This window comes from Wyeomyia smithii, chromosome 1 (genome assembly GCF_029784165.1).
Source record: "Wyeomyia smithii strain HCP4-BCI-WySm-NY-G18 chromosome 1, ASM2978416v1, whole genome shotgun sequence".
In the NCBI taxonomy this organism is placed as follows: Eukaryota; Metazoa; Arthropoda; class Insecta; order Diptera; family Culicidae; genus Wyeomyia; species Wyeomyia smithii.
The window spans coordinates 72347195-72491373 of NC_073694.1; the positions used below are offsets into that span (position 1 = coordinate 72347195).

The 144179-nt window shown below is 39.7% G+C and overlaps 6 protein-coding genes across 11 annotated transcripts in view; 2 read left to right on the top strand and 4 right to left on the bottom strand.

Annotated features, from left to right (window-relative positions):
* The first annotated feature begins 1091 nt into the window (after positions 1-1091).
* LOC129724278 (uncharacterized) lies at positions 1092-21038 on the top strand. 3 transcript variants are annotated; one of them, XR_008727908.1, is made up of 7 exons: positions 1092-1993; positions 12705-12937; positions 18503-18819; positions 19373-19528; positions 19575-19665; positions 19764-20652; positions 20710-21038. XR_008727908.1 is itself a non-coding variant. In XM_055679054.1 (6 exons), the coding sequence occupies exons 1-6, from the start codon at positions 1930-1932 to the stop codon at positions 19767-19769; spliced, it is 867 nt and encodes a 288-aa protein (XP_055535029.1). In that variant the 5' UTR covers positions 1092-1929; the 3' UTR covers positions 19770-21038. The 3 variants fall into 3 exon arrangements, 2 of the variants coding, with proteins under 2 accessions (XP_055535029.1, XP_055535162.1); XM_055679054.1 differs by having other exon boundaries at positions 19764-21038; XM_055679187.1 differs by having other exon boundaries at positions 1099-1993; positions 19605-19665; positions 19764-21038.
* A 52-nt stretch (positions 21039-21090) lies between these two features.
* On the bottom strand, positions 21091-46025 carry LOC129724395 (protein singles bar). The gene is made up of 4 exons (XM_055679314.1): positions 45928-46025; positions 44654-45362; positions 21398-21550; positions 21091-21338 (listed from the first exon to the last, which is right to left on the bottom strand). Exons 2-4 carry the CDS (start codon positions 45011-45013, stop codon positions 21261-21263), a joined length of 591 nt encoding a protein of 196 aa, XP_055535289.1. The 5' UTR covers positions 45014-45362; positions 45928-46025; the 3' UTR covers positions 21091-21260.
* A 34598-nt stretch (positions 46026-80623) lies between these two features.
* LOC129717771 (uncharacterized) lies at positions 80624-106057 on the bottom strand. The gene is made up of 4 exons (XM_055667919.1): positions 105854-106057; positions 81994-82147; positions 81625-81933; positions 80624-81568 (listed from the first exon to the last, which is right to left on the bottom strand). Exons 2-4 carry the CDS (start codon positions 82108-82110, stop codon positions 81494-81496), a joined length of 501 nt encoding a protein of 166 aa, XP_055523894.1. The 5' UTR covers positions 82111-82147; positions 105854-106057; the 3' UTR covers positions 80624-81493.
* A 7424-nt stretch (positions 106058-113481) lies between these two features.
* On the top strand, positions 113482-114610 carry LOC129718251 (DNA excision repair protein ERCC-1). 2 transcript variants are annotated; one of them, XM_055668833.1, is made up of 3 exons: positions 113482-113633; positions 113701-114251; positions 114366-114610. In XM_055668833.1, the coding sequence occupies exons 2-3, from the start codon at positions 113706-113708 to the stop codon at positions 114549-114551; spliced, it is 732 nt and encodes a 243-aa protein (XP_055524808.1). In that variant the 5' UTR covers positions 113482-113633; positions 113701-113705; the 3' UTR covers positions 114552-114610. The 2 variants fall into 2 exon arrangements, with proteins under 2 accessions (XP_055524808.1, XP_055524809.1); XM_055668834.1 differs by having other exon boundaries at positions 113503-113651.
* Positions 114588-118541, bottom strand: LOC129718252 (uncharacterized). 3 transcript variants are annotated; one of them, XM_055668835.1, is made up of 5 exons: positions 117220-118541; positions 115767-115997; positions 115401-115688; positions 115060-115293; positions 114588-114986 (listed from the first exon to the last, which is right to left on the bottom strand). In XM_055668835.1, exons 3-5 carry the CDS (start codon positions 115516-115518, stop codon positions 114946-114948), a joined length of 393 nt encoding a protein of 130 aa, XP_055524810.1. In that variant the 5' UTR covers positions 115519-115688; positions 115767-115997; positions 117220-118541; the 3' UTR covers positions 114588-114945. The 3 variants fall into 3 exon arrangements, with proteins under 3 accessions (XP_055524810.1, XP_055524813.1, XP_055524812.1); XM_055668838.1 differs by having other exon boundaries at positions 115401-115997; XM_055668837.1 differs by lacking the exon at positions 117220-118541 and having other exon boundaries at positions 115767-116092.
* A 10406-nt stretch (positions 118542-128947) lies between these two features.
* The window catches only part of LOC129719581 (glutamate receptor ionotropic, NMDA 2B), a 25060-nt gene continuing 9828 nt past the window's right edge, over positions 128948-144179 (bottom strand). Inside the window, exon 4 of the mRNA XM_055670977.1 lies at positions 128948-142988. Within this exon, the coding sequence (XP_055526952.1) occupies positions 140571-142988 (2418 nt within the window). The 3' untranslated portion in view covers positions 128948-140570. The remainder of the gene's footprint in view (positions 142989-144179) is intronic.

A 144179-nucleotide genomic window follows, 5' to 3' on the forward strand; every position in this document is an offset into this window, starting at 1 on the left:
TGGACTTTCATATATGGTCCCATCGCTAAGCAGAGCCAACGTAAAGTTCTTTTCCAAGATCTGTGACGAGGTTCTTTCGAGAAACGCCTCAAGTTCGTCATACAGAACAAAGGAGGGGTGCTCCCATATAATATGTCGTGAAGGTTCCTAATAAACCTCGCCTCAATAAAATTTGACTCACAAAGAATTGGTACACAGGTTTTTAGTGTATTCGAACTTATTGAACACCCAGTATATAGGAATACTCCGTGAATAAAGTATGGAATAAGTGCTGCCGATTGAAAAGTTATAATCTATGAACATGTGTGTTGAAATCCACACTCCGCTTCAATTTAAGTTGAAGCTTTTATAGCACTTTCAGTGGGACAATAAAGTCACAAGAAATAACTGTTTATCATAATCAAGACAGTTTTTAATAGCTTCTTAAGTATTCTGTTAAACATTTTACTATTATGTGGATAAACTACATGCGCATTACAAATTTTAATTCAATGATTCAAAGGAAGTTTTTTTATAAATACACGTAATCACTGCAAACTGCAACGTTTGAAAAGTATTATGCTAATAACATTATTTTTTTGAAACTAAAGGTCTGCCATTATCATATTCTATTTTAGGCTAGACCAACTTCAAGCTAATAATCACCCTGTGGAGCAGCCTTTAACCTTTCGGAACCCGATATTGACGCTCATATTGAATTTTTTATCCGGACTATCGACCCGGCTATCTTCTGTCGGCCTTCCAGCTAGTCCAAACATAATTAAATAATAGATGCTGATCACTTTCCGCGGAATTGCATTTACCTTTAACAGCCGCCCTTCCGTACCGTCGCATGGCGTCGCTCGACTATGAATTTGCGTCTCTCACTGTTGTGACAGAAAACATGAGAGGAGGAACTACTCTCAGAGAAACGTATCTTTCAAAATCAAACAAGCAAGTGCGAATCTCAGCCGCGAATAGCTTTGGGCACACGAGCAGCGTGAGACCACGTGAAGCTGGAAACGGCATCTCTCCATATGGTTTTTGCGATGCCTTCATGTTTAGGAGCAGAAGTGGCCGCCAGCCGCGCGAGCGCGACGGCTGTTTTAAATTGGCGTTTCCGCAGAAGACAGCCGCTCAGTTTCGTGTAGACAAGCGCACCGATAAGACTTTAATTTACTCGAAAGCCATGTGCTAGCTAGACAGTTCAGGCAGGGCTACAAAGGTGCACTTAGTCGTATCGGTTCTTATCAGGTCGATTGCGTTTATCAAATTATTGGAACAGGGCTAATTACGAGCGGGTGTTCGACAAATACGTGAGATATTGAATAAGGGAATCTGCAATCGTAGCTGAACACGTCATCAAGTTGTAACGCTTGAGTGCAATTTCCGAACGTTAATCGTTGTCGCGGTTGGGTTTCATCTTCAGAGTTGAAAGAGTTTCCCGGTAGATACCCGCGCGCGCTAAATTTCGCATATTTTGCAGAGGAAGTTTCAACCCCAACCGTTTGCAGCAGAGTCATTTCGCTAGTACGACGAAGATCGTTGTAGGGGAAATCCCCGTGTGTATTTATTGGACAGCGGCACAAGAATGTAGCCCATTGGAGACTGCGAAGCTGCCAGTGTCGTAGAAAGTCAAGTACTGTCACGCAGTAAAGCCGTTATGAGTAATGATTGTAATTAGCAGTGGTTAACAACGAACCGGTCATCTAAACTACAGTAGTCTATAACAGGAGCTGTAGAAAATAAGTGCTTGCGTTTTCAACTGTGAAGAAGCAAACTATTTAGTGAGGTATTGATTGTAATAGATGTGCAAAGTGCTACGAAGACGTGCTAGGATCGCAAAACACGGAGGTGCTAACTTTTCGAAACGACAGGCTCTTGAGTCGCTAGCATCGTTGGAACCACTCGATCAGTACGGATTAGGATTTGCAGGAAGAAATTTAAATAATGAAAATCACTACTAGTGTACAGGTGACACTCTCGATTATTGTCGCCGTAGTGGCCAGATTCGGTAAGTTGCATTTTTTTTATATTCGCTATTGACCATGCTTCGTGCTGCCGTCCTCTTATTGGAAACAGGTTTCAAAACAACTGCGTTCTAGGCAACGGTACTAGATATGTGCAGTTCGTATTTATTCCTACATTTACGGCTTCTTTGTGAATTTTTTTCCGATAAGGACTTAAAATGTTTAATGATGTCTACAGATGAATAGTGACAGGGACTCGAAAAGGGCACAGATGATGACGGTCCGCTAGAAAATACAACTGTGTGTGGCTCAGAGCTAGACAACAGTATATTAAAAGCTATGCTATTTATGAATAAACTAAAATCGCAAACCCGTTTTGCTACTGGGCTCTGGCGATCTGTCTCGTGGCTGCCAAGGCAGTTTCGTGAAGCAAAACAGAGAAACTTGATTTTTTACTAACCGGTAGCGATTAGCGGTCTTCTGTAGGGCTTGATAGGAAATTGGCAACGGAAGATTAATCAAATAGCTATGCTGTGTGCATAGTGTCGACAGCTTTCGTGGAAAACTGGCTGTGATGGAATTTCAGAGTATGGTTTTTAATGACAAAAAAGTTATGTTTATCTACTGTTTAATTAGTAATTGATGTAGTAGACTCCTCAAATTTCTTGCAAAGTAGCTGTGCCTAAATAAATACAACTGCTATCATTTTATCATTTTTCTTTTGGAACACATGTATCGGAACGCCTTCGTTTTATGTTTTTTTTTGTTATTCGAATTATTTGTATTATTTAAGGCAAATGTACAATACAAATAAGCACCAAATTGCGACATTTGTATCTTATAGTTTTGGTCTTGTCTGGTCCGGTACGCTCCAGCTGAAATTTGCAACGTAGGTACTTTTGAACTGATCTGATCTGATGCCTGATGTGAGTCCAGTCTCGATCGAACTTCGTTCCGTTCAGGGTTTAAAGTTTGAATGAAAAATCTGACAATTATGCAAACACAAACTTTGTTGCAAACTGGTAATGCTTGATTTTCTATTAGTTCACTGAGTTCTTCAAAACGGTACACAAGGAAGAAGGAAGCACAGTGCATTTTGATGATTTATAATAACATTATAAATCCTTGTTTGACGTTCTTATCTATACTCAAACACTTCCATAGAATAATAAAATAGTTTTAATGTCTGACAAACATTCTAGGATTAGTTATGTTACATTCTAGGATAAGTTATGTTACAAGATCATAATCATCTATTATCAGATTTAACAGTTCAAGTTCAATTTGATTTATTTCACCAGTTACATAACATAAATCGACTGCATAGTTGCCCGGGCAGGAGAGCATAACAAAATCATAACTCATCAATAACATATTAAGCTGTGAGAACTTATCGTGTTATTCGAAAGATATTCACGTTTCATACATGGATATGAAAATATCATAAAACTTCGATATCATATCTCGCTATGCTGCCGGTACCCGGATAACTGTCCCATAATGAAAAACAAGATGTTGAGAAAACGGCGATTTAATATTATCCGTGAATTTTTTGGATTTCCAGCACTTACATCCAGAACCAATGACCATAACAGTTTCATGGCATCACAAGTTAATCGTTGAGAACAAAAAACCATGGATGGAATTGTTTTTACGTTATATAACTTGAAAAAAAGACAAAATGGGACTAAATATGCGGGTACATTTCAAAAGTACCCGCATATTTTGTCCCATCGCATACAAATTCAACCAGCGACCGGCAGTATCATTGGCAACGTAGATTGTACTACAGAAAAACAACATTAGTTTAGTTAATTAAATGACATACTTCTATATGCCTAAAATAATCTGATATACACTAATCTGGAGCAAAATTATATGTTTGCAGATGGTACCACTATGCAGTGGGACTGTAATGTGGGTACTTTCAATATGGGACAAAAACAACTTGGAATTTTTTCCATGTTTTTCCATACAAAAGTATCAATTTTAATTTTTTTCCAGAAAATATGATAACAATTAAGTCGATTCCCGATGATAACTCAAAAGTGACCAAAATCAGTATGGGACAGTTATGCGGGTACCGGCAGTATGCCTTTAATAAGATATTTGAGTTGCTTTTAAAATATCTCATTAAAAGTAAGTTTTTAAGTGTAAATTGTTCGTCATTGATTATTTATAATATAATAAGTTTGCATTTAGTGTTCAATAACTTGAAAATATTTGAATCCGTCATTTTTGTGATTTTTAATGCAAATTATTGGTTTGTTATTGAAATATCAAGCTTTGCTATTCATATAGTCCTGGAGGAACAATATTTTGGTATTGTTTTTTGATATTTTACCAACTATGTAAACCATATTAAGATCACAATGAGGTGTATTTCCAATATCTGGTTGTGATATTATGTTGATATTTTCTCCAGCTCGGGTGACATGTAGAAATATAACAAGCAAAGCCCCGGTTTTACATTTCGCGTTCGAAAATTGACTTTTTGTTATTTAAATATTAGACACTGGCTTTGCCATCTGATGCTAACAGTCTCTTCCGAGTAGGGATTCGAAAACGCAACGAATTACTTGTGAGATCAGCATTGTACCTCGAATACAACTGGTAGGACGTTTTAATTTTCACAATAAACAAAGAATGCAACCAAAAAAGTGAATAAAAATAAATTTAAAAAAAAAAAGAAAGTGTGTCTGAGACACACTCGAAGTTGTTAAGGGGCCATCCACATACCACGTGGACAGATTTTTAACGATTTTGACCCCCCCTCCCCAAAGCTGTCCACGTGGTATGTGGATGGCCCCTAACCCGTACGCACTCGTCAGCTGTCGAAATAAAATGATAGTTTGATTTTCCACCTAGCAACTATCAGCCTGCTGCTAGTGACGAACGGTGATGCACGGTAAAATGTAGATTTTTGGCGCAACTTTGTAATGTTTCCGTAGGAAGTGCTTTCACGTGACTGGTCAAATGAATTTGAATTTGAATTACATTTGCACTACAGGTATTCCTCGAGGTTACAACGTAACCTCTTTTTAACGTGAATCGATATAACAAGCCCCTCCACGCAAAAGGGGGAGGATCCTGTAAAGACAAATTGTTATTGTATCTGTAAATATCGCTTACTCTCTTGATATTACATTAAACAGATTTCAAATAAGTTAATATAACGTCGAGATAAACCTATTTCAGTATTGTAGGGAAATTGGAACAAAATTGGCTTGTTGCTGACATTTTACGTGGATCAGACATCTACCAATCGATTTCTGAGACTTTTTACTCAATGTAAGAAATAATTTGACTACCACTTTTAGATATTAGCGCATTACCATATTATTTCGCTTTGTGAAATATACTGAAACCATACCATCACCGTTTTGAGCTCAGTTTTTGTCCGATTTAAGATCTGTTTTTTTTAAAGATGGGTAAGAAAATACTAATATGTTGACAAACTCTTAGAATTTCGATATTTAGCTTTAAAACAAAATGACGTCGAAAAAACATCGAAAACTTCCGATTTCTCAAAAACTCAAAATGGCGCCAATGTTGCCCTGGAAGGTGAAATGTGTTCAAACTCGAAGGAATTTGTTTTTGCGTCAAAATACATGAAAAAATCATACATAGAAGCCAAGGCAGAAAAAAATTGTTACACTGTCTCATCTAGCAGGGTATTTAAGTATCCCAGGCTGCCACCAGGACTTCCAGGCCCTCATGTTTCCAGAGCAGACTGCGGCCTCAAACTGGACCACACCGGCCATTCCCAGCTCAAAATGAACTCTGGAAAATCCCTGGGTACAATATGACAACGAGATGATGATGTTCTGTAGAACTAGTTCCCGATATGCCTTTTTGCTTGGTTTTGACTCCTGCAGGAATATAGTTACTGAATATAGTTTTGAGAGCTCTCTCGTCAGGCATTCTGGCCACATGGCCAGCCCACTGGAGTCTGCCCCGCTGTATTACTTTCACTATGTCAGCATGTTTGCATACCTGGTACAACTCGTGATTCATGCGTCTGCGCCACCCTCTATCTTCTAATTTACCGCCAAGTATCAATAGCAGAGTTTTACGTTCAAATACTCCGAGCACTCGTCCCTACGGTCGATACCAATGATATCAATATCGTCCACGAAACCAAGAAGCATGTGAGATTTCGTGATGATCGTACCGTTTCTTTGCACGGTTGCCTAATTAGTTTCATTCATGGGCTTCAGACCCCCCCTAGAAAGTTTTAAGCTCTCCTTAGAATTTTTCCAGAGAATGATTGTATTCAATATAAATACATTCCATACTTCTTATCAGAGCGTCAAAATCAACACAAATTGAAATGTCATCATCCATTGGCTTAGAGCTAGTATTAATGCGTTTCTAGTTTCAGGCACTTGCTTTGTTTTGATTTGGGAACGGCTAACTCTAAAATTAATTGCCAGAAATACTTTTCCAAACTGCTATAGCAGGGGTTCATTTTTCATCTGACACCAAAAATCTTCCAACGATTTTTTAGAGTCGAATTTCTTCTTCATGCTCGTATCTGATGTCAAATCAACCTGGCGTTCGTATTCGCCTTACGTCAATGATTCTGGCTTCGTTTCGCCATCCCTTCGGTTTTCTGTGGAACTCATCGGGGAAGTATTATTTAAAACTCTCCTACAAATCCTGCGCATTTCGAAAATATTTAACTAGAAGGGTTTTATTTATTATAATCCTTACTTGCAAATGATCGTTCATTTCGTGGAACTCTTGGATGATATTTACTATGTAATTTCTGCTTGGGTTTGGAGTTGTAACGATGGAGCAGTAACGAAGAATGCTGACTCCCTACGCTTCAATAATCGAGAATTTTTAGGTCGAGCCTTCATGAAGTTGGTTATTTCACTCACACTTTCCTGCAATCCTTTTTTAGAAAATGATAACAGTTTCTTCAGAAATAGCGCATGATGATGAACAATGCATTGACAATTTTTTGCTTTTTTCTGAATTCTTGCCACGACTAAATATTTTTTGCCATAGCTTCCGCACCTTCCGTACATACATCAATAAGATTTTCCCATGGAATATTGTTTTCCGTTACATAATTATTGATCAGCTTGAAATGAAGTTACTGAAATTGGCGGCGGTTTGCAAAGGAACAAATCTTCTTGGAAACTTCCAGAAAATTGATAGCGTACAAATACCATCACAAATGCTAATTCTGCGACATCTGTGGCTTCATCAATCTACATTTGAAGTTTCCAACCGAGAGTGCTTTTGACATCATTAGCTATGTCAAAAATACGCCGAGAGATCGTGTTGTTCGACATGGGAATCAAATCTAACAATTCTACTGCCTTATCATCAATTATGACATGAACAACCTCCTCGAATACAAGGTTTAAATTTTCAGCAACAATTTTTTTTTATTCTCGCTTATTTTCCGTCGGTCTAGCTCCGCCACTTTTGTTGCGCCAATCACCGACGCCCAGGGAGGCGACACCACCCAGGACCCTAACTTACGATCCGTTGATTAACGGACCGGCGCCAACGGCTCTACTTCTCGTGATTCCAGAGATTTTTCGCCTCCGAAAATCTCCCGGACTAGAATTGAATCTAGTTGGGTTGGTTGTGAGTAGATCACGCCACCCCAAAACCACCGACACCTATGTCGGCGTTGGGATTCGAACCCAGGCGTCGAGCGTGGTTGGCGGAGACGTTACTAACCACGCTAGGCCCCCGCATTGAGCAACAACATGTTCGGCGAAGTTTTCACTTTTTTGACCTAGTAAAAAATGCACAGGTTTACGAAATTGTCGAGATCGTTTTTTTGTGCCAAATGTCTTAATAAATGCATGAAACATCGGGGTCTAGTGTTATCTAATTAACTTTTTTGTTCTAAATATTCGACCTTCTATGATTTTTGAGCTGAGACCGAGATTTTGAAAAAAAAAATTGGATAACACCAGATTTGAATGTGACACTTTCAACAATTTTTTTTGGATTTTTTCTACTGTTACGACACTATTTTATACATTATTGAACAAGCGCATTTGAACTTTTTTTTTTAATGACATGCATGAAAACTAGCCCTCCCTAGAAATTTTCCTTAGTTGCGCCCATGGTTTCATCGGAAAACCGTGCTCCAGCATTATCTGCTAAAGTTCGTTTCTTTTCACTGAGTCGTATGCCGCCTTAAAATCCACAAACAGATCTGCAAGTTATACTCTCGGAACTTATCGAGGATCTGTCACAGGGTGAAAATTTCATCCGTCGTGGAACGCCCTTGTCGAAAATCAGCCTGGTATTCGCCGACGTAGGATTCCGTTAACGGTCTAAATCTGAAGAACAGGATACGGGAGAGCACTTTATATGCGGAGTTGAGCAATGTAATGTCTCAAGGGTGTGATATGACAAGGACGATCACTCCTATCAATAGTGATATGTCTGCCACAAGTACCTAGACTAAAGAAGAGGCATACAACAAAAGATCAACACAATAGTCGCAGTGGTCCAAATCTTACAAAAAAAACGTAATACCTCGATAGTTGCAACAATCCAGTCGATGGCTCTTCTTATGGATTTAAAAAAAGGACGGAAGTTTTACTGTCGATTCCTCTGAAACACTGGAAGTAATGATGAGAGCTCACTTCCCTGGGTCGATACCTAGATCTGGTGAAGCACAGGACTTAGATGAGGAAAGACGACCATGGTTAACTAATGGCTATCTTAACGATTTCGAAGTGCTAACTGCTCTGTTGGCCGAACTATTCAGAGCCAGTGTTTTTCTGCGTTACATACCAAAAGTTAGGAAGAAGGTTCGCGCTGCTCTTGTTCCCAAAGCGGGAAAGAGAGATAAAACGACTCCTAAAGCCTTTAGACCCATCAGTCTTTCCTTTGTTTTATGAAAGACAATGCAAAAAATAGTGGATGACTCCACTAAGTCAACGAGCTTATTGAACTTTCTTTTAAGCAAAAACCAATTTGCTCACCAATTGGGTAAATCTAAAATAACGCCATTACAATCGTTAGTTGAGCCTGTATTACACTCTTTGTCCAATGGTCAAATATTTGACCTTCTGACATAATGGTCAAATTCATTTGACATCATGGTTGTTGTTTGCCCCATGTAAATGAGGAGTGACAAACAATTATCTGTGACCAAATTTTTATCTGTCAAAAAGTGACAAATATTCGATGCTGGGTCAAAGGGTGTATTAGAGCCTTTGATAAAATCGAGAAATGGCTTCTAGCTAATTGCTATAGTTGCTTCCTTGATATTGAAGCAGCATTCGACAATGCATCCTATAGCTCAATGTAGTCTACTATGGACAAATGTAAATTTGAAATGTTACTTTGGTGTTACTTTGGACAAAAATTTGAACTGGAACTCCCATCTAGACGAGGTCTGTGGGGAAAACGTGAGTACTACGACCAAGAACGATTCACTAGATTTATTCAGCAATAGTTCGTCCGAAAATCACATATGCTGCACTTATATGGTGGCTTAAACTTAATGAGGTAACCGCTCAATCAAAGCCAGGTCAACTGTAGAGGCTTGCCTGTGTATCAATAACTGAGGCAATGCTCAGCTGTTTAGGATGCCCTTTTAATTTGTTACCCTCACACCAATTTGTGAAGCAGCAGGTTGCTAGAAGTGCCTTGAAATACAAACGATATAATATGGTTTTAGATGGTAATCTAGCGGGACACTTGAGGATCTTCGAAGATTTTAAGCCAAACTCAGATGTTAATACAATAGAAGATTGGATGACAACGAAGACAAACTATGACGTTCCCTTAAAAGTGGTTAAGGTGGAAGTGTGCTGAGGCCACAAATGGCCGCCTTCGAGCCACCACGTGGGCGACTTCGAATTTTCAACGGCATACCACTCGGTAATAGTTAATGCGTAGCATGTAAAAACGTATCCTCATGTTTGTTATGGTGATGGAAACATAAGACAGTGTTTTCATAAGTAACGCATAACCTATTTCCGAGTCTTGTACCAATTAAAATTCTTAGTCAGCCACGTGATTCCATGTGGCTTATACACACTACAACCTTAAATCCCTTAAATTGTGGGAACCTGGTGGGTCGTGTTTGCGTTCAGGCTTCATTGTCTTTTACACCGGTTGGTCAAAACTGGGTGAAAATACGGGTCAAGTGTGTTTGATCCTGGAATCAGTAGAGTTTTTTCAATGGGACATAGTCCAACGGTCCTTCAAGCAGAAATTTATGGTATTTATTATTGATTGCGTGGATATCTGTTTAAAAAGGAAATATAGATTTAAAAAAGCTGATTTTTTTTCGATAATCAATCAGCTTTCAATGCGCTTGAGTCGTTTACATGTGACAATTGGCTAGCAGGAACGAAGTATTGATGGAAACGAAAAAAGCCGACAGTCTAGCAAGAGAAGCATCATATTTATTTGGAACGGAACCATTTTGTGGAGTTCCAGAGTGTGCTCTGAGGACTGAAATAAAAACTTGGGAAATGTCTATAATAGTGTTGAATTGGAATGTCACGGATACATCCAGACAAGCTAAAAGATCCATAAGACCAACTGCAATGAAATACCGAACCTTACTACACCTTGGAAAATAATGATTTTCAGTTAATCACAAGGGTTTTTGCCAGTTTGATAATGAAACTGTTGAACACATCTTCTGCAATTGTGGACCACTATTCACTGAAAGGATTACACCAAGCTAATATTTGCTTGAAGCGACGTTCAACATTTGTTTGCTAGAGTCATACCGAAATATTTGCTCCAATTGTTTGCTAAACCCAATTGTTACTATTGTTACACTGTAGGCGAAAGATTAGACAAATATTTGCTTCATCTAATGTCGTTCTCGGCTAGAAAATCCGGTACCTACTAAGCAAAAATTTGCATTTTACATGGAATGTTTAGATTCTTTATTAAGCAGACTTGCCAGTGCTTTCGAAGTTGCCAGTAAACGTGAAACTAATATGATTTCTTTTGAGTTAACGTCAAAGAACTCGACTCATAAATCACTTTTCGTTTAACTTTTGTTAGAAGGATTTAATACATTTCTTTAATAACTCCATTTCTCTTCCATGCACGAAATATAATTATACAATTGCAATGCATTTGATATAGATTGCACAGCAATAATATATATACAAAAATTGTTCACTTTGTACCTTGAACATTGCTTTCAATTGTTGTTTAGAAAATATCATACGAAATACTACTTTTCAATCAATGAAGAAACCAACTCCCAAAACATGTAAAATTACTATATTCATACCCAGGAAGTTTTGTTATAAAACAGCAGTTCATCTTTTATCTTTCGGAAAAGTTAACAGTAGCATCCTCGTTCGCATCTTCGTTGTGAAACATGATTGAATCTCTCCTGTCTAAAGCGTATGTAAAGTTTAATTCAAATTATCACCTTATAATCATAGATCTTCTGAAAACGGCAAGTAAGCAATTGTTGTTGTTTTTATAGCATCTCAAAATATTAAGAAATTTTCAACTTCGATACTAGGGAATTTTGGAAAAATTAATTCTTTGGTGTTTACAAGTTATGATGAACTATCGAGTCTTGAAGCATAACATTTTCTTTCTGTCTTTGAATGTTACCCGGGTATCGATTCTTCTAACGCAGTAAAACAGGCGCACTACTTTTTTCATAGAAAAGAATATATTAAAAATTTAGGATAAATAATTATAGCAAAGGTTTTACATTATTTTTGCTAATCCAATAAGGAACACAGTTGTAATTAAGGATGAAATGTCCACCGTGTCTGACTTTCAGTTCACCTAGGACCTATCTCACCTAGTGATGCCATTATAGAACTCCAGTCCCAAATCTATGCGATTAAAGATAAAAATCTATCAAGGCGGGCCAGTAATAAATTAGATTAAAGCTACATTGTTGCCATGTGCCGCCATACAGCTTTCGAAACCAATTTTTATATTCACTGAAGCGCTGAAAAGCGCTATCTGAGCTGAACGTCACATCCAAGTATCAAAAATTTTACCGATGGTAGAAACATTGTTGCTTAATCATTTGCTGCACTGAAAATAACATACATAGTAGGTATAAGAAAAAGGATCGTCAAATTTTTTCAAGTTTTTCGATAGGACAAGTTATTTCAAATTGATTAAATTTCGTTGTATATAAGGTGTTTTGAACTTGTTGTTTAATCATTCATATTTCGAATAAAAATTTATACGATTAGAAATGCAAAAATTTTTTTGCCCAAAGCAATATTTTATTGCAATGAATGAAAAGAAGAATGACTATATATTTCTTAATGTACAATGTTTGATGACTCCATCCCAAATCGTATCTTAAGCTGCATGTTCCACCAATAGAGAACAATTGCTATCTAAAATGATTTTGTTCTACAAATAATTCAACCGATGGAATACTTACGGTGCAGTATAACACCAAAATCTGCTTTTAATTTCTTTGTTAGACTCAATTGCAATGTGATTTTGTTGTTTTGGGCTATGTCGTTTGTTTACTTTGACTGACTGAATTTTGCGCTAGTGTTCCAACAGTAACCTACCTACACATAGGTTATGGGTTACTGTTAGAACATTCGCGATTCAAATGGATTCTATTGAGAATTTGAAAGGATCACAGCTTTTGATTGTCAAGCGTAAATTTTATATGAGCCGAATGAGTCGAGTGTAGATTATTCTCAGTGTAAAGTTCATTCTTCCACTTTTTGCTTCCTTGCCTCGGGTGTTCAATTCATAGCTAACTTTATCAATTTCTCACTTTCGCACCTCCGACAGATTTAGCCAGATGCATACCGGTTAGTGAACTAGACAGTTACCCGTCCAGTTCGCTGTTGTCATCGAGCAGTCAGGGTAAAACGTCGGCAGCACCGCCGCCACTCCTCTTCCCAAGTGGGAGCAGTGGTGTGTATAAAATTGTGGAGAATGATACTGCTCTCAAGATCCTGCAGGCACGTGCCGCGGTCGAGCTGGCCGACGAGGCCAGCAGTAAGCACACGGATACAACCGAGGTAAGTGGTCTATAATCTGTTCGTGACTAAGCGAGCGGTATTTCCAGAAGTTGTAATGAAAACTAATTTCTAATATGACGTATCATACGTTGTACCGTTAGTTATGTTGAAATGCTCCAATTAGAGGACAGTGTTCCATCGACGGCTATGCAAATCACTAGAAGCTACCCCCTTTCTCAGCAAGTGCTTTACAAGTTACCCTCACTAAATGATGCATAGATTCTATAAATCTTATTCACAACGTTAAATTGATCATGTGCGCAATGTACGAAATTCGCAATCTTCAGAAGGCAGAGTACAGAAGCACTCTCCAAAGGTTGGTTCCGTGAAGGAAAGATGCATCCAGCATCTATATGCTTTAGTGTTTGACACTTAGTGGGGCGAGAAACTGTGCGAGTGCATGTCCAGCGGCAGGCAGGCACTCTTCCCGTAATTGACCAATTAGGTTCAATATTACGAAAGAACGTGGGCATACGGGCAACCGTTGTCTCGGCGCAGATTGTGATCCGGTTTCCACGTAAGGATATAAGTAAATTAATTTGTTTACATCGTTCGGCTTTGCATGACTACAGACCGTGGACTGATGCGAAAACTATAGCGCTGCGTTACTCTACGTCGCAAGATGCTGCGCTTTCATGGTGTAGCGTTTGAGTACAAAAGACTAGAGACGTTCTGAAGAAAGGCAGTTTTTAGGTTTGGTTCCATGTCGAGTGATTGATAACTTACTGTCGTGATTGATAATCGGCTCGTTACGCCATTTCAGTTCCGTATTGTTTTTTTTTCTCTATAAAGTTAAGGAAGTATTTTCACATCAAATGAGCAATCGATCGAGTGGCTCCTATTAGAACAAAACTTTGCAGACATGTTTCTTTTCGAATTTTCGTATCCATCTATTACTAAAAAAAATGATGTGAGTTTTTAAACTAATTTTTCAAACAGACCTGGACATTTTAGTGTACACTTTATCTAGAGTATTGTATAACTAAAAACCATAGGAAGTATAGAAAGACTGTCTAAAAGTGAGCTATTTCTTCACTATTTTTGTGTATTTGTGTGAATTTTGCTGAATAGTTTTGAGATCTAATAAGGTTTAAGAATAAACATATTCTGACTCTAGTAAGTTCTGAAAATAATGAAGCTCATAATCACCAAACCATGTTCGAAAAAAATACGCCATAACTTATTTCTCCGAACTGAATTGTACGCAGCCCTGAAATTTATGCACAGATGGTAGATCTGCAAGTTTTAGAATTTTCGAAATTTATCGAGGATTTGTTGCCTTAACTTACCTTACCAAACAGTCGTGGTGCAACCTTAGCTGTACGTAAGAGTCGTCTCCATTCCACTTGGTCCATGACTGCAGTCTGACACCTGATCGATTCACGCCTCGTCCTTGACGGGTTGGTTTCAAGAACCATCTTTGCCGGGCTGTCGTCCGACAACATTACGACATGCCAAGCCTATCAGCAACCTGCCAATCTTGGCGGTGTGGATAATTGATCCCCAAACATCGTCTGGAGTTCGTGGTTCATTCGCCTTCTCCTCGTTCCGTTCGCCATCTGCAGTCCATGGAAGGTGGTACGCAACACCTTCCGCTCATGGCCGTAGCGGATTACCTGTCTGATCAGCGTCTTGTAGATGTTCAGCTTGGTGCGGCGGCGAATTCTACTCGATCGGAGCGTCCTCTGGAGACCAAAGTATGCGCGATTTTCTACCATATCGTTACGTTGAACTCACGAACAACACGAACTCGTCGACCTTCTCGACTTCATCATTACCAACTTGAACTCGAGATTGGAGGTTAGCACTGTCTTCTCGTGAACTCTTCCTTTCGAGTACTTGTTTTCGATGCGTTGATGACCAGTTTGGCTTCGGCCTTTAGTCCGATGTACGTATCCATCATGTCCATAAAGGTCCGAGCCACAACGTCGATATTGTCAGCGAAACCAAACAGTTGAACCAACTTTGGGAATATCATGCCAATCGTGTAAATCCACGCTCGTCTGATGACACAGTCCAGGGCAACACTAAACGAGAGACCATATTCTTGCTTTAAACCTCTTCGAAACTCGAAGGGCTCGAGAGCAGGGTAGAGCCCCACGAGCTGCTTCGCAAAGGGTGACAGTCGACGGCAGGATTTTTGGGAGAGTACCTTGTTGGCGGCGTTCAGCAGAGTGATTGCCCGGTAATTGCAGTACTTCAGCTTGTCGCACACACTATACTTTCCATCCACTTCTTTGGTACTCGTTTTCCTTCCAATTCTTGGCGATAACCCAGTGCACGGCCTTAGTTTCTCTACCGTATTCCAACAGCTCGCTGGAAAGTTCGTCCAGCGTTTTTGTTTTTCAGCCGGCCAATCTCCTCCTCTACCTCAAGGAGATTGGAGGCTGTTATCTTCTGCGCGTGCACCGAGATCAATTGCCATACTGTCCTTGCGCTCTACTACATCTCCTTTGAGATGCTCATCGAAGTGCTACTCCCACCTTTGGTCACCTCACATTCGTCCGTAAGGAGGTGGCCGTCCAAGCTCCTATCGGCTTGCGGCACGTAGCCTTTACGGGAGTTGTTTTGGCTGTTCCGTCCCGTCGGTATCGTCTTACCATCTTCAATGTACAACAATTCAGTAGCTTCCGCTTTGTAAAGATCGACTACGGTGCCGGCCATGTTCTTAGGAAAGAAGGAAGTGTTACAGCCGTTATTACCAGAGACCCGGTTTTACATCTGCGTGTCTATAGATTTTAACCCCTCCCATTTGGTACTTTTTATCACCGTGGTCAGTGATGATTTATCTTATACTTTTGCCTCATCCTCTACACGCCTATTTTCATAAACCGTACAGCTCTGATTAACCGAGCCTCGTTTTATTACCCTGAAAAGTATCAGTATTATAACAGTCTAGAGAGTTATTCATTCAACTGTTTGACTTTTTTTTTTGTGAAATATAGCGTGAAGTAGGGGGATGGGCGGAAGCTTGAGTAACTCAAAAGTACCTCTGACACTTAACGGTCTGATTCTGTTAGGATTCCAACTCTTGACCAGTCGCGCTAAAGCGGACTCTGTAACCTTGAGGCTGCTATTTTCCATATTCATCCACTACAATTGATAATAGATGAGAAACAAAGTGAAGTAACCGAAAAAAGATGATCACCACCATTTTTGGCAACAGTAAAAATAATCATGGGTTATTATTCTCATTGGCTCAAGGCGGTTTTTTCTTATGCTAACGCTGTTTTTTTCTCATCGCATTTTTCAAATAATTCTGACTTATGTCCAATAATTATCTAATTCAATTACAAATCATCGGGAGTGTTACTCATAACCAACCAATGTGTCGCATTTTTTTCACTTAATTGACTATTGAGCTTCCGTCAAACGACGATTTAACGATCACTCATTCACAGTACAAACACTCGTGATCGACATAAGCCTCACGGTGATTGTACCCACGAAAGCCATTTAATTTATTGCCATGTTTATTAATCACTCAATTCTCTAGCCATGCGGTTCGACTGCATGTCTGTCTACTGTGATTGTTTTTCTGTGCAATTTACCCTGTGTGTCACTCTTGTTTGACATGCAACAAAGCTGCCTGATTGAGTTATAATAAGCGTTATGAATAAATTGAGTTCATCAGAAATAGCACTATCAGCACATGGCTGTTTTTCCTTTCTTTTCGAATATTAAATACGGAACTACACTAAGTGGACTTCATAAGGCTCATCAACAAGTATACATTTCAATTTATGAACTGCATCTTGGAAACGAAGCTCACCACTTCCACGGTGCCCAGCAATACCTTCTTTGATGGTATACATTTAACACCGGTAAAAGGTCAGGCATCTGGCGCTTTTCAGAATCCTACCAACAAGACTGTTGGTAACTGCTCTACCCAAAAACCGTGCGCATGATTTTGAGGATTGTTTTGTTGAAAAAAAAAATCCTTTAGTTGTATGTGAACTATCTGCACAATTAAAGTTCTCATTTGAAATGTCTGAAAAAACCTCCTCTTCTTATTATTAAGAATTAGATCCGAGGTGGCTACTATTGTTTTGCATCGACTTGTATATATAAAGATTATTGCATGGAACGGCCTAACCTCACTTTTTGTGACAGCTCCGGAAGGTTTGTTTGCAATATATTAGAATTTTGAGCGACTTTTCGATTTTATTTTGTTCTTACGATCATTGTGACTTATTTTATTAAAAAAAGCATGAGAAACTAGTGATACTGAACACATTTCTATTAGAGTAAATCAATCCCGAAAAGCATTAGAACAAAAACATTTTTCGTCTCCATCGGAAATCTAGCTCCGCAAAATTTACCTTCTAGAACTATCAAATGACGTCATCGTGCAATGATCAGTACTTTAAAGAGCTCCTTAGTTTCAAAACAGGATTCAACATCTCTTCCAAAAAACTACAAAAATGGCCTTATTTCCACCTTATTTCAACTTGTTTCAGCAAATTTGCTTTGCAGTTAGAGGAGCTTCCTGCTGATCCATATGGGGGCTGTTGGTTATGTACTATGTAACTGTACTATGCATTTTCTTGACAAGTAGGTTTACAATTTTCCTACAATTATATTCACTTAACTGCGGAAGCAATTACAATCTTCTAATGAAATAAAATTTAAAATATATGTAATTGTGTTGATATGTCACCCTTTATGGCAGAACACACAATAAAAAAATCTAGAGAAACATTTGAAAAGGTCCTATCTGCTTAGATCGATTTTTTGATCGATCACTTTCATTCAATCACCACAACTTATTAAACACCTTTTATGCCACGTTATTTGCACGAGTTGATAGTGGAGGGACCACTCTAGCCTTCTGAACGGAAACCACGCTTGGGAAAGTTACTAAAGCTGAACCATTACCAAAATTAAAATACGCTCCGGAAAAACGATAAAAGCAGATAGGACCTTTTGAAATGTTTATCTAGAATTATGAATAAATATTAGTAAATAAATAATTCATCACAAAACATGCCCCCTGTAAAAAAAAATAAAAAATAACTGTACTATGCATCTCGGTAAAACCGATTTGTTTCTTCACCAAATTTGCGTCCCATACTGTACCGTATGCACTGCTGGAAAGAAAATTTGTAGAAAAAAGCATAGAAAAAAGGTCTTTTGAAACTCGAACCGGTTACTGCATGTACGCTGTCCTCCTAAGTTCTTGAATACAAAAAAAAAAAAACGATTCTCTCGCTGTGATCAGCGGTAATCAATCAAACACTTCAGGGAGCTCTTGATTTTTTGCACTGTGTTTCCTCTCATGATACGGAAGTATCTTCAGGTTCAACTGAGTTCATCAGGGTGCAATCGGTGATTCTAGACATCAAAGCTTCTGCAGCATAATAAACCTATAACTTAGAAAAAAGTGCTCATCGAAATTTGGTATAATTCTTTCTGAATCTTATCCAGTGCTGATAATTGTATTTAATGAGACTCTGTACGACTCTGTAATAAAAAAAAGAAAACATATAAACGGGTTATAACAGTTTTATGCCATTTGGGTTCCCACTAGAATGACTGACGCTCTGTTTGTTGTGTTTTTACCAGGGTCAAAACGTGCAGCAGCAGCAGACAGTCGCGGTCGCCGTCGTAGATGGTGCTGGTGACTCAGCGGCGATCAGCGGTAACAACACTGCCAACGCTACTCAGTCCGTTCCAACGCCGCCATCGGCGGACAATTACGATACAGATAATGATGATGATACCAATGGTAATAACGAAGATGCCGATGGTGATGATGACGATTACAGTAGTGAAGAGGATGACGATGATAATGATGACGATGACGGTACTGTCGATACGGACGTCGTCAATGTTCAGCCGGAGGATCCGAACAAGGAAGATGGATTGGAAGAACAGTTTGGGTAAGAGTACAATAATTATCTTTTATTGAGTAGCATGAAATACTACTCAAACTATATTAGTTACCAGGGCTTGCGTGATTTGAACTCCAATAAAACTTTTACTGTAAGTTCACCGGTGAAATGCTTAAGGAGTGTTGAATCTTGTAAAGGAAAATTAATTGCATGATAATCGTCAATAATTAGTTTTGTTCTCTTCAACAAAAACAAAGACAGAATACGGGAAACTGCACACGAAAACGGAAAAAAGAAAACTTAAATCGAAAATCCGAAAATAAAAAATTGAAAACAAAGAATAGAAATAAATCTGAAAATAGATGATATAACAAATGAACTACAGAAACTCGTAGGGAATTTCAGTACACTCTCTGCAAACACAAACACACGAGAGTGTAAATGTACACATTCTAATAAGTACGAGAACGATAGAAACGCATTGGAGATGTTTCGGAGAGATCAACAAGAAAGACAGTCTAGCATGAAAAGTATACAAATGATGTCCTTGAGAATGTGCCGCCTGCAGACACGGTTTTGACACGGTGAATTTCGATTTCAGAAACAAAGATAGTCATTACCCACTTGTGATCGACAATACGATGATTGAGGTGTCAGCCGTGCGTCAGGAGCACGTGTGGGTTATTGTGACCGGAGCCATTTTTGTGTTGACCCTTACGGCATACATCGCTATGGTTCTGTACCGGAATCGATTAGAGTGAGTTTCAGTTGAAAAACGGTTATAAATTTTTATCCACAAGTAGGCTTAAATATTCTTACTTTGTTTCGTTTAGACGACGCTACGGCATGCGACAGCGTTTGGTTACGGAGGATGATTACTACACCAACAATGACGTAAGTGTTTGACATATATTTTTTTCTAAAATCAATAAAGCTGTTGTAGTTTTCATAGTACGGTGCAAAAATTAACATACACTTGTGATTCTTTTTAGATCTAATACTTTCTTCCAAAGCTGCCACCGAATGACAAACAACCAAGGTCAATAGTAGGGGAGAATCGTACAAGACGCACCAGTTGGATAAGATGGCCCATGTCATTAATTCTCCAAAATACTTATGCATGTGGCTTTTTATGACGAAATTCCTCGCTTTTTTCATAAAAACCCAGCTTCTCTACAGTTCTCATGTAAAAAGAGTGTGCCATAATGACCAAATTACTCAAAAAACTGTGCAATTGGCTGTGGCTCTGTCCAACATGTTATTATTCATGAATTTTATTCAAGCTTTTATGACTAACTGATTTGTAAATAATACAAAAAACAATGATTCCCCTAACCTTCGCACTTTTGAAGTTTATAATACTATGAGTATTTCAAATTATTTCACTAACTTTTGTCAACTTTCACCTAAAAACAATCAAAATTAAAACTGGGGCAGAATGCACTACGAAGAGCTTGCAGGAGATTGCTTGACAACTTAGAGCATGTTCCATTATTTTTGATTTTACTTTCGAGACTTCAAGCGCTTCTCACTTCGCGTGCTGATTTCTGCTAGTGGCATATTGGCCTACTGCTTTGGAGCGTACTAACCTTTGTTGTGGTGCGTTTTGGTCACGGGCTTGTTTGGCGGCAATGGTAATTTTTACCAAAAAAGACATGGAAATCGAGTATTTCATATAAACTTCGTCATAAACATACAATTAATAGATCCTACAATCATCCTATATGTTCAATGTCGCTTTGGAATGATTTGAAGCGCTGTAAATCGCGCAAATGCTTAACTGGTGCGTTTTGTACAATCCTCCCCTAATAGTGCAAACTGAAGCGATCCCGTAATTGTAGAACAAGTAAACCATTCTGAAAAAGCGAAACATGAAGAAAGGTAACATACGAATAGCACCAACTTTCTTTCGTTAATCGGTCATTTTCACCGGTATAGAATGTTGTGATTGAATTCCAGCAATAAGTGCCATTAGTTATAAGAAACTTTCTCTGTAGTTCATTCGATGGGTACACAAACAAATGATCCTCTCATGCATATCCCATTTTGTTGTTGTCTTATCAAACAGCTTGTGATAATTCTTATTGAGATTGAAAGTTTGCAAGTAGTAAAAGGAGATTAAATATACTAATAAAACGATATGCAAAAAATGATGAAATATTTAACATTCTTCTCCAAACGTTTCAACCCCAGAAAGTTATGGACAAGCATAGTGAAATTTATTTGTTGCAGAAATAATGACTGTGATATTAAGTGATTATACGATAGTTGTGATGTTCGTTTTTAAGTAATAGAACAAAAAGAAATCGCCATTACTTGTACAAATAAGTAAAATATCAACAATAGTTTTTTTATTGGATGTGTATAAATGCGTAAATGTTTCACCTGCTTTAAATAGTGCGAATGAAATCTAATACAATATAATCGTTCGCATAGCGACATACATATTTAAATACATCAGTTAAAATTTTGCAATTCGAAGTGCGGTCTCACGTGTATCCTTTCAAGTATCGAAAAGCCACAAACGCATCCAGTCCGTACACAATTCCGACGATCGTACCCATATACTGAAAAATAAAGCAAATGAATGAATTACCACCGACAGAGCTGCTCAGGGAACTCGTACGTAAACTGCCGTCATCGCTGGATAGGAGCTGTGGATTCCGCCTGTATTTTTGAATAGCAGAAACTTCGGATAAAGCCAAACATTTACCGCAAAGCCCATGTAGGAAGAGGCGCTTAAATACAGGAAGCAGGAGATCCCGTTGTACATTACTTCCTATGGAAGAGAAAAAAAATCAAGGTGGGATGAAAATCGTGCATTAAAAGCAAATTTTGGCTGGTGTAATTTTTTATTACTGAAAAAATGTGCTCTTTTCACATCAGCGCACCTTATGGTCTTATTTGGAATCCTTTGACTGCGGTTTGCTGTGGAGAGATTTCTGCCCCGATAATAAAAGTTTGGAGGCGATTCGCGCATGGCTGTCGAACGTAATGAAATCTCTCACAAAGGACGATACGTTTCAACTTACAGCGGTTGAAATCTACGCCAAATAGCTGGATCAACGGATCGCAGAATAGGAGAAGAACGGGTGGAAGACATACCGTGAGGCGTCCTAATTCTGCGCGGCACCTAATTTGCGCATTTCGTACCAAAATGTTGATGCCGTTTAGTAAGAAGGGAAACATAAGCAGAAAGTTAACAGTTAATATATAGGAAATCACTTCCAAACTTCATTTTTGAAAATCTGCTTTTAATTGATATTTTTTAACATTTTAATACGAAGTGCGCAGAATTAGGGCGCCTTACGGTAATTTAATTATTTCATCCAACTCTATGGTCTACATGAAATGTGGGTGATGGGGAAAAACCAACAATTAGGGATGAAAACCCCATATCTTTTTACGTGAAATATAAACTTAGATTTAACACAGAACAAATGAATTAACGATAAAAAGGCATATTTTTAGTTCTAAGCAGAAAGTCATGTATCATAGTCAAGATTGTTAAAAAAGATTCAGCTGTTCCAACAATGAAATGCAATCGGTCTTAGTCGAAAGTTTGACAGCAGAAACAGCTTTCGAGACTTTTCGTCTTATCTCCAACGTGGTAAGGGGCCTTCCACATACGACGTGGACAGCTTTGGGGGGGGCGGGGGTGGTACGGATTGAGCCACCTTAGATTTCTGAGGGCGTACCAAGTTGCGTGGTACGGTGACCAAATGACGGAGGAAGACTCCAGGTGAGACCGTACAAACGCAAAATAGAGTGATCGCAGGCATAGCGGGTCATCGAACTACTGGGCAATTTTAAGTAAAAAGCCGAGCTGTCGGTAAGCTTCGTCAATCACAAACTGCTGATGCTGTCGAAGGGATAGGTCTGAATCTAGATAAACACCAAGATCTTTTGTGGTTTTAACACGCTCCAACGAGTGTCCAGCGAACGTGTAGTTGGAGTAGTAGGCTTCGCGGCTAACTCTATGATGAAACGTGATGGTTACACACTAAGGGTCATTCGATTGACAATACACCACGCAGCGAATTGCTCCAGACGAGACGGTTGAGTGTGGCAATCAGCCAAACTTTTTAATTCGGCATACATTTTGAAGTCATCAGCATACACAAACATCAGCATACATAAACAGAATTGGGCCGAGATTGCTGCCACTGAGGCACGCTGGAGTAGTTGGTGAATTCCTGTGAGAGAGTTTAAACTTTTTGAGAACTATGTCGTGTTCGATACGGTCTATAGCGACCTAAAATTGGTATAAATTGCAACGACTTGGTTACCTCGGGAAATTTCATTAAAACACAGAGAGGTAAACTCCATAAGATTTGTGTCAACTGATCTGTAAGGCATAAATCCATGTTGCTGTGTAGAAATGTATCTGCGACAGTTTTGCGACAGATTTTCTAGATTATATAGTCGCTTACTACTACCTCAAAAACCTTGGAGCCAGCACAAAGCACGTTATCCTTCGATAATTTCCCGATCAGAAAGAAAAAAACAAAAATGTAACAGAAGCTGTTAGTTTGTTACAGGAAAAACCTTACAGGCTGTGTTTTCAATTTGATCCCGTTAGGTGTTAAAATAACAGAAATTATAACAAAAATAATTCTACTAGTATCAAACACATATCAAAATTTGTTACTAATGTATCAGTTTTCTAACAAAATAAGATAGTATATAGAACAGTATAATAACACACATTGTTAGAAACAATGGGTTTTGATAAAAACGAAAAATTAGTTAGACTTGTTTCAAAACTACTTCATTTCAGGTTTTGTTATAATAACTCATTCAGATTCAATTTTGTTATCAAAATTATATGGAAAAATACAAAATTGTATCAAAATATGTTACTTGTATCTCGAGTTGGTAGAATTTTATAATTTTTTAGTATGCTCTTCTGATCGGGTTCCAACTAAATTTGGCTGGATACTTAGCTGCTCTTGAAGCCCTCGCACATACTCAGCATATCGTTGACGATTATATCGTCTATAGTTGCCGCTTGCTCCCAGATCTCCGAGATGGTCTCGAGGTACGATGCTGGCCTAACAAGCCAGTCGTCGTTGGTTCGAGTCTCTGCTTGGGAGTGACTGTTAGTGTCAGTAGGATCGTAGCGCTAGCCCCACAATTGTCCTTTACACTAAACAGTCGGCTGCGACGTCTGTGTATAAAAAACAGGAGTTCAAGTTCCGAATCGGCATGTAGCACCGAGGCATTGCTTTTTAGTTGCCGCCAGCTCTGTTGAACTTAGCTTTCGTTGTAGGATTTCGATTTCAAATTTACTTTCGAAAAGCTGCAGCGTGAATTCTTTTCAAGGAACGAAGTTGAGCATTAGACCAGTTAGGTTTTCGTGTAGCTTTGAAAAGTGGGATGAACTTCAATAAAGCGGCTTGAACAATTAAGTTGTTCTGGAGTATCACTACAACCAGCGACTGGCTCCCAGTCGACAGTTTGGAAGTATTTACTAAGTGTTGAGGAATTAGTTTTCTTAAAGTTCAATGCTGACGTGTCTATATCTTCAATTAGCGGTAGGAGAGAGTGTACATCAACATTAAACGTCAGAGCAGACATGAGCTGTGGAGACAGCATAACAGCTAGTTTGATGCTGGGTGCCAGAAAACGACGAGCGAGAAGAGTCATAACAGAGAGAGATACAGGAAGGTAAGAGCTGCCGAAAATAGAGTTCACCATCGGAAGAAGTGTGAGCACGATGCGCGGGAGATAACTTTGCAAAAAAAAAAAAAACAACGTACGGGGCTTCTATAAAACAGTCAACAGAGTCAGAAGCAGGAATCGCCCTGTGCTGATGATGTGTTATGACAAGGACAGCAACCTGCTTTATACCTAAACCGACGCGTCGGTTGCAGCCAGGTGGAAGGACGGGAAGGAGCAAGATGAGTAAAACAGGATTATGAGCGACGAACAAGCTGTGAAGCCACCAAAACAGGAGGAGGTTGAAAAGACAATTAGCGAGCTTGAAAATGGTATCCCGGCCGAAATTCTGGGAAGCGCACTGCTGTACTATGCGATTCAGTGAAAACAAACGAGTTGTGGCAGATAATGCTGGAGCACGGTTCTCCGACGAAACTAATTAAGCTGAGTCGTATGACGCTGGAGAGATCTAAATCATGCATGCGGATAGTTGGCAAGAGGGACTGAAGCAGGGGAATGCGCTCTCCAGCTTACTGTTGAACATCGCTCATGAAGGTGCAGTACGAAAAGCAAACGTGCAAGGAAACGGTACGATCATCACGAAATCTCCATGCTCCTTGGTTTTGCGGACGGTATTGATAACATTGTTATCAAACGAAAGGTCGTGGAGGAGACCCTAGGCCTTTTAAGAGCAAAGCGGCGAGGTTGGGACTCAGTATTACCTCTGCCAAAACAAAGTACATGGTAGCCGGCAGGGAGCGTGGGAGTTCCGGTGGTGTTGGTGCTGAGGTGGAGATTGATGGGGAACGATTTGAAGTGGTTGATGAAGTCGTTTATCTTGGCACGTTTGTGACAGATGACAATGATATGAGTCGCGATGTGGAACGACGAGTTGCAGCTACGAACATGAACTATGTAACCAGCTAAGGTCCCGTAATTTGCAAACTGGCATAAAACTAGCGCTGTTTAAGACACTGACCTTCCCGGAATCACGAGTTGTATCAGGTATACAAATATGCTGATATAGTGAAGGGTGCTGGCCTACCAAGCCAGTTGTCATAGGTTCAAGTTCCGACTCGGGAGTAACTGTTACTGTCAGTAGGATCGTAGCACTAGCCTCACAATTGTCGTGTACATTACACACTTGGGTGCGAATTCTGTGCATATTAAATAAATGGTCAAGTTCCGAATCGGAATTTAGCACTAAGGCTTTGCTTTGATATAGTGAAGGTAAGACACCGTGGCCTAAACTATCTCCAGCAGAGGACCAGGAAAAGCCCGTCGACTTCAAAAAGATGCACGATTTGCTGGTTACGAGGTGACTGGAGAACGGCTACCCAAGATAGAAGAAGCGGGACATCGACTAATTCGCTCGGCCCTAGACCAGTCAACGGTCTGTCAGCAAACGTAAGTATGTACTTCATCGTAATATTTACTCAAATATTACAAAAGTGTAGAGTATTGATCACTTAGCAAATTAAAGAACAATAAAAGCCAGTAAACTTGCGTGCTTCGAAAGACTGTGTGCTAGGGCCAACACTAACCCGTGGGGTGACGCCTATAGGATGGTGATGGCCAATACCGAGGATGCGATGGCACCCGCAGAACAATCACCAGCGATGCTGGAGCAAATCATAGAGTGCCTGTTTCCAAGCTACGAGCCAAATCCTTGGCCTCCGACCAAGAAGTCACTTCACCGACGTTCCAGTATCTCCAACTCAGATTAGAGGTGGTCGGCCAACCTGCCGAACACCCAATATATGAGTGACGATGTTAGCCGTGCCGAGGCAGAGGAGGTGAAAGTGATGACTGTACAGTCCCAGAGATTGGCCGAGCTGCAGGCCACCACGGGTCGACGCCTGGCGACCGTCGAGGCCATGCACGCGTGCGTGACCACCGATAGGTGTGTGATAGCATCAATTAGTCCTGGACCGGCAGCGGGAGCTTGCCTAGGGAGTGGTGGGGTTTCGGGCATTGGGCAGTCGATTCCCCGTAAAAGCCACGGCCACCCGTAAACAGCTTCGACGGAGCGAGTAGTGCCGCTCCCATCATCCAAATGCACTAACCTGCCTATTGGGGCTGATACCAGTAAGGTCCCAATTATGGTGTACTGGTCGCTGTGTTTTTAGGTTTTTGAGAGGGAATACGATTTTATACCACGACGTAGGGCTGGCACCTGCACCGAGCTCCCTTAGTAAAGTCGTGTGACAACGGCTTGAAACGGCGAGGTGGCATACGGCTGCAGGGGTCTCCGTCCCGTAAAACCTGGCAGGCCTTCCAGTACGTTCCGCGGTCATTGCCTGATGGGAATCAGGCAGGAGTGGGATCAGATGCCCTTTCCTGACTTACGCCGGTCGGGAGGCGTCATAGTTGCTCATGAGGGGCTATGGCGACCTTCACTAGCCATGACCTCACTGCTCCGGCATAGGCCACCATGGGACCATATAGGCGACCACTCCACCATGACCAAGGATAGCGACTGGAAGGGGGACCCTTTTAACCAAAATGTTTACCATTAAAATCGACGAAGAGGCGAAGGTAGTGGATGGGGCGGACGGGTTACCAAACCCGTTTGCCAGGCGGGGCATCGCCCGGTCTCCACCGAGACTGGCCGATGCCGGTAAAGGCGGCGCACAGGTTGGTACACCTTTTGCGACACCGACAGGGGAGTTCCGAGTTGGGGCAAAGGCGGGCACGCCTAAGCCAGCACCAACCGGAACGGCGAAGACTGGTGGCAAGGTGGAAACACCTAAAACCGCCACGGAGCGGGAACAGATATCTGGGGCTATGCTACTCTCTGCGGTAGAAAGCCACATGAATGAGTTCCCAAGCGTGGAGGCGGTGTCCGTACAACTTGATGAAATACTCAAGTTCACGGACGAACGTAGCAACATTTCAAAAGACCTGAAACAATGTCTTCTGTTGTTACGTATGAACGTATGCAGCGCGAAGTCCGAGCTTTCGCAAGCCCTTAAACGGGCTAACGATGCCGAAAGGAAGGCACTTGCGCTAGAGGCGAGGCTCAACCAGCCTGAAAAAGGGAGTGCTGCAGCTGTGTCTAAATACACACAAACAGCTGCAGCATCGTTTGCCGAAGTCTGTTCAACCGAACCGACTGGCAAACGTGCGAGGGGCTCTCCGGGGGAAACGGCCCCCAGGACGCAACGGAGGCGGTTGTTCGGTGACAGCCATGAAGCTGGCTCGTCGGTCCAGCCGAGCAAAGAACCAGCAAACGGCGAACCGGCAAACAGCGTAGCCACGGATTGGACTACCGTGGTGAATAAGAAGCGGCAGAAGCGGGAACTACGCGCGAAGCGCGGCGACCGCAATAAGAAGCCGCAAGGGGCGAGAGGGGGAGCAAGGGTGACGCCCTCATTTTCAAGACCGATGCGTCTAAGTACGCCTAAGTCTTGAAGGCCATGATAGGCGATCCCAAGCTCAAAGACCTCGGCACGGACGTCAGGACAATTCGTCGGTCACGCACCGGCGAGATGATCCTCGAACTCCGCAAAGAGGCGAAGGGCAAGGGCTGTGCCTATAAAAAGACGGCCCAGGAAGTGCTAGGCGAGGAGGTTAAAATCCGAGCCCTCACTACTGAAGTGACTCTCTAGCTTAAAAACCTGGACGAGATCACCGAAGGGTGTGACATAGCACAAGCCTTCGAACGTGAGTGTGGAGTGGTAGTAACCGCAGAGGCAGTTCGTCTCCGCAGGGGCCCGGCCGGCACCCAGGTTGCTACCATAAAGCTTCCACTAACGGAGGGTAACAAGGCCCTGAAGAAGGCCACGTTGAAGGTGGGTTGGTCGGTCTGCCCTCTGGGCACCTTCCAACAGCCTGACGTTTGCTTCAGGTGCTTTGAGCGGGGGCATAAATCCTGGTCGTGCAAAGGGCCCGACAGGTCCAACTTATGCCGCCGCTGCGGTGGCGCAGGCCACAAGGCACGGGACTGCGGTGCACCTCCCAAGTGTCTGGTATGTACCGGTAAACGGGACGCCAAACACGCCATGGGAGGCCCCAAGTGTCCGGCTGCACGGCCGGCTACTAAGCCGCAGGCCTGAGGGTGATACAGTTAAACCTGAACCACTGCTATGCGGCGCAGCAGCTGCTACACCAAGCGGCTGCTGAGTCGTTGTCGGACGTGGCCATCGTCTCGGACCCATACCGTATCCCAACCGGAAACGGTAACTGGGTATCGGACAAGTCTGGGAAGACGGCCATTTGCACGACAGGCAGGTCCCCGGTTCAGGAGATTGTGCCGACCTCCAGAGAGGGGTACGTTATTGCCAAAGTGGATGGAGTATTCTACTGCAGTTGCTATGCTCCGCCAAGTTGGTCTACCGAAACGTTCGCGCAGATGGTCGATCAAGCAACCGTGGAACTGACGGGCCTACGGCCATTGGTGGTTGCGGGTGACTTCAACGCTTGGGCTGTCGAGTGGGGGAGTCGCTGTACAAACCAGAGGGGCCAGGTCTTGTTGGAAGCTTGTTTCGAGCCTGTTTCGAACGACTCTGCGCCAGTGCCAATTCGAACCCGTGGGGTGACGCCTACAGGATCGTTATGACCAAGACTAGAGGTGCGCTAGCCCCGGCCGAACAATCACCAGCGATGCTAGAAACGATCATTCAGGGCCTCTTCCCAAGACACGAACCAAGTCCCTGGCCTCCGGCTGACGAGTCACCACCTACCGTGAGTGACGGCAGCCGTGCAGAGGCTGACGATGCGGTAAGGGTGACGGAAGATGAATTGATCGAGATCGCAAACTCCCTGAAGGTAGGCAAGGCTCCGGGACCAGACGGAATCCCGAACTTGGCCATCAAGACGGCCATCAAAGAAGCCCCCGGGTTGTTCAGGGCGGTCATGCAGAAATGCCTTGACGACTGCCTCTTCCCGGACGTGTGGAAGCGCCAGAGGCTGGTGCTGTTGCCGAAGGTTGGGAAACCACCAGGTGACCCATCGGCATACAGACCAATCTGCCTGCTGGACACGGCGGGCAAGGTGCTTGAGAGGGTAATCCTCAATAGACTGGTGAAATATACAGAAAGTGAAAACGGTCTATCAAGCAACCAGTTCGGTTTTCGAAAAGGTAGGTCCACGGTGGATGCGATTCTCTCCGTCACCAGAACGGCTGAGGTTGCAATCCAACGCAAGAGGAGGGGCATTCGTTACTGCGCGATCGTCACGCTTGACGTGAAGAACGCGTTTAACAGACTCCATAGCCTTAGCGCTACAGAGTCTCAGAGTGCCGACGTCGCTGTACGAAATTCTAGGCAACTACTTTCAGAATCGAGTGCTAGTGTATAACACAAACGAGGGTCAGAAAAGCGTTCCAGTTACCGCAGGTGTACCGCAAGGTTCCATCCTGGGTCCGGTACTGTGGAACGCTATGTATGACGGCGTGTTAAAACTAACACTCCCTCCAGGGGTGGTGATCGTGGGCTTCGCCGATGACATAACTCTTGAGGTCTATGGCGAGTCTATTAGAGAGGTAGAGTTAAAGGCCGCGCTATCAATACGCGTAGTGGAAGACTGGATGCACTCCAGGAAACTGGAGCTAGCGCACCATAAGACTGAAGTTATTGTTGTAAATAACAGAAAGTCTGAGCAGGAGGCATCGATTAGTGCCGGTACATGCACTATCGCCTCAAAACGCTCGTTGATGCTTCTGGGGGTTATGATCGACGACAAGCTCACGTTCGGGAGCCACGTCGATTACACCTGCAAGAAAGCTTCCATGGCTGTGGCAGCGCTGTCTCGCATGATGGCAAACAGCTCAGCGGTTCGTAGCAGCAGGCGCAAAGTCCTTGCTAGCGTGACCACGTCCATACTCAGGTATGGAGGACCAGTGTGGTCCAAGGTATTGAGTACCTCGTGCCATTCGCGGCAAACTCGAGAGTACGTACAGGCTAATGTGCCTAAGGGTCGCGTGCGCATACCGAACAGAGTCGTACGAGGCGGTTTGCGTCCTGGCTGGCATGATGCCCATCAGCATCATCGTCAAAGAGGATGTAGAATGCTTCGACCAACGCGACACGAGGGGTATTCGCAACACCATACGGTCATCCTCAATGGCCAGGTGGCAGCGGGAGTGGTCCAACACTACAAAAGGTAGATGGACACACCGACTCATTCCAGAGTTAGCAGGCTGGATTAATAGGCACCATGGGGAAGTAACCTTCCATCTGACACAGATCCTGTCAGGCCATGGCTGCTTTAGGCAGTACCTGCATAGGTTCGGGTACGCCGAGTCCCCTATGTGCCCCGCTTGTACGGGTGCGGAAGAAAGCGCAGAGCATGTGTTCTTCACATGTCCGCGCTTCGAGCGGGTACGGTACGAAATGCTGGCAATAAGTGGGATGGACACCACGCCAGAGAATATAGTGCGTAGGATGTGCGAAAATAGGGAAATCTGGGATGCGGTCATCACGGCAGCATCACAGATCGTTAGTATTTTGCAGGGCACCAATCGACGGGAAACCATCGACGTGCCCCAGTTAGTTAACGGTTAACTAACTGGCCTGTATAGGCTGCTCTGCTACCCATAGAGGTAAGTGCGATAAGCACGACGGGCCCTCTCCTTGAAGTAATGCCTAACGGCGGTCCCGGGGAGACAAAGGGCTTTAGCTGTTCAGCTTAGGTTGCTCAGCATGGGTAAAAGCAGACAGTCCCAGAGAGATGGAAGCGACAAAAGCTGGTCTTATTGTCGAAGTCAGGAAAACCACCATGTGATCCATCGGCATACAGACCGATATGTCTGTTCAATACGGCGGGTAAGGTGCTCGAGAAGGTTGTTCTCGATAGACTGGTTAGGTACACCGAAAGTGCAAACGGTCTGTCAAGTAACCAGTTTGGTTTCCGGCAAGGCCGCGGTGGACGCTATCCTGTCCGTCAGAAAAACAGTAGAGGTAGGACTCCAGCGTAAAAGATGGGGCATTCACTACTGCGCAATCGTCACATTGGACGTGAAAAATGCGTTCAATAGTGTTAGCTGGGATTCCATAGCCAACTCGCTTCGAAATCTAGACATCCCGGTGCCGTTGTACAAGATTCTGGAAAACTATTCCCAGAATAGAGTGCTAGTTTACAGCACAGACGAGAGTCAAAAATGCGTCCCAATTACCGCAGGGATTCCGCAAGGTCCTGGGCCCGGTACTGTAGAATGTCATATAGAACGAGGTGCTGAAACTAAAGCTCCTTCCAGGGATTGTGATGGTTGGTTTTGCGGACGACATCACACTTGGGGTCTACGGCGAATCGATCGATGAGGTTGAGTTGACTGCTCTATAGGCGTCGTCGATGCGCTCCAAGAAACAGGTGCTGGCGAATCATAAGACGGAGGTCGAAGCAACAAGCGTTGAATAGCGTAAGGAATTGCACCATTGATTGCTTCTAAGCTTTTCCTGAAGCTGCTGGGGTGATGGTCGACGACAAGCTCACCTTCGGAAGGCTTGTCGAATATGTCTGTAAGAGGGCTTCAGTGGCTATTGCAGCATTATCTCATATGATGTCCAATAGCTCGACGGTGTATGGCAGCAAGCGAAAACTTCTAGCTAGCGTGGCTTTGGCCATACTCAGGTACGGTGGGCTAGCGTGGTCCAAAGCACCAGTAAATACCGAAATAAGTTGAAAAGTACTCACAGGCTCATGTGTCTGAGGGTTGCGAGCGCGTATCGCACAGTGTCGTGCGAGGCAATATGCGTCCTAGCTTGCATGATACCTCATTATCAGTACGACACGAGGAGTATACGACGTAGAATAAGACCATCCTCGATGGCAGAGTGGCATCGATCTGCATAGGCTCGAGCTCATGGAATTCCCCATGTAGTGTGTACACACGGAGGAGATCGCTGAGCACGTCTTCTTCGTATGCCCAAGTTTCGCGCGCGCGAGAGGCGACATAACGGAAGTGAGCGGGACGAACACTACTCCGGACTACCTAGTGCGGAGGATGTGCGAAGATTCGAACACATGGAGGGCTGTTAGTGCGGCCGCCTCCCAAATAGTATTATAGCTGCAACACAGGCGTCAGGTTGACCACCAAAACGCCGGCGTTAGCTAACTGCCAGTCTCCAGGCAGTAAGCTAAGAGATTTAAAAGAGTCAGCAGGATACTCAGAGCATAAAAGCCGCTCCCCGAAGCAATACCTAACGGTGGTACTGGGGAGTACTATATGCTGGAGACTGGAGGGGTTTTATTGGGTCGAACCCCACAACTCATTCGTCTGGCTAGCAAGTTTCCCCTACCGTGAAAACAAAAGAATATGGAAAAATAAAATTTGATAGCACAAAGCCAGAACCAAAAATTTTTGTTCCAATTGGGACCCCAAACAGTCCTAAATTTATCGGGAGTCGATTTTTTGCCTTTCTCCTAGAAAGGTATAGCAATCACTTGCAAAACCGAAAATATAAAAGTGCTCCAAAAGGCCGAATGGCATATATCACTCGACTCAGCTCGACGAGCTGAGCATTTTCTGTATGTGTGTGTGTGTGTGTATGTGTGTGTGTATGTGCAGATTTTTATTCTCACTCACTTTTCTCAGAGATGGCTGGACCGATTTTTATGAAATTAATTGCAAATGAAAGGTCTTGTTGTCCCATAAGACCCTATTCATTGTAATCGGATTTTTAGTTTCGAGGTTATGTATCAAATAGTAAAAATCATAAAACATCATTATCTCGAAAACTACACAATCGATTTGAACTTAAGTTTTTAATTTTATAAGGATTGAACATGTTGTTCAAAAGTTATGAAAAGAAACGTGTTCTGAAGACTGTTTAATCTCACTCATGTTTCTCAGAGATGGCTGAACCGATTTTCATAAAATTAGTGTCAAATGGAAGGTCTAGTTGCCCCATAAGACCCTATTGATTTGTTTTGCAATCGGACTATTACTTTGTCTGTTATGTTTAAAAATGTTAAATTTAGCTATGCAAATGAACATGTTCCGATGACTACTTGGACTCACTCACTTTTCTCAGAGATGGCTAACCCGATTTCCACAAAATTAGTGTCAAATGAATGGTCTAGCTGCCTCAGAAGACCCTATTCAATTTTACTGTAATCGAACTATAACTTCACCTGTAATGTACCGACTTGTGAAAATCACGAAACTTCATTATCTCAGAAACTACACAACCGATTTGATCAATATTGATATCAGATGAGCGGGCTAGTTAAGGGTTAACTGATGAATTATGATTGAACACGTGGTTTCAAAGTTTGGTTGCCCTATACGTTCCCATTTCATTTGATTATAATCGAACTTAAGCAACTGTTATGTATTAAATTGTTAACAATACAACGAAAGTCTATTATCTCAAAGAGTACATGACTTATTTGAACATTACTAGTGTCATACGAACGAGTCATCTCTCAAACTCACAAATAACAAACTTCATAACAATTTGATATGCGGCTCAAAAGTTATGGAAAGAAAATAAATTCAAAGACTATTTAAAACTATACCTGCTTTGATCGATATATGTGGCCTGAACATAATTTAAGTGTGGTATCGTACACGTACTATTTGAACGTTTCAAATTCATTGATTCCTTGCGAGGTGTTTAAAGTTTGCAAATGCTTAACCAATCGGCCATAGGATATGATCAAAGTCAAATAACTCGTTTGAAATGATTGGTTTTAATCGAAATGACAACATCCTCGACTGTTGGCTTGTGTACATCGCTTTAACTCTAAATATATTTATATTGAGTGGTATTCGGTCATTTTCAGCAGATTTTCTGGCATCAATCTGACACCGGAAATACCCATATTGGGAGGTATTTAGTCATTTAGGTTGTTTTCCAAAAATTAAAGTGGTCGTCTTTAAATTCAAAATGGTGTCCAGGGTCAATGTTTGGTTTCTATGCATCATCACGTTTACGGAAATATCCATATTGAGTATTATTCGGTCATTTCCCACTGTTGCCTAGAAGTTGCCATTTTGCAATTCAAAATGGTGCCTGAGGACAATTGTTAGCTCCTTGCATCATTCTGGTTCCAGAGATACTCATATTGGATCGTATTTTAGGCTGTTTTTCACATACCGGTAGTCGTCATCTTATATTTCAAAATGGTATTTAGGATACGGGTTAAAAAAAACTCATATTGGGTGATATTTGGTCACTTTGGACTGTTTTTCAGAAGCCGAAAGTCGTCATTTTGGACTTTAAAATTGCCTGTGAAATCAGTTTCTGTCATCTGGGCGTAATTCTGGTTCCGAAAACATTCATATTGAATGGTATTTGGTCATTTCCGGCTGTTTGCCAGACTCCGGAAGTCACCATCTTGAAATTCAAGACTGTGTCTGTGATCAATTTTTAGCTTCTGTGCATCTTTCTGGTTCCAGAAATACTCATATTTAATGGGAATCGTCCATTTCAGGCTGTTTTCCAGAAACCGGAAGTTGCCATCTTACAATTCAAAATGTTGTCTGAAGTCGATTTGTGGCTCCAGTGCATCATTACGGTTCCGGAAATACCCATATTGGGTGGTATTTGGTCGTTTGCGCTGTTTTTCCGACACCGGAAGTCGCCATTTTGGATTTCATGATGGCATTTGGAGACAATTTCTGGATTTTGAACGGCATACTGGTTAAAGAAAAACTCATATTGGTCGGTATTTGGTCATTTTCAGCTGTTTTCAGAAACCGGAAGTCGCCATCTTAGAATTTAAAATGCTATCTGTGGTCGCTTTTAGCTCCTGTGTATTATTCTATTCCGGATATTATAATATTGGATGGAAATCGGCCATTTTTGGCTGTTTTCCAGAAACCGGAAGTTGCCATCTTACAATCCAAAATGTTGTCTGAGGTCGATTATGGAACATATTTGTTACCACTAAAAACATTCACCTGCCAATATGGTTCCATTTAGTTGATTAGTTTGCGAGATGTGCAGAAATTTGTGAAGAAACATGTACTTCCAGAAGAGGGAGGGGCGTCAAACCATTATGGACAAATTTGTTACCTCTAAAAACATTCACATACCAAATTTGGTTGTATTTTCTTGAATGGTTCTTGAGCTGTGCGATATTTGTGTTTTATTTTTATGGGACCCCTTCCTTATATAAGAAAGATTCGGGTGTCAAACCATTATGTACATATTTGTTACCACTAAAAACATTTACCTGCCAAATTTTGTTCCATTTGGTTGATTAGTTCTCGAGATGTGCACAAATTTGTGTTTCGTATTACTATTATGGACATATTAGTTACCCCTTAAAACATCCACATGCCAAATTCGGTTTCATTTGCTTGGTTTGTTCTTGAGTTGTGCAGAAATTTATGTTTCATCTGTATGGGACCCCTCTCTTCCAGAAGAGGGAGGGGTCTCAAACTATCATAGGAACCTTTATCGGCACCAAAAACCCCTACATACAAATTTTCACGTCGATCGGTTTGGTAGTTTACGAGCCTATATGGATCAGACAGACAGACAGACCGGACTGCATTTTTATATGTATAGATTACAACATCAATATTTTAGAACCTAAAGAGTGAATATACATTTATTGGATTGAAGCGTTCATGTAAATCTGTTTTTACAAATAAAAATTGAATGAGAAAGGCTGGGTCTGACCGCTAGGTGGATTAATTTAGGTTTTTTTATAAGAGGGGTATTTGTTAGTAGCTTAAGTATTTATGATAAATATTAGTAAATAATGAGTATGTGTGTCCAATCACAAATGGTGACTTCTCAACACGGTTAGAAATTTGTAATTTTAATTGTTAGGATTTGTTTGCTTTCGCAATTAGGACTTATCATTCGTAGGGATTTAAACCTACTTGTCAGAAAAGGGGAAGTAAATTTATAACTAACTTAATTGCTAACTTATTGGCTATAAAGAGAGCTTATCGTAGCAATTGAGGATTGCAACGATTTTTGTCGAAAATTGTTAATAATTTTATTTGACATAGTTTCTAATAGTTCAACACCAGTAAGTCTGTGTAATTTGAGTGTACCAAACCAAGGAGGACGCTTCGAAATCATTTTCAGAATTTTATTCTGAATCCTTTGGAGCGTTTTCTTCCTTGTTGAACAGCAACTTGACCAGATCGGTACTGCATAAAGTATTGCTGGTCTAAAAATTTGTTTGTAAATCAAAAGTTTGTTCTTTAAACAAAGTTTAGAATTCCTGTTAATGAGAGGATATAAACATCTCGTATATTCGATGCACTTGGCTTGTATACTCTCAATGTGCTCTTTAAAAATAAGTTTTTTATCGTAAATTAGTCCCAAGTACTTAACCTTGTCAGACCAACTTAAAATAACCCAATTCATCTTGACAACGTGATTATTGTTTGGCTTGAAGAAAGAAGCCCTAGTCTTATGAGGAAAAATTATCATTTGAGTTTTAGAAGCATTGGGAGAGATTTTCCACTTTTGCAAGTAGGAAGAAAAAATATCTAAACTTTTCTGCAATCGACTGCATATGACACGAAGACTTTTTCCTTTTACGGAAATGCTTGTGTCATCGCAGAACAATGACTTTGTGCATCCTGGAGGCAAATCAGGAAGATCTGAAGTGAATATGTTGTACAGGACTGGACCCAAGACTGAACCTTGAGGTACACCTGCTCTGACAGGAAATCTATCAGATTTTGAATTCTGATAGACAACCTGCAGAGTTCGATCAGTAAGATAATTTTTTAAAATTTTGATTAGGAAAATTGGAAAATTAAAAGTTTGCAATTTCGCAATCAAACCTTTATGCCAAACACTGTCGAATGCTTTTTCTATGTCTAAAAGAGCAGCTCCAGTGGAATAACCTTCATATTTGTTAGCTCGTATCATATTAGTAACTCAGAGCAATTGGTGAGTAGTGGAATGCCCATGGCGAAATCCAAACTGTTCATCTGTAAAAATTGAATTTTCGTTAATGTGTGACATCATTCTGTTAAGAATAATTCTCTCAAACAGTTTACTTATTGAAGAAAACAAACTGATTGGTCGATAACTTGAAAGTTCAGCTGGGTTCTTATCCGGTTTTAAAATTGGAGTAATTTTTGCATTTTTCCATAATTTGGGAAAATATGCAATTTTGAAGCACCAATTGAAAATTTTCACTAAAAATTCCATTGTGCTCTCAGGGAGATGTTTGATTAGTATATTAAAGATTCCATCGTCACCAGGTGCTTTCATATTTTTGAAATTTTTAATAATTGATTTAATCTCATTCAAGTTAGTTTCAATTATTTCTGCAGGTAAAAAATTCTGGGAAGAAATTAAATCAAATTGACGTGTGACTTCATTTTCAATTGGACTCACAAAATTCAAATTTGAGTTATGAACACTCTCAAACTGCTGAGCAAGTTTTTGAGTCTTTTGTTCATTGGATACAAGAAAACGTTCACCATCTTTTAATACTGGAATAGGCTTTGAAGGTTTCTTAAGAATCTTTGACAGCTTCCAAAAGGGTTTTGAATATGGTTTCAATTTTTCAACTTTAGTTTAAAAATTTTGATTTCTCAGAAGAGTAAATCTATGTTTAATCTCTTTCTGTAAATCTTTCTAAATAGTTTTAAAAACAGGGTCACGAGAACGTTGATATTGACGTCTGCGGACATTTTTCAAACGAATTAGAAGTTGAAGATTTTCGTCAATTATTGGTGTATCAAAATTCACTTGAGCCTTTGGAACAGAATGATTCCTGGCATCAATAATTGCGCATTTCAATGTTTCCAAAGCGGAATCAATATTCACTTCACTTTGCAATTCTAGCTCATTATTGAAATCATTATCAATATGAGTTTTATATATTTCCCAATTAGCCTTGTGATAGTTGAAAACAGAGCTTATGGGGTTTAGAATTGATTCATGTGATATGGAAAAAGTAATTGTAAGATGGTCAGAATCAAAGTCAGCATGTGTGATCAAATCGCTACATACATGACTTTGATCTGCTAGCACCAAATCAATTGTTGATGGATTTCTTACAGAAGAAAAGCATGTAGGACTATTCGGAGACAAAATAGAATAGTATCCTGAAGAACAATCATTGAATAAAATTTTTCCGTTGGAATTACTTTGAGAATTATTCCATGATCGATGATTAGCGTTAAAATCGCCGATTATAAAAAAATTTGAACGATTCCTGGTGAGTTTTTTTAAATCACCTTTAAAATAATTTTTCTGCTCGCGTGTGCATTGAAATGGTAAATATGCAGCGGCAATAAATAAAATCCCAAGTTCAGTACTTCAATTCCCAAAGTTTCAATAACTTTCGTCTCAAGATGGGGAAGAGCACGATGTTTGATTCGGCGATAAATAACAATTGCAACTCCACCGCCGAAACTCTGAATCCTATCATATCTATGAACCACGTAATTGGGATCATATTTTAATTTCATGTTAGGTTTCAAAAATGTTTCAGTAATAATTGCAATGTGCACATTATTTACTGTTAAAAAATTTAAAAGCTCATTCTCATGGGCCTTCAATGAGCCAATATTCCAATTTAATATTTTAATTGTTTTATTTAAAATCATTGCTAAATTTTAAATTAGAAACCATTTTAATAGTAAAATTTGTGCCTATTTGAATGGCTTCAAACATTGATTTTGCCTGCAACATGGCGTTCATAAGATTGAACATTGCCTGTTACAAAAAAGAAAGTTTACCTGCTGTAATAGGCCCCAGGCAGTTGACATTAGAAAAAACATTTTCGGCAGCAATATTAGCTGGAGTATTAGGTGTACAATTATTTTCTAGCGTGTTTTGCTTACCCATATTAACGGTCATTTTCGAACTACCAACACTAGGCGGTATAATGTTGGAACTACCTGTAACCTGTGCATAAGTTAAACGGGTATGCAAAGGAGTAGGTAAACTATGCGTCACTGGTACGCTTGGAGAATTTTGTTTTGAAGTTGGTTTTAATTGAGAAATTGTATTTTGTTTACCTTGTCTTGCCTTAACAATTGCTAAACGGACTGGGCATTGATAAAAATTTGACATATGGTTGCCGCTACAATTTGCACAGCGAAAATTTTTACTCTCTTTCACAGGACATGTGTCCTTTTTGTGAGCAGAGTCTCCACAATTAAGACATTTTTGGTTCATGTTACAGAATTTGGAACCATGGCCATAACGTTGGCAAGTACGGCATTGGGTGATATGCTTTTCACCTCCGCCATACTTCCTATAAATTTCCCACTTTACACGCACATTATACAAAGCATGTGCTTTTTCGAAAAATTTTAAGTTGTTAACCTCATTGCGGTTAAAATGAATTAAATAATTAACAAGGGAAATTCCAGTTCTCTGACTGTTTTCGCCTCGTGATTTTTGTTTCATTAGAATTACTTGGGTAGGGGCTATGCCAAGTAATTCTGTTAAAGTAAGTTTGATCTCATCAACGGTTTGATCGTTGGTGAGACCTTTCAATACGACCTTGAACGGCTTGGCGCTCTTCGTGTCATATGTAAAAAAAATTATACATCTTTTCAGTTAAATACTAAAAAAGACGATTACGACCCTTTATAGAGTCGGCTAATAAGCGGCATTCGCCTCTACGACCAATTTGATAGGTAACTTTAACGTCAGAAACAAACGTTGAAAGTTCCTTTTTGAAAATATTGAATTCAGAAGAAATAGTTACCACAATAGGTGGAACTTTCTCCTTTTTTAAATATTTTACATTTTGTATAGTTTCATTACTAATTAATTCTATTTCACCAGCTTCTCGCTCAGGCAAAATATCAAAAGGATTGTCACTACAGACACTCGAAGTGTCGGAAAGAGATGCCTCTCTTTTCCTCCCCGCAGCGATGCGTGGTTTCTTTTTTCGTCCTGCCATTTCAGGTGATACGAAAAAAAGTTAAAACAAATGTTAAATTCAAAAGTAGGTAGTCTTGAGAAAGACTGATGGGAAATAACTTTCAGGTAGCCTTTAAAAGACACACTGGCAAGACACAAACTTTGAAGCTATAGGCAGTCAAAGACCAGTCCAAAAGCAACCGAAAAAACGTCTGATCTGTAGGACAGTTCAAGACGCACTCTATCGGGAGTCGATTGATTTTGTCTCCGCTTGGCGCATTGCATTTCAAATTTGAAGATTGAAAATTTGTATGGAAAAACTTACTTTTTTGCATTTTTCATTTTAGAGGGCTCAAAAACTCTGGAGAGATATTTCAGATTCCACCGCGGTGTTTTTTGCATGCTAATCAGATACACAAGATTTGCTGCTTATTTACTCTCTTCAAGCAAACGCGTCGTCTCGCCCATCAGTGTAAGAGCTGTTGTTTTACGCAGTGGAAGATAATCTCCTACAGGGTAGTGTTTATCTGAGGAGAAAAGACAAGCCTGAAAATCACTATGAATCTTTAATAAATAATAAAAAAAAATGTTTATATAGATGCATAACAGCTTGTTATGTTGCTAAATTAGCGGTTACTGTTTGCATAGGATTTGAACATATCTCTTGTCTCCTTTCCGAAATCGTTGTCAATATTCTGGAAGAAATTGACACCAATCATATTCGCCATTTTCAAATGTACTTTATCATATCGACTGAGAAATTGTATCCGAGGGTTTTTTTCGGCCTCGCTGTCTTTCTGGCAATAAAATGATTTAATATTTTTCTATCATCCGACGTTTCGGTGTATATTGCACCTTCATCTGGGAATTCTCGTTTTTAGACAAAAACAAGAACAGTGTGAAAACATTAAAATAACAAAAACTGTAGTATGCGACAAAGCCCTTACAGAAAATTCAAACGTTCTCGTCATACAAGCTTCGGCATAAGCATCTTTTGTCCTATTTCTTAATCTATACGGTGTCAATCTATAACATAGCTTGATTAAAATTCTTGAAATCGTAAAACGCATCAAAAACCTCACATTCATTCCCGCAATAATCTAAACTAATCACTTCAAATCAGTCACACAAACTCTTCATTCAAATCCGCAACAATTCAAACTGATCCCTCGAACTCTGTCACCCACTATTCTAACTCTTTTTCCAACCGTCAACTCAAATTGATGGCTCAAAACTGCAGTGGATCAGCAGTAGGTACAAACCATCTGCGCATTAGCTATTCAGCTCTATGTTACAATTTGCTATTGGGTTTCATTCACTGATGTGTATGTGTTCTGTGTTGAAAACTGTTTCTGGAGGGCTCAAATTGTCAACGTCAGACCGCTTGTTTACTGCATGTCTGGTGTTGACAGTCTCACAGACTTCTAGAATAGGAAGCGCTGATTTTCGAGTGTGATGGCTAATTATTTCTGTTTTTTTTCTAGGTTGAACTGATGGAGGGCCGTCTTTTCCTTGAGCCGTTCCAGGTCGAATCGTGTACTGGGATCTTCGTCGTTCTTGCTGAGGAGTCTTTGTAGTTCGTTGATAGTTGTTCGGCCGCTGCTGATGCGTTTTTCAGTTGGATTGTGGTTAACCCGACATAGCTGGCTCCGCAATCGTTGCAGGGAATCTTGTAGATCACATTGTGCCGCATCTTCGGAGGCAGTGATGCTACATATACAGATTTATCTGTATTAATACAGGTTTTTTACTTATTTTTTATACAGATATATTTATATACAGATTACAGATTTTCATGAGGTCGCAAATAAAACTTTTTGATACAGTTGAAAAACAAAATGAACTCAGACGCTGTTAAGCCTGTCGGAGTTTTTATTATATTTATATGCTACGCGTAAGCGTGTGCATGAATTAATCACACATCTTGACGCTAGTGTTATGTTAGGGAAGGCTGCTTTGAAAGACTTACTCAGACGTTGTGTTAAGTCATTCACAAACAACATCGGTTTGTACACAACGGTACTATCGTCGGCAGTGATATTAGTGTTGCAGTGATATTAGTGTTGTCGTAGCGCTGCTGGGTAATGGTTCAGCTTCAAAATTTCGTCAATCGTAATGTCGGCTGATTTCTTCTGGCTGTTTGTGGTGAATTTCCGAACTCTTTGAACAAAGTTGGCGATAGTGTTCATTTTCAGATGAAGCGGGTGGCATGAATGGAAATCGAGTAGGCGACCAGATGCCATCGGGTTTCTCTACCATTTTGTACGAATGATTTGATCCGGTAATCTTACTAACAACAAATCAAAAAACGGAATTTTTTGGTCCTGTTCCTGTTCGTACGTGAACTGAATATTGTTGTCGAAACTATTAAAAATATTGAGAACCTCCGTGATTCAGTCCGGGGGAAGAGCAAGGATCAAATCATCGACATATTTTTTCAGTACCGGTAACGGAAAATCAATTTTTCTAATAACGTTGTCCAGAAGCGCTTCCATCACCAGGTCTGCTACCGTTGGCGAGAGCGGGATTCATAGTAATTTTACTGAAGCCCATCGAAAGGCGGGCTTAAGCACTAAGAATTTGAAATTTTCCCACCATTGTTGTGATTTTTAACACACTTCACTTACTTGAAATCGACTTTTCGAATTTCGTTCAGAGGAGAGGCTCAAAAAACTCGTCTTCTCGAGAGGAGTTCCCATGCAAAATTCTGGCTCAATCGGACTCCGGGAAGCGGTTAAACAAAAAAAAACTTCCAAATCCTAGAAAGTCGTTTTTTTTAAATTTTTTTCGGGGTAACACTAGATCTTGACCTTGATTAAACATGTGGTTCAAAAGTTATGAAAAGAATCTTTTAAACTCATTCTCTGTTTTCAGAGATGGCTGGATCAATTTTAACGTTCTCAGAATCAAATGAAAGGTCTAGTTGCTGCATAGGTTCCCAATTATTGTGTTATACTCAGACTTTTGCTTTAACCATTATGTGTGGAATTGTAAAATAACGGAAGTCTATTATCTCATCGATCACAAGACTTATGTTAACATAACTAGTGTCATACGAACAGGTTTTATCTCAAACTCACAAAGTAATTTATTTCATATTGATTTAATATGTGGTTTAAAAGTTATGGAATGAAACATAACCCAAAAACTGTTTAAAACCAACTGCTTTGAACAAAATATGTGGCCTCAACATAATTTTTATTTTGATGATGTACTATTAAATTAAATTGTTTGAAATTTAGAAGCTTTGCTTTTAGTTTAGTGTCAAGTTTCACACATTATACAAGTTTTTGGACAAATCTATTTCAACAAAGGCTAGGTCTCGTGTTTTCTAATACTTTTCAAGATATGAATTTCGGATTTCGGATTTTCACGTAGATTTCGGAATTTAAGCGTTTTTTACGCGTATTTCAGAATTGACGCGGATTTATCAGAAAAGTCGTTTTTACGCGGTATGTTTTTATAGGTTTCTCGTGTTCAAAACACTTATTAGGGTGTCCAACGAGGTTACTTAATCCAATTACCTACTGAATATTCACGGATTTAGGCTCATATTTTTTAAATTTTTTCTTGATATTCTGTTCGATTCGTGGGTGGAAATAACACTGTTATTGATTCTTTGTCGAAAATATTTAGCAGAAATGAATGAAAACCTTTAGCAAACTAAGTTATCTACGCGGATACCGGAATTTACACGTTTTTTATTCGGATTTCGGAATTTACGCATTTTTTCACGCGCCTAGTATCCCCCGCGTAAAAAAAGACATTGGTGCAATTGGAAACAGTCTTTGGATGCACATTTTTGCACACAGATACACATACATGAATTTTTCACATATGCATAATCAAACACAATCAACCACGTATGCAGACACATTCATACAAATATTAATACGTTATTGAAAAGATTTTTTTTACAATTTCCGGTTAGCACATTTTTATATTCGGGTTTGTATTACTTTTAATAATAAAAAAAATTAAATAATACAATTGATAATCTACCCAAAATACCTTCATCGTTTGTTAATTTTTTTGCCAATGACATAAATTTCTATTGATGTTGTTTGATATGATAACCAGCATATTCTTAGATTTCATGTTGTTTACTTACTGTCTAATCATTTAGTTCTCTTACACCAAATGAAAATTCTACGTGTCCTTTGAGAACGAACTAACATTAAATTTACGTATACAATCACTGTTAAACCTTACTGCATTGCAAAAACAATATTCAACAATTTCCATAGATATGTTACGATTACTACACCACGACGATACGCTATGAAATTCATTGCCCAATTATTCTGCAAGTTTCATCACTTATTGTACTGTAACAGTTAGTCTTCCACAAAAAAATACTACTGGTATTACATTGTACACTGATATTTTCAGTCAAAATTACAGAAACAATTATAATTTTCTTTGTGGAAACTGAGCACACTTTTCAAGTCCATTTCAACACTTACGAAAATGGACTGCCGCACCAGGTGAAACGTCCTGGATGAAATCGTGTAGCACAGCAGTAAAATCGTTGTCGTCGTCAGACATGCCGAAACTGTCGTCAGAAATCCGTGGAACGCCTCTCCGATATCCTTGGCCGAATCCATGCCGAACTGAATCAACAACGTCTGACAGAAGGAGCCAAGTATTATCTCGAAAATTTTCAGAATGCCGTTTTTCGACATGAAGAAATCCAAATTGATACAGGTACAAACTCGGCAACATCCAATTCGTATTCCTCGGTTTTGGGTCTCGTTAAAGTGTCCACCTCCACCACGTGGACCGGCAGCAGAAGAACCTGGCATGCGAATCACGGTTGGAGGCATTTAGTTAACTACTGTATACACGTAACTTGTATATGCGTGAATAGCGAAAACAACGCCAACCGGCCGATATTTTTAGAAGCCCCTTGTGGTTCAGTACTATGTCACAGAATAACCGTCGGCACGCGAGATTGACTTTCACGTTCACGATCACTCGCGATCACTAACCCCGATGCAGGAGATACGAATTGTCGAGCGCACGGTTCAGATGCTTTCCTCAGACTGTCACAGTTTTCACAGACGAAAACTCACACGCAGCATCCTCACCGCTCGGAAAGGATTTCTTTTTCTTGCGTTTGATATTTCGTTATACTTCGCTGCTGGTGCGTGCCATCCTTTCCTCGTCTAGCCGCTTAGATACGTTTATTTGGAAAACGGGGAAATACAAAGTAGAGTATGATGAATATTTCTGTCAGAAATGCTTTTAGGATTTAGTGTTGAGACAGTTAATATAATATAAATATATTATGTATAAAATATAAAAGAGTATTACGCATATTACGAAGATGCATTATAGTGTTCACTATTCATGGCTGTGACAAAAAAATCATAAAATTTTAGAAACATTTCATAATTCAGTTAATATTGGTCTCAGCAATACAAAAAAAGCAGCAATAAGAAAAACAAATCAAGCAAACCGAATGTATTTTTTATTGTTTGACATATTTTTCATTCCGGTAATTTTGTTAAACATTTTACGAATATTTCAAAGAAATGTGAAATTTTCTATTGATTTGTGATTTTAATCATTTCTATTGTATATTCTGACCATATGCATATTTTTATAACCTGTTGTTGATACAGATTAAAAAAATATGTTGGTGAACTCTTTGCTCACCAAAAACAGGCTGTTGCTTGTTAATACATGTCGCTATTTCACAATTTTCCTGCAAACAATCGGAACCATTGCAATTTACCATGATACAGTTCCTGTTTTAAATTTTTTATAACGTCAAACGTCATCAACTGAAAACGAACGTTAACTTCCTTTAAACTCGAACAGTTCTATAAATACCTATTCAACACAAATGTACCAATTCTAGCACTTTTTATCTTCTTCATCCTGCTCTCCCGCAGACACAACTGCACACACCTAGTTGTTATATTTCACGCACGACGCATGAAAAAAGAGACACGACGTCAGGAGGAAACCCTAATCGTCTAGGAATGCAAGCGCATCGCTCATTCATGCACGCGTCGTGCTTACGTCGTTCAGCAGCATTGCCTTGCATCCACATGTACGAGGGCACTGTGTACGGCACAGACCGTAGACGGAGGGCGCTTCTCAGGAGACACAGCTGTGTCTATGCCGAGATGGCAGCGGTATTTTTTTTCTAGTAATCAACGTTATAGGCATATAAGGTGAGGTTGTAAACAATGAATGAGGTTTAGACAGTTTTCCGAAATGTCTAAGCAGTATCGGTTGGTACACTTTTGGTGTATGTTGTAGTTCCAAGTATGATGACAGTTCTACAAGGTATGCTACATTTTTGTCTATCCACGCACACAAACAAATCTCGTTATGAAAAATTTCGCGTTTTGTATGGAATTCAGAACATTTTTGGAAATTTCTCGTTTTATGTTGTTTTATATCTGATTTTTTTAGTTGGAGAGTGAATCTCCAGTTGAAACACACTAGAAATTGATATTAATTTAGATTTAGTGTGAAAAGTTGCGACAATATGTCGAAATAAAATATATAAAAATGCTATATTTCTAATAGTTGGAGCATAATCTTAGTCTTTGTCATAGCTCATGACTTTTGTTACTGTATGAAACATAAGCGACTCCATTTAGAAACGAAAAGTGCAAAAAGGTTACCGGCAAATTGATGAAAAACAGCATATTTTACCTAAACCGCAGCATGTTTATGTATTCCCCACAAATAAAACATGTTTCAACATCATTTCTATAACTTTTCAGGAAAGAATGTTCAATAAGTTTAGTTTAAAATGCAAAATCATTTCAAATTTCATACAAAATTGAAAAAAGTTCATAACGATCACTAATACTAATGCATCGACGTGAATGGCATACCTTATAGAACTGTCATCATACTTGGGTTGTAGTTAGAGTTTTCTATGAATGATATTTACTAACGTGTACTATCATAGTCACAGCTACAAAGCAACTCGAAACGGTATCAGAGGTCACGGACACACTTGGCTGCGTTTTGTTTTGGTTTAGATATTTCTTGCATTGATGTAGGTAGGTACCTATCTTCGTTTCCGGCTACATCGGTACAGAAAAACAATAAAGCACACAGTGATGTGCATTTTGTTTATATACATTAGCTGGCACCCTCTTGTGTAAACTGTCCTTATAAAAACTATGTAAATACAAAACATCATCAGTATACTTTAGAATTTTTATGACAGTTGTGAATGAAATATAACATTCTTCCACCTATTACAATGTAACAAAGTGTAACTGTACGTCAGTTTCAATCGACAAGAAAAAAATAATTTCTGGTTTTGCCGAGAAAGACAGTCGATTACGAAAAAAAACTTGAAGGTAATGTTCACGACACACTTTTAGATTCATAAAAATAACAGTGTATATTATCTTTTCAAATGTCTGCCGAAATCAAAATTGATGCTTTAACGGTTTTTTGGGCCACTCTAGGAAGTAGTTGTAAATTTTATTTAAAAAATACGATTTTTTTCGCAATAAACTGCTGTGATATCATAGCATTGGTAAATGTCTACTTTGAAATACATCGTTCGACAACGCCCCTAGAAAATAATCTCTGCAGATTACTAAAACAAATTTTGGACCACCAAGTTTACATTTTGACCCGCTGACAAAACCTGGTTTGATCCAGTTTTATATTTTAAACCGTGTGTGGAAATATTTCGGAAAAGGATTTAGTTATATTTTAGATCAGCGGTTCTCAACCTTTTTTTGTCCGCGTACACCTTGGCGATATTTTTCATATCGATTGTACCCTTTGGCTTGGAACGTTCTCGCAGAATGGGAGAGAGTAGTGGCAGATTCTGTTGTGGTAGTCTAGTACAGGGGTGGCATTGCGCAGCTCGATTCGAACGATTTTCGCTATATTCGAGTAGGTCACATACTGCCAGTTATGCTTTAAGGGTTATATACCTTTTTGGTCGAGAAAAATGAGGGAAGTTTGAATCTATTTTTAAGTGCATAGCACCATTTTCATTGCATCAAAAGGGTATTTTTCTGAAAGTAGAGTTTATCAACAACAACAAAAATACGTTTGATTTTGAGATATACCAATTATTACTGGAGTAATGGCCGTTTCCCCGAAACGCTATTTTTTGCAGAGGCTTGCGGTGATCCTGATAGAGACTCAGTGGGTCAACCGAAATTGAATAACTCAGATTATTTCATTAGTTTAGGAGTGTGCCGGGTCCTTGAACGATCGCTTTTATGAATTTTTTTTTTCAGTGCAAACGGGAACGTTTTTTCCAAAAAATGCACGTTTTGAGCGCTAAAAATTGCATTAAATAATATTTTTGCGGCAAAATGTAACTGTATGTTTCAAAAAGCGATCGTTCAAGGACCGGCGAATTTAATAACGAAAATTTAAAAAAAAAGATGAAGGAAATCGGTTCAGTAGCTCTTCGCAATCTGGATCACGGCAAAGTCATTTTTCGGAAAGCACTATTCCGAGATAATCGCGTGTAAAGTATCAAGTTTAGCTTATGCGGCCGTGGCGAGGCGCGCTGCAAATCGCTCTAACTTTCTTCCTATTGCTCAGATCTTTATGAAAATTTGTGAAAATGTTCTCAAGGTGTTGTATTTGAAGATAATACAATAAAAAAAATTTCGGTTTTTTGAAAACTAAAAAGGTATATAACCCCTTAAGCTTAAAAGGAGCTGTCATTGTCATTTGTTCTGCGGCTCATCTAACCCGCAAAATCGAAAAAAATACAAAAAATGAAACATAGCGCCCCCCAGCGATCATTTAGTTTTGTTCGAGTTGTTTGAAACGAAATGCGCAAAATTGTACTATGGTTTGTTTGATTGTATTCATGATTTAAAAGCAAGATTGAACAGCAAATAAAATTTTGTAAAGAAAATTTTCATTGTCCGCCATTTTTCTTTCGCGTATCCCCTGAAGGCTCTCGAGTACCCCCAGGGGTACGCGTACCTCAGGTTGAGAAACGCTGTTTTAGATCATCAGCGATCGAAACAACCGAAAGATAAACAAAGAACTGTTAAAACTTTATTAGGTGGCAAGGCCAAAATGTGTTCGCCCTGGATAAAGGCAAACATTTTTTTTTTCATTAATAAGAATATACAAACGGTTTCTATAGTGGGTCATTCCATGTCAAGTGTCCGAGGAAATGCATCGACCATATCTGATTTCGACCAAAATTTGTGAGTCGATGTATTTCGAGCCGGAACTTATAAGTACAAAGTGTTGTACCGATTGGTGGACCCCTCGGCCAATGGGACTGCCTCTATTTTCTGCGAATTTAGCAAAACACTTTTTTTATTTTGTGAATATCTCGGGACCCTGAAGAGCTACAGGTGATATTGACATATCATTTTGAAGGGTTTTAGATGTAGAATCTACGTGTTTATTTTTTTTTCTGCAGTGTTGCCAACATTGCATTTTTTTTCGATTCAAAACTTAATTTGCGATTTCCTCAAAATACCCCCCCTTCGATTTTGATTTTGACCACGCCAATGTGTTTAGCAGACGATTTTACATAGGAATCACTTATCAGCAAAAAAAACAAAATGTAGCGTTCCAGAGATACAGCATTTTCAAAATTGCAAGATTTTGGATTTTGTCTACGCACGAAAACGCTTATACCTAAATTGCTGCAATCTTAATGGTATCCTAGCAGGCGTTTGAGTAATCGAAGAGATGTACCTTAAAGGAGCATCCGTTAATGATGCAATGCAAAAAATCCCGCTCTAGAATCATTTTCACGAAAGGTTACAGGAGTGTTTTGGCTACACTTTTCGTATTTAAATTCAAACTGTTTTTTGTTAAATGTAGACTTTTGTCCATGATTCGAATTTTGAAACCAACTTGTGACATTGTTAATAGCGTGAAAAAATGCTGATTTCAGATTTCATTTCATAATTTTGCATATTTACATTCAAGACCACATGTTCAAGACCACATGTTTGCTAAACGGAAGAAGCATCCGTGCCTACATGGCCGATTTTGATTCTTCCCAATCGAACAGCACAAACGGCTTTGCCACGCAATTACAACAACTATCTGGCCTGGTTGAAGCGTTATGCAAAAAAGTGGACAACATTTCTTCTGCCTCGACACAAAACAAATATTCTGCCGCTTCGCCTTTGCTCGGTGTACCAAGTGAGAGTGGAACACCAGTTTGGCCGAGATTGAGTGCAAAACGTCGTCGCGGTGATTATGACCAATCCACTCGTCCAGCTTCCAATAAAGGCACAAAAGCAATTGATTTTAAAAATCTTTCGGTGCCTTTTATCATGCCTGCTGCTCCGAAACCAGTGTTCTGGCTTTATTTGTCTGGATTTCAACCATTGATAACCGATAATGATATCGAAAAAATCGTTTCTCGCTGTTTGGACATAAATGACCCAATAAATGTAACTCGTCTTGTGTCGAAAGGAAAGGATGTTTCACAAATGACTTTCCTGTCTTTTAAAATTGGTCTTGATCCGTCGTTAAAACAACAGGCCCTCAACGCTGAAATTTGGCCAGCTGGTTTAATGTTTAGGGAGTTTATGGACCAGCCAAAAACCCGATACGGCCGATGAACATTGCGACCCGGCAATAACATTTGCCGAAACACCTTGCGTAAACCTCTGTAACGACAATTCAAATAAAATGCGATGTAACGTGGACGGCAGGAACCAACTGGTTCCTGCCAAAGGCGAGTATTTAATGAATTTTGAACTCCCCCACGCACTCAATGACTGTACCTTGCAGCGCAGCAGCGATTGTGTGGGCGGGCACATCTGGACCTTCTACCAAAATGTACGCGGCTTGAGAACTAAGATTAACGACCTGCTTCTAGCAGCGACTGACTGCAACTATGACGTGATCATCATGACCGAGACTGGATTAGACAATAGCATTACCTCGCAGCTTCTTTTTGGTGCAGGCTTCAATGTTTTTCGTTGTGATCGGAGCCCAGCCAACAGCAACAAAGTTCGCTTCGGTGGCGTTTTGATCGCTATTGCGCACCAATATGCCAGCCGTGAAGTATCACTATCATGCGGACAAAGGACAAGAACAAGTTTGTGTCTCTGCGACAATTAGCTTAGCTTAGCTTAGTTCTGACTGTACATATCAATGGTTGCTACTCCGTGATGGGTCCGAGCCACTCAAGATGCACAATGAATCAACTGAAAGAACGACTGGGAGTGGTAATTCCTTCTCACTGTGCATCATTCAATGACCCGATTTTTTATAGACCAATGACGGCGCCGGCCACGTCCTTACAGTCAGGTGGGGATATCGTCGGTTTCGTGCAACACCGGCACAACTTAAAAGTTTTCCATGTAGCAGTCAAATGATACCAAATATGATAAACTTTTATTTCACGAAGACTTGTTTCAAAATCCACAAAAAAACTGAGTTATAAGTCGATGCGTCTTTGAAAGTTTTTAACTTGCTCATAGATTTCTTGGAGACGATAAAGGTAATTTTAAACGCCAACTTTTAAATCCCGTTTCTCTTGGAGCTCTGAACTTCGAGTTATGCCAGTACCGCACGAAGCCTTCAATAAGGAAGGAATGTTAGAATGTAGTCTTTGCTTTCTTAGAGACCGAGTATACCTCTGCATCCCTACAAAGACCACGGACGGGAGTTTTTGTTAGTGGGGTGGGTTTTTGATCAGGATTCACTTTGATAAGTGATATGACCATGATTTAATTGGATTAATGTAACAATATAGATATGATCATATACATATAGTGTGAGATTAATGAAGATGAATTGTAAAATACAATAAGCAGTAATATGGCATGTAAAGAAGATCTCGGTTGGCTGCCTTGCATAGCTGAAATATCCAAATTTTTAACGCAGAAAACGCAAAAGAAATATTAAAAAGAGATTCGAAAAACATATGAAAATGATCCGTCATGTTGTGCTAAAATAAAATAGATGAACTTATATTAGACTAATTCATGACAATTCTATAGTAGTTATTGTGCTGCTTTCGGCGGCTGAAAATATTAATTGAAATAAATTATTACAACAACATTGCATCGCAACTATTCACCGTATAAAGTCATCTAAACATTGTAGATATGATCATGTATAATGTGAGATTGTTAAAAATAAATTATAAAATACAACATAAATACAACATGGCATGTGAAGAAAATCTCGGTTGACTGCCTTCCATAGCTGAAATTTTCAAATTTTTAAAGTGGAAAACGCGGAAAAATAATTAAAACGGATTCGAAAAACATATGGTCCGTTATATTGTGTTTCCAAAAAGAGCGATGGACTTTTTTGACTTTTTCATGACATATCAATAGTTGTTGTTGTGCTCCTTTCAGTGGCTGAAAACATGAATTGAAATAGGTTATTACAAAAACACTGCCGCGCTTGCACAGACGTCTCGCTCTTTTCTACGACTATTCATCACGTAAAATCATCTAAACAAATCATCCACACGTTCACGCATTTATCACAACCACGAACGTTATCGGCAAGAGGTGAAAAAATTGGAGTACCGTGATGCAACGAATCACAGTTTGAGCAAAACAGAAACGACCTTACACGGCTATAGACTATTTTACGAGACGTTTCAGAACTCAATTCCTGAATAATATTTTCACAGAAAACATGGGACAGCAAATACCGTGTATTCTACTAGCAGTTCGTAAAATGGTAAAATGGAATTGCCTAACGCGCACGCAATAATATGAGTAAAAAATATGCAGGTCGCAACTTTTTCATGTACACCTCGCGCTTTTCTATTCGCTAACAGACGGCGCTGTAAGCGTACTTTATTCGTCGGTGTTTTTTGTGCATCTCGAATAACCGACTCGAAAACAAACAACATATTTTTAAAATAAAATGTTACTTAGCTTGCTTAGAATGTCCTGGTGACTCCTTTTTCCACTGTTCCGGTAACCAGCAGAACTTAATTTGTGAAATTCACTGAATATATTTGGGGAGAAACAGCTTAAATTAGCTAAATTTCACGTAGAGATAAAACACGCACAACACTTAGCGGGCCTTGTTCAGTTTGTGTCTCTGCGACAATTAAGGGAAAAAAGTTTTATTTGTGCGCAATCTACATTCCACCGGACGAAAGCCAACACGTGAGTGTAATCAATGAGTATATTTCCTCAATGCATGAGCTTTGCGAAAAATGTCTTCCTAATGACGCTGTTTTGGTGTGTGGAGATTTTAATCAACCACGAATGCGTTGGAGCCTTATTGAGGATTGTGTTCAATGCGATTCTCTTCGACTACCGGCGGCTAGCAGCACTCTTTTGGATGGAATGGATTTTTTGTGCCTCCACCAAAGAAACCTAATCTGCAACTCGCTCAATCGCACTCTTGATTTAGTTTTTTGTACGCCCAACTGTGAAGCCGTTGTTCATAACTGTTCCGTTCCGCTTCTACCCGTTGACTCACATCATCCCCCGCTCGAGATAATTCTTCCAATACATGCAGTATGTGAAGAATCAGTTGAAAGTCGAAATGAGCGGCCTTTGAACTTCCGTAAAAAAGATTTTGCGGCTCTTTCACAATATCTGACCACCATTGACTGGAATGCGATTTTACCGAATGATGTTGATGAAATGGCAGAATCGTTCTGCTCTATATTGAACAATTGGCTGACTGCGAATGTTCCGCGAATCCGTGCCCCGAGATCACCCGCCTGGGGCACTCACCGTTTAAGTGAATTAAAACGTGCGCGCAATACTTGTCAACGGAATTTACGGCGTTTCAGAAATCCTGGCAATCATAAGAAGTTTCAATTGGCTAGTAAAGCATATCGACTTATGAATTCCTGTCTCTACAAATCATACGTACTAAAAGTACAGATAAGCTTAACGAGAAATCCACGTGATTTTTGGCGTTTTATTGATTCCAAGCGAAAATGTCCTGTGTAGCGATGGAAGAAAATCGTTTCTAGCGATTTTTGAATACATATAAATCTCCTTTGTGATGCATTAACATCGCTGTCAGTGTGCGATATACATTTACTCTTCTCATATTTGCGAGCAGATCTATGTGTAAGACGAGTTACGAGGATTGCAAAGGAGCACCATGTATATAGTATCCCTGCTGGCGTCCTCTCTTTCGCTTCCTTCGCACTATTCACCTGTTCTTGTTCGTGCTAACAACAACATCTGTATCTAAATGTGCACAGCTGAGTATATGGAGTTAGTCGCAATATGTACATATGATAAACAAAGATCATTCTGCCAATGATTGTGATTTTTGTCAAAAAAAGGTTAATATATCCGCAAAAAGTTCGGCAAGTTTTCGCAGTAGAGAATGGCGGTTTCAGATGCATCGCGGCGGAGAAATGCACTTACCGGCCAAAAACAATAATCATTTCAAACTGCCATCGGCATCTCTGGGAGCAGCACCCCATTGAATTTCATATTTTAAATTTCGGAAAACGGCTTGATGAAGATGACGAAGTGAAAAACCTTTTGCGCCGCCAAAGAATTAAACACGCTGGGCAACCGGATGAGTCCACGATAGTGAGAGTGCACCGGCGGAAAATTATTGGTGGGCTGATTAAACTATGTACACTAGGGTGCCAATCATCGTATGGAAACCGGAATATCACCGGAGGGGGTACGTGAAATTTCGGTTCTTGAATTTTTTTTGATGCCAAATGACTTAAAAACGCATGAAACGTCGAGAATTAGTGTCATCTGAAAAAAATTTTTTTTTGCAAAAATCGACTCTTAAAACATTTAGAATTTATTCAATGAAATTGATCGCTAGTCTCTCGAAATAGCCTGTATAATGATATACACTATAACTAGCATCGAATACATTATGTTTCATTAGGGTGGCTCATTTATTCGGCATAGGGTGGTTCATAATATTGTGTAAAAATGAGTATAAAATGAAAAAAATCACTTTTCACTCAATACCAAGAGAAAAATTCCTGAAAATATAATATTTGTTACATCATTGTCCTTAGGGTGGCAATGTTGAATTGGAAAAAAAAACATGTAAAATGGCAAGATATTACGAAACAAATTTACAAAATGTTTCGAAAAACCAGTCTGTGCAAAAAAACTATCTCAATCCAAACTAAGATTGTGTCTCGCGAAAAATGTTGAATGCTTTCATGTCATTTGCAAAATCACACACATTGAATATTTAAAAAATGTTTTCGATTCCAAATGTCTTAAAAGTACATGAAACGGTGGAAAGTGATGGAATGTTTATTTTTATTTTGTTTGAAAAATCTACACTTGTACTTGTTTTTACGAATGTTGTACCAGACAATTTATTCGTTTTATTTACCACAATAATTTCTTTTGCCAACACTTGATCGAACACACAGTGCTCTGGCTTATATTCTCGGACAATAGACTGTATTGATGTTATTCAGTGATAATGAGAGTGTAGGGATCTCAATCAGATACGGAACACAATTGACTTGTTGTTTCTGGGTTTGCGTCGTTTTGACAGTTCGACCATACATTTTCTGTCAAGTTTACATCATCAGAACGTGAACGTGCCCATTGGCTGAAACTTTACATAGACGTTTTTATAGGCAAAAGATGCCATTTTGTGCTATTGGTTCAATTTTTTGAAACACAACTCATTTTTGAAAAGCCATTGAAAAATGCTATTTTGGATAGGTATTGATGATTACAAATATTTTTAGAGCCAACACGGTTCGTTTGAGCGGTGTGACGTCTTCGGCAAAGTTGTTTTGTCTTCCAAAAAAAATATACACTCTGAAAACATATTATTGATTTTTTGAAAAAAAAAAATTAAAAGAAAGTTAAAAATTAATTATCCAAAACAGCCCACTTAAAAAAACGATTTTTAATTATAAAAACTACGAAAGATTACCTGAGCAACGAAACCGGTCATGGAGGAATCAGAAAAAAATGTTATTTTTTTAATTTAGTTTTTTTTCACAAGGGTCCATCTTTTTTGGAAGAACAAAGTTATTATTTATAACTTAGTCAGATACACTATGACAATCAAATTAACCTTTTTGACTGTACACATATTCTTAATTCCTCATACAGTGCTCTATTGGAAATTCAAAATATGTCTACAGCCGAAACGGTTTGTTTGACATAGTGTCTTCGGCAAAGTTGTAGATAATATTTTGTCCTTCCAAAAGAAAAACATTCCTTTAAAAAAAATAATTGAAAGGATATTTTTTTTCAATTTCTAAAAGATCCAATTGTTTTATTGTTTTGGTAATCTTTTGTAGGTTTTATTAAAAAAAAAAAACAAATTTAAAAAAATGAGCTCTTTGAATAATTAATTTTTAATTTTTCTTCTAACTTTTTTTCCAATAAATAATTTTTTTAATTGTAAATTTTTTGGAAAGACAGAAGTATTATCTACAACTTTGTCGAAGACGTCACACCAATCAAACGAATCGAAGTGCTTTTTTAATTTTATACTCATTTTTCACAATATCATGAACCACCCTAATGAAACATAATGTATTCGATGCTAGTTATAGTGTATATCATTATACAGGCTATTACGAGAGACTAGCGAACAATTTCATTGAATAAATTCTAAATATTTTAAACTCCGCCTTCCACCCTGATAAAACGACTAAGTCCCAGAGTCGAAAGAGAATTTTTTTCAGATGACACCAATTCTCGACGTTTCATGCGTTTTTAAGTCATTTGGAATAAAAACAAAATTTCAAAAACCGAAATTTCACGTACCCCCTCCTTGGGTGATTTTTCGGTTTTCAAAAAGGCCAAACTTCAATCGCTTTGCGCCACCCCATTTTAAGTCTGATTGAACTGAAATTTTGCACAGGGTGTTTTTTTGAGCAGATGAACATTTTGCATGGGTTTTTTTTTTAACCCGAAATGACCATTTTGGCTGGCACCCTATTATAATCGATATCTCCATGATCGGACAGTTCTCAATATTTAGGTAATCTTTCGTTGTTTTTATAAAATAATATGGATTTTAAAAAAAATAGCTTTTTTAGATAATTAATTTTTAATTTCACTTTTGAATCTCTAAAAAAAATTGTTTTAGAGTGTTTTTTTTTAAAGCTGAAATTATTATCTACGTCATTGCCGAAGATCTCACACCGATCAAACGAACCGTTTTGACTATAAAAATATTTGCAATGGTCGACTAAATTGGTTGCCCGTTTTTGTGATGGAATTGCTCTGATATGTAACATGATGGTACAACATCGACGTGTTATATTACAAATTACGTAACGTTAAAAATCTAGATTTCAGACCCCCTCCTCCTCCTCCTATGTAACGATAGGTAGCGTTCGACATGACTCCCCCCCCCCCCTAAAATTACGTAACACTAATCAGTCTGACCCGCCTCCGAAATTTTCAATTTCGAGCAAACATGATAGTTACGTAACTGTCTCTAATACCCCCCCCCCCCTCCCTCCTGCGTAACAATAAGTAACACAGTGATTCTTTGTAAAAAAGAGTCAATCCGAAAGGAAACGAACGAAACGTACCCTGAAACTTATTGTTGCTAGAAAAGAATTATTGTTATGTTTACTAAAAATCTTAGTTCAATACGACTAAAAAGAAATTAGTTCTAGGAGATAGGATCAAGCATTTGAATGTCTACTAATTAGCACGCGAAGATGACTATTGCGTTTATTTCGCGTCCACGACCCACGATCAATCACGCAAATTATGCCAACCTTGCGTTTTTTTAATTTATTTATATCAGTTAGCCACCTCCTCTCTCTCCCCTCTTAGCACTACCTCTCAAATTAATATGAGGAAAATGTTCGACATAACCGCAAACCCAACGTAATTGAATAATAGCAAAGTTTAATACCTATTAATTTTTGTGTTACCTGCTTAAGCAGCCTTTGTTTAATGAATAAAACAAAAAAATACTATATATCATGTTTCAGACTACTCCAGTAGTTTTTCATTAATTTGTGTAGCAAACCTGCCGGAAACAATCGTTGCCCAAGTTGTCCGATAGCCTAAAATAACTCTCGCTTCCGCCGTAACCGCACCACATCATTGCTACTGCGTCACTGTGATACGAAGGGGACAAGTCAAGTTTATTATTCTCTTTTGCTATCGTTTTTCCTCGTGCGACGAGCCACGTACGGAGAAAAAACCACAACGAGTTGCGCGGATCACTCTCTTCTAAGAGCTGTATATAGTCTAGTTATGTATTTATTATTTCCGAGTGAGCAATGCATCAACATTTTGTTACGTACTGAGGGGATTCAAGTTTATTCATTACTAGAACACATCGCAATCTGTACAGTTTAGGATAAAACGACAATCGGATCATAATCGTTTCGTTTCCATCGCACCAAAGAATGTCTATTTCAATGACACTACATCAGCTGATGTTACGCATTCTTGCCAGTTGTTTGCTGAGCATTTTGCATCAGTATTCTCAAAGAATCCTGCTTCAAGAACGGAGATAAGTGACGCCATCCGCGATGTTCCCGTTGATTTAATCGATCTCAACGCATTTGCTGTGGATGTAGAAACGGTTTTGACTGCAGCGAAAAAATTGAAACGATCGTTCGCTCCTGGTCCTGATGGTCTGCCAGCTGTTGTGGTATGCCGGTGGATTGCCTCTTTAGCGCTACCATTGAGTATTATTTTCAACCGTTCGTTCCAGCAGATGAAATTCCCTCGCATCTGGAAGCAGTCTTTTATGACTCCTGTTTTTAAACGTGGTGATCGTTACAATGTGATTAATTATCGAGGGATCACGAGCCTACCCGCAGCCTCAAAACTTTTGGAAATTATAGTGCGTGAAACTATGCTCGATGTCACGAAAAGCTATATCTCAATTGACCAACACGGCTTTATGCCTGGTAGATCGGTTACCACGAATTTGATGAAATTTACGTCTGAATGTATAATCAATATGGAGAAAAAAACGCAAGTCGATGCTATATATACAGATTTAAAGGCAGCTTTTGACAAAATTGACCATCAAATACTGCTTAACAAGTTGTCTCGGCTTGGGATTTCTACTCAATTGGTGTCCTGGCTAGAATCATACTTAACGAATCGTGAACTTCGGGTACGAATTAATGGTTGCGTATCGAGGGCATTTACAAACAATTCCGGTGTCTCATAAGGTAGTAATCTTGGTCCGCTACTATTCATTCTATTCTTCAATGATGCTGCTTTGATTTTGAATAGAGGTTGTTTTAAATTGGTGTATGCTGACGATTTAAAGTTATTTGCTGTTATACAAACGCAGGATTATCATATTGACGGCATTACGCTCACCAGAGTAACCGAAGTGACTGATTTGGGTATCCTGTTGGACTCGAAAATGACATTTGATTTGCACCGCTCAGGGTTGATTTCTAAAGCAACAAGACAGTTGGGATTTGTATCCAAGGTGGCTAAGGACTTTTCTGAGCCGCATTGTTGGAAGGCATTGTACTGTGCAATTGTACGACCGATTTTAGAAAATGCTAGTATTGTATGGAACCCCTACCAGATCACGTGAAATCTTAGGATAGAACGGGTTTAAAAACGGTTTATTCGTTTGGCACTGCGGAACTTACCATGGAGAAACCCCGACAACTTGCCACCATACCCTGATAGATGCCGACTACTGGGCTTAGACACTCTGGAACGCCGAAGAAAAATACAACAATGTTTGTTCATCGCTAAGCTATTAAATGGAGAATTAGATGCCCCGGCACTGCTTCAAATGGTAAATTTTCGTGTCCCGAACAGAAATCTCCGAAACGCAACATTACTGCAACCTGTTTTTCACCGCACTTTGTTCGGAAAAAATGAACCATTCACAGCGTGTGTTCGTGGCTTTACCGCTGTTGAAGACCACTTCCAGTTTGACGAACCAACCTGATATTTTATGAGTAGACTCAAAACTGTGATTAGTTAGTAAATTTATTAATTAAGACTATTTATTGTCAGATGGATTATTCAAATACAAATACAAATACAAATTCAAATCTCCGAACGCATCCAAAATATTTTATCATAACCGAATATCTTAATTTGCTCATATCATAGCACGTCATAGAGCAAGTAACTCTATCATAACATTTATCCGCCTATGTTCTTCTTCCTATTCTTATTCTTACCCAGGATTAGAGCAGATGTAGATTTTTCTGTTCTGTTTATTTGACACAGGCTTCGCAGCCACTGATTCCTACTGATAATAACAGTCTTCTCCCGAGCCGGGACTCGAACATGCAACGACTAGCAGTTTTGTGACGAAATATGACGAGCGGGAGGCTAGGGGGTCACGCCAAGCTACGTAGCAAATATGAAATTGAAAAATTTGGATTTATTCTAATTGTTTTTTTTTTCACGGCTTTGTTTGTTTATGATCATTTTTAATTTTTTGTCTTGTCTTATTCATTTATGATACAATGTATGTTTTTAGTAATAAAGTTTGCAAAAAGTCATTTGGGTGAGGTGTGGGTGGGGGGGCGTGGTGAGGAGTTTGTTATAATTCTACGAAATTATCTATAGAGGTCTGACTTTGTGACGAAATGCTGGAAGGGAATGGAAGGGCGTAAAAAAAAACTGCGTCATTTATACATGCTCCCTTAGTAGCTAGTAAACCTCATCGCGTAAGCTGCTGTGATTACCAATACCGTTTTCCAGCGACACAAATTTGTTTTAAATACAATCCAATTAAACACACCATCTTCAAGAATGAAATGACTGCACCCGTGAGACACATTGTTTACAATTTTGAAATCATAGCAAACCTTAAATCAGGAAAAAACATGACCATTCGCCTGTTAGAAAACGGTTTTAAATTGAGAAAGGATAATTTCTACAATGTGATAAACCAATAAAATGAAGTTTCATGTGAAAAGTGTATCCAAAACTCTCCTGCAACTTTTCGTGAAAATGATTCTAGAACGGGATTTTTTGCGTTACATCATTACCGGATGCTCCTCTAAGGAACAACTCTTCGATTACACAAACGCCTGCTAGGATACCATAAGGATAGTAGCTGTTTATGTATAAGCGCTTTCGTGCGTAGACAAAATCCAAAATCTTGCAGTTTTGAAAATGCTGTATCCCTGAAACGCTACATTTTATTTTTTGCTGATAAGTGATTCCTATGTAAAATCGTCTGCTAAACACATTGGCGTGGTCAAAATCAAAATCGAAGGGGGGGTATTTTGAGGAAATTGCAAATTAAGTTTTGAATCGAAAAAAATGCAATGTTGGCAACACTGCAGAAAAAAAAATCACGTAGTTCGATTCTACATTTAAAACCCTTCAAAATGATATGTCAATATCACCTGTAGCTCTTCAGGGTCCCGAGATATTCACAAAATAAACAAGGTGTTTTGCTAAATTCGCAAAAAGTGGAGGCAGTCCCATTGGCCGAGGGGTTCACCAAACGGTACAACACTTTGTACTTATAAGTTTCGGCTTGAAATACATTGACTCACAAATTTTGGTCGAAATCGGAGATGGTCGATGCATTTCCTCGGACACTTGACATGGAATGACCCTAGTGTCTTTTCACGTTATTACGACATTAAATTGTTTCAAAAGTATATTTACCTGTTAGTTGACTAGCACTTGAAATAGACTTGAACTTTACCACTTCCTTTCGACTTTTGACTTAGTATTTTGCCAAAAACTAAGTGCAATATGTTTCCAAGATGTGTTATTTCAAGGTTGCATACATATTTTATTCATTAAATATTATCTGTTTGTTTTAAAACAAAACGCGCCGAATTCGTCGCCATACAGTTTGTATGGCGATGATTTCTGCGACGAATTCGACGCGTTTTGTTTTAAAAGTAACATAATACAGTGATCACCCGATTATATCTCACCCTGATGATTTTTGGCGTGATAAAATAGGGAAAGTGATAAAATCGGGAAATTGAAAAAAAAAATTTTTTTTTATTGAAGATGTTAAATCAATAACTAAATACGTAAAATCAGCGATTTTAATTTTTTTTGGAAAATTTATCTGTACAAACATATGAAAAAAGCCGCAGTTGTTTTTTCATAAATCGATATATCTGAATAATGACAAAAGATAGAGAAAAGTCGTCAAGGGATGAATTTGAGAAAACTGTCTAAGCTTTTATAAAAAAATCAATTTGAGATCCTGTAGTGAAAAATAAATTCAAAAACAAAAAGTGACTATCACACTTTTTTTTAAAACATTTTTTTGGATAGATAATTCAGTTGCCTAAAACTTTTCTGAACAAACCTAAAAAAATAAAAAAAGTTTTTTATTCGTTCATGTTTTTGTTTGAATTGGTAAAATGAGTTAGTTGCTTTTTTGTAGCGCAGTACCATAAGCAAAATATTAGATGTTCTCAAAACACTAAACTTTGCCGAAGACAGCATGCTGATATCTCTCACATGTTGCAACCAGAAAAATCTTAAAATGTAAATAACGATTTTTAATGCCTTCTCATAGAAAACTTCATGTTGCTTGCAATATGTAAGAGATAGAAACATGATGTCTTCTGTAAAGTTTCTTGTTTTGAGATCACCTAATACTTTGCCTAAGACACCAAGCGTCTATCCTTATCTAATGAAAAAGTAAATATTCTATCTCACTTTTAGAAGGATTGATCACCCAGCTTTCTACATCAAAATGTGATAAAATCGGGGGCAGATAAAATCGGGTACAGATATAATCGGGTGATTACTGTATATCAGATAAAATGTGTAAGATGTTTCTATGTGCCTGAGAATAAATGAAGCGAATGCATACGCTCCAATATAACTAATCGACTATGAAATACCGCTGACAATTAATCTCCCACTTTAACCGTAGACCTAGATTGAGTCGCTTTCAACCCATTTCTTTTGAGAATTGATATTTCCAGAACATATTACAAAATTTGGTTGAAATTTTTATACCTTGTTGCTTGAACACTAAGGCATCGACATAATTCGACTGGTTCGTTTTAGACCCGTCATATTGTAGTGCGATTTTAATGGATATCAAATTCCAGAGTTCATTGTGATTTTGTTATTTACACTCGTGAAACTAATATTAACACTATTTCGAACGAAGAAAAAAAAATATTTCGTTGAAATGTTGAGTCGGTTAAAAAAAATATCGAATAGAGAAATAAGTCTTTTCTCAGAAAAGTCGAGTGATGAAGACTTTTCAGGTGACAGTAATAACGAAGTAAATAATATTTCATAAATTTCTCCATGGGTTACCGTACAAAATATACATAGTTTCAGAATAACCCGCCAACGTAAGACTAGTAAATTTTTTATCGTAGCTCTACAGTTGAGCTATTTGAACATTCTTCGCATTTTAGTCGCATCTGCTCTCGATTAGATTTTTTCTAAGAAATAAGAAATAGCGATAAAAATTCGAAATACTACAAGGTATACAGCCCTAGGGTTGTATGGAATGGTGACGTGAGACTAAACACTGTACCTAAAGGGGGGTTGTTAGTAGTTATGATAAATATTAGTGAATAATGAGTATGTGTGTCCAATCACAAATGGTGACTTCTCAACACTGTTAGAAAAATTGTAATTTTAATTGTTAGGATTTGTTTGCTTTCGCAATTAACTGTACCTGATGAGAGCGTATCGTTGTTGTACCAAGAATTTCTCGTGATGCGTCTAAATCAAAATTAATTCTATTTCCTCGAAAACCAAATCCAATCATACTTACGTTATCATAATGAATGATTTTGTCTTATTTAACTCTGATTAAATCAAATTGATTATCAAATCTTACTCTGGAAATAATTTCGAAGCTGTTACATAGGTGGTTCAGTTATAAGAAAGCATGAGAAGGTATGTTGAACAAAATTATCAACAAGTTATAGCAAAAAATTGTAGCAATCAACAATCACAAAGAAGTTAAAATGTAAAATGAGATAAAATGTAAAATAAGCATTCGCCGGTTGTTACTTTTCTATAAATATGTATTTTTAGAAATTCACTCTTCCGATATTATACCGGTCATGATTGTTTAGTGAATATGGAAGATGAAATGAAATAAAAATTACTTATAGGTACCTTATGACGTTCCAAAACTGTTAAATTTTTTTGAGAACTTTATGGTTGTTATGGTAACCATATTCTTAAGATAACCTTTTTATCACCATCAGTAGCAGCATTGCAGTTTTTCCTTAATTGCGCGCGAATAGAAGTCGTGTACCACTGCAATGATAGACGACGAGAAACCAGCGACGCTCTGCTTCACATATACTGTACGGTACTGTTGCTTTTACTAGCATGGTTTAGCAGGTTTAGAAAATGTTCGAGAAAAAGGGGTGGTTTGAAAATTTTCGAAAAACCTTTACCTTCGAGACATCAAATTAGTCAAAGTTCATGAAAGCCTTTCTTTTTTTCGATACAGAGAATACCACAGAAAATGGGAGGTGTCTATTCCTGTCGTCTGCACACTTAAAATAAAACACCGAATACCAACCGAATGGTCGGTAATTTTCGCAGCTTTTTTGGTAATGTTCCAAACCAAGCAGCCAATAAAATTCACCGAGAGAAACTGTAAAAATGAACAAAAATATCGAACGCACCTGTAAAAAATACCGGTGGCAGAAAAAGTAGGTTATTATTGAGCCTGCCGGTACCGTCTAAAATCAAACTAAATTAACCAGATTACTTACGAAAGATGTTAGCGACTCGTGCATTCTGTCACAGTAATTCACCATAAACACTTTCCAAATTATAAATATCCTATGTTTACACACAACAACAATTAAAACCAGTAGAAAACATTCGCGTGTGTGTGCTAGGAATGCTCGCATGTAATTAGTTCATTGTTCGCGTAAATTTGTTTTTAAAACTTTTTATCAATTTTAACCGCATTGCTATTCAAATAACAATGACAACTAGCGTACTGCAAAATTGTCCAACATATTGGTTATTTTATCCATCATGTGGTTATGCTGTTATTATCGTTTGTAATCTGGAGCAACATTTGCCAGTTTCATTTCTAATTTTACACAATGTATCACAGTATAGAAAACAAAGACGTAGTTCCACGTCAAAAAAATGTTTTAAAATTATCTTTCTCGTAAAACCTCTCAAATAAATGCGTCTAGTTTGAAGTTGATTTAGGCGTTGTTACTAAGTTTGCTGTGGTTTGTAACACGCATGCTCACACACAGATATCTGCTTAGTTTTTATTCGGCTCAATTGGGTTGTTAAGCTATATCAGTCGATAGACTAAGCAACGCAGCTCTAGTAAGGCAGCACGCTGAAATAAACTTACTACGAACAATCCAGAGAATGCTGCGAATCGGAACAATTGTTATATACCTAGGTAGGCGAAAGAGGACAACGATTGAAAACTTGTCACTTGCAACTCTGCTCGAACCGGCACGCTACGGAAGGCAAAAGTGGAGGTAGCAGCCATACAAGAGGTGCGTTGGCCTAAAACCGGAATTCCGGGCGGTTTATCCGACCGCGGACACTTCTTTCAAGTAACGCATCTGCTACACTACCTGACGGTGATGGTTAAGATGCGCCCAAAACTCTCCGTTGTTAACAACATTCGGTACCGACGCCCGCTCCGGTTAGATCTCGCGCAACTGAAGCAACCTAACGTCGCCGAAAACTACGCGCATTCGCTCGAAGCTGCGCTGCCGGAAGAGGACCAGCTGGAGGAAGGTCCTCTCGAGGACTGCTGGAACACAATTAAAATAGCCATCAACAGCGTAGCGGAGAACGTAATCGAGCATGTGGGATGAACCCAACGGAAGGAGTGGTTCGACGACGATTGTAGGAGGGTGATGGATGAGGATGAGGGTGGCTAAGATGCGCAGTGCCACTCGTCAGTATGTGGAAAGACACCTACAGAAGAATATGCACCGAAACCAAATCATCCGGGAGAATAAGCGCCGCTGTATCATTCTCAGGAAACGCGAAAGTTCTACCAGAAACTCCACGCATCCCGCAGAGGCTTTGTGCCGCGAGCCGAAATGTGCCGGGATAAAGGTGGTAGTACTCTTACAGACGATCGTGAGGTGACCGAAAGGTGAAAGCAGCACTTCGACGAACACTTGAATGGCGCCCAGGCAAGAGATCATGGCTGCGGAGTAAGCGATCCCGCCGGTGCGACAAATATAGAAGACGTGCCAGCCCCAACGATAAGCGAAGTTAAGGATGCCATCAAGCAGCTGAAAAACAATAAATCGGCTGGGAAGGATGGCATCGGAGCGGAGCTTATTAATATGGGCCCGGAGAAGCCGGCCACCTGTTTACACCGGCTGATTGCAAGAATTTGGGATACAGAGCAGCTACCAGAGGAGTGAATCCCATCCTTCCGGATTATCTGCCCTATCTATAAGAAAGGCGACAAATTGGACTGTGGGAACTATCGTTCGATCACCGTCCTGAATGCCGCCTACAAAGTGCCTTCCCAAATCATTTTCCGCTGCCAACCTAGCCGCTCTAGCCAACAAATTTGTGGGAAGTTATCAGGCCGGCTTCGTGGAAGGACGGTGTACGGCGGACCAAATCTTTACCATACGGCAGATCCTCCAGAAATGCCGTGAATACAGAACCCCCACGCACCATCTATTCATCGACTGTCAAGCCGCGTACGACACTATCGACCGAAATGAGCTTAGAAGGTCATGGACAAAAACGGCTTTCCAGGGAAGCTCGGGTCCGGGTCTATGTGAATCCCGCGGGGGGCTTCGACAGGGGAATGGTCTCTCCTGCCTGCTATTCAACGTAGCGCTACAGGGTGTATTGAATCGAGCGGACATCAACACGCGGGGTACGTTTTTGTAACAAATCCAGTCAATTCGTTTGCTTTGCTATTGATATGGACATTGTCGGCAGAAATACTGCGGCGGTGGCAGAACAGTACACCAGACTAAAACGGGAAGCAGCGAGGATTGGGTTGCAGATAAATACGTCTAAAACAATGTGTATGCTAGTCGGCGAAACCGAAGCCGACCGACAACGCCTAGGCAGTAGCATTACGATCGACGGCGATGAATTTGAGGTAGTCGAGGTAGTCGATGAGTTTGTCTATCTTGGCTCACTGGTTACTGAGGACAATGATACCAGCCGAGAGATCCGGAGGCGTATTATCAGCGGAAGTCGTGCCTACTATGGCCTCCACAAGCAATTGCGGTAGAATAGACTGAGCCCCCGTATGAAGTGTAACCTGTACAAAACGCTCATAAGACCGGTTGTTCTCTACACACTTAGTTTCTTTTATCGAACCCAGCAAACTTTTTACTAAGTTTCCAACAGTTGAGCCATCAGTAATCTGTTCGGTAATTCATTTGCTTGACGAGCGTTCGGTATTTTTTCATTGTTGCTGAAACGTGAAATAAAGAAGATAGCTCAGCAAAAATTTACAAAGCGTTCATCAAAAGTTGCTGCATGAGACGGCATTTATAAAATTGATGATTCGTCAAATTTACAAGTGTTCCGCAAAATGCAACTTAAGCTTTTTCCCGGTTATAATAATATAGATAAATATGAATGTAACTATTTTTATAGCTGCTACTGCAACCGATAATTTATTGTATACAGGTATTTCGGATTGTTCAGACCATTATATTGATGTTTCATGCACATTCGACTAAAACTAGATACGTTTTATATCATGGCGAATATAAACTTTCTATTAAAGTCTTCAAGTAAATTAATCTACTGTGGTGGTAAATTTGAAAGTACGACTCGTAGAACACTTTCAATAACACAACCACGAAACTTTTCTGAAAATCTCAAAATGGCAGACTCCTGATGTGCGATTCTGTTATGACAGATGCAGAAAAATTACCGAACAGTATAGTAAAAACAAACAAAAGTTCAGGAAACAATTAGAGGTTTTTCAGTAACATCTGGATAAGTGCTGATAGATCGTTAAATATTTACTGAACTATAAAAAGTACAGAAAATATTTTAGTTTACTGAAGAGCTCAGCAATGTTTTTTGTTGAACTCGTCAAGTTAATTTTATTGAACAGTATTACGGCAAAAAATTAACCGACATCAGTAATTTTTCCGGAAATCACAGAATGATCAGTAAAATTTCAAGTTTACTGAACGCGATCGTGATAAAAATGACCGAACAATCAAGGCGGAATGTACGGGCATGAAACGTGGACAATGCTCGAGGAGGACCTGCGTGTGCACGGAGTTTTCGAACGACGGGTACTAAGGACGTTTTTTGGCGGCGTGCAGTAGAACGGAGTATGGAGGTGAAGAATCAACCATGCGCTCGCGCAACTTTATGGTGAACCCTGTATTCAGGAGGTAGCTCTGGACGGATACGCTGGGCAGGGTATGTGGCAAGAATGCCGGATAACGACCCTGCGAAGATGGTGTTTGCCTCGAATCCGGTAGGAAGAAGACGACCGAAGCGTATCCATGATGCGGTCAGCGAAACAGCGCGAGAGGTGATAGGTATAACAACGGGAACCACGCGTAGTGGGTGGTTCGATGCTGAGTGTCTAGTGGTGACGGAAGAGGAAAACCGGGCCTACGCTAACACGGTAGTAGCAGCTAATCGTGTGACGCGTCAAATGCGGAAGCAATACCGGGAGGCAAGAGCTGTTGAAAAGAGGCTTCATCGTCCTCGCGGAGAAATGCTCCACCAGGCAGGACACGAGGAGCTTCTATAGAACGATTAACGGAATCTGCCATGTGTAATTACAGGGAGGGGATCCTGATTACCGGTAAATACCTGGTGGCCAAGCGTTGAAAGCAACAATTTGAAGTAGTGTTTTACAGTGAGGAAGGTAGGAAGGTCATCGAGGGGAACAGGATTAAAATTGGGGAGGACGGACATGCTGTAGATCCACTAACGCGCATGAATCACGAGCTGTACGAAGTATACAAACACGCTGATATTGTCAAGCTTATGAAACACGGCAGATTAGGCATCATACACAAATTACGTAACGCTCAAAATCTAGATTACAGACCCATTATCCCGCCTCCCTCTCTATGTAACTATAGGTAACGTTCGATATGACTTCCCCCCCTAAACCTGAACAACCTGACCCGCTTCCGAAATTTTCCATTCCGAGCGAACATCACAGTTACGTAAGTGTCTATACTACCCCCCTTCCCTCTACGTAACAATAAGTAACGTAGACACAACCCCCTTTCATGCATTACGTAATTTGTGTACGACGCCTTACAGCGGGCTGGCCACGTAGCACGGATGGCGAATGAGCGATCGGCAAAGATGATATTTAGCAGAGAACCGGATAGAGGCCGACGACTTCGAGGCAGACCTCGCACGCGCTGGATGTGTACTGTCGACGAGGATGCCAGACCAGTGGGTGTAAGGATACTGGAGAGGAGCAGCCGAGTTTTGTGGAGGCGTATTCTGAATTCAAAATAGGATCTCAACGATCTGTCGCCATAAAAGAAAAGTAAGTACATACCAAACAATTATTGGAAAAATGTTTCAGTATTATTTTATCTGCAGGTAAATGTTTTATACTAGGTAAGGGTGGTGAAAAGTGATCAATTTTCCAGAACCAGTTTTTTTTGTTCCATTTGGGGCCTCAAACAATCCTAAACTTACCGGAGGCCGATTGGTTTTGTCTCCGCTTGGCGCATTGCATTTCAAATTTGTATGGAAATTTGTATGGGAAAACCCAGTTTTTTGCATTTTTCTTTCTGGGGCGCTCGACCCAGCATTATTAATGCACTACACTTCGTAAAAGTATACACACTTAAAATTTATTGCCGTGTCTCGGTAGTTTTTGCCGAGAACGGCACCACTGAGTGCTCGGTTAAAAGAATAATGACAGCTGTCACATTTTTTCGTAAATCTCGGTTTTCCTAACTGAAATTTCAGCAAAAAATATCCGTAATCTCGGCAGTTATAGCTCGGTAATATTTTATGCCGAAATATCAGTTAGGTTTAATCGAGATTTGCGAAAAAATGTGATAGCTGTCATTATTTTTTAAACCGAGCACTCAGTGGTGCCGTTCTCGGCAAAAATTACCGAGACCCAGCAATAAATTTAAGTGTGTAGTATTTTTTTGACAACTTTGCCGAAGCTACTGGAGATCTAGGATGTCCTGAAAAAATGCTATAGCCGTTCAAAGTTGAGTATGTTGAATCAAATGCTGAAAATCTTTTTTTTTTGCCAACACTGCCAGTGTACCGGAGTCAGTAGGATCGCTATCAGAAGTAACCTTTCGTATCGAATTTATACACTGAGCTATACTAGGCAAACAAATTAAGGTCAATATTCAGGGCGTAAGTAGGATTTACAACATGTTGCATGTTGACTCAACTTTAAATAGCTATAACATTTTTTTATGGACATCGTAGCTCCTTAGTGTTTTCGGCAAAGTTGTTAAGCATCAAAAAACCTACTTTTTGAAGTTTTAAAACGTATGGTTTAAGTTTTTCTGAGCTCTCTAGAGAGCAAAATGGGTTTTCCTATACAAATTTCCATACAAATTTGAAATGCAATGCGCCAAGCGGAGACAAAACTAATCGGCTTCCGGTAAGTTTAGGATTGTTTGGGGCCCCAAAGGAAAACAAAAAAAACTTGGTTCTGGCATTGTGCTGTCAAGTTTCATTTTTTTCCATATAACGGTTCCCCACCCTTATACTAGGTACATCAAAAATAATCCCACTATGTCAACCTTTCACACCTTTTATACTGCGATCAAGACTCCTATTTAAACTAATTTTTATGTTACAATGGCTAATTTCTGTAAATCCTGGTGAATTGAACTGAGTGTTGAAAATTTATACTTAAAAACTAACTTAAAACAATAAAACGGCTCAAAAATTACAGTGCGTTTTGAACTGTCCTACAGATCAGACGTTTTTTCGGTTGCTTGTGGACTGGTCTTTGACTGCCTATAGCTTCAAAGTTTGTGTTTTGTCAGTGTATCTTTTAAAGACTACCTGAAAGTTATTTCCCATCAGTCTTTCTCAAGACTACCTACTTTTGAATTTAACATTTGTTTTAACTTTTTTCGTATCACCTGAAATGGCTGGACGGAAAAAGAAACCTCGCATCGCTGCGGGGAGGAAAAGAGAGGCATCTCTTTCTGACACATCGAGTGTCTGTAGTGACAATCCTTTTGATATTTTGCCTGAGCAAGAAGCTGGTGAAATGGAAGTTACCAATAATGAAACTATACAAAATATAAAATCTTTAAAAAAGGAGAAAGTTCCACCTATTGTGGTAACTATTTCTTCTGAATTTAATATATTCAAAAAGGAACTTTCAACGTTTGTTTCTGACGTTAAAGTTACCTATCAAATTGGCCGTAGAGGTGAATGCCGCTTATTAGCCGACTCAGTAAAGGGTCGTGATCATCTTGTTCAGTATTTAACTGACAAGATGTACAAATTTTTTACATATGACACCAAGAACGCCAAGCCGTTCAAGGTTGTCTTGAAAGGTCTCACCAACGATCAAACCGTTGATGAGATCAAACTTACTCTAACAGAATTACTTGGCATAGCCCCTACCCAAGTAATTCTAATGAAACAAAAATCACGAGGCGAAAACAGTCAGAGAACTGGAATTTCCCTTGTTAATTATTTAATTCATTTTAACCGCAATGAGGTTAACAACTTAAAATTTTTTGAAAAAGCACATGCTTTGTATAATGTGCGTGTAAAGTGGGAAACTTATAGGAAGTATGGCGGAGGTGAAAAGCATATCACTCAATGCCGTACTTGCCAACGTTATGGCCATGGTTCCAAATTCTGTAACATGGACCAAAAATGTTCTAATTGTGGAGACTCTTCTCACAAAAAGGACACATGTCCTGTGAAAGAGAGTAAAAATTTTCGCTGTGCGAATTGTAACGGCAACCATATGTCAAATTTTTATCAATGCCCAGTCCGTTTAGCAATTGTTAAGGCAAGGCAAGGTAAACAAAATTCAATTTCTCAATTAAAACCAACTTCAAAACAAAATTCTCCAAGCGTACCAGTGACGCATAGTTTACCTACTCCTTTGCATACCCGTTTAACTTATGCACAGGTTACAGGTAGTTCGAACATTATACCGCCTAGTGTTGGTAGTTCGAAAATGACCGTTAATATGGGTAAGCAAAACACGCTAGAAAATAATTGTACACCTATTACTCCAGCTAATATTGCTGCCGAAAATATTTTTTCTAATGTCAACTGCCTGTGGCCTATTACAGCAGGTAAACTTTCTTTTTTGTAACAGGCAATGTTCGATCTTATGAACGCCATGTTGCAGGCAAAATCAATGTTTGAAGCCATTCAAATAGGCACAAATTTTACTATTAAAATTGTTTCTAATTTAAAATTTAGCAATGATTTTAAATAAAACAATTAAAATATAAAATTGGAATGCTCGCTCATTGAAGGCCAATGAGAATGAGCTTTTTAATTTTTTAACAGTAAATAATGTGCATATTGCAATTATTACTGAAACATTTTTGAAACCTAACATAAAATTAAAATATGATCCCAATTACGTGGTTCATAGATATGATAGGATTCAGGGTTCCGGCGGTGGAGTTGCAATTGTTATTCATCGCCGAATCAAACATCGTGCTCTTCCCCATCTTGAGACGAAAGTTATTGAAACTTTGGGAATTGAAGTTCAAACTGAACTTGGGATTTTATTTATTGCCGCAGCATATTTACCATTTCAATGCACACGCGAGCTCAAAAATTATTTTAAAGGTGATTTACAAAAACTCACCAGAAATCGTTCTAAATTTTTCATAATCGGCGATTTTAACGCTAAACATCGTTCATGGAATAATTCTCAAAGTAATTCCAATGGCAAAATTTTATTCAATGATTGTTCTTCAGGATACTATTCTATTTTGTCTCCGAATAGTCCTACATGCTTTTCTTCTGTAAGAAACCCTTCAACAATTGATTTGGTGCTGACAGATCAAAGTCATGTATGTAGTGATTTGATCACACATGCTGACTTTGATTCTGACCATCTTCCAATAACTTTTTCTTTATCACATGAATCAGTTTTAAACCCTATGAGCTCTGTTTTTAATTATAACAAAGCTAATTGGGAAAGATACAAAACTCATATTGAGAGAAATTTCAATAATGAGCTTGATTTGCAAAACGAAGTGAATATTGATTCCGCTTTGGAAGCATTTAAATGTGCAATTGTTGATGCCAGGAATTATTCTGTTCCAAAGGCTCAAGTGAAATTTGATTCACCAATAATTGACGAAAATCTTCAACTTCTAATTCGTTTGAAAAATGTCCGCAGACGTCAATATCAACGTTCTCGTGACCCTGTTTTTAAAACTATTTATAAAGATTTACAGAAAGAAATTAAACATAGATTTACTCTTCTGAGAAATCAAAATTTTGAGACTAAAGTTGAAAAATTGAAACCATATTCAAAACCATTTTGGAAGCTGTCGAAGATTCTTAAGAAACCTTCAAAGCCTATTCCAGTTTTAAAAGATGGTGAACGTTTTCTTGTATCCAATGAACAAAAGGCTCAAAGACTTGCTCAGCAGTTTGAGAGTGTTCATAACTCAAATTTGAATTTTGCGAGTCCAATTGAAAATGAAGTCACACGTCAATTTGATTTAATTTCTTCCCAGATTTTTTTACCTGCAGAAATAATTGAAACTAACTTGAATGAGATTAAATCAATTATTGAAAATTTCAAAAATATGAAAGCACCTGGTGACGATGGAATCTTTAATATACTAATCAAACATCTCCCTGAGAGCACAATGGATTTTTTAGTAAAAATTTTCAATTGCTGCTTCAAAATTGCATATTTTCCCATATTATGGAAAAATGCAAAAATTACTCCCATTTTAAAACCGGATAAGAACCCAGCTGAAGTTTCAAGTTATCGACCAATCAGTTTGCTTTCTTCAATAAGTAAACTGTTTGAGAGAGTTATTCTTAACAGAATGATGTCACACATCAACGAAAATTCAATTTTTGCAAATGAACAGTTTGGATTTCGCCATGGGCATTCCACAACTCATCAATTGCTCAGAGTTACTAATATGATACGAGCTAACAAATCTGAAGGTTATTCCACTGGAGCTGCTCTTTTAGACATAGAAAAAGCATTCGACAGTGTTTGGCATAAAGGTTTGATTGCGAAACTGCAAACTTTTAATTTTCCAATTTTCCTAATCAAAATTTTAAAAAATTATCTTACTGATCGAACTCTGCAGGTTGTCTATCAGAATTCAAAATCTGATAGATTTCCTGTCAGAGCAGGTGTGCCTCAAGGTTCAGTCTTGGGTCCAGTCCTGTACAACATATTCACTTCAGATCTTCCTGATTTGCCTCCAGGATGCACAAAGTCATTGTTCTGCGATGACACAAGCATTTCCGTAAAAGGAAAAAGTCTTCGTGTCATATGCAGTCGATTGCAGAAAAGTTTAGATATTTTTTCTTCCTACTTGCAAAAGTGGAAAATCTCTCCCAATGCTTCTAAAACTCAAATGATAATTTTTCCGCATAAGCCTAGGGCTTTTTTCCTCAAGCCAAACAATAATCACGTTGTCAAGATGAATGGGGTTATTTTAAGTTGGTCCGACAAGGTTAAGTACTTGGGACTAATTTATGATAAAAAACTTATTTTCAAAGAGCACATTGAGAGTATACAAGCCAAGTGCATCAAATATACGAGATGTTTATATCCTCTCATTAACAGGAATTCTAAACTTTGTTTAAAGAACAAACTTTTGATTTACAAACAAATTTTTAGACCAGCAATGCTTTATGCTGTACCGATCTGGTCAAGTTGCTGTTCAACAAGGAAGAAAACGCTCCAAAGGATTCAGAATAAAATTCTGAAAATGATTTTGAAGCGTCCTCCTTGGTTTGGTACACTCGAATTACATAGACTTACTGGTGTTGAACCATTAGAAGCTATGTCAATTAAAATTATTAACAATTTTCGACAAAAATCGTTGCAATCCTCAATTGCTACGATAAGCTCTCTTTATAGCCAATAAGTTAGCAATTAAGTTAGTTGTAAGTTTACTTCCCCTTTTCTGACAAGTAGGTTTAAATCCCTACGAATGATAAGTCCTAATTGCGAAAGCAAACAAATCCTAACAATTAAAATTACAAATTTCTAACAGTGTTGAGAAGTCACCATTTGTGATTGGACACACATACTCATTATTTACTAATATTTATCATAAATACTTAAGCTGCTAACAAATCCCCCCATAAAAAAAAAAAAAAAAAAAAAAAGATTCAATGCTATACTTGAGAGTTTGAGGCTCAAAAATTACATTCCTTCAACGTAAGAACGCGAGAAATCTTAAAACTTTAATAAAAACAAGAATTGATCAAACAAAAATTTATGATGAGATAGTATAGTATAAAAGATATACTGATGAATTTAAAATGTGTTGATGGCAAAAGTTAGCAAATCTGAAGATCTTATTAGTAATTCCATATTGCACACAAGTGTTCGACATCGGAACGAAAACGTTGGGTCCGCGTTCCGGTCCGGTCCGGTAAAAAATCGGAACTAGCTCGTTCCGGTTCGATTTGGGTCCGGTCCGATTGGCTCCGTTCCGGTTCCGGTCCGGAGTCCGGTCCGAAGTCCGGGAACAAAAGTTGACAGTTTTTTCGAGAGCGTTATTTTAGTAAAAAAATATCATAAAGACTTTTATGCATGTTGAAAAGTGTTTGACTAAATCAATACAGCACAAACTAAGTTTTGTAATTTTTTTCTCTATTTTTTATTATATTTTTTTTTAATTGAAAAATTTGGAGTGTAGTAACAAAAAGGCTAGTTCTACATTTTTCCTAGTTTTGGAACATTTATTTAAGCCAATAATTTAGTAAAAGTAGCTGCCAGATTACAGCTATACCTTGATTATATGCACCCTCGATTATACACACCCTCGATTATACACACCCTCGATTTTACGTACTTAGATTTTACGCACATTTTACCTCGATTTTATGCACACTTTTTTCAAACACATTTTTAAGTCAAATGTATTTTATTTTAATTGTACACATTGCAGGTAATATATACATTAGACATCGTTCCAGAATAAGAGGTTATCCATATACCACGTTTTAGTTTAAATTGGAGTCGGAAGGTAGGAAAGTGATCACGGTCCGTTAAATTTTCCGAGAATTTTTTATATCGTTTGACCACGGAGAGAGAGAGAGGGTTGTCTGAATTTAGCCAAAATATGTCCACGTAGGATATGGATAGCACCTAATGGAAACTAGAAATTGTTTTATTTCATGTCGTTCAAAAACTGAGGGCCATTGATGAACTGTGTAACACCAAAACAGGGAAGGCACTTTTTAGAAGTGCATAATGAATACGATGAGTTAGATTAGTTCGAATAAAATACATTAATAAATGATTGAAAAAAATTTGGAAAACATGACTCATTTTTGAGATGCTGTTCCAAATGCTATTTTGGGAAAGTATTGATGATCACAAATATTTTCAATCCCAAAACGATGTCTTTTATCGGTGTGACGTTTTCAACAAAGATGAAATTAATAATTCCAAAATAAAAATATACAGTCTAAAATAACTTTTTTTCGGAAAAAAAGTCATAAGAAAATTTAGATATTATTAATCTAATCTAGCTTGTGCTCATTTAAAAAAAATTTTTTTTTTTTCATAAAAACTGCAAAGGTAATTACCTAAACATTGAAACGGTCCAATCATAGAGAAATTAGGAGAAAAAATTTTAGGTAATCTTCTGTAATTTTTACGAAAAATTAGATATCTAAAATATGAGCTTTTTAGATAATAATTTTTAATTTTTTTCAACTTATTTTTTTAAAAATATTATTTGTCAGAGTGTTTTTTCGTAAGACAAAATTTTTATCTACAACGTTGTCGAAGACGTCACACCGATCAAACAAACTGTTTTGGCTCTCGAAATATTAGTAATACACTAAAGTCACTTTTTACGCGGGGGATACGTGCCGCGTAAAAAAACCGCGTAAACAAAAACCGCGTAAATTCCGGAATCCGCGTAAAAAAACCGCGTGAATTCCGGAATCCTCGTAAAAAAACCCGAGTAAAAAAAACCGCGTAAAAAGCGACCTTAGTGTAATCAATACCTTCCCATAACAGCATTTTTAAATAGCTTCTCAATAATAAGTCGTGTTCCTAAAAAAAATTACCAATAGTACAAAACGGCATCTTTGGCCCATAGAAATGTTTATGCAAAGTTTCAGCCAAATCAAAAATTACAATAAAAATATTGAAACTGGAAAATTTTTTGTGGAACTACTTTGTGCAGCTGAAGGAGTATTTTTTAAATAATCGAGGTGATTTTTCTACCATGCACGATGCATTAGAGAACGTCTAATAATTAGGTAACACAACTAATGCAATTCTTTTTTGGACTTTGAAATTTTTTTGTATGGGCGGTATAATTTTCCAAACCGTTCACTCTTCGGTCGTGCGTTACGTAATAATTAGATGTACCCTCATATGTTTGTTTGCAAATTTAAAGTTAGGGAAATCAATTTCGAGTTATAAAAAATATTGAAAATCTTGCTTCGATTTTACGCACAATTCGATTTTACGTACATTTCAAAAACGAGCATGTGCGTAAAATCAAGGTATGCCTGTATTTTCCTACTTAGTCTGTTTCTACTTGATGTGACGAGGACCCGCCCCGAAGAAAATTTGTTTACGAGTGGAACACTCGACGTAGAAACATACAGGACGTCTCTTGCCATTTACGACAGGTTCGGAATTCTTTCAGAATTGTCCTGAATGATGAAAAGAAAATAAATAACACCATAAATGAAACAAAAATTATGTATTTTGTAACTCACTTTCCACCAATTTAGCCGATGGCATTCAATAACGGGGTGGCCAGGCGATTTCAAATTCCAAATTCCCGGTTTTAGTCGGTTTTCCCGGTTAGAAATTGATGTTTTTCCATAAATATTTAAGTCCAACCACGTTTATTTATTGACAAAATAATTTTGTGAGAGAATCTTGTTTTTAATATCATAATTTCATTTCGAACTTGAAAAAGGGTTAACTACTCCGGCCAACATCTATTTGCTGTTGGTTTTTTCGAAACTTGTAACTTGCAGAAAAAGTCATTCCTTTAAAATTTTCATTATTTTACTCAGCTGAAATAAGGATATAATTTAGAATCAATTTGTGCTTCATGTTTCACATAAATTTTTAATTTATTTTGAACCGTTCTCTGGAACAATTTTCTGTCATTTTAGACTTACGTTAATTAATTACTGGTTCAATTAAACTGTTTAACTAAAACAATATTTGTAACTTTCTGCACTCTCTGGCATAAAAACCCTCTCATCTTTTCTCTTTCAAAAATACAATTTAAAAATACATGTCATTTAAGCCTACGACTAACATTAACATCAAAGTTTTTCTCTTTATAACTAAATACTAATCCTTACTACTATTCGTTGAGGGTGATGGTTTCTTATCTCTTTGAAATCAAAACTTATATCTAAGTTCGGTGGATCAATAAGGATCTCTTGAGGCTCAGTTATTGTCTTGACAATATAGAAAGGACTAATTTGATACCATTGTTATCCTTACGTGGTATTGTTCCAGGTTTATTTTAGGAGAATTATTTCCGCTATGGCCCTTATAGTTTTGCCTTTTTTATTTGAAAAATATGTCTTTCTGATTTTAGAGGAGTATGCAAGCAATTTAAAAAAAAAAAAATAAAAAAAAAAAATAAAAATAAAGAGAGGCTCTGCATTTTAAGCCTCTAGAATACTATTTAATAAATTTTGAATTGAATTTTAAATTATTTTCGTTGCCTCTGCTTTTTGAAACGCAAATTCTTTAAAACCAATTCCTGAAATTTCTGGCCTCAAGACATTTTCTCAAGCGGATTTAAGCTTAACCCATTACCGGTGGAGAAAAATCAGTTTTTACCTCAAACAATGAACTTTAAACTCTTATTACTAATCAACTATATGCATAATTAACATAAACTGTATTGCATATTAAACATCAATCTATTCTCTAACGATGCTGAATAGTTTCGTCGTGTAAATTTTCAAGTATAATTGTTGAACTCAAATCAAAGTTTGAATGGCAGGTAATGCCATATGGCATCATCCGCCGGGAATGGGTTAGGCTACGATTTTTTTATTTTGGCTTATTTTCTGATGGTCTATTTCTGCCAATGTTATGTCAATCACCGACACCCGGGAAAGCGACTCCAACTAGAATCTTAACTAACGACCCGTTGATTAACGGACCGGCGCCAACGGCTTCACTTTCACATGCGATAGAAAAACCCAGAGATTTTTCGCCTCAGAAAATCTCCGGAGGATTGAATCTAGATCAGTTTTGGTTGATTGTGAGTGTATAACGTCACCACACAACCATCGACACCTATGGCGTTGGGATTCGAACCCAGATCCAGCGTGATTGGTGGAGGCGTTACTTGTTTTAGGTTTTAGATATTTTTTTTTATCATAGTTTAGCTTTTGTCTATTTCAAATTAACATGTAAAGCCTGATTGGAATCATTGACTTCTCTGGCCTTCGAAATATTTTTTAGTAATTTAAAGTTTTAACCTTCCCAAAGTTTTGTTAGTTTTTGTTGCGATTTGTAACCTAAGATTCAAATCTTGTTACTTTTTAAAGAATATTTTTACATCGATTATGAATAATTCGAAACAAACTCAGACATAAATGACATTAGACGTTGAACCTGTAAAGCAGTGGTTGTTTTGATGTTTGATCGCCACTTACAGTCGAAGCCCTAATCAGTGCGAATGAAGGGGAGATAAATTAAAGAAAAACAATCGCAGACAACTGTTAGTGTACGGAACAATTGCGGGGCTAGCGCTAGGATCCTATTGACTCTAACGGTCGTCTCTCTAAGCCGAGATTCTAATGTATGACGACTGGGTTGTTACTCCAGCACCTTACCCCGAGACCAACTGAATGGTTCCTTGAGCCTTCTAGTGTTTGTGAGATGACAGAAAATGTATAGCGCGTTGAACTAATACAACAGATCCCAAGCATGTGAAAATAAAAAATAATGTTTAAAATGGACATGATAAATTTCCTGGTTTTCCCGGTTCATTTTCGAATTCTCGATTTTTTCCCGGTTTTGAAGGTTTCCCGGTTCGCTGACCACCCTGAATTAAGTACAAACTCAAAACAAGTTGTGCGAGTCTATCAGTTGTTCACTAGTTTCGAAGCAGCAGGAGAAAAAACGAAATAGCAAAAAAATTCGCTTCGTTCCGATCCGGTCCGGAAAAAAATCGGACTTTGAAGGTTCCGGTCCGATCGGACTTCGGACCGGACCGGACCGGACCGGACTTTTACCGGACCCTACCCGGTCCGATGTCGAACACTATTTCACACTCGTATTAGAAAACTATTAGTTGAAATTAGTCAAAACGGGCGATCTGTATAATTTTGCATTGCCGTTATCCGTTTTGATGTTGACAGTTGCCTTAACGGTGAGTGCCTTGTCATTTCTCTAATATATAGGTTCACTAGTTGAAATATTGCCGGAACTCCTGAGCATGCGTTGATGTTGTGTTCTCAATGTCAATTCCTAGTAACCAAAGTAAATCGGATATACCAAAACATTTATTTTCACAATACACTGCATTAAGTAAAAAAGAGTTTACAGGAAATGTTCGAAAATTAAACGCTTATTCAATATGTTTTTTCGATATAAGTTATTGTTCCGACTAGTAAACTAATATGCTCACGAATATTGCTGGAAGAACTAGGAATTCTTCCCAATGCGCTGGCAGTTAGAATGCATGGTCACAATATAATTTATCAAAGTTCTGGTAAAAAATGAAAAAGAGAATTAAAAACTTTGTACAATATTTGGTAGGCACACATTTTCTATTCGCGTAATGCGAAATACGTTGAGAAGACACTTTTGAATATAATTTTATGCATAAATCCAGCGTTTTTACTAATTGAAAAATGATCCTGATAAAAAAAACCAAGACACTCTCCAGATGTAGCTACTACAATTATCATATTCTACTAAAAGATCGGCTGCATAATTTTAGCAATACACGGATAGTAGAATATTAAAGTACTAGTTTCGTGTTAAAATTATTGAGTTCACCACATATTCGAAGATTTTTTTCACAAACTAACAGGCGTAACACCGGAGCATAATCTCATCGCCTCAAAAAACGGTAGTTTAAAATTTTCTCTCAAATGATAGTCATCGTGCGACAACGCCGTTTGGTTCGCTTCTCAGTTTTGTATACGCACATACGCTGGCGCTGTTGTCGAAACATAAGATGCGGCGCGAAAACTGCTCTAGATGGTGCTGGTGTTACTTACGCAAAGTACTGCTATCGTCTAAACGATATTTTTTTTTTAAAATTCATTCAAAATGTTAGTCTGTGCTTTATGCTTCGAAGTGGGTAATGCATAAATTTCCGCTGTTTAAATTTCTTGCCAAATCAGACCTTAGATGCCACGGTATGAGCGCTGAGCTAACAAAGTACTAAAGAGGTAGAGTGCAGATACGATGATTCCCATTATCTACGAGTAGAAAAACGATAATTAGTCAATCATATTGTATTTGCCAGAAAACTCACAGAAGCTGCCATATAGGCATCCTTGAGATTCGAGTAATATCTTCCATTAGTGACGTCCACCAGCAGAATTATTGACGCTATCAGATACAACAGGAACGCAATGGTGTGGTAGACTAGTTCGTAAATAGTTTTGGAAATGATTCCTCCAGTGCTGAGCGAAACCAAACAGGACACCAGCAAGCAAAATGTGCCTATAAGGAACGAAACCGCCATCAACAGGAAGAACAATTCCGGGTTACCGCTGGCATAGACGGAATGGTAGCGACGCAGATGCCATGCGACTAGACCTACAATGACAGCGCCAATGATCTGTAATGAAAACAGCGGTGTTTGAGAAAAGTATGTTTGACTTGAAATAAGAACACGAACCAACTGAGCAAGTTTCAGTAGACCAGGTGTTGTTCTCAAGTAGCCGGTGTTGAGAACAACATGAGATGCGCTGGCGGTGGTGGTTGTTGTCCGTGTTATGACGACCGAGTGCGACATCTTGCCGGTTCAGCAAGCAGTTGTGCAGAATGGTTAACTGTCGAAAAAAAATCAGAGAATTTTATTGTGTTGTGAACAGAGTTGTTTTCGGAAGTCATGCAGCTTTGAGGCTACCTTATTCAGTATGAATGTCTACTAAGAAGTTTAACACTCCTCGGAGTATATGCATGCTTAGAGCTCCTTAAGGGATATTTAACCAAATCAAAAATCAACGTTTCTAAAGGCGCCTCAGAGGCGATTGACAAAATATATCGAAGCTTGCAGATAGAATAAAGTTTTATCGATGAAAACTAACTGTAAGACACCGTCTAAACGCATTCAGAGACCATTTTTTTTATGGAAATCTATGTTCTGAGTCTGATCTAAATATTTTTTGCCTCGAAAAAACGCAAAACTGGACCTTAACCGGGCCAACTACCCAAATTCATCTTATTGAACGATGGTACAAGTGTTTTCAACGGATATGAAGGCTTGTACATAAAAGATTCACTGACTTCCCTTTGCACGAAATAAGGTCAAAAACCAGAAAGGTTTCTTTTCACTTGACGATTTTGAGCGTGAAAATCTCAGCTTATATGTATCTAATAAATAACGTTCGATTGCTACTCTATGCAAACAATCGATCAAAGTTTCACAAACGTGATTTTGATGATTTTCGAGGAAATTATGTTGCATAATTCGGACAAAATTCGAGCACGGAGATTCTCCTTAACATCATTTTCTCTACTGTGAACGGGGTAGGAAAGTATGTTTGGATCGCGTGGGGACGAGTAATGAAAAATATGTTTAATACTAATATCCAAATTCACGAAGTTATTTTGTGTTTTTGGCGGAACAAAATCGGTGTTATGTATTATGAACAGTCGAAATTTGGGGAACTTTTTATTTGATTTCAAAGATGCGATCAACATTGTGCATGGGATTAATAATGTGAATGGAATGGCCATAATATGAGCAGAAGCAACAGTAGTATGACGAATTGTTTCAGCTATGAGTCTTGTATAAAATTCATAACTTTATGTTTTTCTAACTTTCGCATTGCGCCGATGCTTTTATGCTCTTCGTCATACACAACAATACCCGCTGCTATAGGTGGAGAAAAAAACAGTACCCGCTGCTAAGCTCTGCGCTGCGAACTTACTTTTATACCAGTACACAACTGTACGGGTCAGCAATGGGATGCTAACTGTCAACATTGCACAGTAACTGACTGTTGTAAATGGTCACGGTAAAATAACTTTCCACTGCGATAATCGTCTTCTTTTGCTTCTGACGGTGTCTAAATACATTCGTGGATAAACATGTTAAACGAGTACTAGGCACTACGACGTTTTGACGTAGGACTACGTCTGACACTCTTACTGCACTAATCGAGATACATTCTGCGAAAGCTAAAACCGCAGAAAGACGTCCAAGCTAAGTCCCAAACTTGTGTAAAGTTCTTAGTACTAGCAATACGTTATCAGATAGCGCTGCCAGTGACACCAGCCTCGTACAAAATCACATGCGAGCACGCCTGGCACATACTTCATTAGTAGACACCAAGTGCCTGCTGTGATATCTTTTATATCAGTGGTCGTCCCAATAGATCAACTAATGTTTGCTTCCATGAGCATTTTGATGTCTTTCATGAGCATTATGATGTCTTGAAGGTGAAGATGAAAAATCTTCACCTTCAAGACATCATAATGCTCATGAAAGTTCGTAGCAACCTTTTTTATCGGACAGTTCAACGATCTGCTGTTAGAATGTTATTAAAACTGATTACCTGAAAGAAAACGGGCTGAAACGGGTTGCATCTATTATTATGTGATTACAACTGAACGGATTTTGACCTCGAAGGTTGCCAAAACTTGTGATACAATATTGGCATATTGAGTAGTAAATCAGTAAAAAGTTTAGTTGAAACCTACTATTTTCAGTTCAGTTTCGCAGTTTTCAACCAATCACGAGCTAACACCTTTTTAAAGTGCTTATTGTATTATAACAACTGAACACCAAACACCGATCTCTTGATCGATAAGCGAAAGATTGCAATATCGACGTCTATGTCGGATTCGTTGTTTTGCTTTCGTCTCGATTAGACGCAAATTGTTTATCTCAGTTTGAGTTCGCAAAATAACAATACACGAGTTATCGTACGGGTGTTTTTTTTGTCGATTAGTTCTTGTGCTGCGCGATAGCAATAGCCTGTTATATATCGGCAGAAACATCTGCACACTGGTAGGGGCAGGCTACCCCGCCAGTGATTCGATACGCAGCTGATATATCAGCAAGAACAATTCTCCCGCACCGCTGTTACCCCGCTAGCAGCACGGACCATCATACGATCGAGCGAGTGGAAGTCAACTACAAGTGGCATCTACAAGGTCGAGTGTAAGATACGGCCACTGTGTCACAACACCAAGCTGGATCGTCATTGTTTGTTCTGCGGAGACACTCGATTAATCCAACTATCAGCCGTGAGGTCGTGACATAGACGTTCGGTGAAGTATTCACTTTAGAATTTTTATCATTATTATTAATATTATTATTATTATTGTTATTATTATAATTATTATAATTATTATTGTTATTATTATTATTATTACTATAATTATTATTATTATTATTACTATTGTTATTAGTATTAGTATTACTGTCTTTTTTTTATTTGATCCATTGTAGAATGAAAAATTGTTTTTAAAATTTAATATCAACTACTTGAACCCCCCCCCCCCCATATTCGAATATTTATCGTTTGTGTGCGGTAGAGCGTAACGCTCCCGCAAAATGGACGACATGCAGGTGCAACTTTTCCTGGAAGTGGAAACAAACGGGGAAGAAATTGAAATTTCTTCCATCAGCTCACCCCTACCTTCCCCTGTGCCCTCCCCTTTGCCAAGTCCTGTACCAAGAGTACCGGAAGTACGAGTAAAAGCTTACCCAGATGCCGCTGGCGGTCCCTACGTTGTTTATTTCCGGCCCATAAAGAAGCCATTGAATATTATTCAAATTGGCAAGGACCTGGCAAAACATTTTTCGGCCGTAACCGAGATTACGAAGGTGAGGCCGAACAAACTGCGAGTTGTCGTGAGTAGCTTGAAGCAAGCAAACGAAATTGCTGGCTACGAGCTCTTCACGAGAGAGTATCGCGTGTACATCCCTGCCAAGGATGTAGAAATCGACGGTGTGGTTACCGAGGGGAATCTCACTGTCGATGACATTTTGCGTCATGGAGTTGGCTGTTTTAAAAACCCCTTGATGCAAAGTGTAAAGATACTGGATTGCAAGCAATTGCATTCAGTATCCATTGAAGAAGGGAAGAAGAAATTCCTCCCTTCGGATTCCTTCCGAGTAACATTCGCCGGATCCGCGCTGCCGAACTACGTCCGCTTGGACAGGGTTCGTCTACCTGTACGCCTGTTCGTACCGCGGGTCATGCATTGCCAAAACTGTAAGCAGTTAGGTCACACAGCCACCTACTGCTGCAACAAGGCACGCTGTAGCAAGTGCGGAGGCAATCATGCTGAGAACGCTTGCAGTGGGGATACTGAAAAGTGTCTTTATTGCGAGGGAACTCGGCATGACCTTCCGGCATGTCCCGCGTACAAACAGCGCGAGGAAAAAATTAAGCGTTCCCTTAAGGAACGATCAAAGCGCTCTTTTGCAGAAATGCTTAAGAGGGCCGAGCCACCCTCGACAGGAAACATCTTTTCCTTTTTGCCAACCGATGAGGGTACATCTGACGATCCCGTCGAAGGGTGTTCTTATGCCTTGCCAGAGGGATCTAGGAAGAGGAGAATGCTCAACTCTCCTTATCTTTCTCGTAAAGGTCGTAAGATAACCCCTAGCGGAATGACCAATAAGACAACACAAAAAGGAAGCGGTGAAGAAAAACCGAAGCAAGTACCCCGCGGTTTTAATTTCAAATCAAACCAGGAGTACCCACCGCTTCCTGGGGCACCAAAAACCCCTCGTGCACCCATTTCTCGATCAGAAGACATAAAAGAAACAGGGTTCATAAAATTCTCTGATATTGTGGACTGGATATTTAAAACATTCAACATACCAGATCCCCTTCAAAACATTCTTCTTGCCATTCTCCCCACAGTGAAAACCTTTTTGAAGCAACTCACAGCAACTTGGCCCCTCATTTCAGCTATCGTATATTTCGATGACTAATACGTCTAAAGAGGTTAGGAGTTTTGTCACTGTGCTACAGTGGAACTGCAGAAGTATCATCCCCAAATTTGATTTATTTTCACATTTGATAAACACATACAATTGTGATGCATTCGCGCTTTGTGAAACTTTTCTCAATTCAAATGACCAACTTAATTTCCACAATTTTAACATCATTCGTCGAGATCGAGACTCACACGGTGGAGAGGTACTTTTAGGGATCAAAAAGTGCTATTCTTTTTTCAGAACCGACCTCCCCTCGATCTCGAATATTGAAGTTGTTGCCATTCAAACGAATATGAATGGAAAAGACCTTTGCCTTGTTTCGTTATATATTCCCCCATCCGCGCGGATTGAACAGAAGCAACTCCTTGATATAGCAGAATTGCTTCCCGCACCTTTTTTGATTTTGGGAGATTTTAACTCTCACTGTTCGCTATGGGGGTCGCTGTACGACGACAACCGATCTTCTTTAATCTTCTTCCGTGTACGTCGCAGAACTTGCTGCTATTCAGTACTCTCTTGGAATCATCGAAACCCTACCCACAGACCACTACTTCATCTTCACAGATAGTCTCAGTGCCATTCAGGCTCTGCGATCGATGAAGCCTGTGAAGCACACCCCGTATTTCCTGGGGAAAATACGGCGGTTTTTAAGTGCTTTAAAGGATAAAAATTACCGGGTTACCTTAGCGTGGGTCCCTTCTCATTGCTCGATTCCGGGTAATGAAAAGGCTGACTCTTTAGCTAAGGTGGGTGCTATTGATGGCGATATTTATGAAAGACCAATTGCTTATGATGAATTTTATAGCATTTTGCGTCAGAGAACACTCAACAGTTGGCAATCATCATGGAACTCAGATGAACTGGGACGGTGGCTACATTCCATTTTTCCTAAGGTATCGACGAAAGCATGGTTCAAGGGGTTGGATGTCGGTCGGGACTTCATTCGCGTGATGTCCAGACTTATGTCCAATCACTACACGTTAAACACGCATCTCTTTCGTATAGGGCTTGTAGACAGTAATCACTGCGTTTGTGGCGATGGCTACCATGACATCGAGCATGTTGTTTGGTCGTGTACCGAATACTGTGGTGTTAGGTCCGAGCTTATAGATTCCCTTCGGGCCCGAGGAAAACAACCGAACGTACCCGTTAGAGACATTCTGGGAAGCGGTGATCTCCAGTACATGACACAGCTAAACTGCTTCCTGAAAAACGCTGACATTAAAATTTAAAATTTTCTTTGTCTATTTGTCAGATTGAGGATACAAATATGCTATGCTGAAGACACGGAAACGAAGAGCCCGCATCTATGCTTACACAAATATTTTGAACCCACAACAAACAAGAATACAATTGCTCCACCAGTTGAAAAACAAAGTTCCAAAATAGTTTTAAGTCAAAATTGTATCTCCCCTCCTCTCACCTTAAATCCCCACTAGCTCGTAGTCGGCCGCGAGAATAAAAAAAAAGGCCTCCCTCTTTTCCCTGCTAACGTAGAATTAATACGAATTGTATTTGGCTCAGTAAAACAGAAAATGTATCGTGCCGTGTCAAATAAACTAATTTAAACCATCCTAATTTAAACCGACGGTTACGGTTACGCCAAATTGTTGCAAAGCTTTTGGATGTGGGAAAATAATAATTGTTTCTGGTTTCACAGAGGGCTCTACCACATTATTGCTAGTACTATAAAATTTTATACATGTTTGGAACTTAGCTTGGACATATGTCCGCGACTCCTTAAAAGCACTGCAGTAGAAACGCACACCAAACAAAAAGCAAAATCCAGAAGGAAAACAAAAAGCAAATGGTACCTTAAACTCAAAATTCCCAATGTTTGCACGTTTCTATTACCTCAATTGTATTAATCAGATTTGTTTAAACAGATATTTCACAGATATTAACAGTAAAACATTGGAGCTTCTGAGAGATTCCAAAAGATTGAAGGTTTTGCCTTTCTCCTAGAAAGGTATAGCAATCACTGGAAAAACCAAAGGTATAAAAATGCTTCAGAGGGTCGAATCTCGTATATCAATCGACTTAGTTCGACGAGCTGAACATTTTCTGTATGTGTGTGTGTGTGTGTGTGTGTGTGTGTGTGTGTATGTAACGGTCTCCCAATCGCACTCGATTTTCTCAGAGATGGCTGGACCGATTTCCATGAAACTAATTGCAAATGAAAGGTCCAGTTGCCCCATAGAACCCTATTGAATTTTATCGTAATCGGGTTTTCAGTTTCGAGGTTATGTATCGAAATGTGAAAATCACAAAACTTCAATATCTCAGTAACTACACAACCGATTTGAACAAAATTGGTATCAAAAGAACGGTCTTGTTTTTTGGACCATTTTTAAAATAACTTTTCAGTGTTTGGACATGTAGTTCAAAAGTTAGGCAAAGAAACGTGTTTCGAAGACTGTTTAATCTCACTCACTTTTCTCAGAGATGGCTGGACCGATTTTCACAAAATTAGTGTCATATGGAAGGTCGTGTTGCCCCATAAGTCCCTATTGAATTTTATTGTAATCCGACTTTAACTTTGTTCGTTATATATAATAATGTGAAATCTGGCTATGAAAAGAAACATTATCCTGAGACTACTTGAACTCACCCACTTTTCTCAGCGATGGCTGGACCGATTTTTACGAAATAAGTTGCAAATGAAAGGTCTAGTTGTCTGATAAGACCCTATTGAATTTTATTATAATCGGACTGTAACGTTGTCTTTTATGTAACGAAATGTGAAAATCTCGAAACTTCATCATCTCAGCAACTACACAACCGATTGGAACAAAACAGGTATCAAATGAACAGGCTGTCTTCAGAACCATCGATGATTTTTACAATGAATAAACATGTGGTCCAGAAGTTATAAATATAAACGTTTTCCGATGAGTTTATATCATTCACGAATTCTTGCCTTTCTTCGAGGAAGGTATAACTATCTCTGGCAAAACCGAAGGTACACAGTGCTCCAAACGGTCGAATGGCATATGTCACCCAACTCAACTCAACTCAATCAGCTTAGCATTTTCTGTATGTGTGTGTATGTGTGTGTGTATGTGCAAATTTTCAACCTCACTCGATTTGCTCAGAGATGACTGGAGCGATTTTCAAAAAAAAAAAATTTCAAATGAAAGGACTAGTTGCCCCATGAAACCCTATTAAATTATATTGTAATCGGATTTTTGGTTTATATGTTATGTATCAAAATGTGGAAATAACGAAAGTTCATTATCTCAGGAACTACACAACCGATTTTAACAAAATTGGTTCTAAATTGATGGGCTACCTAAAAAAACCCTTAACATTCGAATTTTATAAAGCTCGGACATGTGGTTTAAAAGTTATGGAAAGAGATGTGTTCTGGAGACTATTTGATCTTACTCATATTTCTCAGAGATGGTTGAACCAATTTTCATAAAATCAGTATCATATGGAAGATCTAGTTGCGCCATAAGACTCTATTGATTTTTGCCTTTCTCCTAGAAAGGTATAGCAATCACTGCAAAAACCAAACGTATAAAAGTGCTCCAAAGGGTCGAATGTCGTATATCAATCGACCTAGTTCGACGAGCTTAGCATTTTCTGTTTTTATTTTATTTTTTTTAAGGTGGCGGAGAAATCTGCAAACAGACACCTGAGAAGAGAACTCAGGGTGTGGGGATGAGACTAGGGGAGAGATGCTGGGGTAGTTACACTCCCCCAGACACCTACTAATCCCTGTCCCGATCCACTAAAACCCCTCCAGTCTCCAGCTTTGTTCTTCCCGGAACGACGGTTAAGTATTACGTCGGGAAGTGGCTTTTGTGCGTGATGCACCCTCTTTACTCTTATAACCTCCTAGCTAACTACCTGGAGACTGGTAGTTAGCTACCACTGGCGTGTTGGTGATTGACCCACCACACACGTTGTAGCTCCAGGACAATCTGGGAGGCGGCTGCACAGGCCGCGTTCCAGATGTCCGGGTCGTCGCACATCCTCCGGACAAGATTGTCCGGAGTAGTGCCAGGCCCGCTCACAGCCATCATGTTGCTCCTCGCTCTTACGAAACGGGGGCATACGAAGAAGAGATGCTCTGCAGTCTCCTCCTCTTCCACGCACTCGGGACACATGGGGGACCCCGCGTGCCCGAACCTGTGCAGATATTGCCTGAAGCAACCATGGCCTGACAAGATCTGTGTCAGGTGGAAGTTCACCTCGCCATGTCGCCTCCCGACCCAGCCGGATATCTCCGGTATAAGTCGGGCAGATGGACCCTTTGTGGAATTAGACCATTCCCTCTGCCAACGGAGCATCGAGAATGACCTTCTGGTGCCTCGTATGCCCCTTGTGTCACGTTGGTCGAAACACTCTCTGTCCTCCTTGATGGCGATGCTGATAGGCATCATGCCGGACAAGACACAGATTGCATCGTATGACACCGTACGATACGCACTCACAACTCTCAGGCACATGAGCCTGTAGGTACTTTCCAGTTTACCGCGGTAACTGTTTGTACCTAGCGCTCTGAACCATACTGGCCCACCATACCTAAGTATGGACGAAACCACGCTGGCAAGAAGTCTTCGCTTGCTGCCATAGACCGCTGAGCTATTGGACATCATACGAAATAATGCTGCAATAGCCGATGAGGCCCTCTTACAGGCATAGTCGACGTGGCTCCCGAACGTGAGCTTGACGTCGACCATAACCCCAAGAGCTTCAACGATCGCTTTGAGGTGATGGTGCAGTCTCCGACTCTGACCACCGCCTGTTGCTCCGATTTACGGTTGTTCACAACCGTGACCTCCGTCTTATGGTGCGCGAGCTCCAGTTTCCTGGAGCGCATCCAGTCCTCGACCTTCCTTATGCAATGCGCAGCCGTCAACTCGACCTCTTCGATCGACTCGCCGTAAACCTTTAGCGTTATGTCGTCTGCAAAGCCGACGATCACAACCCCTACAGGAAACTTTTGTTTCAACACCCCGTCATACATGACGTTCCACAACACCGGACCCAGGATGGAACCTTGCGGAACCCCTGCTTTTACCCATGCTGAGCAACCTAAGCTGAACAGCTAAAGCCCTTTGTCTCCCCGGGACCGCCGTTAGGCATTACTTCAGGGAGAGGGCCCGTCGTGCTTTTCACACTTACCTCTATGGGTAGCAGAGCAGCCTATACAGGCCAGTTAGTTAACCGTTAACTAACTGGGGCACGTCGATGGTTTCCCGTCGATTGGTGCCCTGCAAAATACTAACGATCTGTGATGCTGCCGTGATGACCGCATCCCAGATTTCCCTATTTTCGCACATCCTACGCACTATATTCTCTGGCGTGGTGTCCATCCCACTTATTGCCAGCATTTCGTACCGTACCCGCTCGAAGCGCGGACATGTGAAGAACACATGCTCTGCGCTTTCTTCCGCACCCGTACAAGCGGGGCACATAGGGGACTCGGCGTACCCGAACCTATGCAGGTACTGCCTAAAGCAGCCATGGCCTGACAGGATCTGTGTCAGATGGAAGGTTGGACCACTCCCGCTGCCACCTGGCCATTGAGGATGACCGTATGGTGTTGCGAATACCCCTCGTGTCGCGTTGGTCGAAGCACTCAACATCCTCTTTGACGATGATGCTGATGGGCATCATGCCAGCCAGGACGCAGACCACCTCGTACGACACTGTTCGGTATGCGCACGCGACCCTTAGGCACATTAGCCTGTACGTACTCTCGAGTTTGCCGCGATGGCACGAGGTACTCAAAACCTTGGACCACACTGGTCCTCCATACCTGAGTATGGACGTGGTCACGCTAGCGAGGACTTTGCGCCTGCTGCTACGAACCGCCGAGCTGTTTGCCATCATGCGAGATAGCGCTGCCACAGCCATGGAAGCTTTCTTGCAGGTATAATCGACGTGGCTCCCGAACGTGAGCTTGTCGTCGATCATAACCCCCAGAAGCATCAACGAGCGTTTTGAGGCGATAGTGCATGTACCGGCACTAATCGATGCCTCCTGCTCAGACTTTCTGTTATTTACAACAATAACTTCAGTCTTATGGTGCGCTAGCTCCAGTTTCCTGGAGTGCATCCAGTCTTCTACTACGCGTATTGATAGCGCGGCCTTTAACTCTACCTCTCTAATAGACTCGTAATAGACCTCAAGAGTTATGTCATCGGCGAAGCCCACGATCACCACCCCTGGAGGGAGTGTTAGTTTTAACACGCCGTCATACATAGCGTTCCACAGTACCGGACCCAGGATGGAACCTTGCGGTACACCTGCGGTAACCGGAACGCTTTTCTGACCCTCGTTTGTGTTATACACTAGCACTCGATTCAGAAAGTAGTTGCCCAGAATCTTGTACAGCGGCGTCGGCACTCTGAGACTCTGTAGCGCTAAGGCTATGGAGTCCCAGCTGGCACTGTTAAACGCGTTCTTCACGTCAAGCGTGACGATCGCGCAGTAACGAATGCCCCTCCTCTTGCGTTGGATTGCAACCTCAGCCGTTCTGGTGACGGAGAGAATTGCATCCACCGTGGACCTACCTTTTCGAAAACCGAACTGGTTGCTTGATAGACCGTTCTCACTTTCTGTATATTTCACCAGTCTATTGAGGATTACCCTCTCAAGCACCTTGCCCGCCGTGTCCAGCAGGCAGATTGGTCTGTATGCCGATGGGTCACCTGGTGGTTTCCCAACCTTCGGCAACAGCACCAGCCTCAGGCGCTTCCACACGTCCGGGAAGAGGCAGTCGTCAAGGCATTTCTGCATGACCGCCCTGAACAACCCGAGGGCTTCTTTGATGGCCGTCTTGATGGCCAAGTTCGGGATTCCGTCTGGTCCCGGAGCCTTGCCTACTTTCAGGGAGTTTGCGATCTCGATCAATTCATCTTCCGTCACCCTTACCGCATCGTCAGCCTCTGCACGGCTGCCGTCACTCACGGTAGGTGGTGACTCGTCAGCCGGAGGCCAGGGACTTGGTTCGTGGCTTGGGAAGAGGCCCTGAATGATCGTTTCTAGCATCGCTGGTGATTGTTCGGCCGGGGCTAGCGCACCTCTAGTCTTGGTCATAACTATCCTGTAGGCGTCACCCCACGGGTTCGAATTGGCACTGGCGCAGAGTCGTTCGAAACAGGCTCGTTTGCTGGCTCTGATTGCGCTCTTGAGCGTTGCCTTAGCGGATCTGAATGCGACACCGCGTTCCGCTCTTTGCTCGTCGGAACGTGCGCGTTGCATCCTCCGTCTTGCACGGAGGCATGCATTGCGCAGGCCTGCTATCGTATCGCTCCACCAGTATGTCAGTGGCCTACCCTCTCTAGGCGGACGAGACCTAGGCATCGTGGCGTCGCACGCCTATGACAGCATCGAATTTAGATGGTCCACATCCGGGAGCAGTTCACCCCCTTCGTGCTTCCATCTAATTGCCTGCCCAAAAACATCTGCATCGAAATGCAATGTTTTCCAGCCGTAGAAGGATGGAATATTGGCCCTACTCGCTGCTTGCTTCCGCACGCCTACCTCATAGCGGATCGATTGGTGATCGCTATTCGTGTAGCTGTCGTCTACCCTCCAGTTCGTGATCAGTCCCGGGCTGCAGAACGTCACATCGATAATCGATTCGGCACCGTTTCTACTGTAGGTGCATTTTGTACCAACGTTAGCCAAGTCTAAGTTGAGCTTTGCCAAAGCTTCCAACAAGACCTGGCCCCTCTGGTTTGTACAGCGACTCCCCCACTCAACAGCCCAAGCGTTGAAGTCACCCGCAACCACTAACGGCCATAGGCCCGTCAGTTCCACGGTTGCTTGATCGACCATCTGCGCGAACGTTTCGGTAGACCAACTTGGCGGAGCATAGCAACTGCAGTAGAATACTCCATCCACTTTGGCAATAACGTACCCCTCTCTGGAGGTCGACACAATCTCCTGAACCGGGGACCTGCCTGTCGTGCAAATGGCCGTCTTCCCAGACTTGTCCGATACCCAGTTACCGTTTCCGGTTGGGATACGGTATGGGTCCGAGACGATGGCCACGTCCGACAACGACTCAGCAGCCGCTTGGTGTAGCAACTGCTGCGCCGCATAGCAGTGGTTCAGGTTTAACTGTATCACCCTCAGGCCTGCGGCTTAGTAGCCGGCCGTGCAGCCGGACACTTGGGGCCTCCCATGGCGTGTTTGGCGTCCCGTTTACCGGTGCATACCAGACACTTGGGAGGTGCACCGCAGTCCCGTGCCTTGTGGCCTGCGCCAACGCAGCGGCGGCATAAATTGGACCTGTCGGGCCCTTTGCACGACCAGGATTTATGCCCCCGCTCAAAACACCTGAAGCAAACGTCAGGCTGTTGGAAGGTGCCCAGAGGGCAGACCGACCAACCCACCTTCAACGTGGCCTTCTTCAGGGCCTTGTTACCCTCCGCTAGTGGAAGCTTTATGGTAGCAACCTGGGTGCCGGCCGGGCCCCTGCGGAGACGAACTGCCTCTGCGGTCACTACCACTCCACACTCTCGTTCGAAGGCTTGTGCTATGTCGCACCCTTCGGTGATCTCGTCCAGGTTTTTAAGCTGGAGAGTCACTTCAGGAGTGAGGGCTCGGATTTGAACCTCCTCGCCTAGCACTTCCTGGGCCGTCTTTTTATAGGCACAGCCCTTGCCCTTCGCCTCTTTGCGGAGTTCGAGGATCATCTCGCCGGTGCGTGACCGACGAATTGACCTGACGTCCGTGCCGAGGTCTTTGAGCTTGGGTTCGCCTCTCATGGCCTTCAAGACTTCGGCGTACTTAGACGCATCGGTCTTGAAAATGAGCGCGTCACCCTTGCTCCGCCTACTCGCCCCTTGCGGCTTCTTATTGCGGTCGCCGCGCTTCGCGCGACGTTCCCGCTTCTGCCGCTTCTTATTCACCACGGTGGTCCAATCCGTGGCTTCGCCGTTTGCCGGTTCGCCGTTTTCCGGTTCTTTGCTCGGCTGGACCGACGAGCCAGCTTCCTGGCTGTCACCGAACAACCGCCTTCGTTGCGTCCTGGGGGCCGTTTCCCCCGGAGAGCCCCTCGCACGTTTGCCAGTCGGTTCAGTTGAACAGACTTCGGCAAACGATGCTGCAGCTGTTTGTGTGTATTTAGACACAGCTGCAGCACTCCCTTTTTTAGGCTGGTTGAGCCTCGCCTCTAGCGCGAGTGCCTTGCTTTCGGCATCGTTAGCCCGTTTAAGGGCTTGCGAAAGCCCGGACTTCGTGCTGCATACGTTCATACGTAACAACAGAAGACATTGTTTCAGGTCTTTTGATATGTTGCTACGTTCGTCCGTGAACTTGAGTATTTCATCAAGTTGTACGGACACCGCCTCCACGCTTGGGAACTTATTCATGTGGCTTTCTACCGCAGAGAGTAGCATAGCCCCAGATATCTGTTCCCGCTCCTTGGCGGTTTTAGGTGTTTCCACCTTGCCACCAGTCTTCGCCGTTTCGGTTGGTGCTGGCTTAGGCGTGCCCGCCTTTGCCCCAACTCGGAATTCCCCTGTCGGTGTCGCAAAAGGTGTACCAACCTGTGCGCCGCCTTTACCGGCATCGGCCAGTCTCGGTGGAGACCGGGCGATGCCCCGCCTGGCAAACGGGTTTATTAACCCGTCCGCCCCATCCACTACCTTCGCCTCTTCGTCGATTTTATAGGTAAACATTTTGGATAAAAGGGTCCCCCTTCCAGCCGCTATCCTTGGTCATGGTGGAGTGGTCGCCTATATGGTCTCATGGTGGCCTATGCCGGAGCAGTGAGGTCATGGCTAGTGAAGGTCGCCATAGCCCCTCATGAGCAACTATGACGCCTCCCGACCGGCGTAAGTCAGGAAAGGGCATCTGATCCCACTCCTGTCTGATTCCCATCAGGCAATGACCGCGGAACGTACTGGAAGGCCTGCCAGGTTTTACGGAACGGAGACCCCTGCAGCCGTATGCCACCTCGCCGTTTCAAGCCGTTGTCACACGACTTTACTAAGGGAGTTCGGTGCAGGTCCCAGCCCTACGTCGTGGTATAAAATCGTATTCCCTCTCAAAAACCTAAAAACACAGCGACCAGTACACCATAATTGGGACCTTACTGGTATCAGCCCCAATAGGCAGGTTAGTGCATTTGGATGATGGGAGCGGCACTACTCGCTCCGTCGAAGCTGTTTACGGGTGGCCGTGGCTTTTACGGGGAATCGACTGCCCAATGCCCGAAACCCCACCACACCCTAGGCAAGCTCCCGCTGCCGGTCCAGGACTAATTGATGCTATCACACACCTATCGGTGGTCACACACGCGTGCATGGCCTCGACGGTCGCCAGGCGTCGACCCGTGGTGGCCTGCAGCTCGGCCAACCCCTGCGGTGATTGGAACGCACTTCTGACCCTCCTCTGTGTTGTGTCCTCTGTGAAGTTATTTTCCAGAATCTTGTACAGCGACACCGGTACTTGGATGCTCCTGAGCGCGAGCGCTATGGAGTCCCAACTGGCGCTATTGAACGCATTCTTCACGTCAAGCGTGACGATTGCGCATTAGCGTATTCCCCTTCTCTTGCGCTGGAGTGCTATCTCCACCGTCTTGGTGACGGAGGCGATGGCATCCAGTCTGAACCTGCCCTTCCGGAAGCCGCACTGGTTGCTTGCCAGACCGTTTACACCCTCTGTGTACCTCACCAGTCTGTTGAGGATAATCCTCTCAAGCACCTTGCCCGCCGTGTCTAGCAGACAGATAGGCCTATATGCCGATGGGTCACCTGGTGGTTTCCCAGCCTTTGGCAATAGGACCAATTTCTGCCGCTTCCACCTATCCGGAAAAAGACAGTCATCGAGGCACCTCTGCATGACTACTCGGAACAGCCCGGGGGCCGTTTTTATCGCCAGCCTGATTGCCAGGTTAGGGATACCATCCGGTCCCGGTGCCTTGCTCACTTTTAGAGAGTTGGCGATCACGATGAGTTCCTCATTCGTAACCCTTGCCTCCTCCTGAACCTCGACACGGCTGTCGTCGCCCACGGATTGGATGCTCGGCAGGTTGGCCGACCCTCCCTGGTCTGTGTCTGAGATACTGGAACGTCGGACGTGAGACTCGACCGCCGGAGGCCAAGGAATTGGCTCGTGGCGCGGGAAGAGTCCCTCGATGATTCGCTCCAGCATCGCTGGTGATCGCTCTGCAGGCGCCAGCGCGCCTTTGGTCTTGGCCATTACGATCCTGTAGGCGTCACCCCACGGGTTCGTATTGGCACTCGCGCATAGCCTATCGGAGCAGGCCCTCTTGACGACCTTAATCGCACTCTTCAGCGTCGATCTGGCAGAACTGAATGCTGCGCGGCGCTCTGTCCTCTGTTCATCTGTTCGCGCACGCTGCATCCTCCGTCTCGCACGGAGGCACGCACTGCGAAGGTCCGCTATCTCGTCAGTCCACCAATAGACCGGTGGCTTTCCATTCCTAGGTTGGCGAGTCCTAGGCATGGTGGCGTCGCACGCCCGAGATAGCATAGCAACTAGTTGGTCGGGCGTCGGGCGAAGCCGACTGCCCCACTCGCGCTCTCGTCTCATTGCCTCTTCGAATACCTCGGCATCGAAATGCGATGTCTTCCACCCGCGGGCGAACGGAGTGTTGGCCCTACTCGTCGCTTGCCGCCTCTCGTTGTTGTCTACACTATAGCAGACCGTCTGATGGTCGCTATTGGTGTAACCATCGTCTACCTTCCAGTTCGTGATCAGTCCTGGGCTGGAGAACGTCACGTCGATGATCGACTCCGCGCCATTTCTGCTGGATGTACTTTTGGACCCAATGTTGGCCAGATCTAGGTTGAGCTTTGCCAAAGCTTTCAACAAGATCTGGCCTCTCTGGTTCGTGGAGCGACTCCCCCACTCGACAGCCCAAGCGTTGAAGTCGCCTGCCACCACCAACGGTGTTAGGCCCGTTAGCTCTATGGCTAACCGGTCGGCCATCTGTGCGAACCTTCCGGTAGACCAACGCGGCGGAGCATAGCAACTGCAGTAGAACACTCCGTTCACCTTGGCAACCGCGTACCCTTCTTCTGAGGTTGAAACAACCTCCTGAACCGGGAACCTGCCCGTCGTCCATATGGCCGCCATGCTGGACCTATCCGCAACCCAGTTACCGTTTCCGGGAGGGATGCGGTAAGGGTCCGATACAATGGCGATGTCCGACAGCGACTCAGTGGCTGCTTGGTATAGCAGCTGCTGAGCTGCGTAGCAGTGGTTCAGGTTCAGTTGCCTCACCCTTACGCCCGTGGTTTCATAGCCGGCTTGCCGGATGGGCACCTGGGGCATCCCATAAAGTGTTTGGCGTCCCGTTTTCCGGAGCACACCATACACTTGGGAGGCTCCCCACAGTCCTTCGCTTTATAGCCTGCACCACCGCAACGCCTGCATAGTTGGCTCCTGTCGGGTCCCTTGCAGGCCCAGGACTTATGTCCTCCCTCAAAACACTGGAAGCAAACGTCCAGTGGCTGCAGTATACCCAGGAGGCATACTGACCAGCCGACCTTCAGCTTGCCTTCCTTAAGTGCCAGGTTCGCGTCCGCCGACGCATTTTCTGTGTGGGTGTGTGGGTGTGGGTGTGTGTATAGGTGTGTGTGTGTATGTATGTATGTAACGCTCTCCCAATCTCACTCGATTTGCTCAGAGATGGCTAGCCCGATTTTCATGAAACTAATAATGCAAATAAAAGTTCTCGTTGCCTCATAAGACCGTATTGAATTTTATTATAATCTTATCTGTTATGTATCAAAATGTAAAAATTATGAAATTGGTTTTAAATAAACGGGCTTCCTAAAGAACCCTTAACTTTTAAATTTTATATAGATTGGACTTGTATTCGAAAAGCTATGGACAGAAGCGTGTTCTGGAGACTATTGAATCTCACTCATGTTTCTCAGAGATAGCTGGACCGATTTTCATAAAATCAGTGTCATATGGAAGGTACAGTTGCCCCATGATACCCTATTGATTTTATCTGCAATCGGACTATTACCTTGCTATGAAAAGAAAAATATATTCCGAAGACTACTCAAACTCATTCACTTTTCTCAGAGAATGTTGAACCGATTTTCACAAAATTAGTGTCAAATGAAAGGTCTAACTTCTTCATAACACCCTATTAAATTTTACTGTAATCGGACTTTAACTTCGTCTGTAATGAAACAAAATGTAAAAATCACGAAACATCATTATCTAAGAAACTACACACCCGATTTGAACAATACTGATTTCAGATGAACGGGCAAGTTAAGGGTTAACTGACGAATTAGTAAGATTGTACACGTGGTTCAAAAGTTGTGAAAAGCAAGTCATATTCGATATAGAAAAAAAAATCTTACTATAAACAATCGAATCAAATATTATATTTTAATGAATAATATATCGAGCCTACATATAATCGAGTCCAACCTTTATATGAGTACAGTGACGTTTCGATTATACCACGATCGAAAAAAAAATTTCGCGTCATATATTTGAAACATATTTATTTCATGTTATTCGCATGTGTTAATGTATGTTCATATATGTTTGAAGATTATGTTTTAAATGTTCGGTATGGTTTCACTGCTACCAATGATTTGTTATTTTAGAGTGATAAATAAATCCAGCAAATATGATCAAGGGGTATTTTTTCTGAAATGAAGTGTTCGTGTAAATCTATTTTAACAAATAATGAGTACGAATGAGAAAGGCTTGGTCTGACCGCTAGGTGGATTAATTTAGGTTTTTTCTTTAGACTGCTGTCTTGATTTCAGTTTTCAGTTCGAAAAAACTGTCCGAGAAATACGATGGAATAAACATTTTCAAAATAAAAATATATTAATCAGTCGAAACGTCGAAACATGCATTTTAAGCTTAGAATACAAACGAATATTAGGGCGCCAATCATCGTATGGAAAAAAATGTGACCAGAAAATTTCAAAAAAAAACCCTATACAAAATGTTCACCTGCTCGAAAAAACACCCTGTGCAAAATTTCAGCTCAATCGGACTTAAAATGGGGTGGCGCTAAGCGATTGAATTTTGGCCTTTTTGACCGAAAAATCACCCAAAACGTGAAATTTCGGTTTTCGAAATTTATTTTTTCTGATGCCAAATGACTTAAAATTGCATGAAACGTCGAGAATTGGTGTCATCTGAATTTTTTTTTTTGAAAAAATCTGCTCTTTGGGACGTTTTTTCAATTGTGGGAGGCGGAGTTCAAAATTTTTAGATTTTATCTTTTGAAATTGATCACTAGTCTCTTGAAACAGCTTGTATCATGATATAATCGAATACATTATGTTTTATTAGGGTGGTTCATTTTTTCGACATAGGGTGGTTCGTAATATTGTGTAAAAATGAGTATAAAATGAAAAAAATCACTTTTCACTAAATACCAATAGAAAAATTCCTGAAAATATAATATTTGTTATATCATTGTCGTTAGGGTGGCAATGTTGAATTGGAAAAATTATATGTAAAATAGCAAGATATTACAAAACAAATTTACAAAATGTATCAAAAAACTACTCTGTGTAAAAAAAAATATCTCAACCAAAATTAAGATTGTGTCTCGCGGAAAATGTTGAATGCTTTCATGTCATTTGCAAACTCACACATGGGAGGTACATGGAATTCGAATATCAGAAAAATGTTTTCCATTCCAAGTGTCTTAAAAGCACATGAAACGGTGGAAACTGATGGAATATGTTTTATTTTATTTTGTTTGAAAAATCTACTCTCTAAGACACCTGTACTTGTTTTTTCGAATGTTGTACCCGACAATTTATTCGTTTTATTTACCACAATAATGTCCTTTGCCAACACTTGATTGAACACACAGTGCTCTGGCTTACATAATCGGACAAAAGACTGTATCGATGTTATTCAGTGATAATGAGAGTATAGGGATCTCAATCAGATACGCAACACTTGACTCGTTGTTTCTGGGTTTGCGTCGTTTTGACCCCATTGGCTGAAACTTTGCATAAACGTTCTTATAGGCAAAAGATGCCATGTTGTGCTATTGGTTTAATATTTTGAAACACAACTCATTTTCGAAAAGCTATTGAAAATGCTATTTCGGATAGGTATTGATGATTACCTTTATTGTTAGAGCCAACACGGTTCGTTTGCGCAGTGTGACGTATTCGGCAAAGTTGTAGATAATAGTTTTTTTTTTTTTTTAAATCACTCTAAAAAGAAATTATTATTTTTTGGAAAAAAAAAGTTAAAGAAAGTTATAAGTTGATTATCTTTCAGCTCGTAGTCGGCAGCGAGGTTAAAAAATTTGCTTTTAGTTATTAAGATACTTTAGAAAGTAAGCTACCAGATATAATTGGCGCCGTTAAACATTGAATTGCATTTGTGCCGTGTCAAATAAACTATAGATGAAGAAAAAAAAAATAAGTCGATTATCCAAAACAACCTATTTAAAAAAACTGATTTTTGTATAGAAACTACGAAAGTTTACCTAAACAACGAAACCGGCCATGGAGAAATCAGAAAAAAAAGTTATATATTTTTTTTAATTAAATTTTTTTTCACAGGGTACATTTATTTTTGGAAGAACAAAGTTATTATTTACAACTTTGCCAGATATGAGCGGGGGCCTAGTGTGGTTGGTAACGTCTCCGCCAACCACGCTCGACGCCTGGGTTCGTATCCCACCGCCGACATAGGTGTCGATGGTTGTGAGGTGGCGTGATCCACTCACAACCAACCCAACTGGTCTAGATCAAATCCTAGCCGACACCGGGAGATTTTCTGAGGCGAAAAATCTCTGGGATCACGCCTTCCATCGCATGAGGAAGTAAAGCCGTTGGCGCCGGTCCGTTAAAAACGGGTCGTGAGTTAGGGTCCTGGGTGTGGAGTCGCCTCCCTGGGCATCGGTGATTGGCCATAACAGTGGCGGAACTAGACCGACGGAAAATAAGCGAGAAAAAAAAAACTTTGCCAGATACACTATGCCAATCAAGTAAACCGTTTTGACTGTAGAAATATTCTTAATTCCTCATAGAGTGCTCTATTGGAAATTAAAAATATGTCTACAGTCGAAACGGCATAGTGTCTTCGGCAAAGTTGTAAATAATATTTTGTCCTTCCAAAAAAAAAAAAAAAATAATATATTAATAAAATATATTTCTTTTTTTCAATTTTTTTTTTTCGAAAAATGATAAGTTATTTTTCTTGATTTCTAAATTATCGGACTGGTTTCATTGTTTTGGTAATCTTTTGTTTGTGTTTTATTAAAAAATCAAGTTTTTAAAATATGAGCCCTTTTGAATAATTAATTTTTAATTTTTCTTAAATTTAATCATCAAATAATTTTTTGAGTGTAATTTTTTCGGAAAGAACTACAACTTTGTCGAAGACGTCACACCAATCAAACGATCCGAAGTGCTGTTTTTTATTTTATACTCATTTTTCACAATATTATGAACCACTCTATGCCGAATAAATGAACCACCCTAATGAAAAATAATGTATTCGATGCTAGTTACAGTGTATATCATTATACAAGCTATTTCGAGAGACTAGTGATCAATTTCAAAAGATAAATTCTAATCATTTTGAACTCCGCCTTCCACAATTGAAAAAACGACTAAGTCCCAGAGAGCTGATTTTTGCAAAAAAAATTTTTTTCAGATTATACCAATTCTCGACGTTTCATGCATTTTTAAGTCATTTGGCATCAAAAAAAAATTCGAAAACCGAAATTTCACGGGTGTTTTTTCGGTTTTCAAAAAAGGCAAACTTCAATCGCTTTGCGCCACGCCATTTTAAGTCCGATTGAGCTGAAATTTCGCACAGGGTGTTTTTTCGAGCAGGTGAACATTTTGTATAGGGTTTTTTTTTTTAAATTCGAGATGACCATTTTGGCTGGCACCCTAACGAATATACACTAAGGTCGCTTTTTACGCGGGTTTTTTTTCGCGGATTTTGGAGTTTACGCGGTTTTTTTACGCGGATTCCGGAATTCACGCAGTTTTTTTACGCGGATTCCGGAATTTACGCGGTATTTTTTTGCGCGGATTTTGGATTCTCTTCACTCGGATTGCAGAATTTTTGTGGTTTTTTTTACGCAGATTCCGGAATTTACGCGGTTTTTCTACGCATTTTTTTTACGCGGCACGTATCCCCCGCGTAAATAGTGACTTTAGTGTACTACTTTGGTGGATCTTGAATATATGGTTCGAGCATTCTACAGAAATTCACAATCTGCTTGATTTATTCGATGCACTGTTATGTAAACATGATAATAAATCTTTCTATTTCATAGTTTTTTTTTTTTTCAATGTTTGCGTACTAATTTTTGTATTTGTTGGTACGACCCAACAAACATTTTGCTGAAATACGAATAAACTATAGTTTAGCCAAATTCGCTCAGCTTAATAAGCTGTAGTCAACAAAATTGTTTGTTGGGGACTGCTTTTCGATATATGTACTCATTATTACAGAAAAAAAAAACAAACTTTAACATTGTATGTATTGCTTCATAAACTGTATCAAAAATAAAATATAATAGTCGATTTGAAATGGAGCTATAATTTTCTATTAAATAAAACCACTTATGTAACCACTAATATGTGTGGTTAACCGCGAAAGGATAACGGATTTCTTTAATAGTAGTCGAATAAACATACTTTCTCGCTATAATTTGTAAAAAAAATTGTCATGTAATATAAAATATGCCAGAATGCAGAGTTTACAATTGTGGTAAATAACCATACTTTTCACAATCTTCTACCACCAGGAGCAGTGCTTCTAGCCAAGTGCCAAACAACACATGCATTAAAGTAAGCACTTTGAGAACAACTCGAAAATATGTCAGGGGCTATCCACATATCACGTGGACAGCTTGAAGGGGGGGGGAGGGTTGTGTGATGTCCACGGTCCTTACAATTTTTTTATAATTTATATGGGCATTTGTCCACGGGGGGGGGTTGGTCAAAATCGTTAAAAATCTGTCCACGTGGTATGTGGATGGCCCCTAATGAAATGATTTTTTTGAAAATATTTTTCGCAGTTATCAATCTTGACAATAAATTCATAAGATGCGTCTACGGAAGGAAGCAGAAACTACGCAAGGCTTCTTGTAAGCTGTTGCCCTTGAATGTCAAACACAGAAGACGAAGCAACAGCGCTGTTTTGCTACATGCTTATATGCTCGGCCAAGCGAGACTCGCATATCAAACGTCGAAATGCAACAGTGGCTATTCAATGATTGTAATGAAATGATCCACAACGATGACGCCACACCTCACCATTTGCAGCGTCCTATGAGTCACGTTTGAAATGACTTTACCCTTATGTATTGTGTATTTAAAACAGTCATGTCTAAAGCTTTTGTGTAGATAAACGACATCCATGTTAAAGTATCGTTTAATAAAAATTTTACGTAAACCAATCAATAGCAACTTTACGCGAAAACCCGCAAGCGATGCTTATTCTGCACTCCTTTTACGGACATCGAAGTCAAGGTGATGTTTACCTCTTCTCGGTGGCCAAGCTTGAGGTATTGTATCGAGTGTATTATATATGTGACCCAAGGCATTTACTTCGAAAATCGTTTATATTACCGAGCACCTGCTCTGCGCTTCGTTAATAATAGTTTCAAGGAAAAAAGTCTTGAATCCTGGACAAACGATATAAAGGAACAATTTTTCCGGCATAACTTGTTAGAAAAATGTATTATTGGTCTATAGACATATATGTATTGCAACAGAAATAGAAAATTCATTAGTAACGTAGATCACACTATAAACTTCTGACATTTAGTCACATGCATGAAACACTTAGTATTTCAACAGTTCAAAATCAGCTTGTAAAAATGAGGGGCCTTGGTTTAAATAACAGAAGTATTTCTGTTAAAATTCTTTGTTTCTCCAAAAACATTTTTTCTCTGAGATCAAGCGAACTTCCAATCTAAATATTGGCTGAGTAATAATTTCAACACTTCACCTCAATGCGCGCACAAATGCAAAAGTTTGAAACACCGATTCAACACTCAACGAAGGGAGATATTACGAAGAAAATTAAAAATAGCAATTCGTCTACCAAGCTGACATCATCAGTCGAGTTCTCCTGTTGAATGCAAACATGCTTGGCTCGGCCCCGCATGGCCACTTGCCTAAAGCGTGAGCTCCCCCTGATGCGCGCGCTTTATTTGGGTCAAGAAAATCTTGTTGGATTGCGTGCTACACTGGATACATAAAACAGTGAAAGATCCATTTACCGCAGGGATCGTAACAATGGGTTAGCTACGAACTTGGGGTGCCAAAAATACGACTGTGACAGTGATTAAAGCAGACACTTGTGCTTCCATTGTCCCAAACTCCGCTTTTGCTCAACGACACCCACATTCCTTTAGAATTCCAAGAACACTCTATCTTCTTAACCGGTAATTAAAATGTATAGTAAATGACTGTACTCATCAATGATAACCGGCTAACACAGAACATCAACAAGTTCGTAAGAATTCCGCTGATAAGAAAGGCTAAAAACATGAGGTATTTGGTGCATCTTCCAGTTGAATGATCTCATAGCCAACTGTGACATCATTTATTTCCCAACTCACTGCAAAAATAAAATTATTCACACACACCTTTGTTTTAAATCCCGGTTAGGTACCCTTAGCCCTTGGTGAGTAGAACTCTTAGCAGCTTGACGCGTCAATGAGGGTGCGGCACAGAGGGGGGGCTGCCAAATAACAACAGATGGCGTGGGATTTTAGGACCGGGAGTAAACACTACGCGAACGCGTAAACCTCCGAACGAACTGAATGGTCAACTGCGACTGATGGGTTTATACGCCGAAACTGCGCCTGTAGCACATATCGTCGGTTTCATACAACACTGACACAGCTCAAAATGCATAGTTTCGCGAATACTGCGTTACAAGATAACGTTTAAAAATCTTCTGTATTTCCACGATAATGGATCTATTTCGTACGTCTTCTGAACAAGTTGCATGAGTTAATAGACAAATCTTTGTTATCTTGTCTAGCATTTTTTCGAAAAAGCTGCAACAAACATCTACAGACAACTATGGATTTTTCTTGATTTAGTATCTGGCATCGGTTGATATCCAAAGCTCAAAAAATTATCTGTTGTGTCGGTGTTGCACGAAACCGACGATTTTTTTCTCTCGCATAGAAGTGTGCTACACACAATATCCACCTTCAATATTATACTTTTAGTCAGTGTTAGTATAACACACTTGCAGCTAAGATCTTTTATTATAGAAAAATACTAACAGTGGAAATTTTCGCGTAGAGTTCGTTTCAACCCCACATTGCCTTTACTATCACGTTATGGATGGACCGAATTTTTCAGCAACAGACAAGACGGCGTGCGAATTGAAATAAAGTGGTTCATCATCACCAGTCAAATCATGAATCCAGTTATGCTACAAGGGATTGTTTATTATCATGCTACGATAGATCTCAGAACGTTCTTCCTGTTGCAAAATGTAAAACAATAAAATTATGTTATAAAAATGTTATATGTTAGAAAAAATTATTTTCGATTACATATCACCGAGCTATCGCGATTTAGCCTAAATTTACTAAGGATTCAGCAAAAAACAATGAAAACTATGATTCAGTAACACTATCGAAATTTCGGATATTTAGTACGGACACTTCAGTTGGGTGGAATCGAGATTTACAAAAAAGTGTGAATTGGGTCCTAAAGCTATACCAGTGTTTTTATATTATTTGAAAAAGCCGTGTTTTCTGGCCAAAACGTGATTTTTGAAAAAGTTTATCGTTTTCCTTCGATTTTTGAATGAAGAATAAAAAACTGCTCGAAAGGTACGGTATATGGGAGAACTGTCATTTCAGGCATTTCGAGCAGTTTTTTATTCTTCATTTAAAAATCAAAGGAAAAAGATAAAAATTTTTAAAAAATCACGTTTTGCTCAGAAAATTGCCCTCTTTCAGCTGATATATAAAAATCAGAAATCCGTGTAAAAGTTTAGTGCCCAATTACTTAAAACAATAACATGCTTCCCAAAATATGTTTGAGATGTTAATATAAAATAAAAATAGAAAAGAACTAGCAGACAATAATCAGCATGGGGTTCAGTAATTGTTTCATTTAAATTATAGAAAATATTGAATATAAAAATTGTTATTGAGCAAAATCATCACGGTTATAAAAGCAATAGTTTGAATCATTCTAATGTTTTCGTCAAATGGTTAGTCAAGCGTCGTGACGGCGCCTTTTATCATCATTCCACTTACGATGTGAAATAGGAGAATAACATGTTTGATATCGATTGCTAAGTTTCATTCAAACGAATAAATAAACGGTAGGAATGGATCAATTAATAAATGAAGGGTATAAATGAAATAATGTATTTTAAGCGAATGTAACATTATAATTGGTTGTTATTTTGATATTATATTTGTTATTGATATCATATTTCTGCTGGAAAACTCCAACATTTCATAACAACTTAAAAGCTTTAGCGCTACCAGCGCTACAGAGCTTTCGTATATTTGAAAGTCATGTTCGAAAATCAAACTGGCTGCACTGTCTTTTTACAGTTTCGAAATAAACACTTGCAACCAGCCCAAAATAATAACGAATACTCCGCAATTCACATCTTACATTATAAAGCTTTATATTTATTAAATATGGCTAAAGGTAAGTTACTTCAGATTATTAACAAAACTATTCTAAGGCACAACATTTCATTTAGTTACTATGTCGTTGCTCGACGATTCCACTGATGAGTTGCTGGCCAACCTCGACCTCTCATCTCCGGCAAAAAAGTTACCTATAGATGAACCGAAACCGAGCAGCTCCAAGGCAATCGCCAAACATTCCAGAATTATTGAAAATGGTATGGCCATGCAATACGATAGATTTCAAAACTTTATTTTTTCCCACGTTCTTTCAATTATTGATATTTTTCAATTCTAACTAGGGTATCAAATGTTTTAGCAAAAATGACTAGTACAAGATACCTGACTCTTGCAGTATAGAGTTCTCCAAGTGCGTTTGTATAAGTGCGATGTTTACGATTTATTTTTTGTTAGCTGTAAGAATTTTTTGTCATCAGTGAGAACTGTCATCTGAAAGAGAGCATAAAAAACTACCGAGTTTGATTCACACTCTCACAAATTTCAATATACAGTGTAAAGCGGGCCGTGTCGTAGTGTTTGTGTGTTTTCACCTGGAGAACTCCATGCATCGGACACGTGAACGAAAGTCGAACTGGTAATTGGATGATGATGGCAAGGTGGCGAAAGATGAAGCATTTTTTTAAATCCTTGTATGGTCCTGCCATGTGATTTTGTATGGTGCAGCCATCTAATTTTGAATGTCCTCATACGGTGTTGCCATCTGATTTTCATTTTCATCTGGTGGATTATGCACGATGAATCAATTTTGCTAATAACCACAGTTTTATGCGCATTTAGGTTATAAGATGGCAGCACTAACCGCTGTAAAGGTGTCGTGGGCAAAATGTATTACAAAACTAGAAGTCAGGTATCTTGTTCTAGTCATCTTTGGTTTTGGGCAGTGGTTGTTTTTGGCAGAGTCTGCAGCAGTCGTTCGAAAACCTACCGAAAAGGTTCAATACCCTGTACAGTTGAAAATTTTCAATATTGAAGTTTAAAGGTTAAAAATTAAAATTTCTCTTGCATAAATATTATGTAAGAAACTTGATAACAATGCCAAATTACTCGGATTTTCACGTTTCTTGAGCTAATCAAATTACTTGTCATGATAGGTATTAATAATGGTTGAAAAGTTTTATGGACCGATAAGTCTGCTCTGAGACAAGAGAGGAAGGTAGAATTTCCACGCTCAATCAACCATTCACGTGCAGAAACATCAGAAGTCACATGTACTTTTTCTGTGTCAGGTTTCTTTGGCATATCCGTAAAAAATTAAACTGCGAACTAGGTTGACTAAAAGGTAATAAATGCTAATAACTTAAAGTTAAAGAAGTTCTTCGTGGAACAATTATTAAGTAGTGTATATTAAGGAATATTATTTTACTACAGGCACGTAAATACATATTAAATAAGTGTGATATTTATATCTAGCTATGATCAAGCTGTTTATCTAAAGGAAACCATGCCAGTAAAAACATGTTTTAAACATGGGTTGAGTATAAACACTCATGCAGGCCCCGTTCGACTTGGCAACACGGCGAAATGTTTCATGTTGCCATAATCGAACCATGCCAAAAACGAACGGTTTTTTCACCATAGCTATGTATTTTTTGTGTGTGCTGTGATGACTAAGACTCTAGGGATGGCCACCAATGGACTAGTTTTTGGATTCCAAGTCGTTATAACTGTCGCTTGGTGGGTTATAATTCTAGAAAGTTAACGTTTTTTTCGTTTTCCTGATAGTTTGATTTGTTATTTCAAACTTCACAACCCTCACGCTGTTTTGCAAAATTGTGGTCTATGATAGTATCAAAATTGCTATTCCAATCACTTAACTTATCCCACGCAGAAATTTTAAGCAATATATTTCTAGAATCAGATAAATCTCATTTGTCAACCCCCACTATTTCTATGAAGTCGGCGCCCATGGCCATGGCCATTATATTACCGGAACATGTTGCGGCCATGTATCCGAAACCAGTTGACCGATTTCGGCCATCCTCTTTGGCAACATTAGGGACCATAATACCTTCCTCTTGGCGGTTATTGAAATTAAATTGGTTAAAGGAAAATCACGGATACTAAAAAATATGATTAAAAAAACCGTTCGTTTTTGTCACATGTAGATTTGTCGTGCGCATGCCACATCCCTGTCATGAACGTCATCCCCATACATTTCGCTTGAAGCCGTTGTTCTCTGGCTCGATTATACGTCAAAAGGCTGTCAGTGCTTGCGAAACAGCCGATTGAGCACCGTCCATGCGAGATCAACTGTTGCTGCAAGTGGTGTGAAGAAATGAAGAAAGCGAAAAACGATTGTTTTGTTTTGAACGTTTCATGGATTTTGTGCAGGACATTAATGGTCACGTTCAAACATGTTTCAACACGTTCCGGATAGTCCTAAATTCAATATAGTTAGAAGCACGCAAAAAATCTGTACAGTAACACATGCGGCACAATGAACGGAGCTTATGACCATATTTCCAACAGTAGCGCCATCATCATCGGCGGCGGCTTCAGGAAACTGTTGCCATGACATCAGTCTGATAAACACTTGCAATCAGCCCAAAATAATAACGAATACTCCGCAGTTCACATCTTACATTATAAAGCTTTATATTTATTAAATATGGCTAAAGGTAAGTTATTTCAGATTATTAACAAAACTATTCTAAGGCACAACATTTTATTTAGTTACTATGTCGTTGCTCGACGATTCCACTGATGAGTTGCTGGCCAACCTCGACCTCTCATCTCCGGCAAAAAAGTTACCTATGGATGAACCGAAACCGAGCAGCTCCAAGGCAATCGCCAAACATTTCAGAATTATTGAAAATGGTATGGCCATGCAATACGATAGATTTCAAAACTTTATTTTTTCCCACGTTCTTTCAATTATTGATATTTTTCAATTCTAACTAGGGTATCAAATGTTTTAGCAAAGATGACTAGTACAAGATACCTGACTCTTGCAGTATGCATCGGACACGTGAACGAAAGTCGAACTGGTAATTTGATGATGACGGCAAGGTTGCGAAAGATGAAGCATTTTTTTTGAATCCTCGTATGGTCCTGCCATGTGATTTTGTATGGTGCGGCCAACTTTGAATGTCCTCATACGGTGTTGCCATCTGATTTTCATTTTCATCTGGTGGATTATGCACGATAAATCAATTTTGCTAATAACCACAGTTTTATGCGCATTTAGGTTATAAGATGGCAGCACTAACCGCTGTAAAGGTGTCGTGGGCAAAATGTATTAAAAAACTAGAAGTCAGGTATCTTGTTCTAGTCATCTTTGGTTTTAGGCAGTGGTTGTTTTTGGCAGAGTCTGCAGCAGTCGTTCAAAAACCTTCCGAAAAGGTTCAATACCCTGTACAGTTTGAAAATTTTCAATATTGAAGTTTTAAGGGTAAAAATTAAAATTTCTCTTGCATGAAATATTATGTAAGAAACTTGATAACTATGCCAAATTACACGGATTTTCACGTTTCTTGAGCTAATCAAATTACTTATCATGATAGGTATTAATAATGGTTGAAAAGTTTTATGGACCGATAAGTCTGCTCTGAGACAAGAGAGGAAGGTTTCATAAATTACGTAACGCAGTAGAAGAATTTGCTTGATAAAAATGCTCGTTTTTAAAGAGTCTCTCCAGAGTCGCGCTGATCTCACCTCCCCCTCAGCTATGTGACAAATCGTAAAGCTCAAGAATACCCCCTTCCTTTATTAGCGTTAGCGTAATTAAAAGAGTTTAAGATACATGTTTCATGACAGGAGACTGTGTTTGTCAGTCTCATATCATTTTGCACGTCTAAGGCTTTACTTCCCAAATTTCTAGTAGAGTTTAACGGAAACTTATAATTCTTTTTCCTGACGTCTAAAGCGTCGTACACTAATTATGTAACGGATGGGGGGGCAGGGGGGGTTAAGTCGGCGTTACTTATTCACATAGGGGGAGGGCGAGTAGTTGAGACAGTTACTTAATTGGGATGTTTGTAAATCAAAATTGTAAATTGGGAGAGGAGTTAGGTTGTTTAGCGTTACGTAATTTTAGTAGGGGGAGTCATCGAACGTTGTTACATAGGGGGAGAAGGGGTAGGGTACCTGAATTCTAGATTTTTAGCGTTACGTTATTTGTGTACAACGCCTAACTTGTTTTATATTTAGGTCTTAACCCGAATCAACCCAATGATGCCATTTGACATCATTTGAAACATTGAACATTTCTTGGATTAACATGAAATTCAGTGACATTTCCATCATTTGGCAAAACTTTTATGAACACCTATAGATATCGCTTGGCAGAGAAAATCACATCTTGTTTAATTTTGTGTGTGAAGTGGACGCGGTAACTATACAAAGTTTTTTTTTCACAACATTTAGTTGACACGGCACAATACAAATTAGCTATACAAAGTTGAAAAAAATAAAATTTTCGCGGGGAATTCTGTGCTGATTCGAATTAATTTTTAGACGTCAAAACGGCTTTCCAACGTGTATTTGAGATACAAATATACGTTGAAAAAGCATCCCTAACACAATAATAAAGCAAAAATACTACATATTGTAATGTTTATTGGTTTCACAACTTTGTACAATTCATACAATTATAATGCTTATCATAACAATGCTTTAGTTTCCGTAGTTTACCTAGCCAAAATCAGCAAAGCCTCTTTGAAACCAAGAAAAAAAAAACATGTTCTTAGTTTGGTATCGATTACTAAATTTCTATTAAACGGATAAATGGTAGGAATGAGTGAATGAATGAATAAAAGGTGTAAATTAAAAATAGTATTGCAAGCGAATGCATCATTATATCCGATGTATAATTACTATTTAACGAACAGTGGGACGTGGTCTAGCTACACTGTAAAAAATCGACACGTTACTGCCAAGTGGATTTCACTTACTTCTGTGCTAATAGATGAAACATTTCATATCTACGTGGAATACACTTGCGTTCCAGTTCACAGCACAAAATCAAATGTCTTACATTTCGGTTTGCCATGTCATGCATACCAAAACCAATCATTTTGCACTCAGATTTCAATGCTTACACAGGTCAAATGCCAAAACACGTTATAATACCGTGGATTCCAATAAAAATCGATATGGGTCGACATAATAGAATGATTAGGTTCGTTTATTGACATTCATATGTAAAGAGCATTAGGGATTAGCGTGCGATTTATTTTCAGTGTACTATACTAGCACCTTCAGAGTGTTCAAATACAATTCGGGTTATTCGCGTTGAAAGAGATTTTGAAGGCTGTTCGCACCTATGTGAACACTCATATGTAATTGTCAAAATGTGCGTGATGACAAAAGCAAAAATATTTCCTTCCTTCTTTTTCGCATGCAAAAACCAAACAAATATCAGCAACACCGTCAACGCGAATATCTAGAAAAATGATACAACACAATCCTCAATTATATTCCTGCAAGGAAACTCCAATACTCAAATGAATTGGAATTATATAACTTATGAGATTGAAGCCGACATTCGGCTCACAAACTTTCATGCTGGCATGCGTTATCGCTACCATCGCTACGAAGCTTTCGAATATATTGTGACTTGTGAGTAATGTCGAAAATTAAACTGGCTGCTCTATCCGCTCTATCTGCTTACAGTTTCGAAATAGAAACTTGCAACCAGGCCAAAATAATGACAAATCTGACAAATACTGTTTTTATTCATGTTGTCCATCGGACGGCAAATACTTCGCAAATTATATCTCACATTAGCAAGGTTGTTTTATTTTTAAAGGTTATTTAAAATTATTAACAAAATTCTTTTTTGTCTCAAATATTTTTAGTTGCTATGTCATTGCTCGACGATTCCTCTGATGACGTGCTAGCCAATTTAGATCTTCCGCCTCCAGCAAAAAAGTTGGCTACAACTGAACCACAACCGAGCACCTCCACGGCAGTCGCTCAACAGTCAAAAATAATAAAAAGCTACTGTATTCTTGTCAATCCAAAGCAGCGTGGCAATCCGCTATTAAAATCAATTCAAAACTTACCCTGGGTGTACGACGATATTGTCCCGGACTATGTGGTCGGTACTACTACGTGTATTCTGTACATTTCGCTGCGCTACCACAATCTCAACCCTGACTATATCCACGGTCGTCTAAAACAACTGGGAAAAATGTATGAACTACGGGTGCTGCTGGTACAGGTCGATATTCAAGATCCACACAATGCATTGAAGCATCTTACGCGAATCTGTTTACTAGCGGATTTGACTCTGATGCTGGCTTGGAACGCCGAAGAAGCGGGTAGGATTGTTGAAACGTACAAGATGCTTGAACACAAGCCAGCGGATTTGATCATGGAACGACCGGGGAAAAATCCTTATGAGCAAGTAGGTAGAATAAACATCTCGTTTGCTATGTTAACAATACTTTCGTTCGAAGCACTTTCATACGTTACGATTGTTACAGTCAACATGAACTAACTGAGTTTATTTCACTTCTAGTTGGTTAGTGCACTTACAACCATCAAGCCCGTTAATAAAAGCGATGCAATGACGTTAACTCAAAACTACGGAACATTGGCCAACATGATCAAAAGCAGCGAAGAAAAGTTGAAACTTTGTGCCGGATTGGGCCCGCGAAAAGCTAAAAACTTGTACAGAACGTTCAATGAAAACTTTTTAAAGTAGAAGTTAACCTTAGTAATGTATTTATTTTTTATTTTTATTCAATGCAAGAATACTTTAAATGGTAGTTTCTTAGTTTATACAATTTAAGAGAAAGTGGCCTCATACCTTTTGTAAGAAGAGTAAAATTTTTCTGCAAAGTGATATATTTTAGCGAATCCCATCGCCCATTTAGTATGTGTAATAAAACTTGGTTTGTAAGCAAAAAACAGCAGACTTATTTGCTCTACCTAATGTAATGTTATTAAATGGCTGCAATGGAAGTTTACAGTAGTAAATAATCAGAAGTCTTAAAAATAATTAAAAACAGAATGATACATTGTACCTAAATCAAAAATGACAAATTTAAAAAGCTAGTTCTTGGCAACAGACGCGTCACTTGATTTTATCAACCTCTTCAATGCCCAGTCTGCTTCTTTTCATAAAATATCTTATGTGCTAAAACGAAACGATAAAAACAAGTATTTTAATAACCAAACCAGATCATCATTCATGGAATCAAAACACCCACCTGTGATGAGTGTATCGGGATCCTCTTGAACCTGTGCCGCTACTTTTGCGCCATATTTGTCAGTTTGCAGTTTTAGTTTGTTAGCCGCCGTCAACTTTTTGTGTCTCAAATAGGCTCGCCTGTATTCATCCGGCACCAATGCTGCCGATGATTTACCATTAGGTCCTTCACCGGCGCCCACGCTCACACGATATTCGGCAAGAGGAATGACGGTTGATGATACTGCCACCCAGTCTATTCATGAATTACACAATCGAATTCGAATAAGAGTGAATTAGTCACTCACGCATCAAACTTCTTTCTCTTTTCTAATTTTCATGGTTTTCGTCTCTCAAACTCACCAGGTTCATATTTTTGACTATCTACCTTCTTATAGTAAACTGGAGCAGCCTGAGTCAACACCAATAAAACTGCCAACGAAAGTAAAAACTTAACTAGTCTCGAACCGTAGAACAACATTTCATTTGAGTTCGTTTAATTTCTTGTCATTTAAGAGATGCGGAATAAAATTATTATAATCGACTGCCAAGCACCACTAAGAGCCAACAAACGTTGACGAACAAAATCGAACACTGAAAGATCACAGGTGAAACTATTTTGCCGCGTGTTGGGTTGAGCTTGTGACCACACTGCAGAAAAATGAGAAGAGAGAAAGAGGGAGAGGTCGATCGAAGTTCTTCGCTACCGAACCGAACCCACAGTCTCACCTTATATCAATCACAAACGCCACGCGATTCGTTGCTATCGCCGTTGAAGATTGTGCGAAATCGCCTGGGAAAATATGAATGGGAAGTTCGTTGTTGTTTTTGTGCTGGCTTTCACAGTAAAAGCTTGTAGTATTGTTTACTATTACTCGACGGTAACGATATTTCTTGAGTATTTCTCTTTTTACTGAGCTGGTAGTCTCAACCGCTGCTGCGTTATCCGTAGCCGAATCGCTTGAATGACAAATTTAAATAAGCTAATAGAGCGACAATGGACCTCATAAATACTTCATTTCACTTTTACAGTAAAAATCTTACGCGATAAGTAAATCTTGAATTTATACGTTCATTTCGATGGAACAAAAAAACTCAATTAAATGGAGTTGTGAGCCTTTTTCAATGGGAGGGTTTGTTAGTAGCTTAAGTAAAAAAAGCAAAGCAAAGCGCCTTGGTGGTGCTACATTCCCGATTTGGAACTTGACCTTCGGCTTATTTATACACAGACTTCGCAGCCGACTATTTATAGTGTACAGGAGGACAATTGCGGGGCTAGTGCTACGATCCTACTGACACTAACAGTCTCTCCCGAGACGAGACTCGAACCTACGACGACTGGCTTGTTAGGCCAGCATCGTACCTCGAGACCATCTGGGAGAGCTAAGTAGCTTAAGTATTTATGATAAATATCAGTAAATAATGAGTTTGTGTGGCACAAATGGTGACACTGTTAGAAATTTTGTAATTCTAATTATTAGGATTTCAAATAAATTTCTTTTTGAGCGTCTTAGTAGAAAGGAATTGAATATTGAGAATAGGTTATGTTTATGTGGACAGTCCACATAAGCACTGATGATGGTTGCATGTAGCAGCCGAAATACGTATCTGAGGACGGTATTGGATTTAATCGAATCTATTAGGATTTGTTTGCTTTCGCAAGTAGGACTTATTTATGTGAAGAAAAAGTAGGACTTATGATTCGTAGGGATTTAAACCTACTTGTCAAATAAAGGAAATGGAATTACAACTAACTTAATTCTAACTTATTGACTATAAAGAGAGCTTGTCGTAGCAATTGAGGATTGCAACGATTTTTGTCGAGAATTGGTAATAATTTTATAGGACGTAGCTTCTAATGTTTCAACACCAGTAAGTCTATGTAAATCGAGTGTACCAAACCAAGTAGGACGTTTCAAAATCATTTTCAGAATTTTATTTTGAATCCTACGCCCATGCTTGCAAGTAGGAAGAGAAAATATCTAAACTTTTCTGCAATCGACTGCATATGACACGAAGACTTTTTCCCTCTACGGAAATGCTTGTGTCATCGCAGAACAATGACTTTGTGCATCCTGGACGTAAATCAGGGGAGCTGTGCGCCTAATTTCCGGTCTGCTATGCTAAGGTAACTTTATGTGGTTTATTATTTTTTCATATATAATATAAATTTTTTTGAAACCTTAACCCTTGTATACGAAAGGTTTTTAAATGAAAAAAAAAAAGCCACGTAATGCTTTGGTATTGCACTTTTTTATCATTTATTCACATTTTCTCGCAAAATGACACTTAATAATAATCAATTTATTTCCAAAAGTGACATTGATGATTACAGTTAACAATATTGTCTGTATTGATGGTTGGTTGATAGTGGTGGGTTGAATTTCCGATTTGCACCCCCAGTGAGATGGTTCTCTTCCAAGGGGGCGCTGATCAATAGTCTTGAAGGAATTGGCAGATGCAGTTTGACAACTGAACTTTAGTTTTCGTCTAACTCTTCTTTTTCAAAGGTGGGCGTTGATTTTCGTTCGAAGCAGTGACTTTACAGCGTTTTTGAAAATTATTATGTTATTTAACTCCTTTACATGTCTTGGTAATGCGTTATAACATTTTGTGGCGTGGTAAGTGAAGGATTTCTTGCGCTTTTCCGTATTTGGGCGGTCTAAGAGAAGATTATTTTGGTAGGGATACCATCCGTCCTGATTTAGCAGGACATGTCCTGATTTTGAGAACCATTTGGAGCGTCCTGATTTATTTTTCATATTTTAGCATTTGTCCTGATTTTTCTGAATGATGCCGGATATTCAAAAAGGGAGAAAATTGCTCAGTACTTTCATCTTGACTCCAGGAAGAAACGAACTTATTGACTCCAGGAAGAAACGAACTTATTTCGAACGATTTTTTTCTTTGGTTGAATTTTAATGAGAGAAATTGTCTAGTCGTTGAAATCGTTAAACGTTTTTTGACAATTAAGTTTATTTCAAACAGTTTACTAGTGTTGCATTTTTAAGGTATCTACTAACGCCTAATAAATCAAAGTTGCAAAATTGAAGCGTTCGAGAAATACGTTAAATATGCAGCTTTTGGCGTATTTTGAAACGCAAATCTCAAATTACGTGTTTTATTTATTGATACCTCAGAAAATAACAATAAGGCAATCCATGAGACAGTTGCGATCAGCTGATTTCAGTCTGATTTCAACTTATGACAGCTTTATGTATGTTCGATCCGTTCGATCGGTCTCAACTTGGATGCAATCCGGATCCAGAAGCGTGAAAAACAAATGTTATCCGATCGGTAGCCCTAGTATCGCGAGTGCCAATCCTAAATACAACAATATAAAATCACTTTTGATATGATTGCCGACATTAAAAGATTCCGGTTTTGGTCGTGTTTTGATTTTGCAGCTTGAAAAACAGCAACAATAACAAACGTACAAGCAAAAAAACGTCACCCGTGGATTGCCTTATAGCAAATATCTTGGAATAACAATATAGTTCACTCGCGAATTTTCCATATATTTCCGTGAAGACAGACAGGGAACACCCCCTCTTGTGGTGAAAAAGGTAACTAAACTTATTGCACAGTGGTACAGTAAGGCATTTTAGGCGGACATAAGCTTTTCGTTGCGATTTTGGTTTGCGGTTTAAAGCCATAGTTTTTGTAAAAAGTTGTTTTTTATACATAGTCCTCTATTTATGTGCAAATGAAAATTAGGGTGGTCCTAAAATCAACGAAATAAAAATAAACTAGCTTGTTTTTATTTGCATAAATAATTGTAAACATTCTTTGGCAAACTTGTAGATCAACTAATTCTCAGTAACTTTTTTGTAGACATTAAATTTGGTTTCCAAAAACAGTCCTTCCGCTCTATTTTTTCAATTTAAATTTAAAAAAAAATTTTCTTCGGTAACTTTAATCAAAAATACGCCAATTTTGACGAAAAAACATTGTCGATATATTGTACAGATGAAGAGTTTTCACTATTTCTATTTTAAAAATAGGCCCTTTTAAAATATTAATGTCTCCGTTTAGGGCAAACATAAATAATATTTTTTGGTATCATTTGAAAGAACAAATATTGTATAAATATTGTGAAGAAATACCGAAAGTTGCTTAAAATTAGTTGATCAACAACTGTGCCGATGAATGTATACATTTATTTCTGCAAATAAAAAAGTTAGTTTTTTTATATAGTCGATTTCAGGAACACCCTAATTTTCATTTGCACAAAAAAATAGACTAAATATAAGAAACAAGTTCTTAGAAAAAAAAAATTACTCTAAAACCACAAAATCGCATCGAAAAACTCATGTCCTCCTACATTGCCTTACTGTACCACTGTGCATTGTTGTTTAATTTCTGTGAGCGTGTGACATTCTCACACACGAAACTGAGTTTACTCAATTTTAGATTCAGTTGACTCAATTTCATACTTTCACAGAAAAAAATATGTTGTAGATTTCGTGCGTATATTGTTTGTATGTAAAACTAACGCCATTCCGGGAGTTAAATATTGATAATATAATAGATGTAGCTTATCGAGGCACGAAGAAGAAATATTCAATTATCAGGCCACGACGTGTAAATGTAAACTAATCCCAAGCAGTGATGGAAACGAAACGAATATGATGCAATCATCGTTTAATCGGCAGTTTCCCATTCACCGGAAGTTATCATTTTACAATTCATAATGTTGTCTGAGGTCGATTTGTAGCTTTAGTGCATCATAACAATCCCGGAAATACCCATAATGAGTGTTATTTGGTCTTTTGCCACTGTTGTTTAGGAACCGGAAGTCGCCATATTGGATTTCAAAACGGCATTTGGAGACAATTTCTGGCCTCTGAGCATCATTCTGGTTAAAGAAACACCCATATTTGGTTGTTTTGGGGTCATTTTCGGCAGTTTTCCAGTCACCAAAAGTCGCCATTTTACAACTCAAACTGTCGATTTGTGGCTTCAGTGCATCATAACAATCGCGGAAATACCCGTATTTGGTCATTCGCCGCTGTTTTTCAGAAACCGGAAGTCGCCATCTTGGGTTTCAAACTGGCATTTGGCGACAATTTCTGGCCTCTGAGCGTCATTCCGGTTAAAAAAACACCAATATTAGGTGGTATTTGGTCATTTTCGGCAGTTTTCCAGTCACCGGAAGTCGCTATTTTACAACTCAAAATATTGTCGGAGGTCGACAAACGTACAAACCGTGGAACACCACCCATGGATTGCCTCATACATTGACGAAGTTTACTATTATAAAATATTCGGCCGAGTCCACTTCACAATAAAATGAGCATTTTTTTCAGTGTACCCATTAGGGTAATATTATTGTCAAAAGTTACTCTATTTTGCATGTCGTGTAGAACAAAATCAGAAGTGGCGCACCTAGCGGTCGAAAAGGTGACTAACGCTTCTGTCATTTTCAATTTGTCTTCATAATTTCACGTAAGTGAACTATATTGGTATTTAAGATATTTGCTTATAGCTTAGAATAATTTTTTGCTGGAAAAAAATTTTCCTGATTTTTACTTCCGACGAGATGGTAACCCTATATTTTGGGTTCTTAACACATATCTATGATCTGGATGTCGAAGCGCGATGTTGTGATGAGCAACAGGACTAACCATGATAGTTTTCAGTTGCACCATACATTGTAAGTCTCTAAGTCCTGTCACAGGCAGTATGGATTTGTCGGCTTGCCGAAATAATTCGATTGTTGGGAAAAGTAACGGCTTTTTATATAAGCTTTCCAAGCTACGGTTTTGTGTTACTTGTAGAGAGTGTAGTGCTGTTTTACTCGCATTACCCCAGATAGACACCAGATACTGCAGTTTGGATTGAACGAGTGTATAGTAGATCGTGATCAACTGCTTTTGTGGAATGAATTTCGCTACTTTCCAAAGTAATCCACAAGTAGAACTGATTTCTCGCCGTAAATGCTCTATATGATGGTTCCATTTTAGTGCAGAGTCAAGTATCAAGCCAAGGTGTTTATACTTTTCTACTTTTCGCACGGTCGTGCCATTTATTTTTAATTCAGAGTGAACGGGTTGTTTTAGACGAGGGGAATGAAAAATCATATATTCTGTCTTTTGAAGGTTTAGTGATAATAGATTTTCAGCAAAATAGGTCTGCAGTATTGATAGGTCTTCTTGCATCTGGCGTATAACACGATACGGGTCAGTGCACGGATATGACAATGAAGTGTCGTCAGCGAACATTCTCGGTTTGCCTTTTAAAGGCAAGTTTGGGAGGTCGTTTATGTACATCAGGAACAGTAACGGTCCTAAATTGCTACCCTGCGGTACGCCAACAGTTAGTTTAGATGGTAGACTCAGAGAGTCGTTTGCTCGTACACACTGTAGTCTTCCAGTAAGATAACTTCTGATTAAATAATTTGCTTTACCACGAATCCCATAGTTATTTAGTTTTTGCAGTAATATTGCGTGATCGATAGTATCAAAGGCTTTCCTTAGATCCAGAAATAGAACACCCACGATTTTCTTCGAGTCCATTGCACAATAAATTTTATCTACTAGTTCGCTTGCTGCAGTTAGTGTGCTTGATCCAGTGCGAAATCCAAATTGGTGGTTGTACAGAATGTGTTTTCCATTCAAAAAATTTTGAAGCCTAGCTACTAGCAGCTGTTCTAATATTTTGCTCAAGACCGAGAGTACAGACATCGGTCGGTAATTATTTATATCGAATTTATTGCCACCTTTGAAGATAGGAGTAACTCTGGCTTTTTTTGAGACAATTGGGATAATTGCCAAATTCGATACACTCATTGAAAATGTCCCGCATTAAAGATGAAAAGAACATATGATGGTTTTTAACGAATGCCGGTGGAATATTGTCTGGCCCACTGGATTTTTTTAAGTTCAACTCTTTTATAAGTAATATAATTTCCTGTTGCGTACAGGGTCTTAAGAAAATGGAGCTGTTCACTGGGTGCCAGGTTTGGAATTTGTTTATATCTCTGTGACTGTTAATTGTGGCAGCAAGCTGAGGTCCGATCGTGCTGAAGAATCTATTAAACTCATTTGATACAGTTGGTCCATTGTCTGTGCGATTTCCATTAATTGTTATGTTGAAAGATTCTTTCTCTTCATTTTTGCGGCATATAGTGGAATTTTAATTACGCCAAACATCTTTTTTCTTCGTACTATTGAAAAGTTTATGGTAATAGGCTCGTTTTTAGAACCACACTTTTGGCACCATGTAGGTTTGTGAAACTTGTTTTGAGTTCTCAACAGAATAAAACTGTTGTTTAAACACTAATTCAAAAAAAAAGACCCTAAAAGACTAGTGGTGCTCTAGAGCACTATCAGCACTATCAAAACCTTTGTTTCAAACAATAATTTAGAATGAAATACGAAGAAATTGTCTAACATTTAGGTTATAAACGGTTATTTCCATTTTTCTATTTTGTGGTCCCCGTGGTTCTGTGGTTAGCGATGTCGGTCAGCTAGCTCCCCCACACGGTTGTGATATCGGGTTCGATTCCTGATCAGGTCGAGGATCTTTTCGAGCTGGAAATTTTCTCGACTCAGCACTGGGGCACAGTGTATCGTTGTATTTATCGTACACATGCAAAATGTGCCAAAAAACAACGATAACGAATTCTCTTAACTAATCTAGTTGATAGAGACCGCTTTAGCCCTCCAGGCTAGCGTGCGATATTGTTTGTTCTGTTCCATTTTTCTCTAGCGAGCCCCATCCAACTTTCCACGAGCAGTAATGACGGACAGTGCACGCAGCTCACTTTGAAATCTTCTGTAGGTCAGGTGATTTTCAATCGCAGTAACGGTAACGTAGCATAGCTACTTAATTGAATAATTTTGTTTATTTTGAAGTTTATTTTGAAGCTTCCAGCCTGGACCAAGCAAGCCCCAGTGTCTTGCTCACCTTTAAGGAGTTGGCGATCAAAATGAGTTCCTCAATCATAACCCTTGCCTTCTCCTCAACGACTGTCGTCGCGCATGGCTTGGTTGTCAGGCAGGTTGACCAACCATACCTGGTATGGAAATTAGAATTTTTTAGAATTTTTTTTTAAGTAAACGTTTTGACGTTGACTAACGTCTATATCGAAGTTAGGCATCTGAATTTGAAAATCTAGTAATTCAACCAGGGAAAACCAGGGAAAAGTGGTCAGGTATTGAGCGCTTATTTTTTGTCATTTATAATCAGCTTTACGAACTAATTTCATTTTTTGTCATATTGACTTACATTTTAAGTTTAGTAAAGCGGGCAATGTATGTAGTTTCGCGGGAATGCGAAGATGAACGGGAATAGAAGGTGTGACTAGAATTAGAAAAAATTTTCCCTCGTCCAGACGGGACTCGAACCCGCAATCTCCGTTGTCTCCGGCAAGGTGTTTTGGCCAATTGAACTACTGGGTAAGGGTAACTCTTCCTAAGACCAATGTCGAATCACCCTCTACTATTGTGTTCCCGCATCTCAGCACGCCGCGATGAAACTGCACACACTGCCCTGTGGAAGTTTATTTCTGTCAACTGAGAGAGTGGTCTCTTTACGCACACTATGTATAATGACTTATTATATCTACAGCGGCGCAAGCGATGAGACACGTCAGTTGGTGGCCAACTCCCATGGAAGGCGTATCACGGAAGAGCTCCGTTGTGCTAATTTTACTTTACGAACTAATTTCATTTTTTGTCATATTGACTTACATTTTAAGTTTAGTAAAGCGGGTAATGATGTAGTTTCGCGGGAATGCGAAGATGAACGGGAATAGGTGTGACTAGAATTAGAAAAAAAAATTCGTGATACGCCTTCCATGAGAGTTGGCCACCAACTGACGTATATAAAGGAACATTTCACCCCATCAGTTCAGTTTACTAGCAGCAGGCAGCAACAGCGGACATCAACACCGATGGCAGTAGGCGAAGAGGATCAGCAGCGGGCAACAGCGGCGGTGGTAGTGGTTGGCTGCAGTTCTTACCTCTTTCAGTTCGGCTCCCCTTCGATCTGAGTTGGACCCCACCAGCGGTAATCCGATTCAGATATCGTTGGGTGAATACAACCCGAAACTGAAAGAGATTCGCACCGCCAGGTGCTTTGAGATGCCACCATCATCCAGCGTATGTATATATAGGGTGTGTGCACATAACGTGTGTGAATGACTGTAGCGTGTGTCCCTGATATATAAGGTGTGTGGCTTGCTATATAGCGTGTGTATGTTAATGGCGTGTATGCATGTCTGTAGCGCGTGTGTGCATGTTTATAGCGCGTGTGGCCAGTGATGCCAAATATACAGATTTATCTGCATTTATACAGATTTTTTGCGTATTTAACATACAGATATCTGCATATACAGCTTACAGATTTTCTGGAAATAATACAGATTTATACAGATTTTTTTAGTTTTCATGGGGTCGTAAATTAAACTTCTTTATATAGTTGAAAAACATAAATTAACTCAAATGCGGTGGAGCGTGTTTCAGCGCGTAAACGTGTGCATTAATTAAACACGGAAAAAATGTTAAACAAGCTATATTGCATTTTTTTTTTCGAGAAGGATATGTCCAGTACATATGCAGATTTTATTTTACAGATTTTTTCAAATTTAACCAAGGTGATGAGATTTTTTGAGCTCCAAAATACAGATGAAAATGTGGCATCACTGCGTGCACACTTAATAAAAAAAATCGTTCGGTAATATTTTTTACAACAATCCATCGGTAAAGTGTTATAATACCGGTATTCCGGTAAAAAAGCATTAGATTAAGAGTGTTCTGTAATATCTGCAAGTTTTACCATAATTTCGTTAATTTTTACCGAAATATTCGCATAATTTTACATTCACGGAAATCTGTATAACTTTTTACCGAACAATCTGTGAAACTGTGAAATCTTAAATGTGGCGGCCATTTTTCTCATACGTGCAACCATGCAAGACGCGAATGTATCAGTAAAAAATATTCAGCAGAAAATATATTAGTTAATTTGGTTTTAATTGCTGTCGAGTGTAAACATAATATGGAAAGTGTTTACCTTAGGTAAAAAGTTATACCTTAGGTAAAAACTTTATATACAACTTTTTTAATTTTCTGTTCATTAAACTTTCGAGGATTAAACTCTCAAGAATTGCCTTACGCTCTATTTTAAAGAATATAATATAATATAACTGTGTAACTCTGTTTACCAGCTGAATATCCGAAATCCGTTGTTTCTTCGAATCAATAAAATAAAATTTTTTATCAATTCGAAGAAAAAAAAACATTTTACATCAATCCGGTATTTTTTTACAGGTGCGGTCGGTATTTTTTCTTTTTTTCTTAAACATTTTTACGGGTTCTTCCGGTAAAATTAACAGGCTGTTCGGCTTGAAACATTACCAAAAAAACTGTGAATATTACCGACTTGGCGGTAGGTAGTTTCACAAGCTGTTCGGTAATTTCCGAAAACACCGAAAATTTTACCGAACGTTCAGCTGTTGAGATTCCGGTAAAATTTTACCGAATCCGGTGTTTTTTTTTAACTGTGTATGGCACCGCCAGGTTTGAGAAGCCACCATCATCCAGCGTATGTCTTTGGGCTATATAAGAGACTGTTTCTCCTCAAGCAAAGCAGAGGGCCGAATGACCGTTTGGAGTTATAGTCCCTTCAAAAGAAAGAAATCAATCAAATCCCATCAGTTTCATTACATACGTTACAAACGGACGCTAGGTGTTAGCAACTGAAAGGAGGTAAGACAAAATAGTACCGGTCATCTCGAGCCGATTTCACCCGTAATGCTGGTGGCTGTTAGTAGTACATGGCTACTGCAAAATACTGAAATGTCTGGAATTCTGGGCGGACTAACCAGTAAACAAGAATAATCGGCAACTGGTACCTCTTGGTGCCTCGAAGTTTTGTAATAGAAGCGTTGCAATTCCCTCTACTATTAGTTTTAATGGAATATAAGAATACGGTAGTCTACGTCATGCGGTCGTGTCTCGAATACCACCCTCCTACGTTATTTTTGGAGATAAATCAGTTTAAAACCGTTATGTGCTCGACAAAAAAGTACCTTCACGCGTCACACGGAGTACCCAAATTAAAGTTCTTATCAGTTTTTCAGTTTTCCTCCTATTTCCCGTAAGAATTTTCTTATTCAAATTACAGAATTACAGCGTTAGAGACCTATCTTCGAGGGTCGCATCATTCGAAATCGACGATACTAAGAGATTCTATTCGCGACGAAATATTGAGAGAATGGACCGATTCAACCGTCAGCCTAAGTTCTAAATTCTACGATTCGCATTGTTTGATCAATGTTGTTGTCCGGTTTCATTTCGGACCTAACTGGAACATAGTTGTCCGGGCCAGGTAACGAAATGCTTCCGAGGTGTGGAAAAGTACTGCCAAAATAATTGAACTGAACATAAACATGAATCACAAGAAGCACACTGCAGGGAGTTTGGATACTGGCTGAAAGTTTAATATTTGAAATAACTTGTCTTTTGTGTCATTTTTTGCCCACGATTTGTTCAATCCAAGAAATCAAAAAGTGAGAAATTAAAACTTCTGGAAAAACTGGTCAAATTTTGCAGCAGAACTTGTTTTGCATTGTTCTTTTATTATCAAACATATAAAACTTCATTGGTTCTTTCATTAAAATGACACATTTTTAAAAAAAACTGACATTTTCACTCCCAGACGCTGGACCGGACATCCGAAACGGAAGTAGGCGGATCGTCAGTTTCAACTTCGCCGCGAATCAGGCGGGCTCATCAAAAGATTGAGTAACTCAACTTTTTTGAGCTCGACCGTTTTGATTGTTCGAACTTGAACACGGTTCATTTGAAATTTAATTAACTACTTAAATGCAAGGTGCAATTGTTCTTAACAAACAAAAATTGACTGATATCGGTAATATATAAAAAACTGGAGACTATTAAATAATGCTTATTTCTTATATTTCAGATTTTTCTTTTGGTTTTTTGTACCTAGTAACAATTAAATATATGAGATAATTGCGTGGTGGGGCAATACAAACGCGTGAGGGGGCTAAGCCCCCCCTAGCCCCCCAGTAGCTACGGGCCTGGCAACTTCCAGCCCAATTCGGCCAATTTATCGCGAAAACTAGTTACGATCACGATGTTTTTAGTGTGAAGAAAAAAGTATACTTAGTTTGAGTAGTTACGCGACTCTTACGTATCGGTATTTGTAGGAAATATTCTAGTAAGTTCCGGCGCGAAAACATAAATAACACCGGGAGATAAAGAATAGTGATGTGAAAAATAGCAAAATTGAAACGCGTTAAACTTTTCACGGTAAAACAAAATGTGCAAACTGATTCGGTGCTCTGGTGCTGGTTTAGCAATTTTACAATAAATACTTGCAGGTTAGTTGAAAAATTAACGATATTTTATGAGACATTCCCGAAATGCGGTAGTATGCAAAAGGAAGCCTTAGGTTCTCCCATGCTTGGAATCCGTCCCGTTTCACGTTAATTAGCGCCGAACTTGCAAACCCGAACGTTGTATGGCGCTGTACTCTAAATTCCTCGGTTCGCGTACGTTACATTCTCCGTCTTGCACGGAGGCATGTTCTGCGGAGGCCCGCTATCACGTTCGTCTATCAGGCTTTCCATCCTTAGATTGGCGAGCTCTCCTTTCATTGCCTCCTCAAATATCTCGACATCAAAATGCGATGTCTACCACCTGCGGACAGTTGGAGTATTGGCCTTGACGACTCTGTTGATATTGGTTTGGTTTTTACTTGCGAAAGTGAAAGAGGAAAATATTTTTGCTTTTGTTTTTACACATAAATTGACAATTGCATATGAGAATTCGCGTAGGTGCGAACAGCCTTAAAAATCTTTTTTAATTGTGTCAGGGCCAATTGGCTCTCTTGCCGCCTCGCGTTATGATCTATACTATAATGATAACCGACTGGTGGCACGTCACGAGAATGTCACATCGATGATCGACTCCGCACCATTCGTGCTCAATGTGCTTTTGGTGTTAGACCTTTCAACAAGATCTGACCCATATGATTCGTACAGTAACTTCCCCACTCGACAGTCCAAGCGTTGAAGTCACCCGCCTGTCAGCTCCTTGGTTACGAGGCACCTTTCGATAGATCAACATGTCAGAGCACAGTAACTGCAACTTCTGTCGGGTCCCTTGCCGGCCCAGGACTTATGCCCTCCCTCAAACACCTGAAGCAAACGTCCGGTTGCTGGATTATGCCCACAGTATATATTAACCAGCCAATCTTAATTTTGACCGTCTTCAAGGCCAGGATAGCCATCAGTCGTCAATCTACGATACGCTATAGCGTGTTTAAGAATCCTGAGTTCAGGAAGGAGTCTTTATTGTCGAATTAGTTTCTGCGGTGGTTCTACATACAACGTTTCTGCAGTAACGAACAGACACCTAGTAGCTTTATGTTCGTGTGTCATTTGACAGCCTTTGCTTTCGTAGTCGGTTTTTCCGGTTTTTCCCGATTTCCTATACACTCTGGTCTTTTTGCATGCAATACGTGACAGAAAAAGTATAGTCAGAGACAAACAGACGTGCCACTCGATGACGATTTCATCGACCAGAAAAATAACGATTATTTTGGAATTTTGCTTAGTGGGCAGTAATGCCGCTAGTGTCGCTGTAAGCAAGCGTGCACATTCATTATCAAAGACAAAAACCGTCAGTAATGCCGCTGGTGTTGATTTAAGCACGCGTCACATGACAAAAACCGTTTCACGAAAATGAGTTAGTAGGCAATAAGCTAATATTGTGACGCATGAGTGTAACATTTCGAACAAGGACGAAGATTTTTTTTTTCGAAGAGGCACGTCTGTTTGTCTGTGGTATAGTTCTGGTGTAGCTACTTCAATCCAAGTTCTGACAAATTCCTTCCAGGGAAATACTTTCTTTCTAGAAACTAAATCGAACACATTTTAACATTCATATGTTATTTTTTATTTATTCTCAAATGTGATGTTGTTGCGTAGGTGTACACTGTTGCCCGTTAGCGCCTGGTTTCGTGACCAGTAAATGCAGTTTTTACGCTTTCCAACGGTATTCTGGCATTGCGTTCGTCCTTTTTTTCGTTTTCTTGTTTAAATTTAGTTTTACGATTACCTGCATAATTTTACTAAGTGGGCGATTTCTTTAGCTCAACCAAGGCTGCGACTCTAGGATGGTATAGAGGTACAAATACGTTCGCATTATTCGGTTGCTACATGCCACGATTAATTAGCTTTGTTTTTTTTAATTGGATTTAATTAAATACACAAACATAGTTTACTTTTATCCATGGGTTATTAGTAGGCCTGTGCTGTCGACGACAGGTTTGAGGAAAGTTTCATCCTTAACCGCGTCATCGAAGCAGACCTTGTGATTTTTGTTTAATTCAGTTGATACCTTCAATGTTTAGTTAGTTTACGACGTTTTCGTTCATTGGTTTGAATACAGCTTTAGCAAACTATTACACCTACTTTCCGCTTTTTTGGCTTGATTTTCTATCGGGCTTGTCTCTTTTCGTTTTTTTTTGTCTGTGTGTTCGTCTGCAGATATTTTTTGAGTTTAAATTAGTTATTTAAATTATCCTATATTCAATATATGCTTCTTCAATTCAAATTTAATAATATTTACTTTACTCTATTAATGTTAACATTTATTATAAGGTTTCAAGTGCTGCTTTTCTATACAATTCTTTTTATTACTTGTTTTCTGTTACATTTTGTCGATTGTTGATTTTTTTGTTGTTTATGGGAGTTTCATTATTTTTTTTTCTTGTTTTACTTGCAACATAACGAAATTCATAAAGTGTGTGACACACACTAATGATGAGCAATCAGAATGATATTATCGTGTATAAATCTAATAACAACATTGGTATTTTCACCATCTACTTTTCCAGTCGAACAAGCTTCGGACAATCTCATTTGAAGCTTAGTTTACATGTTTAGAACATAGTTGTAAATGAACACTTAGCAAAACATGGTAATATATTCTCTATATAGCATACTTAATCACACAGAATTGCAGGTTCTGTTGCACTTAATTGTGAACTGTAAAATTTAAGCTTCTAAACTCTGACTTCCACATTCACTTTTACTGGCTTCTACTCGCAAATTCGCAAATAAGGGAAGGGATGGATCTGTTTTGCTTTGTTATCCATTGTTACTATAAAATATCTGTATCAATACGGTTTTCTAAAATTAATAAATTCTTATAACTATAAATTATTTGTCAATGTTACCAATCAATCAGTGATGATGGCTTTCGCGTGAGTCAGTAAGTGTATGTTGCTATTTCGATTCCTCCAGTCCGGTGCCCGCAATTTGTAAAGTAATGTAAATAATCAATCTTTTACTCCCATCAAATGAGCAAATGTGTTTTCTAGTGTTTGGCACGTATTGACGATATATTTTTCTAAGTAATTCAAACCAAAAATCTATGAAAAATGTAAAAATAAAATGGTTACAAATTGACAACCGGTTTTATCATGATTGTTTTTCATACTTTCAATTTCCACTCATAATAAAAAGTAAAGCCTATCCTACAGTGAAGTTTTGTACGAATTTCGGCGAGCACAATGAAATCTTTCTCTACAAATTTAAATAAAAACGCGGTATAGCCAACTTCCATGAGACACGAATGTAGTTTTTCCAATCAAAAATGTTTGGGTTTATTGTAAATGTCAAAGTATTAATAAATTACCGATCTTCCACAGCAAGTGTAAATAATATCAAATATATCAAAACTTCAACCCGGGATAAATCCAACAATACTATCTATTCAAAATTGCAATCTGTTACTCTGAAATGTGTCATTGGCAAAAATCTAGAAACATCGATTGAAAACATGCAATACCATGTTTGAAAAATTTCTGATGTGGGATTTCCATTGTGGCCAAACATTGTACGAACACATTAAAACAAAACATGCCACATCTTATGGCTGGGACAACTAGCTAACACATTTGTGTTTGTGTGTAAGCGCACACTTGTCCTGCACTTTTGTCTTTCTTTACAAAACAGCTTCAATTTTAAATCCTTTGTATGAACACGTATGAAACCTATAAGCTGTTCTTGTAATGATTTTAACATTCCTCAGTTACGCTGCTTACAGCCTACAGATTTACACTTCTGTCCGCCTACAACATTCTTCATTCTGTAACCTTCTGGTTTTACTTTTTTTCCGATGAATCCTACATATGTTTCATCTGTTCGGTTCCTTTAACTTTTTCAACATCTACATTAACAATAATACACTGTAAGATACACGTTCGTTTTTCAGATCTCGCAGCCGATTCACTCGTTCTTCGCTCATTCGTTTATATAGTGATTTTTATATAACCTACAAAATGTTAACCAATTTTGTTACAATTAGTAACGAGAAACGAATCGAGTCATATGCTGTTTGGCTGATATCAGTACATATTACGAATGAAACAACGGAATAATCTCCCATAAAGTTTTTGTGTTTTCCTTACTTCGTAATTTCGCTTTTCGTGTTTATTTTGTTTTATTCCCTTTTGATTTGAAGTTGCACCGTTTCATTCCATTTCGTAAATCTAGATACGTTTCGTTTGTGTCCGTATGTTTTGTCTTCGTCCGATTAGTACGTGTTTGGTAGTTTTTTTTTGCTTGTTTCGTTATAAAAGTGTTTTTTGGCTTATATCTCCGTCTCTGTAATTATTAGGCCTTTTTCATGTTTGAATGGTAATCATAATCATAATTATAATTCCTCCTCACTAACATACCACTAGAATTTCTTTGTGTGTGTGTTTTATTTTCGTTTTTCCTTATTTTGCGTAACATAACCAGTACGATTATTGAAATCTTCAAAATGCTTCAACGCAATCCAGAGTAGTGTTTGTTTTTTTACGATTTTTCATATATTTGTAAGTTTTCTATAAAGTTAACTGTTTATTTCCATTTTTATTCTTATTATTTTCTTAGTAAAACCACTCAATAATTTTGCTTAGTACTCTCGTGGGTTGTCTGTTTATTCATTTTAAATTACAATGCATCTGTTTATTTAGGTTTAAACTTTAAATGTTAGTAATGCTTCAGAAATCTGTCCGTCTATTATTTCTGTGTTTGAATGAACTGTTCGATTTTTTAGTGCTATGTGGTTTCCGGTTAGCATGGTTGTGTATGAGTGTAGTCACGTGGTACCAGCATTTTCATTTAACGGATTAGTTTTTTTTATATATAATAAGCGTAAAACGTCAAAATGTTTCTTTGTAGTAAACTTTGCTCTATATTAAACGTTTTTATCTTTTTTCTTTGGCCTAAAATTTGCCGAACTTCCTTTGTCTTTTTTGGCTTTCTTCGGGTTGGTTTTATTTGGGAGCAGGAATGGTATTTACACAACTGTAACAGTGATTGTGCTCGTTTGTTCTTTAGATATTCTGTACATTCGGCTTGCAAGGATTACGAAATATAAAAATAAATACCAATTGTACAACGATCAAACCGATCATAAACATTTGTCAAAAATGACAACTTTGTTGAATGAAAAGTAAATATTCAGATGCACGAATCTCTGTTTTGTGTACAAATATTGTTAATGCAGGTATAAAATTTATTACCAATTTCAATCTGAATTTGTATGTGTTTAATATAATAATCTTTTCTCTTGTTATAATAATCGTAAATAGTAAATGCTTTAGTAAATTAACGTTTATACCAACAATATCTATCTCTTTCAATGTACGAATTTCTCTCTTTTCGAATGTTTGTCAGCATGCCGGAACATGAAGTGTTTAACGGTTTTGCATGTTATTCGGGTTGGCATTGCCTTGCTAGTGTTTTGCCGGGCATTCTTTTTGGAAGGATTGACGCTAGAGCATGTTTACATAGACCACATCCGAATGTAATGGAAACTTGATACTAGTGTCCGAACACCTTGGACAATATGCCGTGAAATGAGAAAAAGTGGAAGGGTTGGAAGGGTGAGGAGCCAGCGAACTGCAGCCATGGACCCAGTAAAGTTAGGACGAGTCTTACTTACAGCAAGAGCCACCCCACGGTTCGAGACTGTTTGGTAAGGTGAGCTTCTGCATGAATTTATCCCAGGATTCGTTGAGTTCAAACAGTTGCTCAACATGAGCAAAAGTTCTAGGGCATGCTGCGACAGGTTCATTAAAACTAAACCGCAGACAGACGTCCAAGCTGAGTTTCAAACTTGTGTAAAGTTTTTTGCAGTAGCAATCCGTAACCAGATAGCGCTACCAGTATCGCCAGCCTCGTGCACCAGCGAAAAAAAATGTATTGTAGCGATAAGGTCACCAGGCGGCGTTAGTGTACAAGTGATTTATAACGCAATTTACTTTGAAAATTTACACGGAAATTTTGATCAATGTTGTTCTTGCTTGGACGTCTGTCTGCGACTAAACTATGTACGGCAAAGAAATTCAGTTAAACGAATAGCGCGTTGTGAAGATTAATTTGGGAGTAAACACTGCTCGATACCAACAAAGATAACTAGAACAAGATACCTAACTTCCATATTTTTCATACATTTTGAATACGACTGATTTTCGACGGTTAGTGCTGCCATCTGATGACTTAAATTCTCATAAAATTGTCACTATGAGCAAAACCGATTTATCGTGCATAGTCCGTCATCGATAGTTGAGCTGCTCAAGATTGTATATGAAAAAGGTTTAGCAGTTTGGTCAGCTCAACGCTTAAGATAACATGCAGATTATTGATATTGTCATTTTAATGCTATTGCCATATTTTTTGCACTTCAAAGTACGAAAGAAAAGTGTAAATTGACTGTCAGCGTGGGAGTTTACATTGAGGGGTTATATTTATTTTCAGGTCCCATTCTACCAACACTTACAGTTTGATATGACGCAAGCCAGGTTTCAGCACCATTGTGCATATGGTTAGGTTCACCGGGGCACGCGATTTTTGCTTTATCAACCTTGGCAAGAGTTAATAACTTGGCTGGAGAGCGTGCTCATAGCGGTTATCAAGAATTTCTGATGGTACGCTAAATTTTGAATGATGCGCCGATTATTCTTGATTCTTCCGGACAGTTTCATTTGAAAACTAAACATTCGTACACGTTATTATCATTTTTCGGATGGCAGCACCGTACACTCGTACAGTCGTCCACATGGATACTGAAAAAATTGTTTCACCTTTCAGCAGTCATGTCTTGGCCTTGTCGTCAGTTGATTTTAACGTTGAGTATACATCATATTAACAGTGTATAAATTAGTTCGACTTTTGCTCACGCGCAGCGACAATCATGTCCGATGAATTCTGCAAGAGTCAGGTATCTTGTTCTAGTCATCTTTGATACCAATCAAATGGCAGCGATACGGGGGTAAGTTAGCGGGATCACAGCGGGAAGCTCACGTAGTGCAATGCAATCAAATCGTTTTTGGATACACTGAATCCGCAGGTTTCAAATTAGCTGATAGGGAAACCAAATCAAGTTGCAATTCTCGATCAGGTGTACTAGTTAACAGTAAATCGCTTCAAGAACTGCGAAACTTTGAAATCACGGTCGACTTCTGAAATGAAACCGGGCTGGCGTGTAGCTTTTGAAATCATCGTTGCGTGATGCAGATGAAATGTAAGTCTAGTGTAAAGAAGAACACTAAAGTCTTTTACCTGATCGACCCTTTTCAGCTCCAATCCGTCGACGCGATAGTCGAAGATAACCGGTTTTAAAATACGATCAAAAGTTATAGCGGTTGGTAAACGGCTGGGCAGAGCGTACCAGCAATACAATCCGTACTAGTTGACATAAAATAGACCCCAGTGTGGTCCAGAGCATACAACCTAGCAACTCCTATCCCTACCTCTACGTTGTACCAACATGGATACGAGCAGCCAAGGGAAGATCGGTGAACTCTACTCTAACCGGCACGCGTGGACATCTTGGCCAGGGAGCTGCGAAAAGAGACGATGGAAATCGCAGCAATACAGGAAGTGCGGTACCCGAAGACGGGTGAACGTGAGCTCCGAACGATAAATCTTTCTATAGACTATCTCACCGAATCTCTGTAACCTCACTTTTCTGACAGTTAGTGGTAACTTTGTTTACGTTTTTGAATTTTTGCTTTTTTCTAATGGATCAATCGCGCGCGTAGTGGAAATGCTGCTTAATTTTTAACTGTTTTTTAGTGTACTGGCACCTCAAGCACAACATTTAACCGTCATTTTGATCACAATTGAAATGATCTGCTGTAATTAAGAACAAAACTGCATCACCCGAAGGTAAACAAAGTTACCAGTAGCTGTCAAACTCAGGTGCGTGACGTCACCGTGCGATGGTCTATTTTACTTTCAAATACCACATCTGATAGATGTGGCGGCGACAGAGGTAAACAAGGCGTCGGTTTTGTCATACAAAGAAAACAGATCATGCGGGTCCTTAAGTGGAGACCCACCAGTGACCGTTTATGCGTGCTAAGAATCGAGGACAGATTCTTCGAGTACAGCCTGATCAATGTATACGCACCAAAAAACGATAAACCCGATGATGTGAAGGAGGAGTTTTGCGACATATGGAGAAAGCCCAAAACATGATATAAAGATCATCATCAAGGACGCAAACGCACAGGTTGGACGAGAGCAGTTCTTCCGTCCCATTATTAGTGGACACAGTCTCCATGCTACCAGTGATGAGAATGGCCTGAGGTTGGTGAACTTCGACGCAGCGAGAGAAATGGCAATCTGTAGCACATACTTTGCAGGAAAGATATTCAGAAACATACATGGTAACACCCCAAACGCGAGGCATGCTCTCAAATCGACCATATACTGGTTTATGTCATCGATGTGTGGTCCTTCCGAGGCCCAAGCTAAACGCAAGAAAAGTGAGCACTGCGAACGGGTTGTTCCAGATGGGGAGGCTTCTCTTACACGACACGAAAGTTTCTTCAAAATCATAAACGGAATCAGGAACGTTATCAATCCCTGCTATGTGTAACAACAAGGAAGGTAACCTGATAACCGATAAGACACTGGTGGCCCTGCGTTGGAAACAGCATTTCAAGGCGTTGCTGAACGACGAAGAGGATAGGGCCGTCGACAGAAACAGGAGAGAAATTAAGGGGGATGGACAAGCTGCAGATCCGCCAGGCTTGGACGAGGTTGGGGCAGCTTGTAAAGAGTTAAGAAACACCACAAAGCAGCTGAAAACAACGGCCTCCCAGCCGAACTCTTCAAAGCCAGGAGTGAGCAGCTGTTGTGTGCAATCCATCGGCTCATCTTGAAAGTTTGGCCCGAAAACAAACTACCAGCAGACTAGATGGACGAACTCATTTGCCCAGTCTTTAAAAAGGACCACCGACTCGATTGCAGTAAATATCGAGGCATAACAATCCTCAATTCTGCTTACAAGATTCGCATCCTTTTTAAAAGACTGAGACCGACCCATCACCTTGCGTCAAATCCTTGACAAGTTCAGAGAAGTTATCTTGCTAACTCATTATCTGTTTATAGAGTTCAAGGCGGCATATGATTCAGTTAAGCGCAGATTATGCTTGAACACGGTTTCACAACGAAACTGATTATGCTGATTCGTGCCACCTTTTACGGGTTTCCATCATGTGGATAGCGGGCGTAATTTTGGACCCGTTTATGCCGTTGGACGGTTTGAAGTAGGGTGGCGGGCTCTCGAACCTATTGTTCAACAATGCTTTGGAAGGAGAAGTCCAGAGAGCTGGCGTGCAAAAAAGCGGTACTATTATCTCAAAGTCTCATGAGCTCTCGCTTGACTTTGCGGACAATATCCATATCGTCGGTTAGCAAACGCAATATTTAGAACTTGACAATATAGTCATTCAGCAACTCATTAATTATTGTTCTTATAAAAGGAATTAGAATAGATTTAATAATCGCGAATAGGTTCCCGTCATAGAGGAGATTGCTACAGAAATAATCCCCGACCGACCCTTCGTGCGGGTGCTAGATTAGAAGCAGGTATAGAATTTCTAGATCCGTGCGAGGCCACTAATCGTAAGCGGTCTATTTTCTGTTCTGTTCTGTTTTCTTAGTCTGTTAGGTTTAGCCAGCGTCAATGACTATGCGAATTATGGACGAGTAATGCTCAAAGAAAAGGGCGATAAGTCCTATTATCAGCCGGCGCGTCTGCGTACGCATTATCATCTTAAGTAGGGAAATAGGGAATGCAAATCCGGCGCTTTGTAAAACATTGTAACTATCTGAATGAATGTTGTCGTAGGCGCGTGTAAAGAAAGCCGAAACCTTTTTCCCGTTCAGGTACCGGATTAGGGGAAGGCAAATTTGTCCTGGCTAGGCGAATGGAAATTCTGTCGCGTTCTTATTTGTTCCCTTACGAAGATTCGGAGAATCTTCTCTCTCATTTTCTCTTCCATACGTAGGCATAGTTCATAAGATTCGAATTTGTAAATTTTGTATATAAACCCGATTTTCTACCAAATAAAATCATACCACTAGCAAAATCGAACTCGCGTAGATCTTTCTTCTTCCGAACGTTAGATTTCAGAGGTTGTCCCTTGCGTGTTTAAGCCTTTCGAATGCGAAAAGGACCTTTGCACGTCGGTTAAGATAACCCGAGGAATCTAACCCTTTTTAAAAGAAAGACGTTCTTCTTGATAAACTCCTGAAGTCGACAGTCGGTATTAACCGCAGAGCAGTTGTGATAGATGGGGTATCTATGAAGTAGTCAACGAATTTGTGTAGGGGAACAACGGGCAAGACGGTCACCCTAAGGAAATCATTCATTATTCTGCTCAAGACACAACATTGCAACCAACGATATTCATAATATTTGACATTCACTAGTGCTTTTCATAAAATAATGCAAACCTTTCCTTTTTAGAGTGATTTTATATTAGTTTTCACTAAAATAAAAACAGTCTCGAAAAACCACTATTTCACAACGTGCATATGAAACGGACCGGCTGTGCTGGTAAGACGGCCTTATGAAAAACTATAGCAAATTTCTTTTCTATACGGGACGACGCGCTGCGCAAAAAAGCACGTGTTTAAAGCTTACCGTCCGCTGCGCAGACACATTTACATGTAGCATATTTACAGGTTTTAACAACGTTTCTAATGATGATTTTTATTTCAAATGAGAGTTAATGACTTTAAGTCTCATCTCACGTGCTAAGAATGCTGATAGAAACAATATGACATGGTGCTATCGTCGTTTTCTCAGACTGCCCATTTTGCGAACACAACGACTGACCGTCTTGCCCAAGAGGCAAACAATTTTTTGGATCGATGTGATTTCCAAAAAAATCATATTTTCACTAAACTATCTTCACCCACATGTTTCAAATATGCTTAATTATTCCAATGTCATTGAAAACTATATTTTTCTGAAGTTTTACCGCAGCAGAAGCTTAAATTCGGTACGGCAAAAACTACATCACATTGCTTTGCTGTTGAGGGTGAGCTTATTTTTATTATTTCTCAAATAACTAACTATTGTTTCAATCTTCATAATATCTCGAAACTCCCAGAAAACTGTTGGTATGTAACTGGCATAAATGATTTGTGTTCATTTCAATGGTTTATATAGAAATGAGCAACGGACCATCTTACCCGCCCTGTCCGTGTTGCCTGTTGTTCCCCTACCTTGGTACTCTCGTAACGTGTGACAACAACGTTAATCGGAGGAGCGACCAGCAAAGACATACTCAGCAGAGAGCCCGACTCTGTGGTAGACCCCGTACTCGTTGGATGTGTGGCGTGGATGAGAACGCCCGATCGGCGGGTGTTAGGGGCTATTGGAGAAGACTATCCCAATATCGAATGATATGGAGACGTATTCTGGATTCGGCAGTGGGTCGTTAACGACCTGTCGCCATAAAAGTTAAGTAAGTAGGAATGTTATAATGTGTAAGTTATACTTAATACTTGAACCAAGTTTTACACGTCTCATCGATTATCAGGTTTCCTTCCCTGCCGTTGCACATGGCAACCGTACGCAATCTTTGCCAAAGTTGTCTTATGTATTCTGATAGCCTTAATACTAAAAATATCAATCAATTTCAAATTGGGTTGGAAATCGTTCCATGACTCCATGATTAGAGAGAGCTTGAAATAAGATATTGTTTCGCAAAATAATTCTAATTTTGAGAGAATATTTAAGAATTTGAATAGTGAACATTTTTAGAACATATAATTTAAAAGATCCATTTTAAACTTTGCATACAATTGCAAAAAACTCGATAAAAGTGATCGCATTTTTCTAAACAACAAACATAAAAGCTCAAAAAGATGTTAAACAATTTGAAAGAGTTAATATTCGAACCTAGAGAACATTATTAGGCTCATCAATTGATATTCGAAAGAGTAAAAAAATGAGTGAAGTGCAATCTATTTTCACAAACTTTAAAACTTTAAATAAAAGGCGAAGCACCAAGAGATACTGGCATTTTCTATGTCCTCATCAAAAGACTTTTTGAAAGCTCGACAGTCTTTTTCGAGCCATTAGCATCCCTATACCGAGTAACAGTGAATGACAATGAACTCATGTCCTGGGCTCAAATTAATTTGTGCTCGCTGTCAGCAGTGAGATAAAGATGCATGAAGAGAGGCGGTGATATGCTATCTCGTTTACATAAATGTTGAGATGTTAGCCCTTGAAACCATAGGCGTGGTCTTTTCAATTCTGAATCCTAAAGATATTCAGCTCAGAGTGAATAGATAGGTTATGGGCGCAGAGTGGCGCAGAGAGAAGTTCAAATGACTTCAACGATGTGATGGTACTGTGTTTAAAACCAGGTGAAAATTTAATCAAGATATAACTAAATGTAAGTAAATTTGTCGGAGGTCGTTTTTTCTAATTTCTTTTTTCGAAGTGCAAACATTTTTTGGTGTGCAAAGATGCAAAGAGAAAATTGTTTTCGTGTATAATACCGTTTTGAAAATAGAACGGGACAAACCAGCAAACTGAGCTGTCACTTACACTACATAAGTTTAAAAATTGACGTTGAATATTACTAAATCAAAATACTCCTAATAAAATTCATAGGATCAAATCGGAAAACATGCTCTAGGATCAACACGAAGCTATTAAAGTCGAAAGTCAATCAGGCCCGGATTTGAGGGGAGGCAAAGGGGGCAAATGCCCCGGGCCTCCCGATTGAAGGGGCCCCCTTGTCCTAGGGTGACCTTTTTTTTGCTTATCACCTGCTCGTCTGTAAAGAACGTTACCTTTAAATGTTTTAAGAAAATAAAGCCTCACAAACAAATTTGCCCCGGGCACCCCAGCTTCTAAATCCGGCCTGAAGTCAATTAAACTAACTTTCGTTTTTTCCCTAATCTTCAGTAGTCTCCAGCGCCGGCAAAACTCAAAACTTTTTAAGCTCGATCTACCACGGTGGTTTCCAGTTGTATTGTGTGGAACGGTTGATTGTTTTTCGTGCAGTTGAACGACTTCTCTGATTGGTTGTACCTACACGAATATTCAGTACACTTTTTACCAGTTTAGTAGTAGTTGTAGATTGACAGTGTTTACAGCGTTGTTAATGAGTGAATGTAATGACCCTTGTCGACTATGGGCGGGTTCAATAGTTAGATTGGTGGTGGTTACTTACTTACAGTACAGTTTCCATTTCGGCAATCTCGGTCTTGTACGACCATCTATACAAATCCTGCGCACTTCCCCCGAGACTTAGATTACCCAGAATGTTCGGTCGCTGATGGATGTTCTCCCGGCGACCTGTGCCTATGATGTCGTTGGTAGACGCTATCTTAATTTGAGGAGGTTTAATGCCATGCGAATCCATTGCTTTCTCCAACTGACTGTTCCGCAATCGTGTCATATCCAGTTCGTGTTTCACTTTCCACAAATGCGTATCGCAGATTGGATCGTTGCAGCGGTGGTGACGGAGAAGTTCAGTCGCTTCAAAAACCGCACCTCTGAAGGTCAAAGACTTACCCATAGAGAGAGAAATGAGGGCACAGCAGCCTCCACGATCTTTTTTCGCCAAACGCTTACGAAAATATTTGAAGTATAGATGTTCCAATAACAAAAGTAAAGCTGCAAGTAAAATTCCAGCCATCAGTAGTAGAAAAGCAGACAAGAACTGCTCTAGTGCAAGAGGATCCGAGGATTTGTGTTCTTGCTTGCCAGGACGGCAGGTTCCTGTCATCCAGTATCGCCGGAGCCGTTCTAAATCTCCATTGGCACGAAATTCCAGGAGCCGTTTGTTGAACATTTCAACATATTTCGAGTTGCGACTGAACGCTAGCCCATAACCTGTCATGGCATACCATTGTCCTACAGTTAACAAACGACAGTCTTCATCTTGCTGAACTAGATAATCAAGGACTGTTCCATCGTAGATGAACGCATCCATGCCACCATTTAAAACAGCCGCAACGCCATCCGCTACACTGGTTTTATTGTATTGCCTCATGTAGTAATGCATTTCCTTGAAGTATTTCGATATAGTCGAATCGGTATGACTCCAGGGAATCGTGCCGAATTTGATGGTCGGTTTGTGAGAAAATGGATGCAACAATCGTGTGTCATCCAGGCCGGTAAATTCATGGAATTCCTCTCTGGTTATCATGAACGCGGCAAGATTGGCAGTGTAAATGGCAAGGAACACTACAGCGAACATAGCCCATACATTGGTCATGAAGCGGGAAGTGAATCCTCGCGGCGAATCAACGTGCACTGCTGCTTGAAACAGTACGGCCCACACCAACCAATAGGTACGAAACAAGGAAAAGCGGTACGGTGTATTGTTAGCGTTCTGCAGGACAGTCTTCATGTCATATCCGCTAGGAGATAGCCATTCAAAAAGAAATATCATAAAAGTGGCTGCCTGAATAGCGAAGATTCCTACCAACATCCAAGATGCGGTATCAAACGGCTCTAGGAAAGCCGTTGGGGATATGATTCCGGTTCTTTTGGCAACCACTATCGCAATTCCAGTCTCCATAAATGGTTCGCTAAAGTCTACAACAGCTTCCCGCTCGGCGTTAATCATCAGAGACGTCAGCACCATGTCAGTCTTTCTATTCACCAACTCGTGAATTAACCCATTCCATTTTCCATTCTCCAGTGTTCCCCACTTGCCATCTTCCACTCTTACTAACTCGTACGTGAATCCCAATTCTTCAGCGAATTTCTCCAGTAGATCGATGCAAAACCCACTGCAGCACTGATAGAATGAGCCATTCTTGTGCGCTTGACCCATGTCGATGTCTGTCATTTCGTGATCCGCCGCAACCCGACACAAAACGCCTCGATCCATTAGACATTTTCCACTGATTGGATCTGCGGGAGATAGGTTGATATATGGGGCTTCCTCCAAGAACGTGATTTTGAGGTGAAACTTTTCTGGTACCCCTTGTGGAGGTGAATGTGAATCACCCGGCCAGGCTATGTCCCTGATGTCCAGTTTTTGCTGTTGCCACGATTTCCACATACCAATTTCCTCCCATACCAGACCCTTACTGTTAACACTAGGCCGTAGATTCATGATCTTCAGCTCCGCCCATTTAAGATCACCATCGGTAGTAAACTCAATGTTTGGTCTGTTCGGCTCCCCTTCCAATGACACATTCCTCAGGTATTTGAAAAACACCTCACCGTTATCCCAACGGCCACGGCCTTCATCTTCGCATGACAGCTGATGCGTGTCGAGACCCCGGCCGAAATTTTTCGGGTCACTTAAATAATACTCTACGCCGTACGCGTACACTCGAATTGCATTAGAAATCTCATTCAACAGCGCACTGGAAGACGTATCAAAATGCACCCCAAGCATGCCAACAGGAAACTGCGTCGGTGCTTGCATGTTCTCAATCACGCTCTGCGTGACGACCCACACGTAATTTTCACCGGTTATGTGCAGCTCCTCGGCCGCCTTCAGGATGTCGACGGCTTCGTCTTTGGTGCAATATAGCAGCATCACCCGGGCCTCGCTGTTAACCAGCTCGACCAGGTTGACCGGACGGGATACGATGATCGAGTTGAGGATGGTAAATTTAAAGTGGTCCTGTAAGGCAGAAAGAAGGATACATTAGTAAAATGGCAGAGGCTCTGATGCTCAGATACTGTTTGGTATATGGTATAAGAAATTTTATTACATGTCTAGACATTGTAGCGTTGGAGAGTAAACCTTACGTAAATTTAGGTCGCTTGTCGTGATAGTCTATTCTTAAACATTGTATGCTGCAATTACAAACTATGGACTTACGTAACGCTATCGAAAAAATCTATAAAACACTTCTCAGAGATGGACGTGAAGCGATTATTGTAGTATCTACTAAATGATAATGGGAACTCATTTTTGTCAATTCTACTGAAACATGAATGAATACCCTGAAAAAAATCCAACATAGTGAAACCTTCTCAAACAATAAAATTATAATAGTGTTTTATTACATTAAATAATCATTTTTAAAATATTTTTTTTTTCTTCAGCACTACTTAGATCACTCTAAGACCGGCAATATAAATGGTATAAAAGCACCTTCGCAGTGCTAGGATTGGTATTTGGCATCTTTTTATCGACCCGTACACTTGTGTATGACCTTGTAGCAAACGTTACTGGCTACCAGTACAAACATTTATATAGCGTTAATTTACGCACGTCATCACGACGCAAAAACACGCGGAAACAAGCAAAGCAAACCCGAAAAAAATAATATAAAACAAAACTTGAAAGTTGCTGTAATTGTACATAGTTATACCACAGACAAACAGACATGCCTCTTCAAACAAAAATCCTGAAAAATTTTCGTCCTTATTCGAAACGTTAAACTCATGCGCCACCATGTGAGCTTATTGCCTACTAACTTGTTTTCGTAAAACGGTCTAATGGGTGTGCACGCTTGCTTGAATCAACACAAGCGGCATTACTGATGGTTTTTGTGATTGATGATGAAAAGGCACGCTTGCTTATTGCCCACTGAGCAAAATTTCAAAATTATCGTTATTTTTCTGGTCGATGAAATCGTCATTGAATGGCACGTCTGTTTGTCTGTGGTTATACCATAATTGAACTACGTTTTTCATAGTAAATACATCAATTTTACATTGAATGTCATTTTCATTGTCATTGGGGGGTTGTTATGTATCTTATCTTAACAGCATTTCCCTCACTATTCCCTGGTTTTCCCTGGTTGAACTACTAGATTATCAAATTCAGGCGCCTAATTTCGATATAAACGTTAGTCAACGTCAA

Excerpts from the sequence above, each read along its gene's own strand:
- LOC129718252 (XM_055668835.1), bottom strand. The coding sequence starts at position 115,518 with ATGTTGTTCTACGGTTCGAGACTAGTTAAGTTTTTACTTTCGTTGGCA. Across the intron at positions 115,294-115,400 it reads TAGTCAAAAATATGAACCTG|ACTGGGTGGCAGTATCATCA; the intron begins GTGAGTTTGAGA and ends ATTCATGAATAG. Across the intron at positions 114,987-115,059 it reads TCCCGATACACTCATCACAG|CACATAAGATATTTTATGAA; the intron begins GTGGGTGTTTTG and ends GTTTCGTTTTAG.
- LOC129724395 (XM_055679314.1), bottom strand. The coding sequence starts at position 45,013 with ATGCCTCCAACCGTGATTCGCATGCCAGGTTCTTCTGCTGCCGGTCCA. Across the intron at positions 21,551-44,653 it reads TGGTGCGGCAGTCCATTTTC|GAAGTAATGTACAACGGGAT; the intron begins GTAAGTGTTGAA and ends TCTCTTCCATAG. Across the intron at positions 21,339-21,397 it reads CAGCGATGACGGCAGTTTAC|TATATGGGTACGATCGTCGG; the intron begins GTACGAGTTCCC and ends TTTATTTTTCAG.
- LOC129724278 (XM_055679054.1), top strand. The coding sequence starts at position 1,930 with ATGAAAATCACTACTAGTGTACAGGTGACACTCTCGATTATTGTCGCC. Across the intron at positions 1,994-12,704 it reads CGCCGTAGTGGCCAGATTCG|ATTTAGCCAGATGCATACCG; the intron begins GTAAGTTGCATT and ends CACCTCCGACAG. Across the intron at positions 19,529-19,574 it reads CTGTACCGGAATCGATTAGA|GCTTAAATATTCTTACTTTG; the intron begins GTGAGTTTCAGT and ends ATCCACAAGTAG.
- LOC129717771 (XM_055667919.1), bottom strand. The coding sequence starts at position 82,110 with ATGTCGCACTCGGTCGTCATAACACGGACAACAACCACCACCGCCAGC. Across the intron at positions 81,934-81,993 it reads TACTGAAACTTGCTCAGTTG|ATCATTGGCGCTGTCATTGT; the intron begins GTTCGTGTTCTT and ends TTTTCATTACAG. Across the intron at positions 81,569-81,624 it reads ATGCCTATATGGCAGCTTCT|ATAATGGGAATCATCGTATC; the intron begins GTGAGTTTTCTG and ends TTCTACTCGTAG.
- LOC129718251 (XM_055668833.1), top strand. The coding sequence starts at position 113,706 with ATGTCATTGCTCGACGATTCCTCTGATGACGTGCTAGCCAATTTAGAT. Across the intron at positions 114,252-114,365 it reads GGAAAAATCCTTATGAGCAA|TTGGTTAGTGCACTTACAAC; the intron begins GTAGGTAGAATA and ends TTTCACTTCTAG.